Below are 144,179 nucleotides of genomic sequence, written 5' to 3' on the forward strand. Positions count from 1 at the left end.
GACTAGCCATACTTTATTTGAGGGCTCTTTGAGTAGAGTCCTATAAATTCCGGTATTTCTCTCAACTCTATGTCCCCCTTCCCAGAATACAAAGCCCCTTCTGTGATGCCTCCTTTGCTTCTTTTGGTTGTATCTGTGTTATATCTGAACATATGGCTCCAGAGAATCCCAAGAAGTAGAAAAAGCTAATCCAAAATCCAAGGTCGGAAGAAGACAGATAAGACCTTTGGATGAATATCTTTTCACAAAGTTGAGAAGATGTGAAGAACCCAAGAATCCACTGGAGAAACAGCCCCTAGTCACTGCAAGCAGTCCAGACCTCTGTTGGAGTATATCATCACAGCAGCAAAACTTCTATGTTCTTAATATCTGTGTGGTTTTTTTTTTGTTTTTGTTTTTGTTTTTTGTTTTCCTCAGAGACAGAATCTCACTCAGTCACCAAGGCTACAGAGCAGGGGTGTCATTATTGCTCATTGCAACCTTGAAATCCTGGGCTCAAGTGATCCTCTTATTTCAGCCTCCTGGGTTACTGGGACTACAGATGCAAGCCATTGTGCCCAGCTTGCCTCTTTATTTTAATTTTAATTGGTCAATTTGTTTTTCAGACCTCTTGTTATCTTTAATCTTTTTTCACCACTGATTTGACCTCCCAGTTTTCAAATACTTGATTTAATGGGAGACTTTCCCCTAGCTTGTTGATTCCAGAAGTTCAGCTTTATTCTAGGCTTGGCTCTTGTTTAGCATTGCTGTTTTGAGATTGTTCTGGTTCATGAAAAATAAGTCTCCAAAATTTTCTACTTCTCAATATTGCCATTTACGAAATCCTTATAAACAAATAAGAAAGAAGACTCTCAGAAATATATGGAGAGACTGAGGTTCGAGTTGAGCAAGGCCTGAAATTTTGTCACAACTAATCTAGTTAAAGGAATGTTGATTGACTGAGAAAACACTAAATTTCTGTCTATTTCAAAGAGAAAGACTTGATAATGGCTCTATGGATCTGTAAGATCAGTTTTAACAGAATAACTTTTTTTTTTTTTTTTTTTTTTTTTGTAATGGAGTCTCACACTGTCACCTGGGCTGGAATGCAGTGTCACGGTATCAGCTCACTGCAACCTCTGCCTCCCAGCATCAAGTGATTCTCCTACCTCAGCCTCCCAAGTTGCTGGGATTACATGCGCCCGCCACCATGCCAGGCTAATTTTTTATATTTTTAGTAGAAACGAGGTTTCATTATGTTGGCCAGGCTAATCTCGAACTCCTCACCTCGTGATCCACCGGTCTAGGCCTCCCAAAGTGCTGGGATTACAGGCGTGAGCCACCGCTCCCAGCCTAGAATAACTTCTTAAATTGCTTTTATTGTTGACTGAATTTATTTCTCTCTTAATAGCTCCTACTTTGGGTTGATAATTAAAAACCACTCTTATCTCTAAGATTATATACATGTCTTCCCATATTATTATTCTAGATTTTCATGACTGGATTTTACTTTCACACCTAATTGTGTAATCGATTGTGATGTATACAGTTAAGCATTTCACTTTACTCTTTCCAAAGAGTGTCGTTGTTCAATTACTATTTGTTTTTTATTTCCAAGCTAAATTTAAAAGCTATATTTTTATATATCAGATTATTATATTTTAGTGAGATTTAGTTTTTGGATTTCTATTTATTCCACTATCTGACTTACACATGAGTGATATTAATTTTATATGCTTTTAGAATAAAGAAAATGAAACCATTTTTAGATAAAACAAAAGTAACAAGGTATTTCCAGCAGAAAGAGATAATATTAAGGATACTCAGAAAAAAATAGAATAAACTTAGAGGGAAGATTAGAAATGAAGAAAAGCATGTAAAACGTTTTGTAAATAAGTGTAAACATTTCTTCACTATTTAATATTAATAATAAGAAATCTTAGGAGTAAAACTATACAAAATATCTAAAATATATATATATATAATTATAGATTGGGAAGGGAAAAATGAAGATAAAGTGCTAAAATTTATTGTACTGTTTTGGAAAATAGTAAACAGTCAAATGAATATTTGTGTCTGAAAAATCAAGAATGCAATTGTAATCATCGAGATGCAATTTTTTATTTTTTAGTTTTTTTATTCATGTGATATATATTTTGTCCCTTTTTATTGTTCTTCAACTTTATTGTGGTATGATTCACAAATAAAAATTATATATATTTAAGGTGTACAACATGATGTTTTAATATATGTACACCTTGTGAAATGATTACCACAATCAAGTTAATTAACATACTCATTATCTCACATAGTTACCTTTTTCTTGTGGTAAGCACTTTTAAGATCTACTCTCAGTTAGGCCCAGTAGCTCATATCTGTAATCCCAGCACTTTGGGTGGCCAAGGCAGGCAGACCAGCCTGACCAACATGGAGAAACCCCATCCTTACTAAAAATACAAAATTAGCTGGGCTTGGTGTAGCATGCCTGTAATCCTAGCTACTCGGGAGGCTGAGGCAGGAGATCTGCTTGAACCCGGGAGGCAGAGGTTGCAGTGAGCCAAGATCTTGCCATTGCACTCCAGCCTGGACAACAAGAGCAAAACTCCATCTCAAAAAAAAAAATTCTACTCTCTTTGCAAATTTTAAATATACACACAGTACAATTAACTACAGTCATGATGCTGTGCATTAGATATCTAGAATTTATTCATCCCACATAACTGAAAGTTTATACCCCTTGACTAATAGTTTCCTGATTCTCCCACTCCCAATCCCTGGAAATCACACCTCTACTCTTTGTTTCCATGAGTTTCGCTTTTTAAGATTTCACATATGAGCAAGATTGTGCAGTATTTGTCTTTTTGTCTTATTTTCCTTGGTGTTACATCCTCCAGGTTCATCAATTCTGCCATAAATGGCAGGATTTCTTTCTTTTTAATTTTTTTCTTTTCCCATTTTTAATTTTTTGTTTGCTATGGAATCATATGAGTTTCTTATATGTTTTGAATATTAACCAAAATATATAATAAATATTTGATTTGCAAATATGCCATTTCATGGGTCACCTTTCATTTGTTGATTGTTTTCTTTTTTGTGTGGAGATTTTTTTAGTTTGATGTAGCCTCACTTCTTTATTTTTCCTTTTTTTGCCTTTGCTTCTCATATCAAATCCAAAAAATGACTGCAACATGAACATTAGAATTTTCTTCTTATGACTTCTTTAAAAATTTTTATGGTTTTAGGTCTTAGTTGAAATCTTTAACCCATTTTGAAATTTTTTTTTTATGGTGTAAGACAAGGTCTGATTTCATTTCACTTTGAGGGTTTCACCCTCTCATATCATAAAATTCTATATACCCTTCTATCATCATGTATTACTGATTATACGCCTTGATTTCAGAATCTTGCCAACTAGATTCAGAATTCGACTAGGAGAGAGGACAAGGACCACCTGAGACTCATATTTTATTTCCAGAATCTAGCATCTACCTACCTAGGTATTGAATAAGAAAATGAAGTTAAGGTTGTTGATGGTAACACTATGCTAGTAACTGCAGAGCCAGAAGCACCATAAGGGGCACCATAAGGGAGCGACCAGACCTCTAATCACTTACCAATCTTAAACATCCTGAGGAAGAATGGGACTTCCATTTGGCGTGGGCCTATGACAGGGTAATAAGGCAACAGTGAACATCAAGCTACAAAAAGCCCCCTTTCGCATTCTTCTCAGTCCTATATTTTCACTCTAAGCCCAGTCCTCCCAAAGCAGACTGTGAAAGAGTGAAAGTTCCAGGAGACTAGCATTGCAGATTCCAGAGCACTGTTAGTGGCGGAGGCAGGGAAGAAGGGCTCACAGTACAGTCAAACGATGGCCCCTGTTTTTCCTTCTTCAAGTAGACCTCTATAACACAACAGAGGCAACTAAGGCTAAGTGGCCAGGCGAGGAGAAACCATCTGGCCATAAAACATGGAAGGAACACTTTAGGGGAAAAGTAATATCTCTAAACAAGAGAACTAAGTGGAATCAAGACTGAGAGGTGCAGGATAAGCAAATGAATAGTGAAAAGACATTCATGAAGACAGCTAAAACAATAAGTAATGTAAAATATAACATAGCAAAACTTTAACCTCCAAGTCAAACCTCCACTTGAATCCTTTTCTGAGGGGTGAATAAGGCATAGGCATCAGGGGCTGTTGCCAACATGCATTAGTTGTTTGCAGCCTCACCTTCTTTCATGGAGTTCATGATACAGTGTATTTTCCCAAGATTTGAACTAGCTCTTCATTTCTTTATGTTTTAAATGCACTGACCTCCCACATGCACTTTTAGGTAAAATATTCAGAAATAATTTAAATACACCATTGCAATGAAAATAAATGTTTTTTTATTAGGCAGAATCCAGATCCTCAAGGCCCTTCATAATATCCCCCAGTTTAGCAGTTGGACTTTGGGAACAAAGGAACCTTTGGTAGAAATTGGACAGCAAGAAAGTGAGCTTAGTGGTACTTGTGGGCCAGGGCATTAGCCACACCAGCCACCACTTTCTGATAGGCAGCCTGCACTTGCGGGGTGAATTCTTTGCCAAAGTGATGGGCCAGCACACACACCAGCACGTTGCCCAGGAGCTGTGGGAGGGAGACAAGAGATATGAACATGATTAGCAAAAGGGCCTAGCTTGGACTCAGAATAATCCAGCCTTATCTCAACCATAAAATAAAAGCAGAATGATCACTGGATTATAGCTGCTATTAGCAATATGAAACCTCTTACATCAGTTACAATTTATATGCAGAAATATTCTACTTATGTGCAGAAATATTTATATGCAGAAATATTGCTATTGCCTTAACCCAGAAATTATCACTGTTATTCTTTAGAATGGTGCAAAGAAGCATGATACATTGTATGGTTACTGCCTTGAAAGAAAGAGTTTAGGGGAAGTATTAGAAATAAAATAAACAAAAAAGTATATTAAAACAAGAAAGCATTTTTAAAAATTACAAAAGCAAAATTACCCTGATTTGGTCAATATGCAATGTGTACACATATTAAAATATTATGCTTTAACCAATAAATATGTATAATGATTATGTATTAATTAAAAAGAAAGAAAATAAAGTAGGTAGATTATGAATATGCAAATAACAACACATATATTCCAAATAGTAGTGTACTAGGCAGACCGTGTAAGCTGTTTTTTTTAAGTTACTTAATGTATCTCAAAGATATTTCCTTTTGTTATACACAGCATTAAGACATTAAGTATAATAATAAAAATTGCGGAGAAGAAAAAAAAGAAAGCAAGAATTAAACACAAAAGAAAACAATTGTTATGAACAGCAAATAAAAGAAGCTAAATGATCCTGAGAGTTCCACACTGATGCAATCACTTGTCTCTTTCCCATTCTAAACTGTACCCTGATACTTATCCTCTTCCTATGATATGAAGTTAATCATAGAAAAGAAGGGGAAAGAAAACATCAAGGGTCCCATAGACTCACCCTGAAGTTCTCAGGATCCACATGCAGCTTGTCACAGTGCAGCTCACTCAGCTGGGCAAAGGTGCCCTTGAGGTTGTCCAGGTGAGCCAGGCCATCACTAAAGGCACCGAGCACTTTCTTACCATGAGCCTTCACCTTAGCGTTGCCCATAACAGCATCAGGAGAGGACAGATCCCCAAAGGACTCGAAGAACCTCTGGGTCCAAGGGTAGACCACCAGCAGCCTAAGGGTGGGAAAATAGCCCAATAGAGTCAGTGCCTATCAGAAACCCAAGAGTCTTCTCTGTCTCCACATGCCCAGCTTCTATTTGCCTCCTTAAGCCTGTCTTGTAACCTTGATACCAACCTGCCCAGGGCCTCACCACCAACTTCATCCACGTTCACCTTGCCCCACAGGGCAGTAACGGCAGCCTTCTCATCAGGAGTCAGATGCACCATGGTGTTTATTTGAGGTTGCTAGTGAACACAGTTGTGTCAGAAGCAAGTGTAAGCAATAGATGACTCTGCCCTGACTTTTATGCCCAGCCCTGGCTCCTGCCCTCCCTGCTCCTGGGAGTAGATTGGCCAACTGTAGGGTGTGGCTCCACAGGGTGAGGTCTAAGTGATGACAGCCATACCTGTCCTTAGCTCTTCTGGCACTGGCTTAGGAGTTGGACTTCAAACCCTCAGCCCTCCCTCTAAGACATATCTCTTGGCCCCATACCATCAGTACAAATTGCTACTAAAAACATCCTCCTTTGTAAGTGTATTTACCTAATATTTGGAATCACAGCTTGGTAAGCATATTGAAGATCACTTTCCCAATTTTCTTATTACACAAATAAGAAATTGATACACTAAAAGTGGAACAGTTTTGCCTACCATAATTCAGCTTAGGGATATATAGATTGATCTCTTCCTGTGTCTCTAGAATATGCAAAATACTTACCGGACAGAATGGATGAAAACTCTACCTCAGTTCTAAGCATATCTTCTCCTGATTTGGATTAAAACCTTCTGGTAAGAAAAGAAAATATATATATGTGCATTCATTCATTTGTTGTTGTTTTTCTTAATTTGCTCATGTATGCTAATAAATTATGTCTAAAAATAGAATAAGTACAAATCAATGTGTTGTGTGCAATAATTACTTATTAGGTTTTGGGAAATGAGAGATAAAAAATTAGAGACCCCTTAATGCAGTAAAAAATACAAATAAAGAAAAAGTCACTTATAACCCAAAGTGTGACTAACAATGGGGTAATCAGTGGTGTCAAATAGGAGGTTAACTGGGGACATCTAACTGTTTCTGCTTGGACTAATCTGCAAATGTGTCTCGGGGAACAAAGAAGCTTCTGTGACTTAAAAAGTAGTGGTAGGAAGGGAAAAGGTCTTCCAGACTTGGCTCAGATTATTTTTTCCTCTAGTCCACCAAGAACACTGAGTTTTAAAATCATTTCCTTGATTCAAGTTCCTATTTCTCTTTATGTTTTGTTTGTTTAAACCTCCTTTACTAAAATTTACTCTTCTATCTCTATAGCTTTCCAACATGATCTCCTTTCTCCCATCCCCCTGCACCTTTTCCTGCTTGTACTAAATTAACTCCTCAGGTGAGGAAAAACTTTTGAAGTGCAGAGTTCTGCTTCCTGCTGTTAAAAGATGTAAAGAAAACAGCAAAGGTAGCAAGCATTTCTGAGGTCAGTGTGGAGTCTCCTTGTTCCCTGAGAGCTCTGTCAGTCATTCTGAATCCTGCCCCTACCTGGAAGCCCATGTCCTTTTAGTAAGGAAAGTGTTATACTTTTACTTTCCATGTTTCTCCTACTTCTTCCTTTCAGCTTTAACACTCTGAAACTATAATTACACAAAATAAAATAATATAAAATAAATAAAATAAAATAAAATTTAGGTTAACCAAAAGAAACTCGATCCTCTATTTCTAGTTATTGGAAGGAAATTTACAAATTTCTTATTTCCATTGCTTGATTCTCTTAAATACTTTCTCCATTATTGCTAAATAGAGATCTCTCACTTTTTCTACCTGTCTCAACCCTCATCGGGTACTTGTGAAGAAATCTCTCTCTGATTATTCTCACACATGCAGAAAGCGTTTGGTTCTTCTATGGCTATCTGGAGCCTAAGTTAAAAAATTATGACTATATATGATTATAGAGGTAAGAGAGACAAAGTTCAAGTATTTTCTTTTTATATTCATTCCTCCGTAAAAAACTAAAGCAATGAGGATCTAGCAACGTGTATTCCTGAGAAAAGATTTCACATGTTGAATCCTGGGAAAAGAGGTCTTTAAAATATTTTAAACATTAAAACATATAGATTTGACTTGACTCTTAGATTTTGGATTTTATCTTATTAAATTTAAACCTGCATTAGCATTAGCATTGTATTAGATTCAGACTGTTTTCAAGACCCTATTTCACATCCCTGACATAAGAGGCATGTATATGTGAAATAAAGTGTTCTGTGGAAGTTGGAATATGTCTTTTGCAAATATCCCAGGTCAAAGAAAATCCACAGACCTTATGAAATTATAATATAGATTATATTTATATTATTCTGAAAGACCAAACTTGTCAAAGCAACAGCTTTGAAATCCTGATTGGCAGAAATTATCACCTTCTTAAAGACTTATCCTACAACTTCTTATGCTCAGAAATAGTTTTCCTAAGTTTTTCTATTTTGTTTTCTTGCTTAAATGATGAACTATGGATCCTTCTCTTGTGTTGGAAACTGCTGCAGATACCGTCATCCTGGCTTCAAGGCAAGAGTTGCTTTTCCAATGGTAGTTACTTAGTGTGACTAGAGTGTGATGCAGACTTTTCTTTCTATTACCCATAATCCTGTAGGGACAAGGCTGCAAGCTATACTAAGACCATCAAAAGCCCAGGCATACCAGACAAAAATAAGTTTCAAGAATTGATAAATAGTGCAAATTTGGTTATGGTCAGAGCCTCAGTTTCAAATCTAAATCAGCATTCAAAGTTCCTGAAAAACTACTCAAGCTCACTGCCATCTTCACAATTGTGAGCTTGCTTCTGCTCTGTGAATGGATACCACAGCAGGTGCAGGTCTATTCTACTTTTATTCCAGCCCCACTGACCACTACGCGCGCGCACACACACACACAAATCCTCAAAAAAGAGACAGCGAGAGAGACAGTGGTCCATTTCCTTTACTCCAGTCTATTAATCTTTCTTAAGTCCTAATATTTTATACCAGAACGGGCCTAGTCTGAGTATACTTAGAGGATGAATATTAACTTCCTCCATGAAAATCATGACACTCATCTATGGGAGTGTGGTTTTATCATTTGTTTCAAAAGCAGCACTCAACTAGAGTATTTTTATACGTGCTCTACTGTTTAACCTAAAATTCCCCAGGTGAAACATTTTAGCAATCTACTGTATATGTTCCTAGATCAAGCACAGTCTAGCTACTTGCTGCAGACTTCTCTCCCAGATACACAATCTCTCAGTAAACACAATTCAGCCATCTTCTCAGAATTAATTAATTAAAATGAAATAAAAATGCCCCAAGAAAACCAGAACCCATAGAAACAAACTGCATACACACAAAATAGTTTGGAAATAGGATAGTTTAGTCCACTTTAAAAAGTTGTATTTCTTACCAAAAAGCAATAAAGTCAACATAGACACAACTTTGCTCAAGTATATACATAATTATTACAGAGAAATTTATATTTCAGTCTACACCTTGTTCATCAATATTTCCTCCACTGGGTTCAGATTTTCATTCAGAATTAGCTTTTTTTAAAACCTCATTAAGTGAGCCATGGTGTGTCAATTTATGGAGAGCAGAGGTACAGACTCCAGATAAATTTGAGACTGCATCTCTTTAGAGGTAGAATCTTGGCTTCAGTCTGAACACCCTTTACAAACATGTAGGCATTAATTTAGAAGACTGCTCTGAAGCTCAAGAGATGGATGATTTAGGAGATTATTATGCTAAATTATCCTGACATTAAATTATTTTATTTAAAAATGTTTGTGAACTCAAATTCACATTATTGTGTCCTCTCCTCCGTTCTTCCCTCCCTCTCTTTCTCTGACACACACACAGACACACACACATACACACATGCACCCTTTCATTCAGACATATTGAGCGTGGTTTATAAAGCAATACCATGGTGAGGAAAGGAAAACAACCTTTTGATAAATTATCAAATAAAATTAAAGTCAAATCTTGAGGAATTAATTCCACTCCTATATTTTGTTTTCACTTTTATTTTAAATTTGGGGGTACATGTACAACTTATATAGGTAAATTGCATGTCACTGGGTTTTGATGTACAGATTATTTCATCACTCAGCTAATAAACTTAGTACCCAATAGGTACTTTATTCATCCTCTCCCTCTTCCCACCCTCAACCCTCAAGTAGACCTGCATGTCTGTTGATCTCTTCTTTGTGTCCATGTGTATCATCATTTAGCTCCCACACTCCTAGACTCTTACAGAAGCTCTACTCTAACAAATAATTTTAATATAACAACAAGGTGCCAAGTCGTTTTTCATCTCTTGACCTCCTCATTCTCAATATGAAGATAGCAATGACTGGCCTATAGTAATTGCGTGTGCTCGGCAATGTCCCATCCAGGTGATGTTCTCATGAATTCTCCGGTATTGGGATTTTTAAGGCCAGCGTTTTGCCTAGATTTAGTAATGGTGTAGGAATAGAAGAAGGTTTAGTAAGCTATATTTGCTCTTGTTTTGACTTTTGGAGAAAGGAAGGTAGTTTGTTTTTCCCTATCAAGATCATAAGGTCTATAGTCTCTCTTACTGTCTTTCGAGTAACACACAAGTATCTCCTTTTAATATCTTACTCTTATGAGAACTTCCCTATGCTCAGGAATGTGAAAGTGATCTTCCCCAAAATGCCCTGAGTAGCTCTGCTTCTGATATGTAAACCAGTGGTTCCTAAATATCCTCTTCAGATATAAAGAGTCCTCAGTGCCTACTATGTATAATGACTTAAGGAAAACACATGGATATAAAAGAGCTTCTGCTGCCAGTCAGTTCAAAACATTGTGATCAAAACAGTTAACTATAATGCATTGTCAATATATTCTGGCAGTACAGGCAGAGTTACTATGAAAGCACTTTTAAACACAAGGAAACAACAGATTCTGTTTAGGTATTCAAGTAAGTTTAAAATTAATCAACAGGCATATAATACAGATTTATAAAAATGTATACGAGTGAGGAAGTTCTAAAGGTCCTTCTAATTTTACCTATGGCAAAAATGGTGCTCAAAGAAAAAAAAGTACTACCTATGATAAAAAAGGAAATGACTGTTTGGTTGTTTACTGCATGCTTCTTCTTTGTTTGTTGTTGCATTAATGACAAAGAAACACAGTGCAATGGTATGATTCATATTGTCCTCTAGTTCCAGAAGTTCTAAAACAAGGAATAATCATTTCTTCATTTACTCATTTACTCATTCATTCATTCATTCATTATTTTCTTGAATAAATATTTTCTTGCTGCCTAAAGATGAATTTAATACAAGGCACAGTAGGCATATAAGAAGGTGGAGAATAGGCAGAACTGTTTATAAAGCATGGACTGTGTGTGTGCATGAAATAAATAAGAAAAATATAAAAAATGGTGTGGGGGAGGGTTTGGAAAGATTTTTTGGGTAGTATTGAAAAGTTTATTAAGGCTGAGGTCACAAGTAATACATGAGCAATGAATCTTAACCAAAATATGGGAAGATCAGAGGAAATTCTTCACAGAGATGTTCTGGGGCAAGTAAGAGGAGGAGGCTATTTCTTGGAGCAGGAACACTTCATGGGGTATAGTATTATGGGTTAACACGTGCAGGCAAAGGAAGTAGGAAGAAAGAGGCCATAACACTGTCTTGAGCAATCATTATGCCTTTAACTGAGCACATTATTTTCTCAGTAATTGTTGGAGTTTAATCATGTGATTAGCCTTGAGGCTATGTCTTAGGGTTGAGGTCTTCCCTAGAGCCTCTGCAGTGCCAGTATCATCTCTATATGAAGAGTTCTTGATAATTTCTTTTCTTTGGAGGTAGAAATGTCATCCATTAATGCTTTGTATGGTTCCCTTGTTTTTCCCATTTCCCATGTCCTCTTTGTAAAATACACAAGTGCTCCCTATCTGTAGACCCTCAGGAACCTTCTTACATACCTGGGCAAGAAAATGAAATAAGTGCAATTAATCAGGAAGTTGAGCTGAACGTTCTTTATTAGGTGAAGCCATACCCTTGAAGTAGACGTTGTGTTCCCAAGTTCAGAAAATAGAATCTAGGGAAATAGGGTCTTCTTATGATTATCAGGAAATAGTCCAGGACCTCAATGGTACTTGTGAGCCAGGGCATCAGCCACACCAGCCACCACCTTCTGATAGGCAGCCTGCACCTGTGGGGTGAATTCCTTGCCAAAGTTGTGGGCCAGCACACACACCAGCACGTTGCCCAGGAGCTGCGGAGAAAAGGTAGACAGATACACGCATATGGTTAACAGAGAAATGAAGACTGGCTTCTGAGAAACTGGGCCAACACCCATTTTTTTTCTGCCCAAATCTTAAACACAACTGATCCCCAGGTTATTCCCATCAGCATAAATAAGTACATATATGAATGCATACATATAACATATATCTATACTATATACACCCTCTATGTACTTAACAATCACATAGTCTATATATGTACATATAGGGTATATATGCTGTATAATGCTATATACAAATGAATTCCAAATTAGTTTCAATTTTGTATGTGTATATAGCATATACAAATTAATTACTATAAACAGATTAATAGATACAAATTAATTGATTAATCACTGTGATGATGGGCTGTCTCCTAATAATGATTCTGCCCCACCTCCAGTGTAATTTTCTAATCTTTCATAATCAAATATTCACTTTCCTTTCCATCCCATTTACTACTGAATTTATAAAATTCCAATTATTCCTTATTGTAAAATGATTTATAGCCTCTAAAACAGCATTCTATGCCTCTCCTCTTTGAGTTGGAGCCTCTCCCATACCCATGTGGAGAGACAAAAGGATTATTCTAAGTGCAGAATTAGCAGATGAGAGTTGGCATGCATAATTTGATTTGTGGTTAGAGAAGGAAAAATGAAGGGGGGGGGTTTAAGAAAGACAGGATATTAAATAATTTAATTCTTAAAATAGCAAGATTATGAGGAAGGAAAAAATGCAGAATATTGAAATAAAAAATTAACGAAATTTTAGAAGCATTAAATGATAAAATATAGTAAAATAGACAAAAACATGGGGGAAGAGCAGCTAGGTAAAAGAACCAAAATGTAAGATTAGAAAGTAAAAAGAGAAAAGTGGAGCATCTCCTGGACTCACCCTGAAGTTCTCAGGATCCACGTGCAGCTTGTCACAGTGCAGCTCACTCAGCTGGGAAAAAGTGCCCTTGAGGTTGTCCAGGTGAGCCAGGCCATCACTAAAGGCACCTAGCACCTTCTTGCCATGAGCCTTCACCTTAGGGTTGCCCATAACAGCAGCAGGAGAGGACAGATCCCCAAAAGACTCAAAGAATCTCTGGGTCCAAGGGTAGACCACCAGTAACCTGAGGGTAGGAAAACAGCCCAAGGGACAGAGAGAGTCAGTGCCTATCAGAAACCCAGGAGTCTTCCCTGTCTACACATGCTCAGCTTCCATGTCTGGTAACCTTGATACCAGCCTGCCCAAGGCCTCACCACCAACTGCATCCACATTCACTTTGCCCCACAGGGCACTGACAGCAGTCTTCTCCTCAGGAGTCAGATGCACCATAGTGTCTGTTTGAGGTTGCTAGTGAACACGGTTATGTCAGAAGCAAGTGTAAGCAACAGTTGGCTCTCCCCTCCCTTTTATGCTGGTCCTATCCTCCCTACTCCAGTGAGCAGGTTGGTTTAAGATAAGCAGGGTTTCATTGGTTTGTGAGAATGAAAAATGAACCTTCATTCCACTGTTCCCTTAACTTGTCCTGAGATTGGCTATTCTGTCATGTGTGTCTTGACTCAGAAACCCTGTTCTCCTCTACATATCTCTCCAGCACATCTCTTTAGCAGTTGTTTCTAAAAATATCCTCCTAGTTTCATTTATGCAGAAGTGTTTTAGTCTAAAATAGTGGAATGTATCTTAGAGTTTAACTTATTTGTTTCCGTCACTTTATACTAAGAAAACGTGTCTAGAGGCAGATGTTTTAACAAGTTGACTCAATATAATGTTCTCCTTTGTCTCTAGGGATTTTTGTCTCCAAGGGAACTTAAAGAGAGTGGAATGGACAAATCTATTGCTGCCATTTAAACTTGCTTGCTTCCTCCTTCTTTTGGTAAATTCTTCCTATAATAAAACTCTTATTTTTTATTATATTGAAATAAGTGCCCATTAAAAGAATATTTAAAAAATGAATGGTGGTTATTTACCAGTTATTGAAATAGGTTCAGGAAACATGAGTTTTAAGGGTAACATTTTAATGACAGATAAAATCAAATATTATATACAAATATTATGATTGTTTAAAAGTATGGTATGACTATAGAAAGAATGCGGAGAAAGTGCCAAGTAGATTTACCATATTCAGCCAGATTAAATTTAATGAAGTTCCCAGGAAAATGCTAGTACAGAACATTTTACAACTGTGTTCTTAAAAAAAAATGTGGAATTAGACCCAGGAATGAAGAGCCCAGTAGTTTTTCACTCTTTTCTGAATTTAAATAATGTCACAGTGGCAGACAAATACACACCTATGAGCATATCCAAAAGGAAGGATTGAGGGAAAGAGAGGAGGAGGTCAATCCTTTCCTAGTGAAAGGAAGGAAGGAACAGGGGAAGAGAGAGGATGGAATGGATAGAGGAGAAGAGGGAAAAACAAATAATGGAGAGGAGAGGAGGAAAAAGGAGGGGAGAGGAGAGGAAAAGGGATAGAGAAGAGAAAGGGAAGGGAAGAGAGGAAAGACGAGAAGAGGAGAGAAAAGAAGAGAGAGAGGAAGGGAAGGGAAAAAAGAGGAAAAAAGACGAGAAGAGGAGAGAAAAGAAGAGAGAGAGGAAGGGAAGGGAAAAAAGAGGAAAAAAGAGACAAGAGAAGAGATAAGACTGACAGTTCAAATTTTGGTAATAATATGGATCAATAGAAACTCTCAAACTCTGTTGGTGAGAGTGTACAATAGTATAACCCCTTTGGAAAACATTTAATAGTATCCACCAAAGCTGGATACATGATAAATCTATTACGTAGCAATTGAATTTTTAGATATTCAGAAACACATGCATGTGTGTATCCAAAGATGTGTATAGAAATGCTTATGACAGCAATATTCATGAAAACCTCAAACTGGTAGCCACTTAAATGTTTATCAAAAGTAGAACTAATAAATTATGGTATAAAGAATAGAATATTAGACAGAAATGAAAAGAATCAACTACTGCTTAACATGTAGCAACACAAATGCATTTTGCAGCAGTTGCTAGATTAAAAGTAACCGGAGGTGAGTTTTAACTATATGATTTTATTTGTATATAGAAAGATGGACGATGTAACTGAGATTCTGATCACAAGGGGAAATGTTATAAAATAGGGTAGAGAGGAGCCATGAATAACCTTTAAACTTTGTTACAAATTATTTTTCTGTAACCTAGAAGCCAAGAGAAGATATTGAATAATTCAAGGAAGATGGTGGCATGGTTTGATTTGTGTGTTTAAAAGATTATTCTCACTTAGTGAAGAAATGTATTTTAGAAGTAGAGAAAATGGGAGACAAATAGCTGGGCTTCTGTTGCAGGAGGGAAGAAAGTGACAATGCCATTTCTATCATCAAATTTAGATCATGATGGTGATGTCAGTCACTGAGGTCGTGAACACAAGAATAGGACCACATTTGTGAGTTTGGTGGTATGATAAGATCAGAAACTCAGTCTCAGATACACTGTATTTTATGCACTCTTGTAAAATGCAAAAGGATGTACTTAGATATATGTATCTGGAGCTCAGAAAGAATACAACCAGGTCAAGAATACGGAACGGAAAAGAACATACAAGAACAGATCACAGTGTGCTATGTAAATCACTACCACTACCTGTTAAAAATTACAGATGATGTACTTCATGAACATCTCCTTAAAATCTTAGAATGTGTTTGTGAGGTAGGAATTATGTTTCCAATTCATATATAAGAAAATTGATTCAAAAAAAAAGTTAGGTAAATTCTTAAGGCCATGAGGACTGTTTTTTGATCTTTCTCTGTTAATTCCAAAGACTTGACTTTTCCCTTTAATTCTGTTCTACCTGAAATGATTTACACATTGGGAGATCTGGTTACATGTTTATCATATAAGGATTGCATTGAGAGTGTTTGTATAACAGGATAAGGTCTTTTTTTTCTTTTCTCGTCTGAGATGGAGTTTTATCCCTAGTGCCCAAGCTGGAGTGTAATGGCGCGATCTAGGCTCACTGCAGCCTCCACCTCCTGGGTTCAAGCAATTCTTCTGCATCAGTCACTTGAGTAGCTGGGATTGCAGGCATGCACCACATGCCCAGCTAATATTGTATTTTTAGTAGAGATGGGGTTTCACCATGTTGGTCAGGCTGGTCTCGAACTCCTGACCTTAAGTGATCTGCCTGCCTTGGCCTCCCAAAGTGCTGGGTTTACGAGCCTAAGCCACCACATCCAGCCAAGATAAGGTCTTAACGTGGAAAGAATAGCATCTACTCTTGTCCAGGAAACAATGAGGACCTGACTGTGGGTAGTAAGAGCAGTGATTAATAGACAGGGACAAATTCAAGCAGAATTGAACTGTTGATTACAGGTAAGGAAATGATTTTGAGTCTCTGAGCTTGGTGAGTGGGCAAGTAGCTATCCAATGACTAAAATGGAAAACACTGGAAGAGAAACAGTTTTAGTATAAAAAGTGAAACGACCATGCTGAGTCTGAGGTGCCTATAGGACATCTATACAAATAAGCCCAGTACATAGTTTGATATATGGGTTTGGCACTGAGGTCAGAGGACAGAGCTAGAAATCAGACTTGGGAACTGGGATTATACAAGCTATATTTAAGAGTTTAGATATAACTGTGAATCCGAGAGTGTGACGAATACAAAATTAAATGAAGGACCTTTAATGAACACCAACACTTAATGTGAAATCTCAAGGAAGTACGAAGTAAGACATAGTCCCCAAAATCCCCAATGATTTTAGAACTCAGTATGGATTTTAATTAGCATAATGTTAACGTTGGTTAGAATGGAATTCAACTTGCTGTTGGTTTCAGAGTAAGTAGGAGATAAGGTCTAGATTTTGACACACAGTGAAAAGCTGAAACGAAAAGGAAAAGATAGGGTAAAAGATGGGAAATGTATGTAAGGGGGATGAGCCACATGGTATGGGAGAAACACTAAGGACTCTAGGGTCAGAGAAATATGGGTTACATCCTTCTACAAAATTCACATTCTTGGCTGGGCATGGTGGCTCACACCTGTAATCCCAGCACTTTCGGAGGCCAAGGTGGGTGGATCACCTGATGTCAGGAGTTTGAGATCAGCCTGACCAACATGGAACCCCCTCTCTACTAAAAATACAAAATTAGCTGGGCATGGTGGCAGATGCCTGTAATCCCAGCTACTTGGGAAGCTGAGGCAGGAGAATCACTTGAACCTGGTAGGCAGATGTTACAGTGAGCCTAAATCGTGCCATTGCACTCCAGCCTGGACAACCAGAGCAAAACTCCGTCTCAAATAATAATAATAATAATACATTCTTGCTAACCTGAAAAAATAAATTATTTGTGCTTTGTACCTAATTTATAATGTTCAGATGGTGAATATTGATATGATATATTCATATGCACAGAACAATGCATAGGAGACACATTATAAGTGTAAGTGGCATTCTTAAATGCCAGTGCTCTCCACAGTTCTAATCTCAGTTCACTGCTCTTTGAATTCTGTGTTTTCATATTATCTTATCAATACATTAATCATTGCAATAATCATTACACACTATAATTATTCATTTACTGGACACATCCTAGTTTCCTTCTGTCAATTACCACACTGCTTTCAAATTTATTCCTCATCCTTCCCTCAGTGTTCTCTGTATTTGAGGAAGTGACATTTCCCAGATTTACTCACCCTTTTGGTCCCATGTACATTCTGTAATGGTAAACACTAGCTGAGGGAAAGCATAAGCAAGATTATTTCTGGCCTTCTCTCTCTCCTCTCGCTCTCTCTCTCTGAGGGGATCTCCTATAGCAGACAGTCTTTTTTATGGTTGATATTTTGATGCCCCCATTAGACAGTTCTGGCTCTCTCCAAGGAGCCCCCAGTGATCTCACTGAATCCAGTAGACCCCTGGTTCTGGACACTGGTGGTATAAACATTTTCTCCTTCTGTCCTTTTAGGCCTAATGGCGGGAAAAGTTTTCTGTTGTTACAAACATCTAGATTTCTGCACTGTCCTTTATTTGATATTTTAGGTCTTCTAATACAAGGATAATTAACTATTAAAAGCTGTACTTAATTCTAGGTTGAGTAACTGATAGTGGTTTGTGCTTTCCTTGATGGACCCTAACTGATATAACTAACAAACTGATTTCTGATACTATGTCTTATTAGTGTATGAAATTCTGATGTGAATAAATGCAAGACACATACTCATTGACTAATCAAACTACAGCAAGGGAGATTGAGGGAACAACCGTATAGAGGCAGAGGAAGGAACCTCATGACCTATAAATACTAAGATATCACATAGTCATTTTAGAATCAAAGGTTTCTCAGTTTAGGTCTCAAACGAACTTCTCTACAGATAGTGTAATACTCATAATGTAGAAAAGAGAGATCTAATTTTTGGATAGTGTAATCATTTTTTAAATCTCCAAATACTAGGGAAATAAGAGTTTACAAGACAATGTCTCTACCATAAAAGAGGTTAATATTTAGTGGTAGGAATACACAATGAGCAGATTAAGTACATTAGTAGGAAAAATCCTAAATATTATAATAAGAAAGAGCCCATAATTATAGCAGAGTTTATAGACAGGACTTTTAGCCCAGTTAAAATTTAAAAAAAAAATAGCTTCTTAGTTGAAATGACATTTAAGTTAAGACTTAAAGTATGAGTACAAGATAGACAGGACAAAATGAGGGAAAAACATCACCCAGAGTAAATGAACAGCATGCACAAAGCTAACAGAGTCAAATGCAGAAATCCAAATTCTCTAGAGTGACTGGGGTAATTTTGTCAATGCACTCAAGTATGCGTCTGTAACAGTGTGTATTCTTATGTGTGCATGGGATGTTTGTTCATGGAGCATAGGAAATTGTATAGACATATACACACATCTGTATGTGTGTATCAGAGAATGTTTACATTGCTGCAAGATTTTATATGACTACATGCACAAGCATTCATGCTTCATGTCAGTTTGGTATATTTTTCCTGTGTGTCAAGATGTGTACTTACATATTTTCCAGTAAAGGTGAATGTGAAAACTGCTCAGCGAGAAATGAACAGTAAGTAACACAGGAAATTGAACTCTTGTCTCTTAATTTAAAATACAGAATGACATTCAGAAGGGCAGGGGATAGCACAAGTATGAAATTTCAAAGTGTGAATGGACACGGTAATTATTCAAAGAATGTGCTTAATTAATGTATGCTGCATGACAGTTGAGTGATTATTGCACATGAGCAACTGTTATTTATTCTGCTTTGTGGGTTATTAGTGGGGACTCAAAAATATGACAAAGGAATTTCAGAAGCTATTAAATGGTAGCACCGCCTATCTATGTGCTCCTACTCAAGAGATATGGTGAGACGAGCTCTTTGGGGTGGACACATACAGGAAATACTTTGAGAAAGAGGTTTCGGGATTAGTGAAACTGGAGAAGAAATGATATTATATCTTCTAAAACCTATTTTGAGTCAGTTTGAGGGTGCTGCATACTTCCTAAGGGTCTTGGGTGCAGGAATTTGAAGCGATTGCCACAGAATGGTTATGTTCATTGCCAGATTCAAACAGGGGGCTTGTAGGCATTTTCTCTTCTGTCAATACATTTCTTTCTTTTCATTCACAGGCAGAGATTTTAACTGTCATCTCTAACTCTCTGTTTCACAATGTTTTCCAGTTCTGTGCAATCACTGCCATGATGGTTTCTTACTCAATTTTTTTCTTAACTTCATTGTTTCCATCAACTTCAGTTCTTTATCCATCACCTCAATATAATTACAGCAAGCTCCTCTGACTATACCTGAGTTAGACTTTGTCTAATCAGTTCTATATATACACATGTGAATCAATTTTCCTACATTTCCCTATTTATTATGTCACTCTTATATGCAAGAATTTTCAGTGATTTTTGCTCAAAGCAATAGCCATTTTTCTTGCTTCGTCTGGTCTCTGCATCCAGTTTCCCTAATTTTATATCACCCTGCCTCTTTTAAATGTCCATATTCTCCTCTACCAACTTGACCTAACATGCTAATTCCTAAATCTCAGCCTTTTAATCTGCTGTTTACTCACATAAACAAGACTTTTGTCTTCAACAGAAATCAATTGTTTTCAATATTGATTGGTAATAATTTTTTATTCATAAAAATTGTATATATTTGTGAATGCACACATATGTATATATAGAAAGAGAATAAAGTCACTACCACCAAAAACAATAAAACTTGTATATATTTATAGAAACAGAGAGCCGAACAAAGAGATTTATTATTTATCGGGTAGTGCAATAAAGACTTTCCACGTATCAATTCAATTAATTTTTACAAAAATCCTTTAAGGAAAATAAATATGATAAATCTACCATATTTACAGCTTAATGGAATTATAAACATGTTTCAGGTCACAGAGGCAGCAGATGAAGTACAGATGAAAACTGTCTTGCCAGCTCACATGCCTTAGAGATAATTCTCCACTAATACCATTGAAGATATTGAGAGAAAGTTCAGGGTTTGGCCCTTGATTGGTCTCTAGGAAGCCCCATCCCCACTGCATTATAAATCATCAAAATATGTTGTTTAAAATAAGTAGAAGTGAACTACAGTCACCAAATGAGCTATATCCTGAGTTCATACAAATAATAGCCTATACAGAATCTCTAATTTGAGTCCTAACATACCTCTACACACTATCGACAATCCTCTTACATCTCTAAACAGTACCTCCATTGCCCTCCCTTTCTCTAAAGACATTGTCTTATTCTAGGGACGATTTCCCCTTCCTAGGAATAACTACTCCACTAAAGCCACCCACAAGTTCTCTCTTATCTTGCAGGATTGCAAGAAAGTATCTTCTTTACCCTTAAACTCCCATTCTCCAATGTTCTCATTTTCATCAGAAATGGTGGGTCCTTTTGGCTGAATCAATGTAAAATATAAAGACAGAAAAAGAATATAATGATATTTCTTAGAGAGCATATTTCTTTATTTTATTTTTATCATGCAGGAACTGAATCTGCAGGCAGGATACTGCTCTTCTCCCCAGTATCCCCCGTCTAAAGGAAATGAGCTTTTGGGACATAGGTACAAACATAGTGGACCAATAGGTACAAACATAGCGGACAGGGAACTCACTGGCCCTTGAGGGCTACAGCGTTAGCCACAGCATTTGTGGGTTCCTGCCAAGAAGCCTGTATCTGTAGGGTAAACTCCTTGCTGAAGTGGGTTGCCAAAATAATCAATATCACGTTGCTTAAGAGCTGGGGAGGGAGTGAAGATAAAAAGAAAATGGTACATAGTGAATAGAAGGCCTCAAGCTGGACTTGCAGTACATAGATACAACTCTTACTTCCTTTTTGACCAGAGTTTGAGCAACTCTCAGTCTTATTCTCACAAAGGCAAGTTCACCATTATGGGATAGACATCAGCTTCAATATGACTGCCAGCCCTGCACCTCCCATTGTGTCCTATCCTTCTTTTACTTGCTATGCCAACTCACTACCCCAGCACAGTGTGATTAATTGCTTCACTTTTTAAGAGACTCTGTCCTTTTTAAAAACTAGGATAACAGTACTTCAAGAAGCTGTAAGGGATAGGGTAAGTCCCCAGTCATCACACACATACAATTTTCCCAAACACTCATAACAAAGAATCCTGTACCATGTGCACAAAAGTATACCATCATCATTCAGAAGGAAATATCCTCTTTTTAAAAGCTTGCCATTAATCTTTCTAGTTGATCTTTTTCTGACCTCCAGGACTATGCAGAAAAGTGTCTATTAATTTTCACAGAAAATTTCAGTGACTAAAGGAAAGATGTTATTTTCTCTATCTTAACTTCCATTCCCTCATCCAAAAACACTCAGTTTAATTTTGGCCAGAATTTTTTATAAGACGTGTTTTTCAGAGCTATCAAGTGGTAAGTGCCCTTCCATTATTCATAGTCCTTGCTCTACCAAATTTCAGTTATGTTATTTAGAGCAACATAACTCTCAAAAACGATCCCACCGCTGAAATATCATATCCCATAGCTGACTCATAGCACAAGAGAAACCCACCTCTGCTTTCAAAAGCACCCATGGTGCAAATATCTAAGGGTAAAGAAGAAAGCATGAGTGTACTTAGTACTCACCAGGAAGTTCTCAGGGTCCACGTGCAGCTTGTTACAGTACAGGTCACTCAGCATAGCAAAGGTGCCTTTGAGGTCATCCATGAGCATAATAGCTTTTCCGAAGTGGATCAGCACCTTCTTGCCATGTGCCTTGACTTTGGGGTTGCCCATTATTGCACAGTCAGAGCCCAGATAGCCAAAAGTTTCAAAGTACCTCTGGGTCCATGGGTAGACAACCAGGAGACTGAGGGACAGTCATAATCACAGAGCAGATGCAAAATCAGACTATGTAAGACAATGGGCTAGTCCCTCTTTCAGAAACACTTTCTGCCTTTCTGCACCTCGCCCTGGCTTCCGATACTTACCTGCCCAGAATCTCACCTCCAGCTTTCTCACCTAAACTTGCTTCACAGGCTAGCGGCAGCAGCCTTCTCGTCAGCAGTGAAATGCACCATGGTGTCAGATCTGGGAGTTTCCTGGCGATCACAGATGAGACAGAAGTATGCCTGCACTTCTGCTTCTTGTGTGGCTTTTATTTCTCCTCTCTGGCCCCCAGCCCTTTGCCTCTCTCAGTGAAATGAATCTATTGGTCAAGGGTGGGTTATGACTTCAGGGGTGGGGTTTGGGCAAGGGAAGTTTTGCAAGATGGACATTCAAGTTTCTGATAGAATCCAGGTGGCCTTCTCAGGGGAACTTTGCTGTTCAGGCTTAATTTGAAACTTTACTTCTTTCCCCTCCATTTTCCTACACTACCCACCCCCATCCAGTCTGCAGTTTATTTCTCAAAGTCTTCACCAGTGGCTGCTAATAACCTGAATGCTGACAAATAGGAATAAGTTAGAGCTGAAAAGGATAAGAATTACAAATATCTTAGCCATCAATTCCTGGGTCAGGAGTTGTGACAATGTAACAACGTGTTATTCATCCAGGCTTTATGTGGAAGAAGCCACAGCCTTTCTTGGTTTTCAATTCTCTTGAGACTACATTGAGTACACAATTTCATCCTCTCTCTCTCTCTCTCTCTCTCTCTCTCTCTCTCTCTCTCTCTGCAAGCTCCACCTCCCTGATTCACACCATTCTCCTGCCTCAGCCTTCGGAGTAGCTGGGACTACAGGCACCTGCCACCATGCCTGGCTAACTTTTTGTATTTTTAGTAGAGATGAGGTTTCGCCATGTTAGCCAGGATGGTCTTGATCTCCTGACCTCGTGATCCACCCGCCTTGGCCTCCCAAATTGCTGGGATTACAGGCGTGAGCCACCGCGCCCGGCCAATTTCATCACTTTTTAGAATAGAATAGAAATAAACACCTCTATCGAGCATCCATTTGGAAGAAAGCAGAATAAGAAACAAAGTAGGGAAGTAAGGGGAAAACTGGGTTTTATTACTGTGTTTTTAAAATCCATTTTGTAGTCAGTGTACTTATCTGAGCAAAGGAGATTTCCTCTGAATCACTCAACAATAGTCCATGTCAAATTCCACATATCTACAAAATTATGCTAGAGCATCTAATAGTGTTCGGGGAGAAGGGTGCTGCTCTGTTCAAGCAAGAGGATAGAAGAAGTTTCCATGGCCCGTGCTGGGCATTAGGTCATTTGTGTCTGGCACAGGCTTGATCTACAGTCTAATGCTGTGTTTAACTTGTCTTTATATCTAATCAGGCAGAGACATTCTTCACTGCCAATATTCCACAGACTGCTGCACGTGTCTCAGGTGCTGCACGTCTCATGCGTCTCGAACAAGCAATTTCAGGAATAGACAGGGCACGCTTCCACCGGCAGAGAGAATAACAGTTTATTTTATATTCTTAAGAGTTATTACCCTCATACTTAGAGGTTTGAGATGCTAGTTTGTGTGTTCCCCCTGAAATAAATCCTTACAAGAAATAAAGTTTAGGAGATCATCCTCATGTGTACTTCAAGGAGACTCTAAATTTCAAAGAGTTCAATACAATATATTAAAGCTGAATTTCTGATATTGGAGACACAGGATTTTAGTCTACTGGATATAGTTGAGAGGCAGTTATCTGTTTTACTTAGGAACATGGGGAGAGTTTGTAGTGACAAACAAAGTTTGAGGTAAAACCAAGAAGATTATCTTCAAGAGCAGAGATCGATGATATGAAGAAAAATAAGTGGCAACCTTGACTATATGCAGGAAACACATTTATATTGAGTTGTGGGGACTGGCCTGAGAGGACACTTCAGGTAGTGTCTTTTAATGGCCCTAAAACTAATTCCCAACAGAATGTCTGTTCATTGCCATACCTCATGTCCTTAGGTACATACATCTAAAACCCTGCATACCGGTGAACAGCTACCCCATCTTTCCGTCAGCCAACCAGGAATTCAATAGTTACTGCGAACTTCCACTTTTCTCTCACCTGCTCCAAGGAAAGTGAGACCTGCGATCACCTTCCTGTATTGATTCTTTCATGTTTGTGGCTGTTCCCCGTTTCCAATTGTTTTCCATGATTATTGCTTCTAGTGTGATCTATAGACTCTTATATCATCAATACCAGGTCATCATTGCAGTTGTCAACTTCTTCCTGTTGCATTTTATGTATTAATTCAACAAGTACATATTAGGTTCCATATGTCATCCACTAAGTTTCATATGCCATCCATTTTTCTTAATTCTGAGAATCTTAAAAGATCTAGACAGACAGATTCTTTGGTCTAATGGTGCCCTGACTGTAGTGACTAGAGGAGACCAGCATACATACTGAAATAAATGAATGAATAAAAGATTTCAGGTGGTATTACATGACTTGAAGAAACTGCATATTGTATCTACAGCCATCTGGTCTTTGAGAAACCTGACAAAAGCAAGCAATGGGGAAAGGATTTTCAATTTAATAAATGATGGGCAGAACTAGCTAGCCATATGCTGAAAAATGAAACTGGACCCCTTCCTTATACCTTATCCAAAAATTAACTCCAGATGGATTTGAGACTTAAATGAAAAACCCCAAACTCTAAAAAGCCTAGAAAAAAATAAAGGCAATACCATTCATGATATAGGCACGGGCAAAGATTTCATGATGAAAACATGAAAAGCAATTGCAGCAAAACCAAAAATGGACTAACGGAATCTAATTAAACTAAAGAGCTCCTTCACAGCAAAAGAAACTACCATCAGAGCGAAAGACAATCTACAGAACATGGAAAAATGTTTGCAATTTATTCTTCTGACAACGGCCTAACATCCAGAGTAAATAAGAAACTTAAACAACTTTACAAGAAAAAAAAAACAAACAACCCCATTAAAACCATGGCACACTTTTACCTATAAAACAAACCTGCATATCCTGCACATGTACCCCGGAATTTAAGGTAAAATTAAATTAAATCAAAAGAAAAAAATAAAAACAAATGCCATGGCAATGTCAGGAAGTTACCCTATATGGCCTAAAAAGAGAAGGCAGAAATAATCCAAAACTTGTTTAACATATCATCAAGAAATAACCATAAAAATGAACAACCAGTGGCCCTCGGGGGTGCTCTGCCTATGCAATAGTCATTCTTTTATTTCTTTACTCTCTTAAGAAACTTGCTATGACTTAAAAAAAAATGCATACTGTGAAATGGTAGTGACTGCATTTGAAGTGGGTCCTTTATGATATGATGGAGCCAGGCAGAGATGTTTGGAGAAAGAAGTTCCTGAAAGAAGGAAGGGCATGTGCCAAATTCTGAGGCTGAGGAGAAAAAAAGAAAGAAAGAATAAAAAAGAATAAAGAAATTGACATTTCACTGTGTGTAAAGACATTGCAAGGCTAGAGTAGAGCATGTTGAAGTAAACATAAGAGAAATCAAAATTAGAGAGAAGGGAACAGGCTTGTTATTTGGGTTTTACAGATGAAAGTAGAAGAATAAGTATTTTATACTGAAACTTAGGGGACCATGGGAGATTTGTAAACCTGAGATAAACATGGTCTCTAGTCCACTCAAACCCCAAGCTTATTTTTTTCTCCTTCCTCATCAGCCTTACTCAGTGCAAGGTGCTATAACAAAATACCAAAGAATGGATGGCTTCAACAACAGAATATTTTCTCACGTATCTGAAGGCTGATTTGTGGTCAGGGTTCTCTTCCTGGATTGCAGATGGCTGACTTCTCACTGTGTCCTCACTGGGAGGAAAGAGAAATGGCTTGTCTCTCTGCTTCTGATAAGGAAAAAAATTTTATGATGGGGATCTGCTCTTATAAGCTCATCTAAACCTAGTTACTTTTCAAAAGCCTCCCCTACAAGTAAGGTCAGTTGGGAGTTGGGGATTCAGCATGTAAACTTTGAGGAGACAAACATTAGATCCATAACACCATCACATTAAACTCTTACTTATACAGATGCACTAACATCCAACTATACAAAAATTCCATTGAGTAAGACTTCCAATTAATTTTGTACAAATTCTTCCCACTACTTTTGATCTCACAATGCTGATCTGTTGCTCAGACACAACATGCTCATGCTGACTTGTGAGCCTCTGCTGATTCATTTCTTACACCTAAGTCCCCACCCCCCCAGAAGCTTACAGTGAGGTCTCTTCCTGGAAATGCTGTGACCAATCTGCACACTTGAGGGCATGGGATTAATCTCACTTTCTTAGGCATCCATAAGGGCTATGAAAAGCCAGGTACCATTAGTAATAGCATTCCCCCTAACAAAATAGAAATGCTACACCTGACTAAACCTTGACCGCCGAAAGCTTGGAACACTTTCCCTTCATTAAGAACCATCCTTGCTACTCTGCTGCAATCCAACACCCAGGTCTTCACTGAAACTTTCCCCATCTCTTCCAAACCATCTGTTTCTGAGGAGTCCTGTCCTGTAGAGGTCTTTCATCCCACCAGACTTCTCCTACACCTTTTATACCCACTTGCATAACTCCCAAGTACAAGTTTCTTTATTGCCTAGTTCTTTCAATTGCTCATCAAAACCCACATCTCATGTAAACAAAAAAGTGAGGAGTATGCACATGACACTAACACACACAGCCATGTACAAATACACATACACACATCCCTCAACATAAAACCCTTTGTGGCTCATATATTTTAAAAGATGTAAAAAAAGAGCTGAAGACAACCATTTGTGATCACTTAGCAGAATAGATTTATTATTTTTATTGCTTGCAGAATAAAGTCTATCCTTGAAAGCTCTGCATCGTGGGCAGGGGGCTCAGTGGTATCTGGAGGACAGGGCACTGGCCACTCCAGCCACCATCTTCTGCCAGGAAGCCTGCACCTCAGGGGTGAATTCTTTGCCGAAATGGATTGCCAAAACAGTCACCAGCACATTTCCCAGGAGCTGTTGAGATGAAAGGAGACAACAAAAATGGACCCATAGTGAGCTGAGAGCTCCAGCCTGGCCTCCAGAAACTACACATCCAGCTTCCACCCAGAATCAAGCCTATGTTAACTTCCCTCAAAGCCTGAGATTTTGCCTTCCCATTAAATGCAGGGAGTTGTTCCCCTTGCAGCACGAGTCACTGGCCAAAATTTAAATCTTGCTGTCTTCTTGCCACCACAAACCCTGGATGTTGTAGGCTGAAAACATTAAAAGAAATACATGCACACACACACACACACACACACACACACACACACACACACACACACCTGGCTTTCAAAATCTACTCTAGCCCAAATGTTTCAATTGTTCCTCACCCCTGGACACACTTTGCCCCCATCTGGAATTAGAGGATATAAGTTTGTAATGAAGTGATAGCAGCATTTTGTATGTGTCCAGCTGATACAGGAATAGCCTCAGACTCTGGCCACCAGAGTTCCCCACTTTGACTGGGCCAATATATGCCTTCTGCCAGCATCTTTTTAATGACCATACTTGTCCTGCCTCCAGATAGATGTTTTAAAACAAATAACAAAAATGAGGGAAAGATGAAAGTTCTTTCTACCGGAATCTAATAAAGAAAAGTCATTTTCCTCATTTCCACCTCTCTTTTCTCAAAGTCAAAATTGTCCGTCTAGATTTTTAGAGGCACTCCTTAGGCCCTAAAACATTACCATTGGGTCTCAGCCCAGTTAGTCCTCTGCAGTTTCTTCACTCCCAGCCCCAGTATCTTCAAATAGCTCACACCCAGCAGGTAGATTCAGCTGTCTTCAGATCAATACTCAGTTGTCTAAGTTGCCTTGAGACTGAACTCTGAAACTGCTGAAACTCCTGGACTCACCCTGAAGTTCTCAGGATCCACATGCAGCTTGTCACAGTGCAGCTCACTCAGCTGGGCAAAGGTGCCCTTGAGATCATCCAGGTTCTTTATGGCATCTCCCAAGGAAGTCAGCACCTTCTTGCCATGTGCCTTGACCTTGGGGTTGCCCATGACGGCAGAGGCAGAGGACAGGTTGCCAAAGCTGTCAAAGAACCTCTGGGTCCATGGGTAGACAACCAGGAGCCTGTGAGATTGAACAAGAGCAGTTTGACAGTCAGAAAGTGCCACAAATCCTGAGAAGCGGCCTGGACTTTTGCCAGGCACAGGGTCCTTCCTTCCCTTTCTTGTCCTGGTCACCAGGGCCTACCTTCCCAGGGTTTCTCCTCCAGCATCTTCCACATTCACCTTGCCCCACAGGCTTGTGATAGTAGCCTTGTCTTCCTCTGTGAAATGACCCATGGCGTCTGGACTAGGAGCTTATTGATAATCTCAGCCGTTCCAGAAGCGAGTGTGTGGAACTGCTGGAGGGTGCTTCCTTTTATTCTTCATCCCTAGCCAGCCGCCGGCCCCTGGCCTCACCTGATAGTCTAAGACTATTGGTCAAGGTTGCCTTGTCAAGGCTATTGGTCAAGGCAAGACTGGCCAACCCATGGGTGGAGTTCAGCCAGGGACCGTTTCAGACAGATATTTGCATTGAGATAGTGTGGGGAAGGGGCCCCCAAGAGGATACTGCTGCTTAATTTTTTTTTTATAGCCTTTGCCTTGTTCCGATTCAATCATTCCAATTTTTCTCTAATTTGTTCTTCCCTTTAGCTAGTTTCCTTCTTCCACCACAGAAGATACCAGGACTTCTTTTGTCAGCCTTTTTTACCTTCTCGTCTCTAGCTCCAGTGAGGCCTGGAGATTAAAGTTAAAGCATGCACCAATTTTTTGGTTCGGGGATTGTGACATGTGTTTTAGGCATAGGTCCAGGATTTTTGATGGGACAAATCTTAGTCTTTTTCAGTTAGTAGTGGTTTCTAAGGAAAAAGTGCTACACTTCTTTTTGAATATACTCTCTGTGGCTTTTTCTGTTATCTCTTAAGTTCTCAATAGTGCAGTGAAAACAATTCCTATAAAGTCAGTTTCAGTGCAGTAATAGATTACTGTTATGTAATATAAGACCTAATCCTTACCTCAATCTCTACTTATCTCTACCTATTTGAAATAAATCATGCCTGTTTCATCTTAGAAAAGATATTTGATTCCATATTCAGGTATGTATATATATACCATATGATGTGTATTTATCACTGGGTAAGTGTGTGTGCTGGCTGATGACCAGGGTTTCGGTGTAGCTCTTTTATCCTCAGTAAAGATGATGGTGGAATGTTCTTTGCCAAGTACTCTGCATTAGAATTAATTATCTTGTATAGATGCTAGGTTCACTTCTCAGGGAATCTTATTCTAAGACATAAGACATGTGTGTATATGGAAAACAACTGTAGAGAAGCAAGGGCTGTTTTTATTGGCTAATAGTCCACACACTATGACGACCCAAATATCAGTGTACTTTAGACAGCTTTATTTCTAACACAGTGCTGTTTCTGACATATAGGACCATTAACAGGGTAAGAAGTATTTCTGCTGGTTTTTTGGTTCTGTTTTGCTTTTGGTTAGTTTGTTTTTGTTTTTCTCTGGAAGTGATCCATGATCTCAAACCTTGCTAGATTATAATGCCAAGAAGCTCTGGGATTCTGGCTTATTGGAGGTGAGCTGTATCTTCAAATTAGTTTATCCCCTAAGCTATCAGATTGATTGAAATTGGTGAAATCCTTTCAGCCTTCATGATCCTGTGTAAAGATTATATCTGCTCATTGATAAAGATGGCTAAAAGACCAGAAAGTTACACATTTGCCCATGTAACAAGCCTGCACATCCTGCACATGTACCTTGGAAATTAAAATGAAATGAAATAAAATTAAAAGGAAAAAATGCCATGGCAACATCAGGAAGTTATCTTTTATGGTCTAAAAATGGGCGGCATAAATAATTTACCCCTTGTTTAGCATACTATTGAAAAATAACAATAAAAATCGGCAACGAGCAGCCCTTGGGGCTACTCTGCCTATGAAGTAGCCATTCATTTATTCCGTTACTTTAATTTTTTATAAACTTGTCTTACAAAAAAAAAAAAACAAGAAAGAAAGTGTGAATTGTGAAATGGTAGTGAATGACAGCATTTGAAGTGGGTCCTTTATGGTATGATGGAGCCAGGCACAAGATGTTTGAAGAAAGAAGTTCCTGAAAATAAGAAGGGCATGTAGAAAACTGTGAGGCTGAGGAGAAAAATGAAAGAAAGAAATATAAAGAAAGAACTTGACATTTCACTGCATATAAATACATTACAAGCCTAAAGTACATTGAAGAAAAAATAGGAGAAATCAAAGTTAGAGAGAAGGGCTCAAGCTTACGACTTGGGTCTTACAGATGAGAGTAGTAGAGTAGGTATTTTATACTGAAACATAGGGGACCAGGGGAGATTTGTAAACCTGAGATAAACATGGTTTCTAATCCACTGAACACCCAAGCTTATTTTTTTCTCCTTCTTCATCTGCCTTACTTAGTGCAAGGTGCTATAACAAAATAGCATAGACCGGATGGCTTCAACAACAGAATTTTTTCTCACATTTCTGCTGGTTCCTGGTCAGGGCTCTCTTCCTGGGTTGCAGATGGCTGACTCCTCACTGTGTCCTCACCAGAAGGAAGAGAAATGGCTAATTCTCTGCTTCTGATGAGGAAAATAATTCTTTGAGAGCGATCTGCTCTCATGAGCTCATCTAAACCTAATTACTTTTCCAAAGGCTCCCCGACAAATGGTGCCAACTGGGAGTTGGGGATTTAGCATGTGAATTTCCTGGAGACACAAGCATTAGGTTCATAACACCATCACATTAAACTAAACTCTCCCTTATAAACATGCATTAACTTTCAATTATATAAGAATGCCAGTGAATCTGCCTTCTCAATTAATGTTATACAAATTCTTCACACTACATTTTCATCTGACAGTGCTGGTCTGCTGCTCAGGCATGACACGATGATGCTGACTTGTGAACCTCTGCTGGCTCATTTCCTTCACCTAAGTCCCCACCTCCCTAGAAGCTTACAGTGAGGTCTCTTCCTTGAAAGGCTGTGACTTAAGGGCATGGGTTTAATTTCACCTCTTTAGGCATGCATCAACACTTAAAACGAAAAGTTCCTTAGTAAAGTAAGGATCTCTTCATTGCAGTTACTGTGGAAAGAAAAATCTGTTCCCTGCTCTGATCTTTAACACCTCAACCTCCCCATAGAGCCTCATAAGGACTGAGAAAAGTCAGATGCTATTAGAAATAGGATTGCCCCTAATAAAATAGAATGGCTATCCCTGCCTAAACCTTGACTTCCTAAATTTGGAACACTTTTTCTTCGTTGAGCACCTTCCTCACTGCTGTGCTGCAATCCAGCCCCCAGATCTTCAATGAAACTTTCCCCATCTCTTCCAAACCATCTGTTTCTGAGGAGTCCTGTCCTGTAGAGGTCTTTCATCCCACCAGACTTCTCCTACACCTTTTATACCCACTTGCATAACTCCCAAGTACAAGTTTCTTTATTGCCTAGTTCTTTCAATTGCTCATCAAAACCCACATCTCATGTAAACAAAAAAGTGAGGAGTATGCACATGACACTAACACACACAGCCATGTACAAATACACATACACACATCCCTCAACATAAAACCCTTTGTGGCTCATATATTTTAAAAGATGTAAAAAAAGAGCTGAAGACAACCATTTGTGATCACTTAGCAGAATAGATTTATTATTTTTATTGCTTGCAGAATAAAGTCTATCCTTGAAAGCTCTGCATTGTGGGCAGGGGGCTCAGTGGTATCTGGAGGACAGGGCACTGGCCACTCCAGCCACCATCTTCTGCCAGGAAGCCTGCACCTCAGGGGTGAATTCTTTGCCGAAATGGATTGCCAAAACAGTCACCAGCACATTTCCCAGGAGCTGTTGAGATGAAAGGAGACAACAAAAATGGACCCATAGTGAGCTGAGAGCTCCAGCCTGGCCTCCAGAAACTACACATCCAGCTTCCACCCAGAATCAAGCCTATGTTAACTTCCCTCAAAGCCTGAGATTTTGCCTTCCCATTAAATGCAGGGAGTTGTTCCCCTTGCAGCACGAGTCACTGGCCAAAATTTAAATCTTGCTGTCTTCTTGCCACCACAAACCCTGGATGTTGTAGGCTGAAAACATTAAAAGAAATACATGCACACACACACACACACACACACACACACACACACACACACCTGGCTTTCAAAATCTACTCTAGCCCAAATGTTTCAATTGTTCCTCACCCCTGGACACACTTTGCCCCCATCTGGAATTAGAGGATATAAGTTTGTAATGAAGTGATAGCAGCATTTTGTATGTGTCCAGCTGATACAGGAATAGCCTCAGACTCTGGCCACCAGAGTTCCCCACTTTGACTGGGCCAATATATGCCTTCTGCCTGCATCTTTTTAATGACCATACTTGTCCTGCCTCCAGATAGATGTTTTAAAACAAATAACAAAAATGAGGGAAAGATGAAAGTTCTTTCTACCGGAATCTAATAAAGAAAAGTCATTTTCCTCATTTCCACCTCTCTTTTCTCAAAGTCAAAATTGTCCGTCTAGATTTTTAGAGGCACTCCTTAGGCCCTAAAACATTACCATTGGGTCTCAGCCCAGTTAGTCCTCTGCAGTTTCTTCACTCCCAGCCCCAGTATCTTCAAATAGCTCACACCCAGCAGGTAGATTCAGCTGTCTTCAGATCAATACTCAGTTGTCTAAGTTGCCTTGAGACTGAACTCTGAAACTGCTGAAACTCCTGGACTCACCCTGAAGTTCTCAGGATCCACATGCAGCTTGTCACAGTGCAGCTCACTCAGCTGGGCAAAGGTGCCCTTGAGATCATCCAGGTTCTTTATGGCATCTCCCAAGGAAGTCAGCACCTTCTTGCCATGTGCCTTGACCTTGGGGTTGCCCATGACGGCAGAGGCAGAGGACAGGTTGCCAAAGCTGTCAAAGAACCTCTGGGTCCATGGGTAGACAACCAGGAGCCTGTGAGATTGAACAAGAGCAGTTTGACAGTCAGAAAGTGCCACAAATCCTGAGAAGCGGCCTGGACTTTTGCCAGGCACAGGGTCCTTCCTTCCCTTTCTTGTCCTGGTCACCAGGGCCTACCTTCCCAGGGTTTCTCCTCCAGCATCTTCCACATTCACCTTGCCCCACAGGCTTGTGATAGTAGCCTTGTCTTCCTCTGTGAAATGACCCATGGCGTCTGGACTAGGAGCTTATTGATAATCTCAGCCGTTCCAGAAGCGAGTGTGTGGAACTGCTGGAGGGTGCTTCCTTTTATTCTTCATCCCTAGCCAGCCGCCGGCCCCTGGCCTCACCTGATAGTCTAAGACTATTGGTCAAGGTTGCCTTGTCAAGGCTATTGGTCAAGGCAAGACTGGCCAACCCATGGGTGGAGTTCAGCCAGGGACCGTTTCAGACAGATATTTGCATTGAGATAGTGTGGGGAAGGGGCCCCCAAGAGGATACTGCTGCTTAATTTTTTTTTTATAGCCTTTGCCTTGTTCCGATTCAATCATTCCAATTTTTCTCTAATTTGTTCTTCCCTTTAGCTAGTTTCCTTCTTCCACCACAGAAGATACCAGGACTTCTTTTGTCAGCCTTTTTTACCTTCTCGTCTCTAGCTCCAGTGAGGCCTGGAGATTAAAGTTAAAGCATGCACCAATTTTTTGGTTCGGGGATTGTGACATGTGTTTTAGGCATAGGTCCAGGATTTTTGATGGGACAAATCTTAGTCTTTTTCAGTTAGTAGTGGTTTCTAAGGAAAAAGTGCTACACTTCTTTTTGAATATACTCTCTGTGGCTTTTTCTGTTATCTCTTAAGTTCTCAATAGTGCAGTGAAAACAATTCCTATAAAGTCAGTTTCAGTGCAGTAATAGATTACTGTTATGTAATATAAGACCTAATCCTTACCTCAATCTCTACTTATCTCTACCTATTTGAAATAAATCATGCCTGTTTCATCTTAGAAAAGATATTTGATTCCATATTCAGGTATGTATATATATACCATATGATGTGTATTTATCACTGGGTAAGTGTGTGTGCTGGCTGATGACCAGGGTTTCGGTGTAGCTCTTTTATCCTCAGTAAAGATGATGGTGGAATGTTCTTTGCCAAGTACTCTGCATTAGAATTAATTATCTTGTATAGATGCTAGGTTCACTTCTCAGGGAATCTTATTCTAAGACATAAGACATGTGTGTATATGGAAAACAACTGTAGAGAAGCAAGGGCTGTTTTTATTGGCTAATAGTCCACACACTATGACGACCCAAATATCAGTGTACTTTAGACAGCTTTATTTCTAACACAGTGCTGTTTCTGACATATAGGACCATTAACAGGGTAAGAAGTATTTCTGCTGGTTTTTTGGTTCTGTTTTGCTTTTGGTTAGTTTGTTTTTGTTTTTCTCTGGAAGTGATCCATGATCTCAAACCTTGCTAGATTATAATGCCAAGAAGCTCTGGGATTCTGGCTTATTGGAGGTGAGCTGTATCTTCAAATTAGTTTATCCCCTAAGCTATCAGATTGATTGAAATTGGTGAAATCCTTTCAGCCTTCATGATCCTGTGTAAAGATTATATCTGCTCATTGATAAAGATGGCTAAAAGACCAGAAAGTTACACATTTGCCCATGTAACAAGCCTGCACATCCTGCACATGTACCTTGGAAATTAAAATGAAATGAAATAAAATTAAAAGGAAAAAATGCCATGGCAACATCAGGAAGTTATCTTTTATGGTCTAAAAATGGGCGGCATAAATAATTTACCCCTTGTTTAGCATACTATTGAAAAATAACAATAAAAATCGGCAACGAGCAGCCCTTGGGGCTACTCTGCCTATGAAGTAGCCATTCATTTATTCCGTTACTTTAATTTTTTATAAACTTGTCTTACAAAAAAAAAAAAAAAAAAAAACAAGAAAGAAAGTGTGAATTGTGAAATGGTAGTGAATGACAGCATTTGAAGTGGGTCCTTTATGGTATGATGGAGCCAGGCACAAGATGTTTGAAGAAAGAAGTTCCTGAAAATAAGAAGGGCATGTAGAAAACTGTGAGGCTGAGGAGAAAAATGAAAGAAAGAAATATAAAGAAAGAACTTGACATTTCACTGCATATAAATACATTACAAGCCTAAAGTACATTGAAGAAAAAATAGGAGAAATCAAAGTTAGAGAGAAGGGCTCAAGCTTACGACTTGGGTCTTACAGATGAGAGTAGTAGAGTAGGTATTTTATACTGAAACATAGGGGACCAGGGGAGATTTGTAAACCTGAGATAAACATGGTTTCTAATCCACTGAACACCCAAGCTTATTTTTTTCTCCTTCTTCATCTGCCTTACTTAGTGCAAGGTGCTATAACAAAATAGCATAGACCGGATGGCTTCAACAACAGAATTTTTTCTCACATTTCTGCTGGTTCCTGGTCAGGGCTCTCTTCCTGGGTTGCAGATGGCTGACTCCTCACTGTGTCCTCACCAGAAGGAAGAGAAATGGCTAATTCTCTGCTTCTGATGAGGAAAATAATTCTTTGAGAGCGATCTGCTCTCATGAGCTCATCTAAACCTAATTACTTTTCCAAAGGCTCCCCGACAAATGGTGCCAACTGGGAGTTGGGGATTTAGCATGTGAATTTCCTGGAGACACAAGCATTAGGTTCATAACACCATCACATTAAACTAAACTCTCCCTTATAAACATGCATTAACTTTCAATTATATAAGAATGCCAGTGAATCTGCCTTCTCAATTAATGTTATACAAATTCTTCACACTACATTTTCATCTGACAGTGCTGGTCTGCTGCTCAGGCATGACACGATGATGCTGACTTGTGAACCTCTGCTGGCTCATTTCCTTCACCTAAGTCCCCACCTCCCTAGAAGCTTACAGTGAGGTCTCTTCCTTGAAAGGCTGTGACTTAAGGGCATGGGTTTAATTTCACCTCTTTAGGCATGCATCAACACTTAAAACGAAAAGTTCCTTAGTAAAGTAAGGATCTCTTCATTGCAGTTACTGTGGAAAGAAAAATCTGTTCCCTGCTCTGATCTTTAACACCTCAACCTCCCCATAGAGCCTCATAAGGACTGAGAAAAGTCAGATGCTATTAGAAATAGGATTGCCCCTAATAAAATAGAATGGCTATCCCTGCCTAAACCTTGACTTCCTAAATTTGGAACACTTTTTCTTCGTTGAGCACCTTCCTCACTGCTGTGCTGCAATCCAGCCCCCAGATCTTCAATGAAACTTTCCCCATCTCTTCCAAACCATCTGTTTCTGAGGAGTCCTGTCCTGTAGAGGTCTTTCATCCCACCAGACTTCTCCTACACCTTTTATACCCACTTGCATAACTCCCAAGTACAAGTTTCTTTATTGCCTAGTTCTTTCAATTGCTCATCAAAACCCACATCTCATGTAAACAAAAAAGTGAGGAGTATGCACATGACACTAACACACACAGCCATGTACAAATACACATACACACATCCCTCAACATAAAACCCTTTGTGGCTCATATATTTTAAAAGATGTAAAAAAAGAGCTGAAGACAACCATTTGTGATCACTTAGCAGAATAGATTTATTATTTTTATTGCTTGCAGAATAAAGTCTATCCTTGAAAGCTCTGCATTGTGGGCAGGGGGCTCAGTGGTATCTGGAGGACAGGGCACTGGCCACTCCAGCCACCATCTTCTGCCAGGAAGCCTGCACCTCAGGGGTGAATTCTTTGCCGAAATGGATTGCCAAAACAGTCACCAGCACATTTCCCAGGAGCTGTTGAGATGAAAGGAGACAACAAAAATGGACCCATAGTGAGCTGAGAGCTCCAGCCTGGCCTCCAGAAACTACACATCCAGCTTCCACCCAGAATCAAGCCTATGTTAACTTCCCTCAAAGCCTGAGATTTTGCCTTCCCATTAAATGCAGGGAGTTGTTCCCCTTGCAGCACGAGTCACTGGCCAAAATTTAAATCTTGCTGTCTTCTTGCCACCACAAACCCTGGATGTTGTAGGCTGAAAACATTAAAAGAAATACATGCACACACACACACACACACACACACACACACACACACACACACCTGGCTTTCAAAATCTACTCTAGCCCAAATGTTTCAATTGTTCCTCACCCCTGGACACACTTTGCCCCCATCTGGAATTAGAGGATATAAGTTTGTAATGAAGTGATAGCAGCATTTTGTATGTGTCCAGCTGATACAGGAATAGCCTCAGACTCTGGCCACCAGAGTTCCCCACTTTGACTGGGCCAATATATGCCTTCTGCCTGCATCTTTTTAATGACCATACTTGTCCTGCCTCCAGATAGATGTTTTAAAACAAATAACAAAAATGAGGGAAAGATGAAAGTTCTTTCTACCGGAATCTAATAAAGAAAAGTCATTTTCCTCATTTCCACCTCTCTTTTCTCAAAGTCAAAATTGTCCGTCTAGATTTTTAGAGGCACTCCTTAGGCCCTAAAACATTACCATTGGGTCTCAGCCCAGTTAGTCCTCTGCAGTTTCTTCACTCCCAGCCCCAGTATCTTCAAATAGCTCACACCCAGCAGGTAGATTCAGCTGTCTTCAGATCAATACTCAGTTGTCTAAGTTGCCTTGAGACTGAACTCTGAAACTGCTGAAACTCCTGGACTCACCCTGAAGTTCTCAGGATCCACATGCAGCTTGTCACAGTGCAGCTCACTCAGCTGGGCAAAGGTGCCCTTGAGATCATCCAGGTTCTTTATGGCATCTCCCAAGGAAGTCAGCACCTTCTTGCCATGTGCCTTGACCTTGGGGTTGCCCATGATGGCAGAGGCAGAGGACAGGTTGCCAAAGCTGTCAAAGAACCTCTGGGTCCATGGGTAGACAACCAGGAGCCTGTGAGATTGAACAAGAGCAGTTTGACAGTCAGAAAGTGCCACAAATCCTGAGAAGCGGCCTGGACTTTTGCCAGGCATAGGGTCCTTCCTTCCCTTTCTTGTCCTGGTCACCAGGGCCTACCTTCCCAGGGTTTCTCCTCCAGCATCTTCCACATTCACCTTGCCCCACAGGCTTGTGATAGTAGCCTTGTCTTCCTCTGTGAAATGACCCATGGCGTCTGGACTAGGAGCTTATTGATAATCTCAGCCGTTCCAGAAGCGAGTGTGTGGAACTGCTGGAGGGTGCTTCCTTTTATTCTTCATCCCTAGCCAGCCGCCGGCCCCTGGCCTCACCTGATAGTCTAAGACTATTGGTCAAGGTTGCCTTGTCAAGGCTATTGGTCAAGGCAAGACTGGCCAACCCATGGGTGGAGTTCAGCCAGGGACCGTTTCAGACAGATATTTGCTTTGAGATAGTGTGGGGAAGGGGCCCCCAAGAGGATACTGCTGCTTAATTTTTTTTTTATAGCCTTTGCCTTGTTCCGATTCAATCATTCCAATTTTTCTCTAATTTGTTCTTCCCTTTAGCTAGTTTCCTTCTTCCACCACAGAAGATACCAGGACTTCTTTTGTCAGCCTTTTTTACCTTCTCATCTCTAGCTCCAGTGAGGCCTGGAGATTAAAGTTAAAGCATGCACCAATTTTTTGGTTCGGGGATTGTGACATGTGTTTTAGGCATAGGTCCAGGATTTTTGATGGGACAAGTCTTAGTCTCATTTAGTAAGCATTGGTTTCCAAAGAAGAAGTGCTATACTTATCTTTGAAAATACTCTCTGTGGTTTTACGCCATTATCTCTTAAGTTCTCATTAGTGTAGTGAAAAAAAAATCATATAAAGCAACGGTTTCGGTGCAGGAATAGATTAATGTTATGTCATATAATATAATACTTAATCCTTACTTCAGTATCTACTTCTCTGTACCTATTTGAAATAAATCACGTGTGTTTCATCTCAGCAAAGGTATTTTTTTTTCATATTCAGGTATGTATGTAGGTACCCGATGATGTGTATTTACCACTGGGTAAGTGTGTGTGGTGGCTGATGACCCAGGGTTTTGGTGTAGCTCTTCTGTGTTCAGTAAAGATGATGGTAGAATGTTCTTTGGCAGGTACTATGGCTTAGAATTAATTATCTTGTATAAATGCTAGGTTCAGTTCTCAGGGAATCTTATTCTAAGACATAAGACATGTATTTGCATGGAAAACAACTTTAAAGAGGCAGGGACTGTTTTAATTGACTAATAGTCCACACACTGTGACAGTTAGGATATCACTTTAGTTTAGACATCTTTATCTGTAACTCAGTGCTGTTTCTGACGTATTGGCCACTTAACATGGCAGGAAGTATTCATGGTGTTTTTTCCTTTATTTTTTCTTTTGGATTTTTGTTTCTTGGTGGGTTTGGTTTTGCTTTTGTTTTTTCTCTGAAAGTGATCCATGACCTTAGTAGATTATGATGTCAGAAACTCTGGAAATCTGTCTTATTGGAGGGGTGCTCTACCTCCCCTAACCTATCAGATTAATAGTAATTATAATAATATTGGTGGAATTCTTTCAGCCTTCATAATCTTGTGTAAAGCTTATATCTGCTCAAAGTGTGAGATGGCTAAAAGACCAGAAAGATACATGTTGACCCATGCAGCAAAGCTGCGCATATTGCACTTGTTCTTTGGAAGTTAAAATAAAAGTTGAATAAAAAAGGAAAGAAAAAAATTTGTCAGCATATCAGTGTCTTCCAGTTATTCACATAACAATAAGTGACTTCTCTCAATCTAAGGGTGGGTGAGAAAGATTTTTATTGGTATGCAGGTACAGATTACAGAGACTGAGGTGAATCCAAATTAGGGTCTCTTTAAGATAGGGGATCTGTGAGATGGGTAGATGGGTGTGTATAGATCTTTGACCATATCTGGGAATTTGGTTGGGTTCCATTTGTAGAGCCTGACCTTGAAGAATGTCTCAGAGACTGGTGTCTAAGCCCACTAAGGCTTAAACAAGTGAATCTCTTGAATCTGTTTTTGTTTTTTTGTTTTGTTTTGTTTTGTTTTGTTTTGTTTTGAGATGGAGTATTGTTCTGTCACCCAGGCTGGAGTGCAGTGGTGTGATCTCAGCTCACTGCAACTCTCGCCTTCTGAGTTCAGGCAATTCTCCTGCCTCAGCCTCCTGAGTAGCTGGGATTACAGGCACTTACCATCATGCCCGGCTAATTTTTGTGTTTTTGTAGAAATTTTTGTGTTTCACCATGTTGGCCAGGTTGGTCTTGAACTCTTGACCTCAGGTGATCTGCCTGCCTTGACCTCCCAAAGTGGTGGGATTACAGGCGTGAGCCACCGCTCCTAGCCTCTAAATAAGTGAATATTAATTGCTCCTCCTCAGACTAAGGAATATCTAGGATCCCTCTTGTTTTCAAACAACTTCCCCCTTTATCCAGAAACCAAGGTAGTGATCTAAAAGTCACATATAAACCCTTATTTCCTCTTATGCTTTTGAGGCAATATCTTTTAAGAGTTTATTGATTTCTCCTTCTCCATAACTGTCTTATTCCTCAAATTTCCTATATCGTTGCTTCTGACATTGATTAAATCCTCACTGATAAAACTGTTTCTTTATACCAGCAATTTCAAGTGTTTTCAAGCATTCATTCCCATGTATTTTCAAACATTTGTTCAACAACTATCTGTTTAATAAATGTCATAATTTTTAAAGTACTGGGCGTTTAAGTTAAATAAGTCAGAGAATAAAAAGTTTTCCTCTGAAGATTATAATCTAGGTAGAACATACATAAAATTAATAAGTTAAACAGCAAAATAATTCCAGATATTATCTACTAAGAAGAAAATTAAGGAGAAAGTATTCCAACAGAGGCAAAATGACAACAAGGAATCTGCCGTGGGAAGGCATTGCCAAATAAAGTTTAGAAGCTGAAATAGTAAATGTAAAGCTCTGAAGCAGAAGAAAACAAACTATTGCTGTGCCAGAGAGATAGATAAAGAACCAGTGCCATTGGTATGTAAATAGTAAAGTGGAGAATAGCACATGGTATTTTTTCAGGAAAGCATAAACCTAATGACAGAAACGTGTCTTCAGTGGTAGGGAGTGAGAAGGCATTATAGAATTTTAACTCTGGTAATGACATAGTCTCTAAGCAATCTGTACAATTGGCTGGTTTACTATTCTAAGCATGACCTGTTTATCACAACTGTTTTGCTTAAAAACCCCTTATTGCCTGCGGACAACAATTAGTTATTCTTACAACTATTAAAAATCTTGTCATGCAGATGTGTGTGTGTGTGTGTGTGTGTGTGTTTGTGTATTCATTATGAATTTGCTTTCAATTAAGTTATATTGAATTGGCGATATCTAAATCTAGATATAGCTCCCTAAGGGGTAAAGAGTGTATCCACTGCCCACCCCCAACATCACCATCCTTGACTCCTTGATATCAAAGGGCAGTATAGTTTTGGGGGACAAGAAAAAGAGAGAAAAAAAGAGATTGATTAAAAATGCATATTACTGACAAATTAGAGGATAATGACAGATGGGAGGCAGCAGAACTAGATTGCAGCTCCCACTCGGATGCACAGAGCAGCATGTGAAGTCTCACACCATGAACTTTTGTTGCAGAACCACATGCAGAAACAAACCAGGAAAGTTGAGAGAACCCACAGATCCTCTGAAAGAAGCAGATTGCTCCTGCAAGACCTGGGAAACACCCCAAATATTGTGAGTGCCCAAACTGTGGAAGTGGGAGTGGGGGACCATCCACTCCCAAACACACATCCTTACTGGGGAACTTGAAGGTCTAGAACTTGAAGGTCAATTGACTCTGACCTTACCTGGAGCTGAGTCAATTTAGAGGGCCAAGCAAAATACAAGGGTAGAGGAAGCAGCAGGAAAAGCCCTGTGGGCTTTCTGGGTCCCCTAGGAAGCCATTTCTGCCTTGCCTCACAGGGGTCCTTTGGGAGGGCTGCCAGAGGAACTGGGAAAAGATGACAGGAAAAAGGAAATCTCCACCTGGCCAGAACTCGGGGCTGGGCAGTGAGGGGTTGGTAAGGGGACATGAATTTGACGTGCAGACTCCACAGGCAGGGAAGTAGGACAGCCCTACTTGCTTTCACAGCTGGTAGCCTGGAACAAACTCTCAGCCTTGCTCACTGACTGCATGGAAACAGACTCGTGCTATTGTGGAGGAGGGTGTACGCTGGAAGTGAGACCAACTTTTTGGGTTGCTTGGGAGCTGGGTGAGTCACGTGACTGCTTGCTTTCTCCCACTTTCCTGATGACCTGCATGACACAGCAGAGGCAGCCATAATCGTCCTAGGAGCATAAATCCATTGACCTGGAAACTACACCCCCATCCCCCACAGTAACCACAGAAAGACCTGCCCAAGGAGACTCTGAGCTCATACACAACTAGTCCTGCCCCCACCTGATGGTCCTTCTTTATTCACCCCGGTAGCTGAAGACGAAGGGCATATATTTTTGGGAGTTCTAGGGCACCCTCGCCCCCCCAAACCACCACCACCTGACTGCCTCTACTGATGCTCTCTAGAAAGTGCCACCTCCTGGCAGGAGGCCAACCAGCACAAAAATAGTGCATTGAGCAACCAAAAGTAAGGACCCTCACAGAGTCCATTTCATCCTCTGCCACCTCCATTGGAGCAGGTGGTTGTATCTATTGCTGAGAGGCCTATAGATGGTTCATGTCACAAGACTCTGTGCAGACAAACTCCAGTACCAGCCCGGAGTCAAGTAGACCTGATGGGTGGCTACATCCAGAAGAGAGATAACAATCACTACAGTTTGGCTCTCAGGAAACCACATCACTAGAAAAAGGGGGACTGTGCTACATCAAGGGAACACCTCATGGGACAAAAGAATCTGAACAACAGCCTTGAGGCCTAGACTTTCCCTCTGACAGAGCCTACCCAAATGAGAAGGAACCAGAAAACTAACTCTGGTAACATGGAAAACAAGGTTCTTTAACACCCCCCAAAAAATCACACTAGCTCACCAACAATGTATACAAACCAAGAAGAAATCCCTGATTTACCTGAAAAATAATTCAGAAGGTCAGTTATTAAGCTAATCAAGGAGGTGTCAAAGGAAGGTGAAGTCCAATTTTAAAAAAATCAGAAATATGCTACAAGAAATAAGCAGAGAAATCTTCAGTGAAAGAGATAGCATAAATAAAAAACAATCAAAACTTCAGGAAACAATGGATGAATGGATGCACTTATAGAAATGCAAAATGCTCTAGAAAGTCTCAGCAGTAGAATCAAGCAAGCAGAAGAAATTCAGAGCTTGAAGACAAGGTTTTTGAATTAATCCAGTCCAACAAAGACAAAGAAAAAAGAATAAGAAAATATGATCAAAGCCTCCAAGAAATCTGGGATTATGTTAAACAATCAAACCTAAGAATAATCAGCAATCCTGAGAAAGAAGAGAAATCTAAAAGTTTGGAAAACTTATCCGGGGAAATAATCAAGGAAAACGTCCCCCACCTTGCTAGAGACCTAGACATCCAAATACAAGAAGCTCAATAAACACCTGGGAAATTCATCACAAAAAGATCATTGCCTAGGTACATTGTCATCAGAGTATCTAAAGTTAACTAAAGACAAAGAGAATCTTAAGAGCTGTGAGCCAAAAGTACCAGGAAACCTGTGAAAGAAAATCTATCAGATTAACAGCAGATTTCTCAGCAGAAACTGTATAAGCTAGAAGTGAATAGGGCCCTATCTTCAGCCTTCTTAAACAAAACAATTGTCAGCCAAGAATTTTGTATCCAGTGAAACTAAGCTTCATAAATGAAGAAAATATACAGTGTTTTTCAGAAAAACAAATGCTGAGAGAATTTGTCACTACCAAGCCAACACTACAAGAACTGATAAAAGGAGCTCTAAATCTCAAAACAAATCCTGGAAGCACATCAAAACAGAACCTCTTTAAAGCATAAACCCCATAGGACATATACAACAAAAATACAGATTAAAAAGTTATATAGGCAACAAATAGCATGAAGAATGGAATGGTACCTCACACCTCAATACTGATGTTGAATGTAGACTAAATGCTCCACTTAAAATATACAGAATTGCAGAATGAATAAGAATTCACCAACCAATTATCTGCCATCTTCAAGAGACTCACCTAACACATAAGGACTCACATAAACTTAAGATAAAGGGGTGGAAAATGATATTCCACACAAATGGACACCAAAAATGAGCAGGAGCAGCTATTCTTGTGTCAGACAAAACAAACTGTAAAGAAATAGCAGTTAAAAAAGATAAACAGGGACATTATGCAATGAAAAAAGGCCTTGTCTAATGGGAGAATATTACAGTTCTTAATATATATGCATCTAATACTGGAGAACCCAAATTTATAAAACAATTACTGCTAGACCTAAGAAATGAGATAGACAGCAACACAATAATAGTGGGGACTTCAATACTCCACTGACTGCACTAGGCAGGTCATCAAGACAAAAAGTGTACAAAGAAACAATGAATTTAAACTATACCCTGGAACAAAAGGACTTAACAGATATTTACAGGACATTCTACCCAACAACCGCAGAATATACATTATATTCATCAGCACATGGAACTTTCTCCAAGATAGGCCATATGGTATGCCGCAAAACAAGCCTCAATATATTTTTAAAAATTGAAATTATACCAAGCACTCTCTCAGACCACAGTAGAATAAAGTTGGAATTCAACTACAAAAGGAACCTTCAAAACCATGCAAACACCCAGAAATTAAATAACCTGCTCCTGAATGATCATTGGGTCAACAACGAAATCAAGATGGAAATTTAAAAATTATTTCCTTTGAAAACTGGCACAAGGATTCCCTCTTACCACTCCTACTCAACATAGTATTGGAAGTTCTGGCCAGGGCAATCAGGCAAGAGAAAGAAATAAGGGTATTTAAATAGGAAGAGAGGAAGTTAAATTGTCTCTGTTTGCAGATGACATGCTTGCATATTTAGAAGACCCCGTCATCTCAGCCCAAAATATTAAGCTGACAAATAGCTTCAGCAAATTCTCAAGACACAAAATCAATGTGCAAAAAGCACAAGCATTCCTATGTGCCAACAACAGACAAACAGAGAGGCAAATCATGAGTGAACTCCCATTCACAATTGCTGCAAAGAGAATAAAATACCTAGAAATACAACTTATAAGGGATGTGAAGAACCTCTTCAAGGACAACTACAAACCACTGCTCAAGGAAATAAGAAAGGACACAAACAAATGGAAAAATATTCCATGCTCATAGATAGGAAGAATCAATATCATTAAAATGACCATACCGCCCAAAGTAATTTATAGATTCAATGCTATCCCCATCAAGCTACCACTGACTTTTTTCAAAGAATTAGAAAAAACTGCTTTAAATTTCATATGGAATCAAAACAGAGCTCATATAACCAATATAATCCTAAACAAAAAGAACAAAGCTGGAGGCATGATGCTACCTGACTTCAAACTATACTACAAGGCTACAGTAACAAAAACAGCATGGTACTGGTACTAAAAAAGATATATAGACCAACAGAACAGAACAGAAGCCTCAGAAATAATGCCACACATCTACAACCATCTGATCTTTGACAAACATCACAAAAACAAGCAATGGGGAAATAATTCCCTATTTAATAAATGGCGTTGGAAAAACTGGTTAGCAATATGCAGAAAACTGGAACTGGACCCCTTCCTTATGCCTTATACAAAAATTAACTCAAGGTGGATTAAAGACTTAAATGTGAGACCTAAAACCATAAAAACCCTAGAAGAAAACTTAGGCAATACCATTCAGGACATAGGCATGGGCAAATACTTCATGACTAAAACATCAAAAGCAATGACAACAAAGGCCAAAATTGACATATATGATCTAACTAAACTAAAGAGCTTCTGCACAGCAAAAGAAACTATCATCAGAGTGAACAGGCAACCTACAGAATGGGAGAAAATTTTTGCAATCTATCCATCTGACCAAGGGCCAATATCCAAAATCTACAAAGAACTTCAACAAATTTATAAGAAAAAAACTAACAACCCCATCAAAAAGTGGACAAAGGATATGAACAGATGCTTCTCTAAAGAAACCATTTGTGTGGCCAACAAACACATGAAAAAAAGCTCATCATCACTGGTCATTAGAGAAATGCAAATCAAAACCACAATGAGATACCATCTTATGCCAGTTAGAATGACAATCATTAAAAAGTCAGGAAACAACAGGTGCTGGAGAGGATGTGGAGGAATAGGAACACTTTTACACTGTTGATGGGTGTGTAAATTAGTTCAAACATTGTGGAAGACAGTGTGGTGATTCCTCAAGGATCTAGAACCAGAAATACTGTTTGACCCAGCAATCCCATTATTGGGTATATATCCAAAGAATTATAAATCATTCTACTATAAAGACACATGCACATGTATGTTTATTGCAGCACTATTCACAATAGCAAATACTTGGAACCAACCCAAATGGCCAACAATGATAGAATGGATAAAGAAAATGTGGGACATTATACACCACAGAATACTATACAGCCATAAAAAAAGATGAGTTCATGTCTTTGCAGGGACATGGATGAAGCTGGAGACCATCATTCTGAGCAAACTAACACAGGAACAGAAAAACCAAACACCTCATGTTCTCATTCATAAGTGGGAGTCGAACAGTGAGAACACATGGACACAGGGAGTGGAATATCACATACCAGGGCCTGTCGGGGGGTGGGGGACTAGGAGAGGGATAGCATTAAAAGAAATACCTAAAGTAGATGACAGGTTGATGGGTGCAGCAAGCCACAATGGCACGTCTATACCTATGTAACAAACCTGCACATTCTGCACATGTATCCCAGGGCTTAAAGTATAATAATAACAACACAATTATTTGAACTGACCGACAATAGTGACACAACCTATCAAAACCTCTAGGATACAGCAAAGGTGATGCTAAAAGGAAAGTTCATAGCCCTAAATGTCAATGTCAGAGTCTGAAAGAGCACAAGCAGACAATATAAGGTCACACCTCAAGGAACTAGAGAAACAAAAAACAAACAGAACCAAAACCCAGCAAAAGAAAGGGAATAACCAAGATAAGAGGAGAACTAAATGAAATTAAAACAACTACAAAAAAATACAAAAGCTACACTCAATAAAAAGCTGGTTCTTTGAAAAGATAAATAAAACTGATAGACTACTGGCAAGATTAACCAAGAAAAGAAGAGAGAAGTCCAAATAAGCGCAATTAAAAATGAAACAGGAGATACTACTACTGATACCACAGAAATACAAAACATGATTCAAGGCTACTATGAACACCTTTACCGGCATAAACTAGAAAACCTAAAGGAGATGGATGAATTCCTGGAAACATACAGCACTCTAGCTTAAATCAGGAAGAATTAGATACCCTGAACAGACCAGTAATAAGCAGCAAGAGTGAAATGCCAATAAAAAGTTACCAACAACAAAAAAGTCCAGGACCAGAGAGATTCACAGCTGAATTCTACCAGACATTCAAAGAAGAATTGATACCAATCCTATTGACACTATTCTACAAGACAGAGAAAGAGAGAATCCTCCTTATATCATTCTATGAAGCCAGTATCACCTTAATACCAAAACTGGGAAATAACATAACCAAAAACAACAACAACAACAAAACACTGCAGACCAATATCCCTGATGAACATAGCTGCTAACATCCTTGACAAAATGCTAGCTAATAGCATCCGACAACATATCAAAACCCATGATCAAGTGTGTTTCATACAAAGGATGCAGGGATGGTTTAACATATGCAAGTCAATGTGATACACAACAAAAACAAAATTGGAAACAAAAATCACATGATTATCTCAATAGCCACAAAAACTGCATTCAACAAAATTCAACATCACTTTATGACTAAAACTCTCAGCAAAATTGGTTTACAAAGGACATACCTCAATGTAATAAAAGTCATCTGTGGTAAACACACAGCCAACATTATATTGAATGGGAAAAAATTAAAAGCATTCCCTCTGAGAACTGGAATGAGATAAGGATGCCCACTCTCACCACATATTTTAACATACTTTAACATATTACTGTGTGATGTAACATATATTACACCACATACTTTAACATATTACTGGAAGAGCAATCAGTCAAGAGAAAGAAATAAAGTGCATCCAGACTGTTAAAGAGGAAGTCAAACTGTCACTGTTTGCTTGTGATATGATTGTGTATCTAGAAAACTCTAAAGACTCTTCCAAAACCTCCTAGAACTGATAAAAGAATTCAGCAAAGTTTTTGGATACAAAATTAATGTACACCAATCAGTTGCTCTCTTTCATACCAGTAATGACCAAGCTAAGAATAAAATCAAGAACTCAACCCCTTTTACAATAGCTGCAAATAAAAAAATAAATAAATAAATAAACTTAGGAATGTATACCTAACCAAGGAGGTGACAGACATCTACAAAGAAAACTACAAAACACTGCTGAAAGTAATCATATAAGACACAAACAAATGGCATTCTCATAGACAGGTAGAATCAATGTTGTGAAAATGACCATAATGCCAAAAGCAACCTACAAATTCATTGCAATTCCCATCAAAATACCACCATTATTCTTCACAAAACTAGAAAAAACAATCCTAAAATTCTTATGGAACCAAAAAAGAGCCCACATAAACAAAGCAAGACTAAACAAAAAGAACAAATCTGAAGGTGTTACATTACCTCATTTCAAACTATACAATAAGGTTATAGTCACCAAAACAGCATGATGCTGGTATACAAATAGGCACATAGACCAATGGAACAGAATAGACAACCCAGAAATAAACTCAAATACTTACCACCAACTGATCTTTGACAAAGCAAACAAAAACATAAAGTGGGGAAAGGGTACCCTATTCAACAAATGGTGCGGGGATAGCTAGCAAGCTACATGTAGGAGAATGAAACTGGATCTTTGTCTCTCACCTTATACAAAAATCAACTCAAGATGGATCAAGGACTTAAATCTAAGCCCAGAAACTATAAAAATTCTAGAAGATAACATCAGAAAAACCCTTCTACACATTGGCTTAGGCAAAGATTCCGTGACCAAGAACACAAATGCAAATACGTAAAAACAAAGATAAATATCTGGGACTGAATTAAACAAAAGAGCTTTTGCATGGCAAAAGGAAGAGTCTGCAGAATAAACAGACAACCCACAGAGTGGGAGAAAATCTTCACAATCTATACGTCTGACAAAAGAATAATATCCAGGCTCTAAAATGAACATAAATAAATTATCAAGAAAATGACAAACAATCCCATTTAAAAAGTAGGCTTAAGGACATGAATAGACAATTCTCAGAAAAAGATATACAAATGACCAACAAACATATGAAAAAATTCTTAACATGACTAATAATCAGGGAAATGCAAATCAAAACCACAATGCAATACCACCTAACACCTGCAAGCATGGCCATAATAAAAAAAAAAATTTAAATTGATGCTAGTGTGGATGTGGTGAACAGAGAACACTTCTATACTGCTGATGGGAATGTAAACTAGTACAACCACTATGGAAAACAGTGCAGAGATTCCTTAAAGAACTGAAAGTAGATCTACCATTTAATCCAGCAATCCCACTATTGGGTATCTACACAGAGGAAAAGAAGTTGTTATATGAAAAAGATACTTGCACACATATGTTTACAGCAGCACAATGTGCAATTGCTAAAATGTGGAACCAACCCAAATGCCCATCAATCAATTAGCGGATAAAGAAACTGTGTATATATGTGACATATATATGTGTGGGGTGGGTGTGTGTATATATATACTTATATATATACATGGTGTGTATATGTATATATATGTGGTATAGAAACTGTGGTGTATATATATAGTGTGTATATATATGGTATATATATATGGGCTGTGTGTATATATGCCATATATATATATGATGAGTATATATATGATTCCATCATACATATGATGGGATATATATGATGGGATATATATATATGATGGGATACTACTCAGCCATAAAAATGAGTGAATTAAAAGCATTTGCAGCAACCTGGATGAGATTGGAGACCGTTATTCTAAGTGAAGTAATTCAGGAATGGAAAACCAAAAATTGTATGTTCTCATTCATAAATGGGAGCTAGAGCTAGGCTATGAGAATGTAAAGGTATAAGGATGACACAAGGGAAAGCGGGTGAAGGGAATGAGAGATAAAAGACTGCAAATTGGGTGCAGGGTATACTGCTTGGGTGATGGGTGCGCCAAAATCTCACAAAACACCACTTAATAACTTATGCATGTAACAAAACACTACCTGTTTCCCCAAAAACCTACGGAAATAAATTTTTTTTTTAAAATGCATGTTGCTTGTATGTTTTTATTTTATTTTTTGCTCTTGAGTTGCTTGAGTTCTTTTCATTTTCTGGATATCAGATCCTTGTCAGATGAGTAGTTTGCAAATATTTTTTCCTATTAGACAGGTTGTCTCTTCACTGCAGTGATTGTTTTCTTTGTCGTGCAAAAGCTTTTTAATATATATCCATTTTGTCTACTTTTGCTTTTGTTGCCTGTGTTTTTGGAGTTCCAGCTATAAAATATTTGCCTATACCTGGGCAAAGATTAGTTCTGAGTAGACATTTTTCAAAAGAAGACATGCACATGGCCAACAGGTATATGAAAAAAATGCTCAGCATCCCAGTCATTAGGGAAATACAAATCAAAACTACAATGAGATATCTACTTACCCTAGTTAAAATAGTTATTAACAAAAAGACAAAAAATAACAGATCCTTGTGAGGATATGGAGAAAAGGGAACTCTCTTACACACTGTTGGTGGGAATGTAAAATAGTACAGCCGTTACGGAAAACAGTATGAAGATTTCTCAATAAACTAAAAATAGTACTACATACAATCCAGCAATTTCACTAGTGGATATTTATCCAAAAGAAAGGAAATTAGTATATCCAATGGACACATTACACTCATGTTTATTGAAGAACTATTCACAATAGTTAAGGTTTGGGATCAACTTAAGTGTCTATCAACAGACGAATGGATAAAAAAAGTTGACATCTTTGCACAGTACTATTTTGCCATGAAAAAAGAATGAAATCTTGTCATTTGTAGCAACATGGATGGAACTAGAGGTCATTATGTTAATTGAAAGTTCTGAAGCAGAACAAAAACAAACTCTTGGTATGCCAAAGAGATAGATAATAAAATAAGCCAGACACAGAAAGTCAAATATTACATGTTTTTATTCACCTGTGGGAGCTAAAAAAGTGGGTGTCATGGTGGTAGAGAGTAGAATGATAGTTATCAGAGGCTGGAAAAAGTGTGAGTGTGTATGGAAGGGGATTTAAGAGATGTTGGTCAATAGGTACAAACACAGTTAGATAGAAGGATTAAGCCATAATGTTTGATATTTGAGTACAGTGACCATAGTTAATTACTATTTATTATATATTTCAAAATGGCTAGAAATGAGGACTTGAAATTTTCTCAACACATAGAAATGATAAATGCTCAAAGCAATGGATATCCTAAATATCTAGACTTAATCATTACATGTTCTATGCATGTAAGTATCACATGTACCCCATAAATATATAGAAATATTATATATCAAAAAATGCACATTGCTCTCATTTGTGGACTGACTGACTAGGTGAAAATATTTAGTGTGATGAATAACCCCTGTTTACTCTGTATATGGGCATATCGAAAGGTTATAAGGCTCAGAGAGACCAGTGTTATTGATAGCCTGCAACTACAATAATTGTTTGTCTCTCTTCCATATTCTGGATATATACAGCCAAATTCAAAAGTAATTCTCAGGAAAAAGTCTGATCAATGTGGGGGAGGCAATAAAATTACTAATAAAGTTATATTTGCCAAAATATGGCACTCTAACTTGGAAAATGCAAAGGTCCCTTGATATGAAAGACACAAGACCTGAAGGTCAAAACTCCCTGAGCAATCTAGCACTTCCTCGAAAGTAAATCAGTTAATATCCCTCTACCCTTCATACATGCGAGTCCCCAGGTCAGTGCCTGGTTTCCTCCTGTTATCTTCATCAGCCTAGGAGCTTTCGGTCATTTATCGCTTCCTTCTTCCTTCTCATCCCCCACCGTCAATCGCATACTATGTCTTTCTCACTCCACCTTTGTCCATCCTTCAAATTCCACAGACTCACTGCTCATCTTGGGTTTGAACTATTGTCTCTGTCCCCTTCAATCATCATCCATATTTTATTTTATCTGCAAACTTGAATCCATTTTGTGCACATAAGCAGATTACTTTTTCCCAAAATCTTATTTCCTGAGTCACTTAATATCCTAATGCTTATTGTTTAGTATTGCAATAGCATAGTAAAAGCTTGTATTTTTGTAGCCAGGCCCTGTACTATCTGGTCTTTCCTAGTCCTCCCTACCTATGTCTTACTCTCCCTTCTACTTCCAGAGAGCCAGTTTCATGCAAGTCACAAAGTCCTAGCTAGCTGGTTTTAGAATTTAAGCCTTTATCAGTATTCTATCTCCTACAGAAAGTCTTCATCACACCCTACAAAAACGTTCCCACTTAGATCCTAACTCTAACTTTATTTTAGCGCAAGTTACATTCTATCAGAAGATAATGCACAATGATATCATGTGTCTTAGCCTCTGCTAACCCATGAAATAATGGAATCCTTCAGGATAGAGCAGGATATTGTTGATACACACTCAATTCATCTTCTTATCTCCAAATCAATTTCATAAAACATGTGACAAGTTAGTTACTTCAAAATGTAAATAAGAGTTAATTAAAATAGTAATTCTAGCCTATATCTTGCCTATCTACAAAGTTTTGTTTTGTTTTGTTTTTGTTCTTAATGAAAAGTGACATGTACCATAAATCTGCTTTCTCGGGTACCGCAAACACCTCCTTCTTTCCCTTGTGCAGTAAAAACTGCCTAGGAGTCTCTGTCCACTTAACTAACCATTTTCCCACCCTTATAAAGACTTTTCTCCATCGTATCATCCTCCTTGGAATCCTGGAATTCTCCCATAACATCTGCATTAATTTTACAAGCCCCTATACATTTCTTAAGGAAGCTCTTGGTTCTTCCTATGTTTCTCTCCATCCCTTAGCTCATGAACACTTTTTCCTTTAACACAAGAGTAAAAGATGGAGAATATAAAATTGCAATTTTTGACTACTGAAGAAAATGTGCTTTATTAAACAGAATACTTTCTCTCAAGGCCAAGCCCAGTCCCCACGTGCAGAAGGAGGGTGTCAGGGTCATAGGAACACTGGCAAACTGGAAGAGAACTCAGTGGTACTTATGGGCCAGGGCAATGGCGACAGCAGACACCAGCTTCTGCCAGGCAGCCTGCACTTCAGGGGTGAACTCCTTGCCAAAGTGAGTAGCCAGAATAATCACCATCACGTTACCCAGTAGCTGTTAGGCAAAAGACAAAATAACACATAGGCATGTTGAGTAGAAGTTTCCGAAAACAACTTGCTGAAAAAACAAACAAACAAACAAAAACAGCTTTATACCTACATTCCTTGACAACCCTGACGTCAAACTGTTCCAACGTTTGTGCCTACCCAGAAAATTCAGATGAGCTTAAGTTCAATTATATTTTATGAGCCCTACATTCAACATTCTACCTACCTGCATCCTCACCCTCTCTTCCCATTTTACCAGTATTATTGGGCTCCCTCTCTCCCTATTTTTCTTTTTCTTTTTTTTTTTTTTTTTTTTTTTTTTTTTTTGAGGCGGAGTCTCGCTCTGTCGCCCGGGCTGGAGTGCAGTGACCGGATCTCAGCTCACTGCAAGCTCGGCCTCCCGGATTTAGGCCATTCTCCTGCCTCAGCCTCCCGAGTAACTGGGACTACAGGCGCCCGCCATGTCGCCCGGCTAGTTTTTGTATTTTTAGTAGAGACGGGGTTTCACCGTGTTAGCCAGGATGGTCTCGATCTCCTGACCTCGTGATCCGCCCGTCTCGGCCTCCCAAAGTGCTGGGATTACAGGCTTGAGCCACCGCGCCCGGCCTCTCCCTATTTTTCTTTAAGCAGTTGTCTAATTTCTGTAAATGTAGAATGGGAGTGCGGCAAGAGTTCTCAGCGGGAGTTTAAAATCCCTAATAAATTCAGAAACAAGCCTTCACTTGGTTACAATACTGATGGAAAATTTAGTATCTTTTAGAAAATGTGTCTTATTTTTCTTTGAGAAAATCTTTTTTTTTTTTTTTTTTTTTTTTTGCAAAAATCTCTTTCTAAACCTCAATTATCATGACCCACATAAAATAAGGCATTTCTATTTCCTTGAAATGGACTTTCATCTACCAAAAGCCAAATTTCATTCTTCTTTCACAAGTCTACAATTCTATAATACAATTCTCCGGGATAAACACATCAAGTTCTGGCAAGATTTCCTGAAAAGTTGAGCCAATTCAGGCTGTTAGTAGTCCTTTACTGTCACTAGTTCTGAATCAGGTTAATCTTGGTTATGCTCACTAGAAGTCTGCTGTTCTAACATCAAACTCGACCCATGATTTCTGAGATATTTGTTGATCTTTCCAATAAGATCATAAGCTTCAATTAATGTCAAACTATAAAGCCAAAAAAATCATATCACCCACACCTAAACTCACCTTGAAGTTCTCAGGATCCACATGCAGCTTGTCACAGTGCAGCTCACTCAGCTTAGCAAAGGCGGTCTTGAGGTTGTCCATGTTTTTAATAGCATCTCCAAAGGAAGTCAGCACCTTCTTGCCATGGGCCTTGACCTTGGGGTTGCCCAGGATGGCAGAGGGAGATGACAGATTTCCAAAGCTGTCAAAAAATCTCTGGGTCCAGGGGTAAACAACGAGGAGCCTATGAAATGACACCATATCAGATACAAAATTAGAAATGCAAAAAATCTTGAGGACTTTCCCAATCAACTTGCTAGGGTAATATTCACCCTTCATTCCCATGCATCAAGAACCAATGCTTACCTGCCCAAGGCTTCACCTCCAGCCTCTTCCACATTCATCTTGCTCCACAGGCTAGTGACGGCAGCCTTCTCCTCAGCAGTAAAATGCACCATGATGCCAGGCCTGAGAGCTTGCTGGTGACTGCAGCTGTATCAGAAGCAGATATGTGCTGCTGCCTCTCTGTGTGGCCTTTTATTCTTTACTGCCGAAGTTCTGGCCCCCTGTTCTCCATGGTACTTAAAAGTAATTGGTCAAGGCTGACCTGTGTCCCTCAGGGGTGGAGTCAGGTCCGGAGAGGGTCAGTAGTGACAGATGGATAGCAAGTTTGTGATAATGTGTGCTGGATCCTGAGGCCCTTTTTTGTTGGTTCCTCATCTATCTGCAACACAAATTTCCATTTGTCCCCTTTTTTACCTTCTTCATCGTCTTCCAAAATGATATCCATCTCTCCCATTCTCCTTTTCCAAGAAAGCCTCATATAAAGGAGCAAATCTCAAAACAGGAAAAAAAAGTTTCAGCCAAAGCACATTCAATATTTGCCTTAAAGGTGGTGACAGTGACAAAAACAGGGCCAAGAAAAAGAAAATAAAGCTGTTAAAACAGAATCTCACCCAGTTCTAGCTCTCTTAGGGAGAGCATTGTAAACAAAACTTCTGCACCTTAGTTCCTCTAGGGACACAAAAACCATACATAGTTCCTTCCAGAAACTGAACAGAATAGCAAGTAGTCTACAGTGGGACTAAAACCTTAATCCCAAAGTACAATACCTTGGGGTGATTCCCTAGAGAGGACAGACAGAAAAGATTACATCCAATGATTCCAGGGAATCCTCTCTCTTTTCATTTCTCTATGACCACAGGGGACATTGCCTACTTTGTGAGTATGGCCTGGGGCTCTCTTCTTGCTTGCCTGTCTGTCCTGCTTATACTTCTCACTGGGAAGGGAGCTGAGAAGCCTAAACTCCTAAAATCATTTAAAACCAAAATTTGTCATCAGGGAAAAAAGTAAATCGATATATTAATTAGGCTAGGAGTCAGGGTATATTATTCCTCTGGTGTCTTTTTTTTTTTTTTTTAAAGTCCCCATTGTGATGACTTGCTAGCTCTTTACCTGGTAGAACTGAAACTGGAAGTTGAGATTTACAGTGTATTCAATTCGATCCATGTGCCTGAAGAATATTGCCTATGCTATATCACTTAATCCGCCTTTATAATACCATTGTCATTACCCTCATATTTTAGAATCAAGGAATAAAGTCACAGAAGTTACTTAACTATCAATGTGACAGAAGTAATGATTGGGGGAATAATAGAAACAGAGTTCCACAAATTCCAGCATTGTTAATTCTAGAAAACTCCCTTACATCACCATAATCTCATTGCCCAGCCCAGTTCCTCCTTCTGGCTTGTTCTCCATCCATTTCTTTTCTTTCTTTTTTTTTTTTTTTTTTTTTTTTTTTTTTTTTTTTTTGAGACGGAGTCTCACTCTGTTGCCAGACTGGAGTGCAATGGCACGATCTCAGCTCACTGCAACCTCTGCCTCCTGGGTTCAAATGATTCTCCTGCCTCAGCCTCCCGAGTAGCTGGGACTACAGGTGTGCGCCACCACACCCAGCTAATTTTTGTATTTTTAGTAGAGATGGGATTTCACCATGTTGGCCAGGATGGTCTTGATCTCTTGACCTCATGATTCACCCACCTCTGCCTCCCTCTCCATGCATTTCTGTCATTTCTTTCGCCTATGACTCCCCTTGCCCTGCCAGATCTGGGAATTTCTCTTCCTACAGTTTCCTGCATCTTCAGGCCCTAGAGGTTCTTGGTCTTTTTTACTTAGCAGTATGGCTTCTGTCTCCCAAGTCAAGTGCCTTTGGGGATTCTATATTCCAAGTTTACTAAGAGTGTTTCTCTCTTCTATAACGTGACCTTGTTATTTATTATATTTTCTTATGTTTGTGATTAAAAAAAAAAAAAAACACTTGTGGCAATTAAGAATGTCTCCCTTGCTTTTCTCCCATGATTGCAGAAGTCTTTACCTGACTTAATGACTGCCCAGATTGTTATTATTCCAGGCCACTGAATTTCTACTCCATTTTCTGTTAGCTATTAACCAAGGGTATCTTTCTGGGCATATATTCTAACCATTGGCTAACACAGACATAACCAGGAATTCCTAAACTTGTTTTGTGTCACAGGCTAGTTTGGCAGACTGTAAGTGCTCAAAAAATATGTTTTATTGCATAAAATAATATACATTGGATTGTTAAGTTTAATTATACTGAAATACCATTATCAAACATCCAAACTTCACATTTGTGGTATAGTATTTATTATATTTGCTTCTTTATGAAAGCTTTAGATCTAGGATTGGGTCTACAGCTACCTTAAGATCCAAGTAGTGATGCAGATGAATGTTAATTAAAAATATCTGCAATGGGCCGGGCACAGTGGCTCACATCTATAATTCCAGCATTTTGGGAGGCCAAGGAGGGCAGATCACCTGAGGTCCGGAGTTTGAGACCAGCCTGGCCAACATGGTGAAACCCCGTCTCTACTAAAAATACAAAAATTAGACGGGCATGGTGGCGGGCGCCTGTAATCCCAGCTACTTGGGAGGCTGAGGCAGGAGAATCTCTCAAACGCAGGAAGGGGAGGTTGCAGTGAGCCAAAATCGTGCCACTGCGCTCCAGCCTGGGCAGTAAAAGCGAAACTCCATCTCAAACAAAAACAAAAATATCTGCAATGACTACGTTGTAGTATGAAAATATCTGTGGTTTCTCTTTATAACTATGTAATAGGTACTGATGATATCACTCTAGTTTGTTCTTTGCATTCAAAGTAGAAGAAAATGCTAAATTTCAGTTACATGTATGTAAAAATACAGACTTTTTTCTATAAACTTCACCAGCCCCCTAGGGTTCTGTGGACCCCAGATTAAGACTTCCTGGGACAAAATATATAGCTTAGGAAGACAGGATTCTAGGTTTGGAGAGAACATATTTGATCACTCAAGTAAAAGAACAATGAACAGACAAAAAGTTAGCTCAGCTGCTTGTAGCTTGAACCAAGCTGAGCTTGGCTACTCAGAGAAGAACAGTCCTTGAGATAACACAATTTTTTAACCAATTAAGATATAAATCTGGGTTTTCAGGTGGAATTTGCTACAGATCCACAGTATGAAGGCAGTGGCCCTTCCTTAGAACTTGAATGTGAGGGTCAGACATTGCCAAAGTCCAAGGAATAAGGACTAGGTCTCTCAAGGTCAAGAGTTTGGAGAACAGGTTCCTCCCTAAAACAAACCCTATGGGTAATCCCATCATTCTTCCCATTCAGAGTGTGGACACCAGTCTTCTCTTAGATTCAGAGTATGGGGTTGATCCTCTCCTGCTCCCTCAGAGCCAGTTGCAGGGCCTACATTTTCTTTTCTTACAGGTTCCAGACCTGGCTTGCATCCAGGGATCTGGCCCATTCCATGCTTCCTCATGGCTAAAGGTGGTAGGGAGGAGCTTCAAGAAAGGTTATAGCATTGAAAGGCCAGGTTTGTGTCTCAGTAACAAGGCTAATAAATCCTGACTCAGAAGTCAGGTAGGCTGCAGGCAGTCTCATTATTGCTTCGATGCTTGTTGGTTCAACATAAATTGCTGTACCTGCTCATTTTTAAGCATTTTATTTGTTTATCATATGAGATACCATCAAAAATGGATTATTGCCTTTCTTTCCTATATTAAAAGCCCAAAGTTTAGAGGGATAAGTGTTATGGCCATCCAGGATAGATCAGAAAGATTAGACAGTCAGAAAAAGTAATCAGTAAGAATATTCATTTATTGCCTATATAATTAAAATTAGTAAAATAAAATCTATGTATGTCTTAAGACATTTAAGTATAAAGGACTTTTAGAAAGAAACACCCAAATGTAATGAAGATTAATTCCTGCTTCTTTGGGTTTGCTTTAGCATTTGTAATTTCATAAGTTCTATGCAGGATTCTGAAAACTGTAAGATGCCTAATTTAAACAAGGAAACATCCAATATTTTCTCTCTCTTTTTTTTTTTTTTTTTTTTTTGAGATGGAGTCTTGCTCTGTCGCCCAGGCTGGAGTGCAGTGGTGGGATCTCAGCTCACTGCAAGCTCTGCCTCCCGGGTTTACGCCATTCTCCTGCCTCAGCCTCCTGAGCAGCTGGGACTACAGGCGCCCACCACGTCGTCCGGTTAGTTTTTTGTATTTTATAGTAGAGACGGGGTTTCACCGGGTTAGCCAGGATGGTCTCGGTCTCCTGACCTCGTGATCCTCCCGTCTCGGCCTCCCAAAGTGTTGGAATCACAGGCTTGAGCCACCGCACCCGGCCATATCCAATATTTTCTCAAATCTTTCTGGCTAATTACGACATGTATTTTACCTAAAGAGTCAAACATTGTACTGTTCTTAGATGCTATTAGTATGAAAAATTATATAAATTAGATTATTGTTAGGTAAAGTAGGCCCTTCACTTTACTGAATGTTTTCCATGATATTATCTAAGAAACAAATACTTTAATGAATATTCTTTACCACAAATAACTTACTTTATTTTTAATTTTAAAATAGGAAAATTGTTAACAAGGCTTGTAAACCACTGATGGGAAAAGGGCTGCTTAGGATTCTAAATTAGCCAGATTTGAAATTATTCTGCTCCCATTATGTATCTGAATTTATATTCTCAGAACAGAAATAGATGTAAGCAAATGATTCTCCACAAGTCATAAATTCTGTGGCTGCCTTGCAGGAAGTCTGTGGCTATTTTCTAGCGTCATTGTAAAGAATGAGAGAATAGACCATAACAAGTGTGCAAACTGTTGCTTTCTTTTTTTTTTTTTTACTTTTATTTTAAGTTCAGGGGTACATGTACAGGATGTGCAGGTTTGTTACATAGATAAATGAGTGTCAAGGGGGTTTGTTGTATAGATCATCTCATCACTCAGGTATTAAGCTTAGTATCCATTAGTCATTTTTCTTGATCCTCTCCTTCTCTCACCCTCCACCCTTTGATAGGCCCCAGTGTGCGTTGTTTCCCTCTATGTGTCCATGTGTTCTCATCATTTAGCTACTATCTGTTGTTTTCATAGTGTGCGTCTGCCTCATTTCTCAAAAAGTTTGCAGGTGAGTTTGAGCCAGGGCTGTGGCTCATTCTCAAGAGTGATCTCTCTCCCTGGCAACTTGGAGCACAGATATCCTATTGGGTGACGGACCTCGGGAGCCACTGTGACTAAAGTAGAACCAGAGATACTTGTGAATGTTAATTAAGCAGGCAGGATCGTTAATGGGAAAAAGGAGTAGAAAGCCAGAATCAGCCAGTTATCGCCACACTTTCCTACATCATGGGCCTTGAAGGTTAAAACTTGAGTCTGTCAACTTAGAAAACTCATAAATATCCCATTTTCCTCTGAAATATAGCTTTACTTTCCTGGTTTCTTTGACCTTTTGAGACCTTGAGTAAATAAAGTTGTCTTCATTTATTTTCATGATTAAAATTCTAAAAAATTTTTGGGGTTTTTTAATTAAATTGCATTGCCTGATGTATTCTATGAACTAAGAACATAGAAATAAAACAATACTCTAAAGTAGTTCAGAATGTGCTTTCAAATTATATAAAGAGTTAATTCAAATGAGACTATTTTAAGTGCAGGGCTTTGAATCCTATGTCTAGAAATTTTGAAAAACATCTGATTATATGCTAAGATTCCACCTGTAGCACTGGAACAGAGAAGGCCTTGACTTGGTGATCTTTTTTAAATTCTGAAACAACAGCAACATAAAGCTAATTACTTTTTCTTGCCTATGCATGCTATCTTCAGTACTTTGATTATTTAGTACTGAAACTATAACATAGTATGTTTCCTGAATAAAAAAAAAAATCTGTATTTCTCTGGGGAAGGTTAAAACTGAGGATTGGCAAGTGAGCAAGGCTGAAATGGAAGAAGCAATGATTTCGTTAGACCGCTTTCATTAATAAGATCACCCATCATGAGGAATTATGGGAAACCAGGCCCCTTTGTTTTGTGTTACTAAGGGTGAGGATGCTTAATGATTTTTCCCTCCTCCAGGCTTCTTTTAGCCATCGATAATTCTAGCCCCACAGGAGTTTGTTCTCAAAGTAAATTCCTGCAACCCTGAGCTTATTGAGGCTGAGGCGTCTGTGAAGGAAACAAACATCTCCTCTAAACCACTATGCTGCTAGAGCTCTTTCCTATACTCAAGCCTCATTCAGACCCCAGTGTCACCAGTCTCTTCATGTACCTATTGTTTTTTCTTCTTCTTCGTGCTTGTTTGGTCATGTTTTGTGGGAGGTTAGGGGCTCATTTTATTTATTTATTTATTTATTTAATCAACAGAGATGGGCAAACTCATTTTTTTTTCTTAAGCCTTGGGATGGTGATAACTGGGCAGCGTCAGAAACTGTGTGGATATAGATAAGAGCTCAGGACTATGCTGAGCTGCAGTGAGGGAGGGACCTAGCTAAAGGCAGTGAGAGTTAGAATGCTCCTGCTGTTGCCTTCTCAGTCCCCATGCTTAGTTTCTACACAAGTAGATAAATGGAAAAAGGTGTAAGTTAGTGTTTGAGAGTCCTGCATGATTAGTTGCTCAGAAATGCCTGATAAATATGTCATGTGTGTATATGTGTGTATGTATGTATGTGTGTATATATGTGTGTGTGTGTTTTGTGTTTACAAATATGTGGCTATCATCAAAATGTGAGGGCTAAAGTGACCAGATAACTTGCAAGTACTAGGATGCCAGGAAAATAAATTACATTCCAAAAATCTAACTGAGACTTTAAAAAAAAAAAAAAGTGATCCATGGACACAGGGAGGGAACATCACACACTGGGGCCTGTTGGGAGGTGGGGGGCTAAGGGAAGGACAATATTAGGAGAAATACCTAATGTAGGTGACAGGTTGATGGGTGCAGAAAACCACCATGGCACGTGTATACCTATGTAACAAAACTGTATGTTCTGCACATGTACCCCAGAACTTAAAGTATTAAAAAAAACAGTGATCATAAAAGAGGCTCAAATTTAGCTATAAGAGATGGAATGACTCCCAGAATTCTTAACTATAATCTTATAGGATATTCTCATGTATAAATAGAGTATGTTTATCATTAGAGATTTGGCCAGCCAGGAAAGCACAGAAAAAAAAAAAAAAAAAAGAAAGAAAGAAAGAAAAGGAGCTCTGTTGCCCCACAGTGCGGAGATGTTTTGAACCTTACATAACACTGATGTCCAGGCCAAGGCCATCCTCCCTATGAAGATGGATGAATAAGCCGTATCTGACACCTATGAAATAATGTTTATTTTAGTGGCATGAATGCATTAGGCTATCTGCCTTGGCACAGTTTTTCTTTACTTTTACCTGACTGATGAAAGGAAACAACTAATTGCTTACATAAACATGACTGCGCCAGTTATAAATTTCAGTGTAAATAAACACCCTGGTTTTGATATTCATCTTTTGAGTCTTTTATTTTGGTCAGAACACATTTTCAAGAGCAAATCTCTGTGTACAAAACAAATGAGTCCAATTCTAGAACTCAGTAATTCCATCAAGCCTCTGCCTGCTGAAGGCTAACTAGCTCTACTCAGGCTTAGCACTTTCAGCACTACTCCACTGATTTCTTAGTGTGTGCAAAGCAGTGGATGTGTCAGCATATATCCTTTTACTTGCAGTTGTGTGTGTGTTTGGCTGCTCATTCATTCATTTGAAATTGTAAAATTGCTAAGAATAGAGCACAAAAACAGAATAGAGGAATAAAGTTCCTGTTTTCATGGACTTGATAGTGGAAAGAGCTTGACACTAAATAAGCAAATGAAACATGTTATATACCGATGAGGTTGGGTGCTATGGAGGAAAAAACAAAACAAAACTGAAATGAAGGCCAGAGTGTGATTAGGACAGGGTGAAATGGTATTGCTACTTTAAGCAGTATGGTAGGAAAGTCCTCACTATAAAGTTAACACCGGAGAGGGTACCCATAGACGATGAGGAACCTATTTATATGAAATTGTGATTAAATATTTAAGGCATAGGGAATGGCAAATGTAAATACCCTAAAGATGTAAGATGCTTAGAATTTTCAAGGAATATCAATAAGAGCAATGTAGGATTAGATTAAGTGAAGGGGAGAGTAAAAGATGAGTTCATAGAAGTCCTAAATTATAAAATTTGGGACACTAATAATACCTACATCATAGAGTTGTAAGAAAAAAACTCTCCACACACACACACGCATATATATATATATATTTATATGAGAACTATATATATGTATCTGTAATAAACACAATATATGTGTGAACAATTATTGTAGAGAATTGTAAAGAATTGACTTTATTATAAGTGATATAGGAAGCTACCAGAAGACTTTGAACAAAGAGGTGACCATATATGACTTACATTTTGAAAAGATTAATTTGGATGCTATATTGGGAAGAAACTGTAGTGGGGCAGTGGTAGAAGCAGGAAGATTGTTTTGAGTCAACAGCTATAATTTAGTTGGTGGTGATAGTGACTTAGACCAGAGTGGTAGCATTGGAGGTGAAGGCAAGGGGTCAGCCTCTGAACACATCCTTTAAGGAAAAAACAACAAGATTTTCTGACAGAGAATATGGAACTGGTGTATGTGTTGCACTCATGCACACTCTAGTGCATGCTAATTTCTGGGAGAGAGTATGTGTCAGAGTAAGGATTTTGAAGCTAGGCAAAGTGAGTCTTTGGGTTGAATTTTGTCAAGGTCTTTGTTCATCACAGTCTCTACCTCAGAATTGGCTTTAAAGTTGGAAAGCTGGATGGGTGGATAGGGAAATGAGAAACCATCTGTGGAGCTTGTCTACACATCATGCCTTTAGCCAAAGTGACATCAACAAGTATTTCTTGGATGCTGACCACAGGCTTATGAGCCAGGCCCCTCTACCTGAAGGAAGTTCATAGTTTCTTTAAGGAGGGAAAATGGTAAGATAAGTCAGAGAACAATCAGACAGAATTCTGTCCAGTCAGGGAATTTGACGGGTTTTTGTTTGTTTGTTTGTTTTTTGTTTTTCTTGAGACAGAGTCTCGCTCTAGAGGCTGGAGTGCAATGGCACGATCTCTGCTCAGTGCAACCTCTGCCTCCCCAGTTCAAGCAATTCTCCTGCCTCAGCCTCCCAAGTAGCTGGAATACAGGCTCCTGCCACCACGTCCAGCTAATTTTTATATTTTTTAGCAGAGACCAGGTTTCACTATTTGGCTGGGCTGGGTCTCGAACTCCTGACCTCAAGTGATCTGCCCACCTTGGCCTCCCAAAGTGCTGTGATTACAGGTGTGAGCCATCACACCTTGAGGAATTTGATGTTTAGGCTGTGACCTCCACACTAGGAAAGGAAGGTTAACCACTCCCACCCCCCCTTCTTCCTGCGAATACCCAATCACACTGCAGAACAACACCTGCCTTCCCTAGAGGCATGCCTTCATCCCTGATGAGTTGTTCTTCCATGTGTAGAATGGAATAAGAAGGATAGAATTCAATTTAACAAACTTTGAGTACTTACTAGAGCCTAGGCATTGTGTTGACAACTATGTTAGAGAGAGAAATAGACAAGGTATAAACTTTTCCTCAGGACCATCTACATAATTTCTAGGCCCAATATAAAATGAAAATGAATAGGCTCTGTCAAAAATTATTAAGGATTTCATGTCAGGAACAGCAAGGATGTTAAACCAAGCATGGGGCCATCAGGCTATATCTGCTATTCATGGTATGAAAAAATAAACAGTATTCTAGTTATTTAGTGACATCTTTCAAGTTTAGTCTGATGTCACCCTTTAAACACTTCCACTCAACCTAAACAATGCTAGTCTTTCTAGACCCATCCATGGAATTTTTTCCCTACTGTTTTGTTTCTAATGAATTTGTGATTTAAATGGCTCATATTCCAGCCTGTGCCATAGTTATTACACATTTAACTCACTCTCTGTATTCTGCTGTCTGCATAAATACTCTTGAGGTTGATTTCCTTTCTTAATGTTTGCGTTTATGTTAGACATGCATCATGTAGCCTGTCTTCATTCCTATCACAAACATATACTTGAATCAAAAAGTAAGTTTTAGCATAGCATCACTAAATCTTCTCTCTGTGCTCTTAGCGAAACCAAGCAGACTGACAAGAGGTCATTCATTCACCAATGAATACAAAAATCAATGTCAAGTACATGTGAGGTCCTGTAATGGGTCCTGGGCCTGCAAAACTGTCACAGCTGCTGACCTCAAGAAGCTCAGTGGAGATATAAAATTCATCTGAAAATTCCTCACGGGTCTGTTGAACTAATTTATCTGCCTCCTTTAAATTTGTTCCTTTTTGTATAGTTCCTTAAATCATGTCACATTTCTGAAACATCTTTGCCACTGCGAACTCCTACAGAAGCCAGCTTCAAAGCCATTCTTCTGGAAGCCTTCTCTGACCCTTGACCTGTTTTTTCTCCCTGCGAGCATTATCTCTGTCATTGTTTTTCGTCCTCTTGTAGTCCTGCACAGTTACCCACACAAGTGAACCCTTTCAGCCCTCCTGGAGGAATGTTTCTTTCCTTTCAGGACCAGCGTTGCCTACATTTTCCCAATAGCACCACAACTGGCCTGAGATGTGTCCTTAAGGTGAGAGCTTCCCAGTAGCACCCCTAGTCAGATCTGACCCTGTACATGAGCATGTCCTCTAACAGCACTGGCCTTTTGTCACCGAGCTGTCCAGGGGTGCCTTCAAATGGCAAACAAGGTTTGTTTTCTTTTCCTTTTTTCATGCCTTCCTCTTCCGTATCTTTTTTTCAATCCGTGTCTCCAGGACTCTGTGCAATGTACACATTCAGTATGTGAATCCTAGAAAGGTAAGAGCTGAAAAGATCCTTTAGCCATCCAGCCCTGCACATAATTATATATAGGAGGAAGCCTGTATGTAAGGTTTTGCCCTGGATTATAGGGTGCATGGGAACGTGTCAGGGAATTCACTAGCATAGGCTGTATGCTTCAAACGACTCTAATGGTATTTGATTAATGACAATGCATTTTATGAACTAAAAGTCTATACCCATGTTTTAATAAAGCCTGATTCTGCCACTTCTAGGTATAGAGGCCACCTGCAAGATAAATATTTGATACACAATAACTAATCACTATATGGCAATTGATAACAATAGCAAATATATATATAGAGAGAGAGAGAGGAAATAATATATTCTAGAATATGTCACATTTTAACTCAGGCATCCATTTTCTTTATAATGCTGTTTGAGGTGGAGTTTTAGTCAGGTGGTCAACTTCTCCTTTTTCTTGCCATCTGTCCTATAAGCATCCTGCTGGGGACCCAGATAGGAGTCATCACTCTAGGCTGAGAACATCTGGGCACACACCCTAAGCCTCAGCATGACTCAGCATGATTCAGCATTGCTGTGCTGGAGCCAGAGGGTTTGCCTAGAAGTTTACACAAAACCAGGAGGCAGGGAACAGGGCATTGACCCCGAGTGGAGCCTGGCCAGAACTACCCATGCTTGAACTATGGGAGATCACTAATGGAGACACACAGAAATGTAACAGGAACTAAGGAAAAACTGAAGCTTGTTTAATCAGAGATGAGGAGGCTGGAAGGGATAGAAGGAGCTGGGCTTGTAAAAAGTAGAGTAATCATTCAGCAAATGGTTTTGAAGCACCTGCTGGATGGTAAACCCTATTTTCAGTGCTTGAATCATAAATAAGAATAAAACATGTATTTTATTCCCTGCAAGAGTCCAAGTAAAAAATAATAATGAATTATAACACGTGCTCTGTTACCTAGGCTGGAGTGCAGTGGCACGATCTCAGCTCACTGCAACCTCCACCTCCTGGGTTCAAGCAATTCTCCTGCCTCAGCCACCCGAATAGCTGGGATTACAGGTGCACACCACCTTGCCAGGCTAATTTTTGTACTTTTTATAGAGACAGGCTATCACCATGTTGTCCAAGATGGCCTTGAACTCCTGAGCTCCAAGCAATCCACCCACCTTAGCCTCCCAAAGTGCTGGGATTACAGGTGTGAGACACCATGCTCAGATTTTCCATATTTAATAGAGGTATTTAAGGATGAAAGAAAAAACTGTTTCTCTCACTATGGATTATTTTAGAGAGTGGAGAATGGTCAAGAAGCTTTTTTTAAAAATTAAGAAAACATAAGTTGGACCTTGAGAGATGGAAATTTATTTTTTGGATGGAGAATACCCATTCTCTACCTCCCATCAGGGCAAGGTACAAGGAACTAGCTAAGACACAGTGAGACAGGGTGGCTTTGTCTTAGGGGCCCCACTGGTACCTAGATGAGGAGGCACCTTCATTACTCCTCACAATCAGCTCTGCGTTTCTCCTCTCTTCTACGTCAGAAATTTTGTAAGTCTACTAGGGTCAGGCAGATCACACAAGAAAAGAGGATGCCAGGTAAGGTCTGCAATGAGTATGAGCCCATCCCTGATGAATTAAGTCAATCAACACTTTAGCCAGCCAAATGTTGCCATGAGAGATTAGGAGGGGCCCAATGAGCCCAGAAATACCACCTACTTCTTAGATGATCTTGAGTAAGTTGCTTAACTTCTTGAAGTCTCTGAAATATAGGATGATAACATGTATTAGCTAATAGAATTATGAGGATGAGATTGGTTTATTGTGTAAAGAGCTAGGGACACAGTATATATTCAGTAAGTATTTTCTGTTACAGTATTATGATAAATATATACTTGCAACAATTACAGTCGCATGCTACCTTAAAGAATAATTGGAAGTACAGTTGTTCAGAGGTATTTCTTGACTGTGAATGTTGGCAGCAGATTCAGCTTATTTTACAACACTATTCAGAACTCCCACAATAATTCCCTAGGAGACATTTAGACAACAAGCCATCATGTTGTAACTTCTCATCTGTCTTCTCTCGCTTACCCTCTCATTCACCCACCTCTTTTGCTCTCTGTTTCTGTGAAAGTACCCTTCTACTTAGCCTGCTTCTGACCAGTGTGCATGTCACTGGGTAATATGAGACCTCTGAGCTTTGGCTTAGAAGGCAATATAATAATAGCTAATTTTTGAGAAAGAGGAACTCTAGCCCATCATGGATGACATAGGGAGTTCTGTAGGACTGAGTTCTTCCATTCTTTTTACAGATGAGATAGACAATGTGAAGCCCAAAATGATTGTAAAGTAGTTAGCATATGGATAAATGGCTTGCACTGGTAAATTTTGGGGAAACTTTGTTGTCAGACCCTGCAAAGGGAGATGCAGAGAATTTGCAGTTTCTTCTCATTTTTTTGTATACCTATCACAGTATCACAGCACTATCCCTAGCATAGTTTAGGGCCCTCGGTTCTTGACCCTAGTTAGAATTTCACACAAACTTAAACTAGACAAATATACGTATGTTTCTGAGGCAGTGAGATTACTACAGGATGAAGACAGAGCCAATGGGTTAAACCAGAAGAGTAAATGAATACTATAACATATAAACACTCCCTTTAACGAAAGTTGCAGCTTGACCCAGGGTTCAAAGGGTAATTTGGGCAGGCATGGGCCTTCAGTTTTCTCAAGTATCTGCTTATAATCTGTCATATGACAATCTCTGTAACCCAAGAGAGAGTCTCTTTATTCTGAACTTGTTTCTAAATTTTTATTTACCTCTTTCTCCCTCAAACTTTCCTGAGGAGATGAAATTATGTTTGAGGAAGTATGATCTGCAACTGTGGCTTAAACCATAACTTCCAGTCGCCAAGAAGTAAAAGTAAGAAGAAAGAGCCACAGGGCAGGAATATCTACTTCTAATTTCTTGGGTCCACAGTATCTGAGTTGGTGTTTTGCTGCTGAAAAAACACTGTCTTCCGTGGTTGCAGAACTGCGCCTACATCCTAGCCTCACTATTTAGTGGCTCTGTAAGCTTGGACAGATTATTTCATCTCTTCGATCTTCAAGTCCCCAGTTAATGAGAGCTCGTGTAATGTAGACAGTAGGAGAGCTCAGACCATCTGACTTCTAATCACTAATTATCTACTTATTAGCTTGTGCTTTCCATAAGTTGATTTACACTACAAGTACATTGGGCTCCTCATCAATAAATGAGGTAATAATCTACTCCTAAGTATTGGTGTGAGTAAAACTAAGTTAATTCATATAATATACTTTTTTTTAATGAAAGGATGTTTTATGTTTATTTCCACCTTGTGCTCAGGCCTGAGCCGCAAGTACATTAAGACACTGAATGATATCACCCAGAGAATACGTAACCAGACAACATACAAGACTGAGATGCGCAAGTGGTGGTGGTGGTGGTAATTCATGCAGAAGGAACCAGATGGTAAAACAAAAATTGCAGAACACACCAAATGATCAAATCTGACACCTTTAGGATAGGCAAACTTGATTGCTGGGTTAAGAACCCTAGAGGTCAGTTAAGGTGGGCAGTGAAGGGGTTTTCTCAGATTAGATTGTCCTGACATGTACTGTTAAACCTATACATCTAATTGCCAGCAAGTACTGTACATATAATTACTGTACCTTAATGGGAAAGGTATCCTTTTGACCAGATCTTATGGCTTAAATTTGTCAGGTTTGGAAAACCTCAGAGTCTCCATAACCAAAGCTAGGGAGAGGCTCTATATGCTAGAAGCAGTACCTCATCACTGCAGGTGGTCTGGGCCTTAACCCTCTGCAGGGAGACTGACTGCAGCACCTAGTACCTGGCTTTTTAGACACTATATAGGAATTCCACCATAACTAAAGGATGTATAAACTTGACCTACAGACTAAATCCCAATATGCTTCCCTCAAGAACACCAACAGTGTTCAAGCTTAGCTTTGTTACAGAAAATGAGGTCAGGTGTGGTGGCTCACACCTGTAATCTCAGCAATTTGGGAGGCCAAGGCGGGTGCATCAGCTGAGGTTAAGAGTTTGAGACCAGCCTTGTCAAAATGATGAAACCCCATCTGTACTAAAACTACAAAAAGTAGCTGGGCATGGTGGCACACGCCTGTAATCCCAGCTACTCAGGAATCTGAGGCACGAGAATCGCTTGAACCTGGGAGGCGGAGGCTACAGCGAGCTGAGATTGTGCCACTGCACTCTAGAAAAAAAAAAAAAATGAACCATAACAGATGTCTCAATTTGTGACATTAGTCATCTTGAAGAACACCTCTAAATGTATGAACTCAATGCACACTGGTCCAACCTCTTATTTCTGGCTCCTTGCTTTTCCTGCCTCTGCCTACCTTTAAGAGACAGGGTCTCACTGTAGCACCCAGGCTGGAGTACAGTGGCATGATCATAGCTCACTTTGGGCTCAAGCAATCCTCCCATATCAGCCTCCAGATCAGCTAGGACTAGGCATGCACCACCAGGCCAGGCTAATTATTTTTTGTAGAGACAGCGTCTCACCATGTTGCCCAGACTGATCTTGACTCCTGCCCTCAGGTGGTCTTCTGCCTCAGGTAATACATTACAGACAGTGAGCCACCATGCCCAGCTGCTGCCTACATTCTCAATATTCCACTCAACAAACATTGAGACTTCCTGGGTCTGGAAAGTAAAAAAAAAAAAAAAATCTAAGTACTATGTTGAATTAAGCAAACAAGTGATGTTTCAGAAGTAACCCATCACTGCCTAAAACAAAGCCTACATCAATACTCTAACTCAAACAAGGACAGACAATTGTTATTTAGTTTTTATTTCATAATCATAAACTTAACTCAACTCTGCAATCCAGCTAAGCATGGGAGGGAACAAGGAAAACATGGAGCCCAAAGGGAACTGCAGCGAGAATACAAAGATTCTAGGATACTGCGAGCAAATGGGGTGGAGGGGTGCTCTCCTGAGCTACAGAAGGAATGGTCTGGTGGTTAAGATAAAACACAAGTCAAACTTATTCAAGCTGTCCACAGTCAGCAAGGGTGATCTTCTTGCTGGTCTTGCCATTCCTGGACTCAAAGTGCTCTGTGGCCTCCACAATATTCATGCCTTCTTTCACTTTGCCAAAGACCACAGGCTTGCCATCCAACCACTCAGTCTTGGCAGTGCAGTTGAATAACTGGGAACTGTTTGTGTTGGGTCCAGCATTTGCCATGGACAAGATGCGGGGACCTGTATGCTTTAGGATGAAGTTCTCATCATCAAATTTCTCCTCGTAGATGGACTTGCCACCAGTGCCATTATGGCATGTGAAGTCACCACCCTGACACATAAACCCTGGAATAATTCTGTGAAAGCAGGAGCCCTTATAACCAAATCCTTTCTCTCCAGTGCTCAGAGAACAAAAATTTTCTGCTGTCTTTGGAATCTTGTTTGCAAACAGCTCAAAAGAGATGTGACCCAAGGGCTCGCCGTCGATGGCAATGTCGAAGAACACAGTGGGGTTGACCACAGCTAATAGTACAGGATTTTCCTCAGTGGCAGTGTCTGCAAAGCCAACTTTTTTTTTTTCTTTTTTCCGAGACGGTGTCTAACTCTGTTGCGTAGGCTGGAGTACAGCGGTGCAATCTTAGCTCACTGCAACCTCCGCCTCCCGGGTTCAAGTGGTTCTCCTGCCTCAGCCTCCTGAGCAGCTGGGATTATAGATGTGTGCCACCATACCTGGCTAATTTTTTGTATTTTTTAGTAGAGAAGGGGTTTCACCATGTTGGCCAGGCTGGTCTGGAACTCCTGACCTCAGGTAATCGCATTGCCTTGGCCTCCCAAAGTGCTGGGATTACAGGCATGAGCCACCATGCCCGGCCTCATATAATAAACTTAAATTTGATTCTAGCATATACTAAGTACTTGAGAGGTACTTAGTATTTATCATTAGTATTAATTACAATATGTTCAGTAATACATACCTCACAGAATTACTATATGTAATGAGATTATTAAATATCATAAAATGGCACCTGATGTATAGAAAGATTTCAGTAAATATTAACTCCCATTTCTCTTTCATTTACCTCCAGCCTAAATCTACACTATTTCCTCGTGTCTCTCATGTGGTTTCTAGTCCCTTCACCATCTTGTTTCCCTCTCAACTCCTGTGCAGATTCCTAAAAATTTCTCATGTTCAGAACCTTGGGCTTCCATGTTTCCAGTTAAGTGAGATTTTTTTAGATGGCAAAGTTGCTGTTAGACAATTTCATCTGTGCCCTGCTTAGAAGCTTAATCTTTAATGAAAGCTAAGCTTGGACTTTGACTGAAGCATCTGGTTAGATGGTTCTACTGGAGGAGGGTCCCAGTCCATTGCTAAATTAACATCAGGCTCTGAGACTGGCACCGTATCTCTAACAGTGGCTGGTACTATCTTCTGGAACTTGCCTGCTACGTTGAGACCACTGACCCATAGGAAGCCCATAGCTCTGTCCTGAATTGTTAGGCCACTGGTCCAGAGAGTGTGCATCTCCTTTGATCCTCATAATAACCCCACAAGATAGACACAATTATCACTCTTACTTTATAGATGGTGAGCCTGAAAACATTGGAGTCAAGGCACTTGTCCCTAGCTGGGGGGATAGGGGAGTAGTCCCATGTAGTAGTAGAATGAAAAATGCTGCTATGCTGTGCCTCCCCCACCTTTCCCATGCCTGCCCTATACTCATGGTCTATCTCTCCTGGCTTCTGGGAGGCATGGACTCCACCCAGCGCCACCAACCTGACCTAACCACCTATCTGAGCCTGCCAGCTTATAACCCATTTGGGCCCTGATAGCTGGTGGCCAGCCCTGGCCCCACCCTCCCTGGGACCTCTGATAGACACATCTTGCACACCAGTGCCCAAAGTCACCATGAGGGTCTTGGGTTCACTGAGTCAAAATTCCTTGAAATCCAAGTCCTTGGAGACTCCTGCTCCCAAATTTACAGTCACAGACTTCTTCATGGCTGCCTCCTTTATCCTCAGAATGATTCATTTGCTTCATTGCCCCATCCATCTGATCCTCCTCATCAGTGTGGCACAGGGTCCATGAGCAGTAGCCACAGAGTCTCACATGGGTCTGGCACTGTCTCTGACATGTCTGACCTAAGGCAAATGCTTGACTCTTCTGAGTTCAGTCTCGTCATGGCAAAATAAAGATAATAATAGTGTTTATTTAAGGAGTTAGTACGACGATGGAAAACAAAAGCAAAATTGATTACACTTTAGAATGTAAAAAGTCTCAACAAATAGTAGATTTTATCATCCACTAATCCTTTTCCTCTCCTCTCGTACTCATCCCATCACGTATACCTCTTAATTTTCCCTCACCTACAGTGATTCCTCTTATTATATTCTTCTTATGGTGATTCTGGATATTAGAGTGGGAATGGGGGGCAAGCCAGTAATGAAGAAGATGTTTCTCAAAGGAGCCATTCTCCCCACATAGATCATCTCAGCAGGGTTCAGGAAGATAAGGGAGGATCAAGGTCAAAGGTAGGAGCTAAGGAAGAACATTGGGCAAGCAGATCCAGGTTATCCAATGCTGAAAGTAGGAATCTCAATACTTGTCTCTGGATTCTAGGAGGGCTTCCACATGGGTAACTCTTTCAACTAGCCAGGGCCTGGACAGTGGAGAAACCATTTCCAGATAGAAGTGAGCAGATTTCAGCAGGAAAGACTTCAGAGAGGGATCCCTGGAAGTTTGGGGCAGGAGTCCCCCCGTCACAAGAAGGAAACCTGCTCAGCATAGGCTCTGGGTTCTTTCCTATTCTTATCCAATGGGGCTTCTGATTTTAAGCCAGGCTTCACAAAGTCCCAGATTTCTACCTGCTGGAGCCCTGAATGGGGAGGAAGAATTGTGGTTTCCATTTCACTCAGAGCTCTTTCTTGCTCTGCTTCCCCATAGTTTGTCTCAACATTTCTGTTGATAATCTGATTCATGCATCCAAGACTTATGAGAGAGCCTTCAATCATGCCTAGGCCTGCGTTTATTGTTGTGTATATGATGGGGTAGCAGACAAGAAAACGTAATAGCATAGACCTTCTCAGAGCTATATGAGTTTGGGAATTAATCAAGACCAGCATTTTGCTTAGGGTAGGAATCCCCTATGGGGATTTATTCAATGATGGGTTAAAAGCTTTCTATATGGTGAGGAGCTCACATATTTTCCAAGCCCTTGTTTTTGCTAGACAGCTTAATGTTTACAAAATTATTACATACAGAAGAATCTTCTAATCCTGGGTTACATATTATAACTTGATATGTTATTCCTGAAGATAAAATTCCATATTCTGAAGCATTCATGCATTTGTTAAACACAAATAAGAGGCATAGTGACAAGTGCCAGAACTCTAACAGTCAACCAGAGAGCCACAGTTTTCAGCTTCACAAAGTTAACCATCTAACTGAAGATAGCAATCAAAACCCCCACACTCTCTCCACATGGTGTAGTCTTTCCTGATGTCAGGGATGTTATGCTCAGGTTAGGAACGTCAGACTATCATCCTAGAACAGGCCACAGAGGAATGTAGTGTATTTTTTACTACATGTAGTGTAATTTTTTAGTCATTTAGGAAAAACAGTGGAATGCAGAGAGTAAAAAATGTTTTCTAAATGAATAACTTGGCCTGGGAGGCCTTTGGAAACAGAGACTGGAGCTTAAATTTTAACACCTTGGTATCCCCAGCATCCAACATACAGACTGCCAAGAGTACATGTCAATAAATATTTATTGGATAGTGAGCAAAGAGATACTTAGGACCAAATCTCAATTCTACTATTTGCTAGTAGTTTATGTTTGCATGTGTGAGAGAGAGTGTACATGTATGCTTGAGTAAGTTGAGAAGTAGTTTTTTTAACTGTAGTAAAATGGGATAATAATAGTGTCTACCTGAAAGAATCCAAGAGTATTAAATATGATAAATTATGCAAAGCACTTATTATAGTCTCTGATAACCTTCAATAAATGTCAGTTATTTTTATTATTACTATTAAAGATGAACAGGCATAAAGTACAGAACAATAGTTTTCAGCTGCAGCGAGAACGATTGCAGTTAAACAAAAAATACTAGCAAACATTTCTAGAGTAGCTAGCATTTATAAGGCACTGCTTTAAACTCTTTGCATGTATTAACTCACTCAGGCTGCACAACAATCTTATGAGCCTACTAAAACCCCTGTAATCATGCTTATAATCCCAGCACTTTGGAAGGCCAAGGCAGGCAGATTGCTTGAGCTCAGGAGTTTGAGATCAGCCTGTGTAATATGTGAAAACCCATCTCTATCAAAAATACAAAAAATTAGCCAGGTGTGGTGGTGTGTACCATGGTTCCAGTTACTCAGGACGCTGGTGAGCCTGGGAGGGAGAAGATGCAGTGAGCCGAGATTGTGCCACTGCACTCCAACCTGGGTGACAGAGTGAGACCCTGTCTCAAAAAACAAACAAAAAACCCTCCATTTTGCAGATGAAGAGACTGAGTTATACAACTACTAAGAGAAACTGAGTCACTAACGACTCAGGTAGTCTGGCTCCAGAGTCTGTACTCTTATCCTCTGCTGTATACTGCCCAATGCTTTTATAAAGCCAAGGGTTGAATCACTGAAATGAGTTATTGGGATGGCTATTTGGGAAGGGTGGTAAGTTCTTTCCTAAAGGTGTGTGAGAATACAAAGGAAAGAAGCATCCTCTTTTTTACACACATGAACTAGTGCATGCGCATCTGATACTCAGTGGGCCTGGTTGAAGATGAGAATTTTATTGCTGAGTGAGAGCTTCTGGGGACATCTTGCCAGTCAAGGAGTCTCAGGTTCAATTTCCTTCTCAGTCTTAGAGTTACGGGGGCTCATGAATTTAATCAACAGAAATTTTGTATTAAAATGAGAGGTATTGGAAATCATTCGCTCCGACTCTTACTTATAAAAAAGGAAACTGAGGCTCAGAGAAGGATGGGGGCTTTCTCGGTATGATGTAATTTATCATGGAAATGATCAGGCTTGGATTCAAAGCTCCTGACTTGCTGCCCAGTGTATGTGCAGTGAGCCCGTTTGCCTCTAACTGAGAGAAGGAAAAAAAAAATTGAACCTAAAATATTCTACATAGTTTCCATGTCACAGCCGGGGCTGGGCAGTCTCCTATTATTTCTTTAAAAATAAATATATCATTTAAATGCAAAAATAAGCAAACCATGCTCGGAGATGGGAGGGAGAGTTTCTGGAGTCCACCCCTTCTCGGCCCTGGCTCTGCAGATAGTGCTATCAAAGCCCTGACAGAGCCCTACCCATTGCTGGACCTTGGAGTGAGTCAGCCTCATACAGGGGCAGGGCAAGCCTTCTCATAGCTGCTGAGTGGGAGAGAGGAAAGGGCTCATCATTGATAAACTCAAGCCATGACTATTCTTATTCTCCCACTAAGAAAAAGAATAATATGAGATGTCTACATATACCCTGCATCCCCTCTTGTGTACTTGGGCCCCCAAGAGCTCTCTAAAAGTGATGGCAAAGTCATTGCACTAGATGCTGTCCCATCTATTATAAACCCGCATTTGTCCTCACACACCAGTCATGGACAATAACCCTCCTCGCAGGTCCATGTGCTTGTCTTTGTACAATACTCAAGGAATTTCGGAACATGTATTCTTTCAATCTTGTTCTGTTATTCCTGTTTCAGTAGCTTAGTAGAAAAAGTACATACTTGTTTCCCCATAAATTGACAATAGACAATTTCACATCAACGTCTATATGGGTCGTTGTGTTTGTGTAAATTCACAATAACTTTATATTTTTACTACTCTAAGAAAGTTACAATATGGTGAATAAAAGAGAAAGCTATTACAAGTCCAGAAAATGAAAGTCATCATCTTGAGACCTAGCTTTCTAGGAATAATATCAATATCAGAAAATTAATCTAATAATTGTGAACAGCAATGAGATAATGTGTACAAATACCCAGACCTACATGGTAGAGCATCAAGGAAGTGCATTGCAGAGTATTTTTGTTTGTTTGTTTGCTTGCTTGTTTTTGTGTTTTGTTTTGTGAGGCAAGGTTTCACTCTGCCGTCCAGGCTGGAGTGCAGTGGTAGGATCATGTCTCACTGCAGCCTTGACCTCCTGAGCTCAAGCAATCCTCCCAATTCAGCCTCCTGAGTAGCTGGGACTACAGGTGTGCATCACCATGCCTGGCTAATTTTTTTTTTTTTTTTTTTTTTTTTTAAGTAAAGACGAGGTCTTGTTGTGTTTTCCAGGATAATATCAAACTCCTGAGCTCAAACAGTCCTCCCATCTCTATCTCGCAAGTGCTGGAATTACAGACGTAAGCCATCACTCCTGGCTTGCAGACTGTTTAAACGACTCATTCCTGACACTACCTGAGGGATACTAGACAGTAGACAACACATCTTTAATGTACCAAATGGTGACTGTAGGGTTGAGAGGGAGATTAGAACTCAATTTTTTATGAACAAAAAGGGCTTAAATCAAGCACGAGCTTAGGTCTTTTCAACTGTGGGGACCGGATTGAAAGAGTGCAGTTCAAGGCCCTGTAGTTGCTGTTTAACTGTTACCAGGTGGAAGTCTCTTCAAAGCACTACTGGTGCAAAAAGGGAACTACCTGGAGATAAATATTTCCTCCAGAATAGGGGAAAGTGCAAGTTCCCCTACCAAAAGCACCAGGCAAGTCCTTGTCTACTTTCCCTGAAGTTACCAAAGAAATGAGACCCTTGTTTACCTTCAAGATTAGAGAAGGCTTGAAAAGTTTGAGCTGCGCCATTGGAGGCCAACATACTTTTCTCCTCTTTTGACCAAGCTCAGCTTCCCTGTATACTTCCAAGGTCTCTTGCATCAAGAGTGAGAATTCAAGGTCTTAGAAGCTGGGATCTCAGATGTAGGGAAAAGAGATTTCCTGTCCACATTTCCTGTCCACTGTTAACATGTGGCTGAAACTTTTTGATCTAGTCATCTACAAAGCATGAGTTGTGGATCAGAAATTGTTTTTCACACCTTTTGACTTCCTTTGACATCAGAATATAACCTAGGAATTGACGACTTAAGTGAAGGTAAGTTACTTTGGTATGGGCAGGAGCATTTTGAACAAGGTAGGGAGACAGCTATGAAGGCAAGCATTTATTCTATCTATCATCTATCTATCTACCTATCTATCTATCTATCTATTCTTTCCTCCACTTATTTATACATTTAAACAAAAAGTATAGAGCATAGTATAATATGTAAGTGCTCAGGGCTGTGTGTGTATGGATTGCTTGAAATCAAACTAAAGTGGGAGTATAATTCTACTGCTCCCCTAACCCTGTGGTCCCTACACTACCCTGCAAGACTCTTAGCTGCTTAGCTTAATTGTGAGGCTGTTTGGGGGGATAGCACTCCATCCTCTCTGTCTTTCAACATCCTCATAATAACTAGAGAATAACTTTATAAAATAGCACAATAGGGTCATATTTAGTAGGGTGATATATAAAATTAGATAAGCCACAGTTTGAGTTTACCCTTTTGAATAAATATATGACAAAAGGCATTTAATTATCTTTATGACTCTAGAGGTATCCAGTATGAAATATAGCTAGTACCTGCCTTCTAGTATTGAAATTAGAACTTAATGATATAATGCATCGATGAACTTATTATAATTCCTAGCACAAAGTAAGAACCCTTTCAATGTGTGTGTGTGTGTATTTATCTGTTACTAATAGGAATCTTATGTGCATTATCTCACTTAATCCTTATTAATAACTATGAAGCAGGTATTTATTTGAGTTTTCCAAGTGAGTAAAGTATAGCTTACAATAAGTAAGGAAATATCCACAGATTACATAGCTAGTATACAACTGAGAAATAATTTTATTTATATTATAAAACATTCTAACAATACAGATGCATGTAAACTAAAAAACTGAAAGGGCTCACGCAATCCTACCTTCTCAATATCACTTCTCTGCTTAGAAAAAAACAGCCTTAGCTGTCTGCTGTGAATCCTTTCAAAATATATTTCTGAGAAATGAGAGAGAGAAATGGGGAGGGTGCAAGGAAGGAAGACAGTGTAAGAGACAGGGAAGGAGGTGTGGGGAAAGAAATTAAATTATTCTTTTCTCTGTCTCTTGAAATAACTCTTTCCATTACATTGAATCAAAGGTGATGTTGCGATTTCTGGACTCTTGGAATAAAGAAAGACCAATATATGAAATCATTTCGAAAGCCTATGGGATTTTCAAAATGCAAGGTGATGTCTTACTAACTAGCCTTGCTTTATTATTAGGAATGGGGAAGTGAGTATAGACATTTTATCAGGAGATATACTAGGAAAATGGGAAACTGGAGAAACTGGGAGGAGTATCCAGATGTCCTGTCCCTGTGAGGTGGGGGCACTCAGCTTCAATCAAAAGGCCTCCTTGGCCGGGCACCGTGGCTCAAGCCTGTAATCCCAGCACTTTGAGAGGCCGAGACGGGCGGATCACGAGGTCAGGAGATCGAGACCATCTTGGCTAACACGGTGAAACCCCGTCTCTACTGAAAAATACAAAAAATTAGCCGGGCATGGTGGCAGGCGCCTGTAGTCCCAGCTACTCGGGAGGCTGAGGCAGGAGAATGGCGTAAACCCGGGAGGCGGAGCTTGCAGTGAGCCAAGATAGCACCACTGCACTCCAGCCTGGGCGACAGAGCGAGACTCCGTCTCAAAACCAAAAAAAAAAGAAAAAAAAAAAAAGGCCTCCTTAACACTTTCCTTGCTTGTGGCTCCGCCATCTTGGACCATTAGCTGCACAGGTATCTTCTTCCCTCTAGTGGTCATAACAGCAGCTTCAGCTACTTCTCTAAAGAGTCCTGCCACATATATGTCAGGAAATATAATCCACTAATAAAAATAAAAACAACATTTTGACTGTAGTTATTTGTTTTTTGTCATTGTGACTACCAATAACATTCTCACTCTTTCATTAGTAATCACTCATGTTATTCTGTGACCAACAGACTGTGGGAAAAATCAGAGAAGAAGGCATCCTTGTGCTTACTAGCCTAAACTGAAATTGCCACAGCAGAGTGAACCAGAAGGTTTACAGATATTTTCCACAAAGAGTAAACGGATTGAAGCCTTCTCCAGATCAATGCATAGGAAATAATAATGGACCATATAACCCATATTATGATGAAAAACATTAGGATAAGTCCATATCAATTTTTAATCCAGACATAAGCACAGACTACTTGAAGCATGTCCAAGTGTCATTTTTTATTTTATTTTAAATTGACAAATTATAATTGTGTGTATTCATGGGGTACAACATGATGCTTTGGTATATGTTTACAACATTAAATGGTTAAATAAGGCTAATTAACAAATCTACCACTTATTTTTTTGTGTTGAAAAGATTTAAAATCTACTCTTCTCATTCAAAAATCTGGAACATAGTTAAAATGTCATATGTGTCAGAATGCAGTAATGGATTTAGAAAACATTGAATGATTCCTTGCAAATCATGACTAATGATCAATTGAAGAAAACCTGTGAAAATGAGAAAATTTTGGAGCCTGTACTAAAAATGTCTTTATCACTTTTGGAGTTCAGGAATTCAGATTCATTTTTCTCAGCCTGTAAGGTAAGAGCTTGAAATGGCATTATAGCAGAATGTAGGCCTTGAGTGGATTGATGTGGAAGCAAAACAAGCCACAAATAAAGACAAACATGCAACATCAGAAACATGAGTTGTGCTGTTCATTTTAAGCAGTTTCATATGAAATGTGGGTTTGTTTATTGCTACGTCAAAGTCAGATGGTGATGGTCCTGAGTGCTGTCCTCCAAGCAGTGGGCTAGGAATCCAGGTGCCTTCCTGTGATTGACTTTATTATTTCAGAATCTTTTACTTTTGCCACATAGGGGAGGGGAAAGAAAATGATAGAAGGGCACTCTGCCTTGGGGAGTAACACATTATTATTTCCACATTATTTTAGTCACAATCAGTCACATGGCCAAGTTAATTGCGAAGGCTGTTGGAAATTGTTGAGAAGTATATTGATTTTAGTTACTCATATTGTTTCTGCCATACTAGTCACTAGTAATTAGCATTATCCCACACCCTATGCTTCCAAAAATAACAGGAATATTATTGCAAAATAAAGTCATAATTTTATTATGTTTAAGCAGTAAAAATAAGACCTGGAGTGCCAAAAGACTACCAAATTCTGTAATATTTCATGGAATCTAAGCTTTCTCACCCCAAACTGTATCTTATTTCAGAGCAAATAACTTAGGCTTTAAAAAATGTTTCCTAATGAATTATTATTGTATAATGGTTCAGAGCATATATTCTAGAGCCAAGTATCATGAGTTGAATTATGCCCTCTGTCAATTAGTAGCCGCTTCATCTTGGAATATTAATTTAGGGCCCTGTGCCTCAGTTTCCTCCTCTTAAAGGGTATTACAATAGTATTTGAGGCACAGAGTTACTGTGAATACTAAATGAAGTAATATATCAACAGTGCCTTGTGCATAGTATAAGCTATAATCATTTTATTGTTATTATTACTACTACTATTATTATTACTTTTATACTATCCTAGTGTACATATTGAGGATGTAGGTGCTTACAGCAAAGACATGAAGGTCACATATGGGTAGAGATGGGAATAAATAAATGAGATTACATTGTCAAGGATTACACACGAGTCTTTCTCTGCGAAGGAAGAGGGAAGGTTAGTCTCTTTCAGAGAGCATCATGGCAAAAACAACTTTTTTTTCAAGAGAACCTATGCATTTTACGTCCATGTAGTTGCAAACAATGCCAAGTAGAACTCTGATCCAGAGCTAAGTGGGGCTGTGGGAACTATGTACTAATTGACAGACATGCTGGTTTTTGACTCAGAGGTGGATAAGAGACAAAACTCTTGTCTTCTTAGATGTACTAAAAAGTAGTTAGTCTAGAAGTATTTAGAAGACTTTGGACAGGAAAGTGATTTTATCAGGTAAATCAAAAATAGAGGATATTTCTGAAAGAAGCAACTAGAACCAAGTTACACACAGGAAATGCCTGTAATGTACATATATTTTTGACTACAGTAGCATGTGCAAATTTGCATAAAAGTATTTGCAGGTAGGTTGGGTAATGCAATATGTGAGACTCTAAGTTTGTAGGAAACTTAGAACTGTTTCAGTTTTCTACATTGTTCTTAAATATTTAAAATGCTATGAAATTATTTTGCAGATTTTTCTGAGATGTTTATACTGATAAGTGAGAATATATGAGATAGTCTATTCCTGTGGTGTATAACTCTGTTTAAAATATCTTTTATAAAATTATAAAAAAATCTATCTCTTTGTAACTTACCACAGCAGATTTGTATTATTTTATGTGAAGGAACTCAGAATATGGATTATGGTTTTTCCGCAAATTATCACTTTTATAAGGAGCTGCTATCTATCCATCTTATTTTCTTTATGTAAACCAGTTTTTTAATGCTTCTCATTTTCTATGATTAGTAGGTCTTTGTCATCTTTATTCTCTTTTTCTTTTTCTAACTTTTTGTATCTACAGGTTCCTACCTTAATTTATATTTTAAAGAAGGTGAACAAATGCATTTTAACACCCCAAGATAGATTTAGATTAAAACATCTAACCAGGATAAACATTGCTGTCTACATGTATTTGTTGTTTTAATCTCTTCCATCATTGTAACATGATGAGGAGATATGGAAAGAAAACTTCTGCTAATTTCTCCTTTAAAGTCACTTCACATATGAGTCCCTGGCACTGTCAGTTGACCATTCCTTTTCATGACCCTGAAGACTTCTGATAAATATACTGCATTTTTCTATAGCTCATTTCAACCTATGCATGCCTTTATCCCTAACTAGGCTACACAGCTGTTTAAATTAGGAATCATAAATTTTGCCAGATAATTCTATATCTGATACAGATTAGGCATTTAATAAATTTTGATGAATAGGTAAACACTAAATTGTTCCTCAAACATTTATCAGATATTCACTATGATACATACTTATTGAGAAACAAGGAAATAGAGATGTTCAGACACATTAGAGAAGTATACACTTACAAACTCAAAAGTGTTTGACACCCCTAGGCACATGAAACACTTATGAGTATATAGCACACTTTTACATACACATTATTCATAAACGTTGCCAATGCAGGCAGAAAGAAGCTTAATGGGGATTTTACATATACTTTCATGAACATAGCCTTGCCAACATCCTTTCCCTTTCTGTTAGACTCACCTGCCTTCATGCATCCCTTGGATATGATACCTTGAGTTATCCCCACACCCAAATCTTCAACAGACAGAAATGTAAAGTCCCATCTAATGTGTGATAGGTGAACTAAATATTCTATCTCAGTATTCATCTGACTGCATAGGAAGGAGAGAAATCCCTCTACCTCACTTATACCACATATTGTGTTTCTATGGCTGAATTAGCTTAGGTTCTACATTGTGTGGTTTTGGATAAATTACTTAACCTACCTAAGTAAGACACCTAAGTGTCAGTCTCTTCACGTGTAGTCAGAATTATAATGAAAAGTAACTTGAAGTATTTTTGTGACAATCAGTTAGATAAAAATGTGAACTTCTTAAGACACTAGCAACTTGAATACATAATTGATGTTTAATTCTGTTATAATTATATACTGAACTCATGTGAGGATCCAGTTTCTATATCTAGACTTTTCAAACTACCTTAGAGAAATACTTGTATATCTTCCTTGTAGTTATGGAGTAAAATACTAACCTCAGGTTTAGTACCAACGCTTATCCCTATTATGCAAGTTTTATTTTCTGTTCCTTATTGGTCAGTACTTTTGGATCCAGCCGTTCAACTGTGATAATATTTGATAATAATGCCAAGAGGCTGGGGTGAGCTATAAGAGGAGTTAAGGTTAATGAACACAGCAAGAGGAATGAATAAGAAGCCAGATAAAGGGAGTGGCATGGGAGGGTGTTTCCTGAGGGAATATTTATGAGACAAACAGAGAAGAAAGGAAGGGAATGATAAATATAGACATATTAAGATACAAGTGATTTCTAGAAAGTGCATGAATAAGACAGCTAGAAATATAGAAGGACCTGGCACTTCAAATGTGAATGTGAAACAGTTCTGGCTGAGAGAAATATCTCAGGAATGGCCATGGGAAAGGGTGGTCAAAATGGAACAGAAGTAGAGATTACCACTAACCAATGGACAATTATAGGGAAATGGCAGGGAAACTGTTACCTCCATGTAATGAAACATTCATATAAGGAATGTTACTCAAGTAAAGAGGAATATTGATAAAGATGTCAACTGGTCTGAATCTCAAAGTTATGCTAAGTCAGATCATCTGATCTCAAAGAGTTACACACTGTATCATTTTTGTTGTATGACATTTTGAAAAGACAAAACTATTATAGTAGAAAATAGATGAGTGGTTGCCAGGGGTTAGAGGTATGTGTGTTATTTGGGATGAGGGAGTTATTTGGGGATGATGGAACTGTTCTTTATACTGAATACGTCAATTTTAAAGTATGCTAATTAAGAGTGAGAGAGACAGAGAGTGACAGAGACAGAGATACAGGAAAACAAAGAAAGAGAGAAAATGCCCTTGTTTTAGAGATACGGAAACTGATGACTGAGGCCTGGAGAATACCACATGGCTAGAAAGATGGGAAACACACCCCTGCCACACACCCCCCCCAACAGGTAGGTGTATGCATAGGCATGCCCATGCCCATGAGCCACCCATGAAGGAGTGGGAAGGAGACAGGGCCCAGAGAAAGGAGATTTTTAGAGGCTTAGTAAAATATTTGTTAATGTACTAGAAGACTCGCTAAACTGAGTAGCTGTTCCCCCAGAATATTTGGGTATGTGGACAGCTTCTGGTACTACCAAATTTGCCACAGTCAAATGCCAGTGTGGCTGCTGCTAGGGACTACAGATAATAAGTAGGGTACTATCTTTAGGTTAATACAAACATACTCATAAATTGAAAGGGAATCTCCTTAAGAGTTTCTGAAGGTAACATAGATCCATCATCCAGAGCTTCTTCAACTTGCCATGCTGACTAGAGTCCGAGAAAGTTTTTCACAAACCATTCATAAATACATAAATTGAAAAGTGAAGACAGAAAGGGCATATTAAGATCCTGTTAATCAAACGGAAAAGAAAAGTCTTCTGCTTAGTTCCAGATAATCTGCAAGCACCCTGTACAATCAGTATCCCCTGAATCCACACCTTTTCATCTTCATGTATTGCCCAAGAATTGTGTTCCTTTAGAAGAAATTGACAAAATGAAATAAAATTTAAAAGTCAACTGATAATGGGAAGCCATTGGGATGAAGATGGCTATCTGAAAATTCTCAACTTTTAGGTGAGTATATATATCGTACCTTAAGTACGAATTAAAATGGGAGAGTAGTTATGGAAAGAACGTTGGGAACCTAAGAAAAACTTCACTTTAGAATAAAAAGAGACAAGATCTCAAATGACATAGACAAAGCAGTAGGCAGAGATATAAGAGGGTAGCAAAGTTGATTTGTATTTACAAAAACAAGTGAAAAAGAAAGTTTATAGGAGTAGATAATATGGTGGTTTCATAGTGAAAAATATCATACCATTGTCAAGTAAGATACAAATAGAGAAAGCTCATTGTTTTGAGAAACTAAGCTTTTGGTGAACTTCACCAATTTCTTAATGGCTGTGAGAGAAAAAGTGAATTAAAAAAACAGAAAAGTACAGACAATATATTATTTACATTCTTTTGGAGAGGAAATTGAGGCTTAAACAAGTTAAGAAATTAACCTAGGATCACGCAACTGATATGTGTTATAAAAGAATTCAAATTAGATTAATCTAACCCAAATCACAAACTCATATTCTGAACCAATGTCCATAGAATAGAAATAGTGGTTCTCCTGTCCAAGTTTACCTTTCCATATAGTGGCCCCTTTCCTGAATTCCTCATGCATTAAAAAAAAAAAAAAAAAAAAAAAAAAAAAAAAAAAAAAAAAAACTTTTGTTTTTTTTTTTTTTTTTTTTTTTTTTTTTTGCTTTTACATGTTGCCATTTATTCTTTTTTTTTTTTTTATACTTTAAGTTCTAGGGTACATGTGCATAACGTGCAGGTTTGTTACATATGTATATTTGTGCCATGTTGGTGTGCTGCACCCATCAACTCATCAGCACCCATCAATTCATCATTTATATCATGTATAACTCCCCAATGCAATCCCTTGCTTTTTAAGTCTTTATTCAAGCATTAGCTGCATAAACTGGGTATAAAAGCAACTCTTAAACTTGCTTGCTGCACTTGAATCCTTGGATTTCCTTACCTGAGCCACAATTTTCTCTTTGTGGTTTCTGAGCATGATCTGAGTATTGGTTATTTGCTACATCCTGCATATTTATTCAGTATTTTGATAAGAAACATATTTGTTAAAGAAACAACTCCCAAAGGGTAATTCTAGCTCATTTCCACATAGGCTATTTGGGAGCACTGTGTTAAATAATCCTGTTTTTCTCCTTCACCTAGGAAAGATCAGGGTCATTGAAGTTGGTCCCCATGGCTTTCATTTTTTCTTTGAAAGGAGAGTCTCTAAGAGGAGCTGTGTCCCTAACATTAGATGAAGGACGACCTTTGTGAGTTGCTGTCAAGTGTCCTAGAGGTGTTAAAGTGGGAAGATCAGCCACTTAGTAAATGTTGCCTTTTAAAAATCATCACCCCCTTTTCAAACTGTTTATGTATTGTATTCTCAAAGACCACAGTACCTTTAAAAATAAGATATAACTCAATCCTTTGCAAAATCCTTGAGCCACCACTTAATCTTTTAATGTTTTCTTTTTCCTTTTAAGTTAAGGAGCACATGTGCAGGATCTGCAGGTTTGTTAGATAGGTAAACGTGGGCCATGGTGGTTTGCTGCACAGATCACCCCATCACCTAGGAATTAAGCTCAGAGCACATTAGCTACGCTTTCTTATGCCCTCCCTCTTCCCACCCTCTGTCTCCGACTGGCCCCAGTTTCTGTTGTTCCCCACCATGTGTCCATGTGTTCTTGTCATTCAGCTACCACTTATCAGTGAGAACATGGGGTGTTTTGTTTTCTCTTTCTGTAGCAGGTTCCTGAGGATAATGTCTTTGAGCAAAGAACATGATCTCGATGATTGTGCATCAGACATATATTTGCTCTTTCCACTGACTGGAAACAAACTACCCTGTGGGATAACTCATATATATGCAAACACACACGATATAATGATCATACTTCACTGAAGCCTTGAACTTTTAGGCACTCATATAGATGATAGATAGATGATAGTTAGATAGATAGATAGATAGATAGATAGATAGATAGATAGATAGATACAGATATTTATGTGAATCTTTTAACTGTGTATCACATAATGATTTGTAATCCTGATTCATTTCTATGATGCTACTCCTTATTGCACATAATAATCCCTATATTGTCATAACAGTTCCATTCTGAACCTTCTTTTTGCATTGGATCATGTGCTGAGTTTCCATTAAAGCAGTCCAAGATTGGTCAGGCTCACAACTCTATACCCTAAATTTTGTCTGAGAATACATGTAAAATTCAGTCTTTCAGATTTATAAAAGTAATAATGGCATACTCTACATAATATATATGACACTTGCCACAAGTAACACTGTCAACTATCATCTGTTTATACTTAGGGAATAAAAACTAAATATTCTCTCATATATTCAAGTAAGAATTTGCCAAAATATGATTTTTGAACATTCAGCATTAATACATTGCATAATTCATTTTGCAGAGCCTTTCTGTTTTAGAATTATAGTTAAGGAGTTGTAGCTTTTTAAGTAAATTTACTATAGAGTCAATTCGGATTGCAATCACAGTAAAGACAACTTCTCAAAGACGTTAACTCAGTTGCATTTTCAGTGCTTAACCCAGAGGTTGCCACGTGGTGGGTGCTCAAGAAAAAATAGTTGAGTGAATGAATGCTGTTAATGTAATCAAGTCATTGTGGGGTTTTTTGGCCAAATTGTAGACCTTTACATTTATTTGTAATAAAATTCATAGTTCAAGCAAGTGGAACAATGCTATCTTCTTTTCTTTATTGTTTATTTTTTCTGTGCCTTCAACTTTTATGTCAATTATAGTACAGAGAGAAATACATAACAACAGCTCAAGAACAGACTTTGTTTAAATGTTATTTCTTTATTTTATTTTTAGAGACAGGGTCTCACTCATCTCCCAGACTAGAGTATAGTAGCATGATCATATTTCACAGGAGCCTCAAATTTTAGGTTCAAGTGACCTTTCTTCCTCAGCCTCTTCACTAGCTGGGATGACAGGAGAAAAGAAATTTATGTGTGATGGATAGCAAGACAGCTGAATAGGAACAGCTCCAGGCTACAGCTCCCAGCATGAGAGACACAGAAAACAGATGATTTCTGCATTTCCAACTGAGGTACCCGGTTCATCACACTGGGGCGTGTTGGACAGTGGGTGCAGGACAGTGGGTGCAAGACAGGGTGCAGCCCACCCAGTGAGAGTTGAAGCAGGGAGAGGCCTTGCCTCACCCAGGAAGCGCGAGGGGTAAGGAAATTCCTTTTCCTAGCCAAGGGAAACTGACACACAGCACCTGGAAAATCGGGTCACTCCAACCCTAATACTGCGCTTTTCCAAGGGTCTTAGCAAACAGCACACCAAGAGATTATATCCCTCACCTGGCTTGGCGGTCCCACGGACATGGGGCCTCCCTCATCGCTAGCACAACAGTCAGATCTAACTGCAAGGCACCAGCGCGGCTGGAGGAGGGGTGCCCGCCATTGCTGAGGCTTGAGTAGGTAAACAAAGTGGCGGGGAAGATGGAACTTGGTGGAGCCCACTGCAGCTCAGGGAGGCCTGTCTGCCTCTGTAGACTCCACCTCTGGGGACAGGGCACAGACAAACAAAAGGCAGCAGTAACCTCTGTAGATTTAAATGTCCCTGTCTGACAGCTTTGAAGAGAGAAGTGGTTCTCACAGCACAGAGTTTGAGATCTGAGAACAGACAGGTTGCCTCCTCAAGTGGGTACCTGACCCCTGAGTAGCCTAACCAGCAGGCACACCACAGTAGGGGCAGACTGACACCTCAAACGGCTGGGTACCCCTCTGAGACAAAGCTTCTAGAGGAATGATCAGGCAGCACCATTTGCTGTTCAGCAACATACACTCTTCTGCAACGTCCACTACTGATACCCAGGCAAACAGGGTCTAGAGTGGACCTTGAGCAAACTCCAACAGACCTGCAGCTGAGGGTCCTGACTGTTAGAAGGAAAACTAACAAACAAAAAGGACATCCACACCAAAACCCCATCCATACATCACCATCATCAAAGACCAAAACTCGATAAAACCACAAAGATGGGGAAAAAACACAGGAGAAAAGCTGAAGATCCTAAAAATCAGAGCACCTCTCCCCATCCCAAGGAATGCAGCTCCTCACCAGCAACAGAACAAAGCTGGACAGAGAAGAACTTTGACAAGTTGAGAGCACAAGGCTTCAGACAATCAAACTTCTCTGAGCTAAAGGAGGAAGTTTGAACCCATCAAAAAGAAGCTAAAAACCTTGAAAAAAGATTTGACGAAAGACTACCTAGAATAACCAATGTAGAGAAGTCCCTAAATGACTTGATAGAGCTGAAAACCATGGCACGAGAACTACGTGATGAATGCACAAGCTTCAGTAGCCTATTCAATCAACTGGAAGAAAGGGTATCAGTGATAGATCAAATGAATGAAATGAAGTGAGAAGAGAAGTTTAAAGAAAAAAGAGTAAAAAGAAATGAACAAAGCCTCCAAGAAATACGGGACTATGTGAAAAGACCAAATCTATGTCTGATTGGTATACCTGAAAGTGACGGGGAGAATGAAACCAAGCTGGAGAATACTTTGCAGGATATTCTCCAGGAGAACTTCCCCAACCTAGCAAGGCAGGCCAACATACAAATTCAGGAAATACAGAGAATGCCACAAAGATACTCCTTGAGAAGAGCAACTCCAAGACACATAATTGTCAGATTCACCAAAGCTGAAATGAAGGAAAAAATGTTAAGGGCAGCCAAAGAGAAAGGTTGGGTTACCCACAATGGGAAGCCCATCAGACTAGCAGCAGATCTCTTGGCAGAAACTCTACAAGCCAGAAGAGAGTGAGGGCCAATATTCAACATTCTTTTTTTTTTTTTTTTTTTTTGAGACGGAGTCTTGCTCTGTCGCCCAGGCTAGAGTGCAGTGGCCGGATCTCAGCTCACTACAAGCTCCGCCTCCCGGGTTCACGCCATTCTCCTGCCTCAGCCTCCCAAGTAGCTGGGACTACAGGCGCCCGCCATCTTGCCCGGCTAATTTTTTGTATTTTTTAGTAGAGATGGGGTTTCACCGTGTTAGCCAGGATGGTCTCAATCTCCTGACCTCGTGATCCGCCCGTCTCGGCCTCCCAAAGTGCTAGGATTACAGGCTTGAGCCACCGCACCCGGCCACAGCATTCTTAAAGAAAGGAATTTTCAACCCCGAATTTCATAACCAGCCAAACTAAGCTTCATAAGTGAAGGAGAAAAAAAATCCTTTACAGACAAGCAACTGCTGAGAGATTTTGTCACCACCAGGCCTGCCCAACAAGAGCTCCTGAAGGAAGCACTAAACATGGAAAGGAAGAACCGGTACCAGCCACTGCAAAAACACGCCAAAATGTAAAGACCAATGATGCTAGGAAGGAACTGCATCAACTAACAAGCAAAATAACCAGCTAACATCATAATGACAGGATCAAATTCACATATAACAATATTAACCTTAAGTGTAAATGGGCTAAATGCTCCAATTAAAAGACACAGACTGGCAAATTGGATAAAGAATCAAGACCCATCAGTGTGCTGTATTCAGGAGACCCATCTCACATGCAGAGACACACATAGGCTCAAAATAAAGGGATGGAGGAAGATGTACCAAGAAAATGGAAAACAAAAAAAAAAAGGTAAGAGTTGCAATCCTACTCTGATAAAACAGACTTTAAACCATCAAAGATCAAAAGAGACAAAGAAGGTCATTACATAATGGTAAAGGGATCAATCCAACAAGAAGAGCTAACTATCCTAAATATATATGCACCCAATACAGGAGCACCCAGATTCATAAAGCAAGTCCTTAGAGACTTACAAAGAGACTTAGACTCCCACACAATAATAATGGGAGACTTTAACACCCCACTGTCAACATCAGACAGATCAATGAGACAGAAAGTTAACAAGGATATCCAGGAATTGAACTCAGCTCTGCATCAAGTGGACGTAATGGACACCTACAGAACTCTCCACCCCAAATCAACGGAATATACATTCTTCTCAGCACCATATCGCACTTATTCCAAAATTGACCACATAGTTGGAAGGAAAGCACTCAGCAAATGTAAAGGAACAGAAATTGTAACATCCTGTCTCTCAGATCACAGTGCAATCAAACTAGAACTCAGGATTAAGAAGCTCACTCAAAACTGTTCAAGTACATGGAAACTGAACAACCTGCTCCTGAATGATTACTGGGTACATAACGAAATGAAGGCAGAAATAAAGATGTTCTTTGAAACCAATGAGAACAAAGATACAACATACCAGAATCTCTGAGACACATTTAAAGCAGTGTGTAGAGGGAAATTTATAGCACTAAATGCCCACAAGAGAAAGCAGGAAAGATCTAAAATTGATACCCTAACATCACAATTAAAAGAACTAGACAAGCAAGAGCAAACACATTCAAAAGCTAGCAGAAGGCAAGAAATAACTAAGATCAGAGCTGAACTGAAGGAGATAGAGACACAAAAAGCCCTTTAAAAAATCAATGAATCCAGGGGCTGGTTTTTTAAAAAGATCAACAAAATTGATAGACCACTAGCATGACTAATAAAGAAGAAAAGAGAGAAGAATCAAATGGACACCATCAAAAATGATAAAGGGGATATCACCACTGACTCCACAGAAATACAAACTACCATCAGAGAATACTATAAACACCTCTATGCAAATAAACTAGGAAACGTAAAAGAAATGGATAAATTCCTGGACACATACACTCTCCCAAGACTAAACCAGGAAGAAGATGAATCCCTGAAGAGACCAATAACAGGCTCTGAAATTGAGGCAATAATTAATAGCCTACCAACAAAAAACAGTCCAGGAGCAGACAGATTCACCACCGCATTCTGCCAGAGGTACAAGGAGGAGCTGGTACCATTCCTTCTGAATCTATTCCAATCAGTAGAAAAAGAGGGAATCCTCCCCAGTTCATGAGGCCAACATCATCCTGATACCAAAGCTTTGCAGAGACACAATAAAAAAGAGAATTTTAGACCAATATCCCTGATGAACATGGATGCAAAAATCCTCAATAAAATACTGGCAAACTGAATCCAGCAGCAAATCAAAAAGCTTATCCACCATGATCAAGTGGGCTTCATCCCTGGCATGCAAGGCTGGTTCAATATATGCAAATCAATAAATGTAATCCAGCATATAAACAGAACCAAAGACAAAAACCACATGATTATCTCAATAGATGCAGAAAAGGCCTTTGAGAAAATTCAACAGCCCTTCATGCTAAAAACTCTCAATAAATTCCGTATTGATGGAACGTATCTCAAAATAATAAGAGCTATTTATGACACACCCACAGCCAATATCATACTGAATGGGCAAAAACTGGAAACATTCCCTTTGTAAACTAGCACAAGATAGGGATGCCCTCTTTCACCACTCCTATTCAACATAGTGTTGGAAGTTCTGGCCAGGGCAATCAGGCAAGGGAAAGAAATAAAGCGTATTCAATTAGGAAAAGAAGAAGTCAAATTGTCCCTGTTTGCAGATGACATGATTGTATATTTAGAAAACCCCATCATCTCAGTCCAAAATCTCCTTAAGCTGATAAGCAGCCTTAGCAAAGTCTCAGGATACAAAAATCAGTGTGCAAAAATCACAAGCATTCTTATACACCAATAATAGACAAACAGTAAGTCAAATCATGAGTGAATTCCCATTCACAATTGCTTCAATGAGAATAAAATACCCAGGAATCCAACTTACAAGGGATGTGAAGGACCTCTTCAAGGAAAACTACAAACCACTGCTCAATGAAATAAAAGAGGACACAAACAAATGGAAGAACATACCATGCTCATGGATAGGAAGAATCAATATCGTGAAAATGACCATACTGCCCAAGGTAATTTATAGATTCAATGCCATCCCCATTAAGCTACCAATGACTTTCTTCACAGAATTGGAAAAACTACTTTAAAGTTCATATAGAACCAAAACAGAGCCCGCATTGCCAAGACAATCCAGAGCCAAAAGAACAAAGCTGGAGGCATCATGCTACCTGACTCCAAACTATGCTAAAAGGCTACAATAACCAAAACAGCATGGTAGTGGTACCAGAAGAGAGATATAGACCAATGGAACAGAACAGAAACCTCAGAAATAATACCACACATCTACAACCATCTGATCTTTGACAAACCTGACAAAAACAAGAAATGGGGAAAGGATTCCCTATTTAATAAATGGTGCTGGGATAATTGGCTAGCCATAAGTAGAAAGCTGAAACTGGATCCTTTCCTTACTCCTTATACGAAAATTAATTCAAGATGGATTAGAGACTTAAATGTTAGACCTAAAACCATAAAAACCCTAGAAGAAAACAGTGAGTTCCACTGACTTACTCATGCCATCTCTTAGAGCAGTTATTCCAACAAACACACAGACAACACATGCATGTGTGTGTTTCAAGATCTGTTATTTGGATCTTATATATTAAATTGTTATATGTTAAAAAGGTGACTTTTCTTCTATAAATTTCAGGATCTTAGCAGAGTGCAGAAGCTCAGCCTGTTTCGGTTCAGAACTCTGTGCTCTCATGCATTGTCTTTAATCTTCACAAAAGTGAGTCCTCCATTTGGCCCCAGTCCTGAGGGTCTGAGAGTTGGGACTACCCAACTCTCAGACTTCTATTGTCCACAAGTAAAATTCTTCCTGCCTTCTCCAACCCAGTCCAATATATCATCATCTGCCATTCATACGATTTCATTTTCAATCCAATTTGCTTTCTTAGATCTTAATTTGGTTGCCCTTTTCTAAGCTTTTCAACTCTATTTAGAATTTTTTTGTCTACTCTTCAGAGAAAAACCACCAACAAAGAATCCTCTGAACAGGAAAGTTATCAATAAAAAATAAATGTAAAATAAGCCCTTTCCGGATAAACAAAAACTGAGTTGGTTTCAACTAAGTTGAAATCAAATGACCAAAGATAATCATTTGAATCTACATAAAATGACAAAAGCACTGGTAAAGATAATCATGTCATTATCAAAGACATTATTCATATATAGTCCTTTCTGCTTACTTCATTTTCAAAAATGAATGTGGTCCAACAAAAAACAGAATTGCATTGCTGGAACTATTACAAATATAAATGTAATATATTTACCAATAACTAAACAAAGGAGGGAAGCGATAACAAAGCTGTTTTGGAATGAAGAAATATTCTCTGAAAAAAAAAAAAGCTATAAACATCTACATAGAAAAATGAGTAAGAACACACAATGACACATGCAGTTCTGAGCATTAACAATTATACCAATCCAAGGGTCCCAGACTAGAAACCCTAAGTCTATCATAGTTCCTTAAATACTCTTTCAAAAAAGAAAAAAAAAATCCATACTGTAGGATATCCCACCTCAGCTGTGATCTTTACCTCTAGGCAGACCTCTGGAAAACCTTGTATGCTTTCCTTGAGTGCATCTCACATCAGAAGAGAGAGGAATCATTCCATGTTCATGTTCCTGGCACTCACCCACTCACAGTATTGTGGCTAAAATAGGAACCTATTCCTGTCCTCTTTGAGGACTCAGTTCAGATCATTCACTCACAGAGCTCTCATAAGGCCCATTTTAAAGCTTATGCATGTGGAAATCACCTCCCCTGAGTTTCATCTTTCCAGCATCTCAGGAGACCCCTTGATCTCCCTTCCCTCTCTTCTCTGTTCGGGAGGAACAGGGCCCCACAACTGTTGTCAGGATTTTCAGGTGTTTCCTGAGGAATGGATGAGGAAAATTTGAAACTCAAAAACTAGCTGATGTAAGGTCGGGATACCAGGGCTTGGTTATATGACCCGAGGAGGCTCAGCATCATAATTTAGTTTATCTCCAAGGGTTAGGGGATATCAATTGTCTTCAGGGATCGTATGTATCTCTACTGCTCCTAGAACTTATGAATTCCAAGTGCATTTTTGTCCTTCCTTTTGACTTCGGTAAAATTAGTTCTTATCTACTGGAACTTCAATGGATCTGTTAATAGTCATGCAGATTCATGACATTCAGGATTTTTGTTTGTTTTGTTTTGAGACGGAGTCTCACTCTGTCACCAGGCTGGAGTGCAGTAGCGCCATCTCGGCTCACTGCAAACTCCGCCTCCTGGGTTCAAGTGATTCTTCTGCCTCAGCCTCCCGAGTCGCAAGGACTACAGGAACGTGTCACCACACCCAGCTAATTTTTGTATTTTTAGTAGAGATGGGATTTCACCATGTTGGCCAGGATGGTCTCGATCTCTTTACCTCGTGATCTACACCCCTCGGCCTCCCGAAGTGCTGGGATTGCAGGCGTGAGCCACAGTGCCCGGCTGACATTCAGCTTTTTATCTTAAAATTATATTATTTGTACCTCAATGCCCTTTTTTTTTTTTTTTTTTGCCAGATACACAATAAGGAGCATAGTCTTTATTCACAGAATCTAAAAAAAACAGTGTGTAATATAAAGAAAATAGTTGCCACAAATTTTCACAGCACTATAAAAGGAGCCCATAGAAAGCATCTTTGGGGCAGGGGAAAACATCTCAAAAGAAATATTATTCAAACTAGTAATTGAAAAATAAGGAAGGTGACAAATAGAGTGCTCGTATAAGTGGGGTACAGTTTAACTCTATAAAGAAAGAAAAAATACACAGGCTATGGGGAAAGAGAAAATATGACAAACTCAGATCAAAAGAATTCTAGCAGAGCTAGTACAACAAAACGTGAGAAAATTTAACACAAAAGAATTTGTGGTAGCCTGATGGTTTTTGTTAATTCAAAATCATATATTTTACTTTAATGTTTGTAAAACGAAGAGCTTTTTCTACATGGTTTTCTTACAATAGTCAAGTAGATTTCTTGGTACTAGTCAGAAATTGTTGCAACTTTGGAACTTCAAGGTCAGCTGGCCTCTATCAATGGGCAGACAGCGACCCTCACTGGTGAGAGCATCAGGTTTTAACCGAGGGATTTCTCATCAAATATTCTCCCAGAGGTTTTGGAATTTTTTCATGTATCTTTGCATCTTCACAGAGCTGGTCTGCTATATCACTGAAAGACAGCGCCATTGTTCCTGCAACACGAGCAAACAAATTCCAAGGCTGACATTAAAGACTGGTAGCCTGTTTTAAACATTAGAGTGTTTCAAATCTTTTAAGGTGTTTTAACTTTACCCTAAGCACAAGGAATATGAAGCAAGGGTTATGATTGGATAATCACTGTTATAAGTTTGTTTTGGCCAAAGAATGAGGAACACATTGGAAAAAGAAAAGAGTGAGTGAGGAGAGTATAAAATACAGTTGCAATAATCCAGGTGAGAAACAGTGTTGGCGTGGATGTGAACAGGTGTTGTCAGTAAGGCTGGCTAGAAGTGATTGAAAGAAAGATTCTATGACACAGAAAGAAGAGAACTTGGTGACTGATTAAGATGGTAGATTCAGGAGAGAAAATAGTGAAAGATGACATCTGCATTGTGATTTTATGTGAGTGGAGAGCAGTTCCACTTACTAAGGATAGGGATTACAGGAAGAGTACAACTTTATTAATTAATCATAGTTCTTTGTTGATTGGTTATTTTGCATTAAGAGCCGTTTAACATACTTTGAAAAGAGATTTGAAAAGAGGGAGGAGGGCCTCTTTTGAACATTCTGTGTGTGTAAGCAGTCAGGTAGAGATGTCTCCTAGTCGACTTTGTATGCTTGCTCTTAGAGAACAACTAGGAGGAGAAAAGACATGAAAATGATCAATAATCAGATTAGATTATTTAGATTAGAAACTTTATTTTAAATTACTAGTATTATTATTAAGAGCAAGGGCTCTGGAGCTAGTTTGCCTGACTGTAAAATCTAACCTGACAGGTTCTGAGTTTTTCCAGATTCAGCATTTTACTTCCTCATCTATAAAAGAGGAATGATTGGAGTTGCTGAAAGGATTGTTGCAGAGATTAAATAGATAATCTTAAGAATTATTGTGAAAATTATATGACTCAATGTATATGTGTTAGCACAAGGTCTGAAAATATTAAAAATAAAGGGTAACTTTGCTTTTTTTTTCTAAGAAGAGTATATAAGAGGGAAATATTTAGAATGGATTTAAATGAGCAAAGAAACAGGATATTTACATGAGAGTCTATAAAGAATCAAACAATAAAATTCATCTAGGATATAAAGGTAAATAAAGACAAGAAGGAATCAGAAAAAAAAAAAAAAAGTCAATGTGTTGGAGGTCCTGGTGGTGTGAGAGAAAGTTGTATTAGGAGTAATTGAAGGAGAGAGCTAAAAAGAAAGTAAGATCATGTTCTAAGACTATTTAAAACTTCCCATGTTATTCTTAGTAGCTGCATATTTTGACATGATATATTTAATAATGCCTGAAGGGAGCTGAATGCTCTTTCCTCCCTAACTATTAAATGTTGACAGGTAAAAAGTTTTAGATGTCAATTTTTACCAATAACAGTGGTAAAATAATCAACAGAACATATCAGTTCCAGTAGGAATATCCACTCTCTCATAAACTCAGAAAAACACTTTTACAGGGTATATTTTGTTGTTTTTAATTGATGAGTGAAACAGGGCTCAGAGATCAAGTGATGTGACATTTTATCAATTCCTTTTTCCACACTATGCCAAATATATGTGTTTCTTTGTTTTTAACAAATTTTCTTCATTTCCTAGAAATAATTAGACACAAGTAAAATTTACTGGATCCAAAAGTATAAAAGCTATGACATCTAGCCTTTTAAAATGAAATAGTGTTTTCTTTATGTCACCAGTTATACGCTATCCGTTTTACCTAGGTGAGTTTTGGGAGAAAAGTATATCGTAAAATCAGAATATAATTTTGAATATAAGATATTATAATAATCAGAATTGATTAATAGCTATATTTCTATTAAAATTATACATTTAGTAAATGTTTCCAGAGATACTTTGATATAAAGAATATAAAGACCACACATGTTACATCTTTTTACATATTTTGTAAATACAGAATTATCTTGTCTATTTCATTGTTTTCTTTTGAATTCATCTCCAGGTATCACTCTATTAGAAGTATTTACTATGTTGGACTTATTTATATCATGTTGGTTTATGATTTTTTAATGTATGTTTCCTTTGCTTTTAAGATCTTGTTATAAATTCTGGGTTTTATTTTTATTTGTACACTGAATGAACCACACATTTCAATTAGTTTACTTATTTTCTTCTTTCTTATAAGAAAAAAAAAAGAGAAAAATCTAGTTAAAATGAGAAAAAGAGCTGGATGAATTATGAATAAGAGCAAACTAGATGGAAGATCTAAGTCAATTATTTTTAAAAGTTATTCCTGCAAATAACCATTTTCAATGGAGAAAAAAAATCTTCTACAAAAGAATCTATTAATTACAGAAAATCACTCCAAGAATGCTGGTAAAACATAGGGTCATGCAATTCATCTTCCTATTTAACAAGAAAATTCATGAGCTAATTGCTGATTGAATACATTATTTCATTTGCCAATACGTTTTCTATAGTATTGTTTAATATACATCATTCTCCCTAGCTATCCTTACCTGTTGATTAACTAAAAAAATATGGTTTCTCTTCTCATTTGTTGATACACAGATTCTGGTAATGTTGACTCCTTCAAGGCATAAAATGCATTGGAAGCCCTAATAAACTTTTTCTTAAAAGATTGCATTTGTTTATAATTAAGCATAGATCGAGGCTATACCGAACACAGAAAAAATGCAAAAAAGGAACAAAAACTCAGGCGTGCAAGAAATAGAAATTTATTTTATTATAGGTTATTTGGAACCTTCATCCCATTAGGTGGCAGATCTCATCGACTCAGAAACTTCTCACTAATCCTTAGTGGGCATCTAGCCAAGCTGGCATCTGCTAGAATCCAAATTCTTGTTTGGTCCTTGGTTGTATTGGCAGAATGACCTCTTTTAGTTTTAATACCTTATTTTCACCTCCTTCTGATTCAGTCTAGTGCCATGCAGTACCAGTAAGGCAGTCTAAGACCTTTCATTACCTCTGATACACTGTCAGGCATACAGAAAATTATTAACCTGTTTTCCATGCAGTGTTGGGAAACTCCATCAAGCTACGTCATTCTACTATGTCTGTATACATTCTGTAACCATTTCAAGTATCCTTGACCTCAGATAGGCATGAAGAGAAGTGATTCTGACAGAGTGGAAAATGACAACATAAAGCAAATCTATCTACCAATCAGAGCAACAAAACTAAAGTCAATGCCCTTAGGAGTGGGATGGGGACACAGAGAATTGGAGCAATGATTCTGTGTCTTTTAAATGACAAGAATGTCAGGTCTTTGGTTTTGAGCCACCTTGGAATCATATGACAAATCCATTCTGCAATGGGGAGATACCCCCAAAGTCATCAATTAGGTTCAAATTCTGTGAAAAGACAGAAGGCGACTGATGCCATTCTGTATCTGCTTGGTCTTAATACTATAGATTATTGGATTCATAAATGGGCGGAAGACAAAGTAGACATAGCTCATGATAATGTGAACTACATGTGGAACATTTTTTCCAAATCGGTGAATGAGGGTTAGCCCAGTCACAGCTAATGTGAGAAATACAAGTATTTAGGGCCTTAGTCTGCTCCTTGCCTGAGGCAATTCCCATGACCTTCTTAAGGATCAGAATGTAAGAGATAAGGATAAGCACAAAGTCCAAGAAACCAGTTGATGAGAACAGGACTATAGGATAAAGTCTATTAAAGGTAAAGTCTGCACAGGCCTGTTTGATCACATCCTGGTGCAGGCAGAAGGCATGGGAGAGGACATGGGATCGACAGTAGGGGAATCCAGAGAGGGTAGTGATTATGGGCACAATTGGCATAATAAATCTCCTCATTAGAACCCTCAAACCTATCTTCACCACCTTAGCATTGGTGAGAATGGAGGTGTATCTCAGGAGATTACGGGTGCGAATAAAACAGTCACGGGCCATGACGAGAAACACTCTGGACTCCACAATAGAAAGGGAGTGGATTAGACACACCTGGAGGAAGCAGGCTCCATGGCTTATTTTCCTGTGATCCAGCTAGAAAATGCCAAGCACAGTGGGCATTGTTGTCAAAGTTACACCAAGGTCTGTGGCTGCCAATATAGCCAGAGAGTAGTACATGGGCTCATGAAGAGTGTAGTCTTCTCTGATAAAGAAGAAGAGGGTGCCCTTGCCAAGGACTGTAGAGACGTAGATGACAAAAAAGGAGATAGAACTCCAAGGACGAAATCTCTCCAGACCTGGAAAGCCAGTGAGGAGAAAAGGGGCAGCACTAATGGTGGATGACATGGTGGATATCTGAGGAGAAACAAACAAAACAGCTCCCTAGACCAGCACTATATGGTGGAAATAGAATTAGAGCTAAATATGTGATTTTAAATATTCTGGTACTCACATTAAAAAGCGTAAAAAGAAAAGTGATAAAATTAGTATTAATAACACATCTTATTTAAGCTACTATATCCAAAATATTATCATTTTAATAGATAATCAGCATAAAAATCATATATGAGATAGTTCCCACAATTTTTTTTTTGTACAAATTCTTCAAAATCGAGTGCTTACACTTACAGAAAATTCTGACTCAAGCTAACCAGATGCTACTGTTTTGCACAGCACAGCTCTAGACCATGCTACTTTATCCTCAGTTTCGACTACAGCTGCTTTCTACCACCCTTTCAGACATTGTGCTTCATCAAAAAAATGTTAAGAATAAAAATTATTTCACACATACTTTAAAACTAACACATGTATTGGAAAAGAAAGTCTCCTCTCTCACTAGCTATTTTTTTAAATAGGTGTGATAGGCATAATTTTAAAAACCTTTCTACCACAAAATTTCCTATCCTAATTTCTGGGACTGTGAATATGATACAATATCATGTTTGGGGTTATACAGATGTAATTAAAGTTGCTGATCTGTTGACTTTTAGTTAATTGAAAAGGAAATTACTCAGGGGAACCTAGTCTAATTTCATGAGCCCCGAAAAGCAGTTTTCACCAAGCTAACCAGATGCTACTGTTTTGGACCGCACAGCTCTAGACCATACTACTTCATCCGCAGTTTCGACTACAGTAGGAGAATAGCAAGCCAGACATATTCAAAATTTGAGAAAGGTTACGGGTCAGTTGCTGGTTTGAAATATAAGGAGGTCACAAAAGAAGGAATGTAAGAAGCCCCTACGTACAGAACGGGCATCCTAGCCAACAGGCTGAAAAAAAAAAAAAAAAAACTGGGACTTCAGAGCTCAGCAGTAGGAAACTGAACTCTGACAGCCAGGTGCGGTGGCTCACTCAAGCCTGTAATCCCAGCACTTTGGGAGGCCGAGGCGGGCGGATCACCTGAAGTCAGGAATTCCAGACCAGCCTGGCCAACATGGTGAAACTGTGTCGCTACCGAAAATACAAAAATTAGCCAGGTGTGGTCACAGGTGCCTGTAGCTCCAGCTACTTGGGAAGTTGGGGCAGCAGAATCACTTGAACCTGGGAGGCACAGGTTGCAGGGAGCAAGAGGTTATGCCATTGTGCTCCAGGCTGGGTGACAGAGTGAGACTCTATCTCAAAAAAAAAAAAAAAAAAAAAGGAAAAAAGAAAAGAAACTGAACTCTGACTATAATCTGAATGAACGTGGAAGCGAATTCTTTCCCAGAGCCTTCAGAAAAGAGCCCAGTTCTCCTGACATTTTGAATTTAACCTTATAATATCCTAAGCAGAAAACTCAATTAAGCCTATTAGAGTGTAGATCTACAGAAATGTGATATAATAAACTAATCATGTTTTAAGCAGCTCAAGTTGCAGTAATTTGTGTATAACAATAGAAAACCAATGCAAAATATTACTATTATCCATATTTTATTGAGTTTATAGAGTTCTATAATAAACTAATATTTAGAGTTTATGTAAATTATTGTATTATTTATCTACTATCACAGAATTGTCACATGACAACGTCCTGTATAACATCAATGGCTGACAACATTAAATATTTATTTTTCACTCTAATGCATGGTTCAACTTATTTAGGCTGGACTTGCCTGGGCAGCACTGATCATTTCTGCCCCATCTGCTCAGGTACATAGGGTGCAGCTGTATGTCCCCATCCTATTGTTTTCCTGTGTCTTTCTTCCTGTATCCATCACCCTTTTGTTGTGTCTATTTCTATATCGTCTCTTATTTTGCCCTCTCTAACTAAACCCCAGATGTCTGTTTTGCATCACCCAGATTTTAGCATAAAACTTAGCACAAAATTTTTACTGTTTACATTCTTTTACTAGTCTCTCAGACCAGACCTAGTGGCTCTAACTCATTGTAGTAAAAAACACAGTTCTACTCCCACTCCACCACTAACATTGCTTACCTTACTAACTATTGTATTAATACATCAGTGGCCCTGGAAGCAATAACAGAGTTTGACATATTGATTGTAAAGTCATTTATAAAATTTTAATTACTTTATGATTAACACATTGATCACTGACTGGTATGCTGATTGTTAAACTGATTTATGTAAAAACAATGACTTCAAAATATTACTAATATACTAATTGGCTAATGTATAAGCTGAAAATGTGGGAGCTACAAAGAAGAGGAAGAAGGAGGCAGAAAGGGAACATAGGTGGATGTAAGATAAAGAAAACCGAGCCTAGAGAACTGCATCCAGAGGAGGAGGAGATGTAGTATAGAGACCTACAGGTGTCATGGTGACCCCACCCTGCACATTCACTCCCAAAGTCAGTCTCTTTCCTCTCCTGCCTCTTCCAAAGAAAACTTCTATTGAAGGAAAAGTGTTCCTAATAGCGCTGAGCTAACAAGAACTTCTAGATGTCAACTCAGAACTCTTAATTATTCATGTAAGTACCCATCACATAAAACTACTGTTTTTCTTTCAGAGTTAGCATTTTCTAAGAAGTTGAACTTCTGTGTTAAAGGTTGATACATCTGGCAGAATCCATAGATACAGATATCTTGCCTCTTTTCTCTATTTACCCTCTTGCAACAACTATGTGGTGGAAGAGAAGTCCAAGAAGATTGTTCTTTATTTTCCTCTCAATTGTCTTCATTCCATTCTCCCATAGTCACTAGAGCCTGACCTGGGGTATCAGAAATTAACGGGAGAGGTGATTGCTAAGTCCTGGTGTAGAAATTAGTTTAAATGGTGTATCTGAAGACTGCTAACAGGGTTAATTTATGAGGTTATTTGTATTCAAAATTGTTCCCCAATATCTCTCTGGATGCTGGATAATTAGGCTGCTGGGATTCTTTTTTTCAAGCCTCTTTTGGAGAAGGAAGTGGGCTCCAGAACTGTGTTCTAAAGTCCCATATTTTCTTTGCAAAAAGAAAACAGAATTGTAGCTTCATCCAGCAGACGGAAGTCATGCTATCAAACCAACTTTGCCTTGTATGATTCCCCACCTCAAAAAGAAGATACCGTGAAGCCTACTCTTGTTATTCCCTAATCCTGTAGCCAATAAGCTCACTCAACTTAGACAAAGCTTGATAAATCCCTCATTCTCAGCAAACTATCACAAGAAGAGAAAACCAAACACCGCATGTTCTCACTCATAGGTGGGAACTGAACAATGAGATCACTTGGACTCGGGAAGGGGAACATCACACACTGGGGCCTATCATGGGGAGCGGGGAGGAGGGAGGGATTGCATTGGGGAGTTATACATGATATAAATGATGAATTGATGGGTGCTGACGAGTTGATGGGTGCAGCACACCAACATGGCATAAGTATACATATGTAACAAACCTGCACATTATGCACATGTACCCTAGAACTTAAAGTATAATAATAAAAAAAAAATATTCACTTTGTCTATATTTCAATAATTCTGGCTTCTCTCCCCAAAAACATATTTTCACAGGGCTTATGATACTATCTTTTCAATTTTTCACTGATCTTCCCTGAAACTACATCTTACATCACTCTTTTTCTCTCTGAACTACAGCAATATCAAATATCTTTCATTTTCTGCAGTTCCAAATTAGCTTTCACTGTTTATAACAAGCTGCTTCATCCATCTGTATGATTATTACCCTTCCTTGCTCACTCCAGTCCCTTCCTCCTCATCCTTTAATTTTATACCAATAATTGCTTCCTAAGTGATACCTTATTTTATCCCATGTATTAGGAAAAACCTCCTAGCTTAACACTGTCAAAATTCTTTCCTTCCTTCCCTTCCTCCTTTGTTCCCTCCCTCCCTCCCTTCCTCCCTCCCTCCCTCCCTTCTTTCCTTCCTTTCTTCCTTTTCTTTCTTTGCTCTTTTCCTGCAATGGCCTTGGATATGTACTAATAAATTTGGAAAAAATGTAGCAGTCAGAGCAACTGCTCTAATTCCTTATATTCTCCATCTATTTGTTAAAACAAGAAAAGTCATTCATGACATCCAATTGCTGATCTGGTGCTATTTGCTAGAGACTGATCTGGCACTCACAGCTGAAGTTTGGTGCTCTTTTGTTAAATACAAACCATTCAGAATGTCGTTAACATACAAGACAGCCTGTGATCACAATGTATCCAGAAAAAAAGACCATTTTATAATCCAAACATAAACACTGTCCAAGCCTCAAAATACCAAGCAATCCCCCTCAGTTAATTAGAGTGACTCCAGGTTTATTATCAACTCAGCCTTAATCTCACTTTCTATATCTAAGATTTGTGAATTTATCAAAGGAAAATTAAATGCTACTTCCTGGAAGCATTTAATTCATAGAAAAGCATCAAATCCTTAAGCCTTCCTCAAAATCACCTAAAACAAGCCCATAACCTATAATAATATTTTTGTAACACTCTCCTAATTCCAAATGTTGTGCATTCTTTATCACTACAAGTAATAAACCCAACTTGTTCATCTATAGGTATGTTCTTGGTGGTATTAGCCTTTTTTAAAAAGGATGCCCTGACTTCTAAGCAGGATGTAAGTCTATGTAAGACCAACACTCCTGCTGAAAATAACTAGAAAAGTCATATTTTAAAATCACTGTGTGTGTCTGTGTGTGTTCAAAGGCATTAGGAAGCTATGAAGCAAGGGCAACAAGAGGTTGCCCTCTCAGACTCTGGAGAGTGGAGAATCTTGGAGAGGTAAACTGACATCTAGAGCCATTTTCTTTCCCTGGAGGCATATGTCACTTCCCTGCAAGAGGAAAAGGATGAGGATATGGACTTTGCCCAGAGAGAGGGAAAAAGATACACCAGCAGAACAGAAAAGAACTTTGAATTAACTAAAGTAAATCCAATTAGCATTTTTCAAAAAGTAAAGGAAAATGGGGAAAAGCTGATGAAATAACAGAAAAATTCACCAAAGAATTGGGATATATTAAAAAATAATTCAATGTAAATTCTAGAACTAAAAAAAATCTATCAAAATAAATGCATTTAAAAGAATATGAAAGGCAACAGAAAGCTATTCCAAGAAAAGAGAAACAAGTCAAGAGAAATAGCCAAATGAAAGCACAAAAAACGAAAATATAAAGATATGTGAAATACATGTGGGACATTTAAAAGATGTAACATTCATGGAAACTTAAACGGTAGAGGAAAAGGAGGTACAGAAGCAATATTTCAAGAGACAATGGTTGAGAATTCCCCTAAACTGGTAAAACACATCAACCCACATATTCAAGAAGGTCCACATAGTTTATGAAAGTCCTGAATAAGCATATCATATTTAAATTAACAGAAACCAGTAACAAAGAGAAATACACTGAAGTCAGAGAAAAATGTCTCATTATCTTTAAATGGTCAAAAATAGTACAAACAACTGGATTCTCAGCAGAAATGAAAGAAGCTGAAAGATAATAGATTTATATATGTAAAATAACCACCAACATCCCATTCTATACACAGTGAAAATATCCTTTTAAAATGAAAAAGTAGTTTTCAGATAAGCAAATAGCGAGAGTATTTGTTAGCAGCAAACCTGCATTATATCAAATGCGTTCTTTAGTCAAAAGAAAAATAATCCCAGAGACAAGCACAGAAATATGGAGCGAAATTAAAAGCACTGGAAAAGGTAAATATGTAGAAGAAAACAAACATTGACTGAAAAAAACAATAATACTCATGTTGTATTGGGATTTAAACATTCTTTGAACTATATTTGTGGCAGGAATAATGCAAAAAAGAAGGAGATACAATTTGAGTTTTTAAAGTTTTGAACTTCTGTCTAGCATTATTGGGAAAATGGAAAAATGGTAATTTATAGTAGACAATAAGATGTCAAGATGCAATTTGTTATCTACAAGATAATCACTAAAAGAATAGCAAAATACGGTCATGTTCCACATAATGACTTTTCTATCAACAACGGATTGCATGTAGGACAGTGGTTCCATAGATTATAATGAAGCTGAAAAATCCTATCACTTGTTACTTACTATACTTTACCTTTTATTGTTATTTGAGAGAGTACTTCTTCTACTTAGAAAAAAAAAAGTTAACTGTAAAAAAGACTCAGATAGGTCCTTCAGGAGGTATTCAAGAATAAGGCGTCATTATCCTAGGAGATGACAGCTTCGTGTATGTTATTGTCCAAAGGATCCTCCAGTGGAACAATGTGTGGAAGTTGAAGACAATGTACTGATGATCTTGATCCTGTGTAGGTCTAGGCTAATGTGTGTGTTCATGTCTTTATTTTTAACAAAAAATGTTTAAAAAGTAAAAATAAATACATTTTAAAAATGAAAAAGTGTGTAAAATAAGGATATAAAGAAAAAATATTTCTGTACCACTGTACAATGCATTCATGGATTTAGCTGTATTATTATAAAGCAGTGAAAAAGTCAAAGTATATAAAGTAGAAAAGATACAGTAAGCTAACGTTAATTTGTTATTGAAGAAAGAATACTATTTTTTTATAAATTTAGCATAGCCTAAATGTCCAGTGTTCATAAAGTGCATAGTAGCAAACAGCAATGTCCTAAGACTTTTCATCCACTCACCACTCACTCACTGATTCACTCAGAGCAACTTTCAGTCCTGCAAACTCCATTCATGGTAAATGCCCTATTCAGGTGTATCACTGTTTATCTTTCATAGCCTTTTTTACTATACCTTTTCTATATTTAGATACACAAATACCTCTGTGTTACAATTGCTTACAGTATTCAGTAGAGCAACATGTACATGTTTGTAGCCGAGGAAAAATAGGCTACATCATGTAGCCTAAGTGTGTAACAGGCTGTACCATCTAGGTTTGTGTGAGTACAGTATGATGTTTGCACAACTACAGTATTGACTAACAACACATACCTCAGGATATATCCCTGTTGCTAAGTGACACATGCCTGTATTTCTAATAATACATTAATGAATGGAAAATGAAATAAGTCCCCATTCATGGGCATTTGGGATGATTAAAAAGAATATAATTGTGGTAGACTAAATAATGTCTCCACCCCTACAAGAAAAGTCCACATCCTAATCCCTGGAACTTCTGAATATGTCAGTTTATGTGGAAAAGGGCAGTTAAGGCTGCAGATGGAATTAAGATTGCTGATCAGCAAACCTTAAAATAAGGTGAAAGTCCTGCATGATCAAGTGAGCGCAACACAATCACGAGTGTCCTTTGAAGGGAAATGTCCTAAGAGGCAGAAGTCTACCAGAGAAGAGGCAGTGTCAAAAGGACTCAGCCTGATGTTGCTAGCTTTGTAGAGAAAGAAATTGACTAAAACTCCAAGAATGTGGTTGGCCTCTAGAAGCTGAAAAAGGCAAGAAAATGGGTTTCCCCTAAAGCCTTGAGTAAGAAAGGCAGTCCAGCCAATTTCTTGATTTTAGCCCAGTGAGATCTATTTCAGATTTCTAAACTACAGACTCTACTCTAAGATTTTTTTTTTTAAATGTTGTTTTAAGCTATTACGTTTGTGGTAATTTGCTCTGGTCACCACAGAAAACTAACATAACGGCACCGACCTTTCTCTCCTTGTCCTCAAATTCAAGCTTCTCTGCTCAAGGGACATTATAATCTATGGATCTTTACAGATATGGTCATTTTTCTGATACGCAAATCACTTGCCAGATGTGACTGTATCTTCTTCGGTAAATCCTAGATGCCTGGTCTTTTTCAGGGCTCCAGAAAGCATTAACAGTGAAAGCATTAAAAAGCATTGAACCAATCCAAATGTCCATCAGTGATAGACTGGATAAAGAAAATGTGTAAGGGGTAAGGAAAGGATCCAGTTTCAGCTTTCTACTTATGGCTAGCCACTTTTCCCACCACCATTTATTAAATAGGGAATCCTTTCCCCATTTCTTGTTTCTCTCAGGTTTGTCAAACATCAGATGGCTGTAGATGTGCGGTATTATTTCTGAGGACTCTGTTCTGTTCCATTGGTCTATATCTCTGTTTTGGTACCAGTACCATGCTGTTTTGGTTACTGTAGCCTTGTAGTATAGTTTGAAGTCAGGTAGCGTGACGCCTCCAGCTTTGTCCTTTTGACTTAGGATTGTCTTGGCAACGCGGGCTCTTTTTTGGTTCCATATGAACTTTAAAGCCGTTTTTTCCAATTCTGTGAAGAAACTCACTGGTAGCTTGATGGGGATGGCATTGAATCTATAAATAACCTTGGGCAGTATGGCCATTTTCACGATATTGATTCTTCCTATCCATGAGCATGGTATGTTCTTCCATTTGTTTGTGTCCTCTTTGATTTCACTGAGCAGTGGTTTGTAGTTCTCCTTGAAGAGGTCCTTTACATCCCTTGTAAGTTGGATTCCTAGGTATTTTATTCTCTTTGAAGCAATTGTGAATGGAAGTTCATTCCTGATTTGGCTCTCTGCTTGTCTGTTACTGGTGTATAAGAATGCTTGTGATTTTTGCACATTAATTTTGTATCCTGAGACTTTGCTGAAGTTGCTTATTAGCTTAAGGAGATTTTGGGCTGAGACGATGGGGTTTTCTAAATATACAATCATGTCATCTGCAAACAGGGACAATTTGACTTCTTCTTTTCCTAACTGGATACCCTTGATTTATTTCTCTTGCCTGATTGCCCTAGCCAGAACTTCCAACACTATGTTGAATAGGAGTGGTGAGAGGGGGCATCCCTGTCTTGTGCCAGTTTTCAAAGGGAATTTTTCCAGTTTTTGCCCATTCAGTATGATATTAGCTGTGGGTTTGTCATAAATAGCTCTTATTATTTTGAGGTACGTTCCATCAATACCGAATTTATTGAGCATTTTTAGCATGAAGGGCTGTTGAATTTTGTCAAAAGCCTTTTCTGCATCTATTGAGATAATCATGTGGTTCTTGTCTTTGGTTCTGTTTATATGCTGGATTACTTTTATTGATTTGTGAATGCTGAACCAGCCTTGCATCCCAGGGATGAAGCCCACTTGATCATGGTGGATAAGCTTTTTGATGTGCTGCTGAATCTGTTTTGCCAGTATTTTATTGAGGATTTTTGCATCGATGTTCATCAGAGATATTGCTCTAAAATTTTCTTTTTTTGTTGTGTCTCTGCCAGGCTTTGGTATCAGGATGATGTTGGCCTCATAAAATGAGTTAGGGAGGATTCCCTCTTTTTCTATTGATTGGAATAGTTTCAGAAGGAATGGTACCAGCTCCTCCTTGTACCTCTGGTAGAATTCAGCTGTGAATCCATCTGGTCCTGGACTTTTTTTGGTGGGTAGGCTATTAATTATTGCCTCAATTTCAGAGCCTGCTATTGGTCTATTCAGGGATTCAACTTCTTCCTCGTTTAGTCTTGGAAGAGTGTAAGTGTCCAGGAAATTATCCATTTCTTCTAGATTTTCTAGTTTATTTGTGTAGAGGTGTTTATAGTATTCTCTGATGGTAGTTTGTATTTCTGTGAGGTCGGTGGTGATGTCCCCTTTATCATTTTTTATTGTGTCTATTTGATTCTTCTCTTTTTTCTTCTTTATTAATCTTGCTAGCGGTCTGTCAATTTTGTTGATTTTTTCAAAAAACCAACTCCTGGATTCATTGATTTTTTGGAGGGTTTTTTGTGTCTCTATCTCCTTCAGTTCTGCTCTGATCTTAGTTATTTCTTGCCTTCTGCTAGCTTTTGAATGTGTTTGCTCTTGCTTCTCCAGTTCTTTTAATTGTGATGTTAGAGTGTCAATTTTAGATCTTTCCAGCTTTCTCTTGTGGGCATTTAGTGCTATAAATTTCCCTCTACACACTGCTTTAAATGTGTCCCAGAGATTCTGGTATGTTGTATCTTTGTTCTCATTGGTTTCAAAGAACATCTTTATTTCTGCCTTCATTTCATTATGTACCCAGTAGTCATTCAGGAGCAGGTTGTTCAGTTTCCATGTAGTTGAGAGGTTTTGATTGAGTTTCTTAGTCCTGAGTTCTAGTTTGATTGCACTGTGGTCTGAGAGACAGTTTGTTATAATTTCTGTTCTTGTACATTTGCTGAGGAGTGCTTTACTTCCAATTATGTGGTCAAGTTTGGAATAAGTGCAATGTGGTGCTGAGAAGAATGTATATTCTGTTGACTTGGGGTGGAGAGTTCTATAGATGTCTATTAGGTCCACTTGGTGCAGAGATGAGTTCAATTCCTGGATATCCTTGTTAACTTTCTGTCTCGTTGATCTGTCTAATGTTGACAGTGGAGTGTTGAAGACTCCCATTATTATTGTATGGGAGTCTAAGTCTCTTTGTAAGTCTCTAAGGACTTGCTTTATGAATCTGGGTGCTCCTGTATTGGGTGCATCTATATTTAGGAGAGTGAGCTCTTCCTGTTGAATTGATCCCTTTACCATTATGCAATGACCTTCTTTGTCTCTTTTGATCTTTGATGGTTTAAAGTCTGTTTTATCAGAGACTAGGATTGCAACCCCTGCTTTTTTTTGTTCTCCATTTGCTTGGTAGATCTTCCTCCATCTCTTTATTTTGAGCCTATGTATGTCTCTGCATGTGAGATGGGTCTCCTGAATACAGCAGACTGATGGGTCTTGACTCTTTATCCAGTTTGCCAGTCTGTGTCTTTTAATTGGAGCATTTAGTCCATTAACATTTAAGGTTAATATTGTTATGTGTGAACTGGATCCTGCCATTATGATATTAACTGGTTATTTTGCTTGTTAGTTGATGCAGTTTCTTCCTAGCCTCGATGGTCTTTACATTTTGGCATGTTTTTGCAACAGCTGGTACCAGTTGTTCCTTTCCATGTTTAGGGCTTCCTTCAGGGTCTCTTGTAAGGCAGGCCTGGTGGTGACAAAATCTCTAAGCATTTGCTTATCTGTAAAGGATTTTATTTCTCCTTCACTTATGAAACTTAATTTGGCTGGATATGAAATTCTGGGTTGAAAATTCTTTTCTTTAAGAATGTTGAATATTGGCCCCCACTCTCTTCTGGCTTGTAGAGTTTCTGCCGAGAGGTCTGCTGTTAGTCTGATGGGCTTCCCTTTGTGGGTAACCCGACCTTTCTCTCTGGCTGCCCTTAAGATTTTTTCCTTCATTTCAACTTTGGTGAATCTGGCAATTATGTGTCTTGGAGTTGCTCTTCTCGAGGAGTATCTTTGTGGTGTTCTCTGTATTTCCTGAATTTGAATGTTGGCCTGCCCTACTAGGTTGGGGAAGTTCTCCTGGATGATATCCTGAAGAGTGTTTTCCAACTTGGTTCCATTTTCCCCCTCACTTTCAGGCACCCCAATCAGATGTAGATTTGGTCTTTTTACATAATCCCATACTTCTTGCAGGCTTTGTTCATTTCTTTTTCTTCTTTTTTCTTTTGGTTTCTCTTCTCGCTTCATTTCATTCATTTGATCCTTAATCGCTGATACTCTTTCTTCCAGTTGATCAAGTCGGTTACTGAAGCTTGTGGATTTGTCACGTATTTCTCGTGTCATGGTTTTCATCTCTGTCATTTCGTTTATGACCTTCTCTGCATTAATTAGTCTAGCTGTCAATTCTTCCACTCTTTTTTCAAGATTTTTAGTTTCCTTCACTGGGTATGTAATTCCTCCATTAGCTCTGAGCAGTTTGATGGACTAAATCCTTCTTCTCTCATCTCGTCAAAGTCATTCTCTGACCAGCTTTGATCTGTTGCTGGTGATGAGCTACACTCCTTTGCAGGGGGAGATGTGCTCTTATTTTTTGAATTTCCAGCTTTTCTGCCCTGCTTCTTCCCCATCTTTGTGGTTTTATCTGCCTCTGGTCTTTGATTATGGTGACGTACTGATGGGGTTTTGGTATAGGTGTTCTTCCTGTTTGATAGTTTTCCTTCTAATAGTCAGGACCCTCAGCTATAGGTCTGTTGGAGATTGCTTGAGGTCCACTCCAGACTCTGTTTGCCTGGGTATCAGCAGCAGAGGTTGCAGAAGATAGAATATTGCTGAACAGTGAGTGTACCTGTCTGATTCTTCCTTCGGAAGCTTCCTCTCAGGGGTGTACTCCACCCTGTGAGGTGTGGCGTGTCAGACTGTCTCTAGTGGGGGATGTCTCCCAGTTAGGCTACTCAGGGGTCAGGGACCCACTTGAGCAGGCAGTCTGTCCGTTCTCAGATCTCAACCTCCATGTTGGGAGATCCACTGCTCTCTTCAAAGCTGTCAGACAGAGTTGTTTGCGTCTGGGCACGTTTCTGCTGCTTTTTTTTGTTGTTGTTGTTGTTTAGCTGTGCCCTGTCCCCAGAGGTGGAGTCTACAGAGACAGGCAGGTTTCCTTGAGCTGCTGTGAGCTCCAACCAGTTCGAGCTTCCCAGCGGCTTTGTTTACCTACTTAAGCCTCAGCAATGGCGGGCGCCCCTCCCCCAGCCTCGCTGCTGCCTTGCGGTTAGATCGCAGTCTGCTGTGCTAGCAATGAGGGAGGCTCCGTGGCCGTGGGCCCCTCCCGGCCAGGGGTGGGTATAATCTCCTGGTGTGCCCGTTTGCTTAAAGCACAGTAGTGGGGTGGGAGTTACCCGATTTTCCAGGTGTTGTGTGTCTCAGTTCACCTGGCTAGGAAAACGGATTCCCTTCCCCCTTGCGCTTCCCAGGTGAGGCGATGCCTCACCCTGCTTCAGCTCTAGCTGGTCGGGCTGCAGCAGCTGGCCAGCACCGATTGTCCGGCACTCCCTAGTGAGATGACCCCAGTACCTCAGTTGAAAATGCAGAAATTACTGGTCTTCTGTGTTGCTCGCACTGGGAGTTGGAGACTGGATCTGTTCCTATTCGGCCATCTTGCTCCGCCTCCGAAGTCTGGTTGTTTAAAAATGTATGGCACTGCCTACCTCTGTCTCTATTAGTCCTGCTCTGGACATCTGATGTGCCTTCTCCATCTTCACCTTCCACAATGATTGTAAGTTTCCTGAGGCCTTCCCAGAAGTCAATCTGATGCCAGCACCATGGTTCCTGTACAGCCTGCAGAACAATTATTTCTTTACAGCAATGTGAAAATGAATTAATACAACATAGTAACAAATAGGTAGTTTTTGAACCCCATACTCTTCCCACAATGCCCCTTCAAGTAGGCCTGAGTGTCTGCTGTTCCTGTCTTTGTATCCATGTGTATTCAAAGTTTTACTCCCACTTGTATGTGAGAAGAGATGGTTTTGGTTTTCTGTTCATGCATTAATTCACCTAGAGGATAATGACCTCAAGTCACATCCATGTAGCTGCAAAGGACATGATTTTGTTATTTTTATGGCTACGTAGTACTCCATGGTATGTATGTACCATATTTTCTTTAACTAGTCCACTGTTGAAGGGCACCTTGGTTGATTTCATGTCTTTGCTATTGTAAATAGTGCTGCAATGAACATACAAGTGTGTGTGTCTTTTTGGTAGAATGATTTATACTCCTTTGGGTATACAGTAATAGGATTGCTGGGTCAATGGATAGCTCTGTTTTAAGTTCTGTGAGAAATGTCCAAACTTCTTTCCATAGTGGCTGCACTAATTTACATACCCACCAACAGTGTATAAATGTTCCATTTTCTCTGCAACCTCGCCAGCAACTGTAATTTTTTGATCTTTTAGTAATAGTCATTCTGACTGGTATGAGATGATATCTCATTGAGGTTTTGATTTGCATTTCTCTAATGATTAATAATGTTGAACATTATTCTATATGCTTGTTGGCCATGTATATGTCTTCTTTTGAGAATGATATCTTTATGTCCTTTGCCCATTTTTAATGGAGTTATGTGTTTTCCATGTTGATTTAAGCTGCTTATAGATTCTGGATATTAGACATTTGTCAGGTCCACAGTTTGGAAGTATTTGCTCCCATTCTGTATGTTATCTATTCACTCTATTGACAGCTTCTTTTGCTGTGCTGAAGGTCTTTAGTTTAATTAGATACTACTTGTATATTTTTTGTTTTTGTTGCAATGGCTTTTGGAGATTTCATCATGAAATATTTCCCAAGGCCTATGTCCAGAATGGTATTTCCTAGGTTTTATTCTAGGATTTTTATAGTTTTAGTTATAATATCATGTTTAAGTGTTTAATTTATTTTCAATTGATTTTTGTGTATGATGAAAGGAAGGGGTCCAGTTTCAATCTGCTGGGTATGGTTAGCCAGTTATCCCAGCCTTGTGTATTGAATAAGGATTATTTTGTCCACTCCTTTTTATTTTTGACTTTGTCAAAGATCAGATGGTTGTAGGTGTGTGGCTTTGTTTCTGGTTTCTCTAACCTGTTCCATTGGTCTATTTGTACCAGTAACATGCTGCTTCGGTTACTGTAGCCTTGTAATTAATACAGTTTGAAATCAGGTGATGTGATGCCTCTGGTTTTGTTGTTTGTGTTTAGGATTGTTTTGGCTCTTTGCACTCTTTTTTGTTTGCTTTATATTAAATTTCAAATAGTTTCCCTAATTCTGAGAAGAATGATGTTGCTGGTTTGATAGGAATAATGTTGAATCTCTGAATTGCTTTGGGCAGGTCATTTTAACAAAATTGATTCTTCCTATCCATGAGCATGAAATATTTTCCCATTTGTGTCCTCTCTGATTTCTTTCAGCAGTGCTTTGTAATTCTCATTATAGAGATCATTCACCTGTACAATTAACTGTAATAGTAGGTATTTTATTCTTTTTGTAACTATTTTGACTGGGAATGAGTTCTTGATGTGGCTCTCAGCTTTGATGTTATTGATATGTAGAAATGCTACTGATTTTTGTACATCAATTTGTCTTAAATGTTTGCTGAAATTCCTTATCAGATCTAGGAGCCTATAGGCAAAGACTATGGGATTTTTTAGGTACAGAAACATGTCATCTGGAAACTATGGGATAGTTTAACTTCCTCTCTTTCTATTTGAATGCCTTTTATTTCTTTCTCTTGCTTGACGCTCTGGCTAGGATTTCCAATACTATGCAGAATAAGAGTGGTGAAAGTGAACAGCCTTGCTTTGCTTCAGTTCTCAAAAGGAATGCTTCTAGCTTTTGTCCATTCAGTACAATGCTGGCTGTGGGTTTCTCATAGACAGCTCTTATTATTTTGAGGTATAATCCTTCAATGCCTAGCTTATTGAGTGTTTTTAACATAAAAGGATATTGAATGATATTAAAAGCCTTTTCTGTCTCTACTGAGATGGTCACATGGTCTTTGCTTTTAGTTCTGTTTAAGAGATGAATCACATTTGTTGATTTGTGTATGTTGAACCATCCTTGCATCCCAGGAACATAAAGCCAACTTGCTTAGCTCTTTGATGTGCTGCTGGATTAAGTTTGTGAGTATTTTGTTGAGGATTTTTTCATCTATTTTTATCAGGAATATTGGCCTGCTAGTTTCATCAGGAATATATCGTACCTGTGCCAAGTTTTGTCATAAGGGTGATGCTGGCCTCATATAATGACTTTTGTCTGATGTATGCTTTGTAGATATTTTCTTCCATGCTAAACAAATCTACAAAAAAAAGAAAACCATTAAAAGATGGGCAAAAGACATGAACAGACCCTTCTCAAAAGAAGACATACAGGTGGCCAACAAGCATATGAAATAAAAGCTCAATATCACTGATCTTTAGGGAAATGCGAGTCAAAACCACAATGGGATGCCATCTCCCATCTGTCTAAATGGCTATTATTAAAAGCCAAAAAAGAACAGATGCTGGCGAGGTTGTGGAGAAAGGGGAATTCTAATGCACTGTTGGTGGGAGTGTAAGTTCAACCATTGCAGAAAGCAGTGTAGTGATTCCTCAAAGGGCTAAAAACAGGAAAACCATTCAACCCATTAATCCCACTACTGTGTATATACTAAAAGGTATATACATTGGTCTATCATAATAACACATGTGTTCACTGTAGCACTATTCACAATAACAAAGACATGGAATCAACCCAAATGCCCATCAATGGTATACTGGATAATGAAAATGTCATACATATACACCATGGAATTCTACACAGCCATAAAAAATAAGCCATCAAAAATGAGATCATGAGATCACGTCCTTTGCAGAAACATGAATAGCGCTAGAGGCCATTATTCTTAGCAAACTAATGCAGAAACAGAAAACCATATGTTCTCACCTATAAGTGGGAGCGAAATGGTGAAAATACATAGACACATAGAAGGGAACAACAGATACTGGGGCCTACTAGAAGGTCAAGGATGTGAAGAGGGAGAGGATCAAAAACATTAACTATCGGGTACTAGGCATAGTACCTTGGTGATAAAATAATCCATAAATTCCCATGACTCAAGTTTACCTATGTAACAAACCTGCACATGTACCCTTGAACCTAAATGTTTTGAAAAAAGAAATTCCTCTAGTGAATTTTTTATTTCCAGAAGTTCAGTTTTGTTCGTTCTTAAAATGACTGTGTCATCTTTCAACTCTTGCATCATTTTACTGCTTTCCTTGAACTGTTTCAACCTTCTTCAGTATCTCATTGAGCTTCCTTGTCATCAGATTCTGAATTCTTTATCTGTCATTTTAGCCATTTCAATCTAGTTAAGAACCATTGCTGAGGAGCTGGTGCAGTCATTGGTAGGTAAGAAGACATTCTGGCCTTTAGAGTTACCAGAATTCTTTCCCTGGCTCTTTCTCTGTGTTGGCCTATGTTCCCTTAATCTTTGAAGTTGCTATCCTTTGAATAGGGCTTTTGCTTTCATATTCTTTGATGCCTTTGATGATTTAAATGTGATATAAGTTTGGTTTAGTTGATTGACTTTGTTTGTAGATGCTTTCAAAGGGCCAAGGCTCAGCTCAGCACTCCTGGGCTACATGCTCAAACAGCAGGGTGGCAGCGGGGCACATGAGTGTGTGCTGGCTGCGGCTGGGGGCTGTGGGTGAGGGTGCACAAGCGGCTCACCCACTGGTGGGGTGGCAAGTGAGGGCCCTGGCAAGTGCACACCAATGGAATGACTGGTGTCCCCAGTGCTCATGTGCACTGGGTGGGCGATGATGGGTTTTCCTATTCATGTTGAGAGGTTGCAGGCCTGGGGGTGCAGGCAAGTGCATGCCATTGGGAGAGGCTGCAGGCAGGTGCACACCTGCAAGGATCTATCTGCAAAAGTGCTCCGACGGCAGGGGTTGCCAGAAAAAGAGCTATGGCAGCAGCCACTGGCAAGTATTTTGGCAGGAGAGCTGAGACTGCACTGCAAGGTGGTGAGGCCAAGTGGAGACCCTGGAAGGGGCTGGCAGACAAGGTCGCGTTCAGATCAGACTTGCCCTGTCCTGCAGGCAAGAGAGCTCTGCTCTCTACAGGTCCCATTGCTAACTAAGGCTAAAGTCACCTAGAGCAGTGTGACAAGCGTTGGAGGAATGAGCATCCATGGCCATACTCCATTGCAGCCTTTCCCACGCCAAACCCTTGGGGCCTTGCACACACTTCTGTCTCTGCCAACTCTCGGGGCAGTTCTCCCTGCCAACTCAAATGCCCATGGGGATTGTGGGTTCTCCTGCAGGTAGGATCCTGAAAGTCTGTGGCAAGAGTGGATCACTACATGCCTATGTTTTTCATCCCTTCCCTACCAGCACTCAGGGCCAGAAAGGAGTCCTAGTGATCGGCAACCCGACATACAGGCTTCCAGCTTCTCCCTGTTTCAGTATCCTCCTGTATCCACTCTGGATGCCTTCTTTCTGAAGATCCACTCAGGGTGTCGGTCTCTTGATGACATGGTCTCTTCATGGGAGAAGCTCCTCCTGGCTGTGGCTAGTTAACCACGTGGGTCTCTCCCTAATCAAAGAAAATTTGTACTTCTATTTTTTAGGCTCACTATGTTCAATCAAATACTGAACATAGGTTTAAGGTGTATGGAAAAAATATCTGAGTAATAATGTTTTTGTCTTGCTCTGTCATGGGTATGTTTCTCATCCTCCAAGGCCAGTGCTGGGCAGGATGGTGAGAAGAGAGAGAGAAGAGAAACTCAGAAGAATTATAGTAGGATGAAATTCTTGATCTCTGTGTTTCACGGGTAAGACCAACAGAAGGGTTAAGAAAACTAGAATCTAATGCAGAATGAAAAAAAAATACAAATCCATGTTGCTTGGAGTTTTATGGAATTAATTTCTGTGTAAACTCAGGCAAGAGGGGAAAGGCAAAAGGAGAACTTGGTAGAAGAGGGTATGTCCCTAGGATGACTGACCACCAGCCTCATTTTCTGATTACCACAAAGAGGTCCTGACCTACCTCAATTAAGCCACCTTCAGACCTGATCGGCTCTACTACAGCAAGAACTTGTTTGCTCTTGCAGTTATAGTTCAGTTGGATGAGAAGTTTTCTTCAGCCAGACAGTGTTTTAAAAAACAATAAATGGCAGCAGAGGCACAGAGTTTATCTTATGAGTTGAGTAATGTGCAGCAAGGGCACTTCCTCATCAGGAGGATTTCCAGTATTCCATTATCAACTGGACACATTTTCTACCTGGGCTCATCCACTGCCTTGGACTCAGGACCCTCTATTGTTTAATTTCGTTCTCAGATAAGAAGTAATCTACTTGTTGGTGCTTGTACATTTGAACACAGGCAACCAGATGCCCTCCAGACAACTGAGGAGAGCATTTGCTTGTAAATGCTTTCAGGATTCCTAGAAACAGCATACAGCGTATAAAGTCATCAGTTACTTTGTGAATTTTCATCTTCCTAACCTCAAAAAACTAATCAAGAATCTATTCCAAAAAAATTACCCTCTGCAGGGAACATGAGGACTATTCAGCAAATAGTAACTTGACATGTATGTCAGAAATCAAGATTTGGTCTCACTGTTTTGTCATATTAGGGGTAGGTGGGTGTGATTTCACTCATATTTATAAAGGATTTTTTCTTTGCTTCCATTATGCATGGAAGACTTGTCCATCAAAAATGTGTATGAAAATAAATAGAATAAATTATCCATTGAATAGGCATTAACTAGTTCGTTTGATTTGTACATGTACAATTCAGGTGTCAGTTGACAACCCATAAATATTTGCACAAATGAATAGCTGCACAAGCCTCCAGTACTCCAAATGTGAAGTATAATTGCCAGCCAAAACTTTCTATAAATTTCTGGAGGCATGTGTAACTTATCCAAAGCATTGGTGTGTGATTGGCTTTATTAAAGGTAGAGATGACATACTGATCTCAACTAATAGAAATGCAAACAGCAGTGCTGGCTATCAGACCACCTGGATATATCATTTACTGCCAGCCATGTTAATCAAGATACTCTCCCTAAAGTGTTTCTCAGCCTTCATTCTTCCTAGCAGAGATATTAAGTCACACTCTTTTACTCAATGCCAGTTTTTTTGAAATTATTATTATACTTTACGTTCTAGGGTACAAGTATACATATGTAACAAACAACGTGCAGGTTTGTTACATATGTATACTTGTGCCATGTTGGTGTGCTGCACCCATCAACTCATCAGTACCCATCAACTTGTCATTTACATCAGGTATAACGCCCAATGCAACCCCTGCCTCCTCCCCCCTCCCCTAATGGGCCCTGGTGTGTGATGTTTCCCTTCTTGAGTCCAAGTGATCTCATTGTTCAGTTCCCACCTATGAGTGAGAACATGCGGTGTTTGGTTTTCTGTTCTTGTGATAGTTTGCTAAGAATGATGGTTTCCAGCTGCATCCATGTCCCTACAAAGGACACAAACTCATCCCTTTTTATGGCTGCATAGTATTCCATGGTGTATATATGCCACATTTTCTTCATCCAGTCTGTCACAGATGGACATTTGGGTTGATTCCAAGTCTTTGCTATTGTGATAGTGCCGCAATGAACATACGTGTGCATGTGTCTTTATAGCAGCATGATTTATAATCCTTTGGTATATACCCAGTAATGGGATGCCTGGGTCATATGGTACTTCTAGTTTTAGATCCTTGAGGAATCACCATACTGTTTTCCATAATGGTTGAACTAGTTTACAATCCCACCAACAGTGTAAACGTGTTCCTATTTCTCCACATCCTCTCCAGCACCTGTTGTTGCCTGACTTTTTAATGATTGCCATTCTAACTGGTGTAAGATTGCCATTCTAATGGTATCTCATTGTGGTTTTGATTTGCATTTCTCTGATGGCCAGTGATGACGAGCATTTTTTCATGTGTCTGTTGGCTATCTGCATGTCTTCTTTTGAAAAATGTCTGTTCATATCCTTTGCCCACTTTTTGATGCAGTTGTTAGTTTTTTTCTTGTAAATTTGTTTGAGTTCTTCGTAGGTTCTGGATATTAGCCCTTTGTCAGATGAGTAGATTGCAAAAATTTCTCCCATTTTGTAGGTTGCCTGTTCACTCTGATGGTAGTTTCTTTTGCTGTGCAGAAGCTCTTTAGTTTAATTAGATCCCATTTGTCAATTTTGGCTTTTGTTGCCATTGCTTTTGGTATTTTAGACATGAAGTCCTTGCCCATGCCTATGTCCTGAATGGTATTACCTAGGTTTTATTCTAGGGTTTTTATGGTTTTAGGTCTAACATTTAAGTCTCTAATCCATCTTGAACTAATTTTCATATAAGGAGTAAGGAAAGGATCCAGTTTCAGCTTTCTACTTAAGGCTAGCCAATTATCTCAGCACCATTTATTAAATTGGGAATCCTTTCCCCATTCCTTGTTTTTGTCAGGTTTGTCAAAGATCAGATGGCTGTAGATGTGTGGTATTATTTCTGAGGACTCTGTTCTGTTCCATTGGTCTATATCTCTGTTTTGGTACCAGTACCATGCTGTTTTGGTTACTGTAGCCTTGTAGTATAGTTTGAGGTCAGGTAGCGTGATGCCTCCAGCTTTGTTCTTTTGACTTAGGATTGTCTTGGCAATGCGGGGTCTTTTTTGGTTCCATATGAACTTTAAAGCAGTTTTTTCCAATTCTGTGAAGAAACTCATTGGTAGCTCGATGGGGATGGCATTGAATCCATAAATTACCTTGGGCAGTATGACCATTTTCACGATACTGATTTTTCCTATCCATGAGCATGGAAACCACTGCTCAGTGAAATAAAAGAGGATTCAATCCCAGTTTTAACACAATGTGAAGATATTTTGGTGAGTGGATATAATTCTAATGGTTACGTATTTTTCCTCCCAGCTTTGTTTAGGTTTTTGTTTGTTTGCTTATAAGGAATATAACAGTTCATTCATTTATTTTTTCACAAAACAATATTCATTGAAACCTACTATGTGCCAATCCCAGTGTTACATTTGAAGACTCAGTGATCATGAGATTTAGTAATTAGGGTTTATGGGAGAAACCTATCTAAAGAGATATAGGAGGGATATGTCAACATATCTTTGGATTTGTTTACTAACTAAATATTCCTTTTAAAATGCTTTTAAATTCCTTCTTACAAAGCCTTACCATGATTTGAATGGCTGCACTGTGAGGGCAGTGTGTTACTGGTGAACATGTTAATGTTCATGTGCACTGTATGAGGGCAGCACAACAGCTTAGGAGCAACCACAGTGCTATGTATTTAAGGCAAATACCCCAGAACTGGAAGCTGAGGAAACTGATTTTTTACAATGAAAAACAGACAATAAGCAACCATGACTGAGAGTCAGTTTTTAAATAGTCTTAATAGCTAAACCTAATGTCTCTGACTGGGACAAATTATTCAGTGAATTTTAAACAGAATAGAACTTAATCATTTGCCAAGTAGGTTTTTCTATATTTGAAAAAGCAAATATATATTGTGAACACAAAATGCATTGGGTGATTTTAACACAAAAATCTGAGAATTAGAATGTTGTGAGGTAGGGGGAAGGGGGAGGGATAGCATTGGGAGATATACCTAATGTAAATTATGACTTAATGGGTGTAGCACACCAATATGGCACATGTATACATATGTAACAAACCTGCACATTGTGCACATGTACCCTAGAACATAAAGTATAATTTAAAAAATAGAAAGTTAATGAATATTGACTAAATGTGGAAGTGCAAGTAAAAGGAAAAATCTGAAACTCAAATAAAGAAATTCCTTCAAAAAAGATAGATTCAAAACCTACGTAACTGGGTTACAGGAATGGAAGCATTTCACATATCAAGTATTCGACAGGGTATGGAGATCAATGGTTGCATTCAACAGGAAATACAATTCAACATTTAGAATTCAAATATCTAATAAGAACATTTTTACAAATAACAGAAATAAAAATTTATGATTATAAAATGGAAAAGAATTATGTGACTACTGGACAATTTGTATAAACTGGACAATTTGACCTTATTTTAAAACATATCTAGATTTTTTTCAAAATAATTTGTTAATAAACCCTCTCAGCCTTCAATTCATATAAAATATATAAACAGGTTGATAATTTATCATTTACTTAGATGATAATACACTGTAAAATACTTATATTACCAGTTTGAATAAATATATTTTATTTAATGAAGAAGAGGCTTTTTTTATAAGTCTGTTAATTAGGGAATTAGGCAATATTCATCAGACAATAGTAAAACTATATATATATATATATATATTTACATATATGTGATGATATAAATGATAGGAATACTTTTTAGTGTTGCAGAAGGACTCACTCTTCCCATTCATGTGCCTTATTGTGAGAATTCTCAATTTTTCAGTGGAAATGAAAGGATGTTTTTTTAAGACTAAAAAATATTGAAGTTAGTAATGTGGTTTCTGATATTCAGATGCAGACATTGAAATGTTAGGATTAATAAAAGAGACTTGAAACAAAAAAGAGGGAGATTCCTATCATCAGCATGGCCCTAAGTGCCATGGATTCATCTTTGTCATCAATGTCTCTTTTTTTTTTTGCTCATAACTGTGTATATAATTAGCACATATCTCTTTTTTATCTCTCTGTATAAATAAGCATAGCTTTCTGGGATGACTTGTGGGATCCCCTGGAGGAAGAGGCAATGGCAGAGTAGCTTTTATAGTTTTGCAGCTCTAGGGGTCCCTCTGTTGCTGTTCAAATGGCTCAAAGTAGCACTTTCTTTGAGGACACTTCTGTGTATTAGAGCAAAGTCTGGTCCTGGAGGACATTCTGCTTCCTTCTGTTGCAGCCCTAGAACTCCACAGGTTTTGAGAAGCTGTATTTAGCTGTTGCATCACTTTCTTGTGTCTGCTTTCTCTAAGTCCTTTCCTCTACCATCAGAGCCTTCTTTCTCTCTTGTGCAAGTGGATCTTTATTTGTTTTAATGTCCTTTCCTTTGGGCTGAGGCTACATCCTTTTGGAAGAGCTTATTTGCTGGTCATTTTTGAGATTTTCAAATGCTGAGGACCACCACAGCACTGCTTTATCCTCTTATGTTTATAATCACTTAGAGCCTGCAAGTACCGTTCCAAGTTTCACCAGTCAATCTCAAAACCATCTGCCCAGATTTTTGCTTAGTATACAGTCCTGTCCAATTAGGGACAAGATTTTTCTGTCATGTGATTTTGCCGAAGATGTCATCTGTAAGTTATAATTTTGTTTTGCTTTTCTCTCCTGGTTGCTTAATGAGACATTCAGGGTGTGTCTGGGAGTAATTCAAGGCTATACTGCAGCTATGGTTAGTAAATGATCATGTTATTTTAGAAAAGTTATTCCATGATTCTATGAGGAAAAAAAAATTAGCTGTTGCTTTTTAAAAAGCCATTTTTTTCTTACATGTCTTCATTCCCTAATCATCCATCGGAGTTGAGTTATTCCATGGCCTGTCCACTGCCTGTTTACTCTCCAGTTGAAGTCCACATATCATTCTTTCTAAATCCGCTAAGTGCGTGCCTGCCTGTGTGGTCTGGGTTGTGTTTTCTTGGCATGGTTTTTCAGAGGATCTCTTTCTTTGTGGCTTTAATTCTCTGTAAATTTGCTGACAGCTTTCAGCTATCCCTCCTCTGCTCAAGCAGGTGCTTAAGCTTGTTATCTGGGTTGCTCACTGCAGGACACGAGCCCAGATTTCAGCCAACTATGCAGCCAAGCAACCACTGCCACTGAAGTGGACTTGCCACTCCATCAATCACCAACCTCTGTTAGGCTTCGATTTGGAGTTCTCATTAGCTGCCTCTAGTCATTCAGTCCTCTCTGCAGTCATGCCCAAAGGATGACAGCATGTGGCTTTTCCATAAAACATTTTTCTTTGTACTAAACTTCTGAATTCTATGTGTTGTATGGTTTCTATTTTTGTTCCATTTTATAGAACTCTGGAGTATTCTTATTTCAAAAGTGTAAACTTGGTCACAGCTATGATGTAGTTTTTAGTTTTTGAGTTTAAAGATATTCAAAATGATTATTTATTTAAATATTCTGGGCTGATATGATCTCAGGTAACATAATCTACATTATAACATATAACTAATGTAGGCATTCGTTTTTGTCTGTTTCTGAGATTCTCTTGAAAGCATAGATGTTACTAGTACATTGGGACAAAAAGGATTCAATTCAAGACTCTCTTTCTTGTTGGGTCTGAGAGAAGTCACTTGTGGCAACCTGTGACACAGTTAATTACAACATAGGGCAGCCTGATGTTTTAAGTTACGAGTTGTAGCCTGGCTAACGCATATAACTACTGGCAGGTACACAATTGTAGGTATACGTCTGGAGGGAGATTGAAAGGCTCCAAAGGACTAACCTGGTACATGCAAACATCAGCAACAACAAAGAACCTCTAAGGCTTTCTAGGATGGTTCTCCTTGATCAGAACTTATTTCCCAGTAATATCTTGTTGTAGTCTCCTGCGAATCTCCTTAGTCTTGATGGAATAGATAATTGGGTTGAGCATCAGAGGTACAAAGAGATAGACCAGAGACGTGAAGTTATGCACATATGCAGGAGCATGCTTCCCAAATCAATGAACCACGGACACACTAACCATAGGCATGTAGAAGATTAGCACAGCACAGACATGTGACACACATGTGTTGAGTGTCTTCAGCCTCTCATCCCTGGAGGCGATGGCCAGCACTGAATGTAGAATGAGCACATAGGAGAGAAGGATGAGCAGTGCATCTACACCAAAGGCAGATATGACAATGAAGAGGCCATACATGCTGTTGATGGTAGTGTCTCACAGGGCAGGAGAATCAGGTCTATGTGCAGGCAGTAGGAATGGGTCAGTACCACACTGGCCTTGCAGAAAGGCAGCCTCTTCAGGAGGAAGGGAAGTGGGAAGACCATGCAGAAGCTGCGGATGATGATGGATATGCCGATGTGGACCACACGGACATCAGTGAGCACTGTGGTATAGCGCAAGGGGTTACAGATGGCCACATAGTGGTCGAAGCTCATGGCCAGCAGGATGCCAGACTCTATCCAGGAGGAAAAGTGGATGAAGAACATCTGGGCCAGGCAGGCATCAAAAGTCGTCTCTGGGGCATGAAAACATACAGTAGCCAGTACAGTTGCAATGTAGAAAAGGATACATCCAGGTCATTAACAGACAAAAGAGACAAGAAGTAGTACATTGGATGGTGCAAGCTCTGCTCTTCCTTTATGATAAAGAGAATGAGGATGTTGCCCAGGAAGGAAATAGCATAAAGCAGCAGCAGAAGGACAGCCAGCCAGCCAGTGCTCCAGGCCCTTCATCTCTGGGAAGCCTGTTAGAGTGAAGCTGGTAGTACTTGAGATGTTAGTCCCAAAGTCCCCCATCAGGGTTTCTCAGTGACTTTTAGAGAAATCAACCTGGGTGGATTGAGGTGAGATGGTGGGAGAAGTGAAGACTAGGAGTGGTTGATATCTAAAACTAGGAGAGACAATGATGCTTAGATTCCAGTGCCAAAGATTTGGAAAGTTCAGAAAAAAGCAGGATATATTTCAGACCTTCTATAGTCTGGCAACACCCCTAGATCTGTCATGAGTTCCAGGTTCTCCCCCACAGAAATCTTTGACTAATTTTTAGATATTATGTTTTATTTTTCTTGTGTCTATTTTTTTTTTTACATTGGTTCAAATCTTTCTCTAATGGTAAAAAATGGGTTCCCTTTCTCTCTACCAGGTCATAGCCATCAGTTTCTTCCATAAGTGAGTTGCACCATGTCCTCCACGAAGTATTTCCTTAATATTCCCACCCACTGATTGATTCTATCTTATGCAAGTGATGACATCTTTTGTGTGTATTCTAAGCTGCTTCTCCTCTCTTGCCTACACTCAAGCATTATTTCAGTTCTCTGCCTTTCCTTGTGGCTGGAACCCCTCACTTATTACCAAGGGTTCAGAATGTCACACTTCTCTATACTTTATTCTCTTGGTTTTGCCCTTCTATATTTTAACATGGATTTTTTTAAATCTCTGTTCAGACCACAGATTCTCAAATTCTGCTGTATGTTAGATTCAATCAAGAAGCATTAAAATATTCCTTTCCTCAGAAGAAACCTATCAATTTTGATACTGTGCAGGTAGAACTTACAAATCAGCATGTGTTTAAACTCATAGGCAATTCGGGGGGTGGAGCAAGATGGCCGAATAGGAACAGCTCCAGTCTCCAACTCCCAGAGCGAGCGACACAGAAGACCGGTGATTTCTGCATTTTCAACTGAGGTACTGGGGTCATCTCACTGGGGAGTGCCGGACAATCGGTGGTGGTCAGCTGCTACAGCCCGACCAGCTAGAGCTGAAGCAGGACGAGGCATCGCCTCACCTGGGAAGCGCAAGGGGGAAGGGAATCCCTTTTCCTAGCCAGGGGAACTGAGACACACAACACCTGGAGAATCGGGTAATTCCCACCCCAATATTGCGCTTTAAGCAAATAGGCACACCAGGAGAATATATCCCACACCTGGCCGGGAGGGTCCCATGCCCACGGAGCCTCCCTCATTGCTAACACAGCAGTCTGCAATCTAACCAAAACGGCAGCAGCGAGGCTGGGGGAGGAGCGCCCGCCATTGCTGAGGCTTAAGTAGGTAAACAAAGCCACTGGGAAGCTCGAACTGGTTGGAGCTCACAGCAGCTCAAGGAAACCTGCCTGTCCCTGTAGACTCCACCTCTGGGGACAGGGCACAGCTAAAAAAAAAAAAAACAACAACAACAACAAAAAGGCAGCAGAACCTCTGCAGATGCAAACGACTCTGTCTGACAGCTTTGAAGAGAGCAGTGGATCTCCCAACACGGAGGTTGAGATCTGAGAAGGGACAGACTGCTCAAGGTTATTTATAGATTCAATGCCATCCCCATCAAGCTACCAATGAGTTTCTTCACAGAATTGGAAAAAACTGCTTTAAAGTTCATATGGAACCAAAAAAGAGCCCACATTGCCAAGACAATCCTAAGTCAAAAGGACAAAGCTGGAGGCGTCATGCTACCTGACTTCAAACTTACTACAAGGCTACAGTAACCAAAACAGCATGGTACTGGTACCAAAACAGAGATATAGACCTAATGGAACAGAACAGAGTCCTCTGAAATAATACCACACATCTACAGCCATCTGATCTTTGACAAAACAAGAAATGGGGAAAGGATTCCCTATTTAATAAATGGTGCTGGGAAAATTGGCTAGCCATAAGTAGAAAGCTGAAACTGGATCCTTTCCTTACTCCTTATACGAAGATTAATTCAAGGTGGATTAGAGACTTAAATGTTAGACCTAATACCATAAAAACCCTAGAAGAAAATCTAGGTAGTACCATTCAGGACATAGGCATGGGCAAGGACTTCATGTCTAAAACACCAAAAGCAACAGCAACAAAAGCCAAAATTGACAAATGGGATCTAATTAAACTAAAGAGCTTCTGCACAGCAAAAGAAACTACCACCAGAGTGAACAGGCAACCTACAGAATGGGAGAAATTTTTGCAATCTACTCATCTGACAAAGGGCTAATATCCAGAATCTACAAAGAACTCAAACAAATTTACAAGAAAAAACAAACAACCCCATCAAAAAGTGGGGAAAGGATATGAACAGACATTTCTCAAAAGAAGACATTCATACAGCCAACAGACACATGAAAAAATGCTCGTCATCACTGGCCATCAGAGAAATGCAAATCAAAACCACAATGAGATACCATCTCACACCAGTTAGAATGGCAATCATTAAAAAGTCAGGAAACAACAGGTGCTGGAGAGGATGTGGAGAAATAGGAACACATTTACACTGTTGGTGGGATTGTAAACTAGTTCAACCATCATGGAAAACAGTATGGAAATTCCTCAAGGATCTAGAACTAGATGTACCATATGACCCAGCCATCCCACTACTGGGTATATACCCAAAGGATTATAAATCATGCTGCTATAAAGACACATGCACACGTATGTTTATTGCGGCACTATTCACAATAGCAAAGACTTGGAATCAACCCAAATGTCCATGTCTGACAGACTGGATTAAGAAAATGTGGCACACATACACCATGTAATATTATGCAGCCATAAAAAAGGATGAGTTTGCGTCCTTTGTAGGGACATGGATGCAGCTGGAAACCATCATTCTTAGCAAACTATCACAAGAACAGAAAACCAAACACCGCATGTTCTCACTCATAGGTGGGAACTGAACAATGAGATCACTTGGACTCGGGAAGGGGAACATCACACACCGGGGCCTATCATGGGGAGTGGGGAGGGGGGAGGGATTGTATTGGGAGTTATACCTGATATAAATGATGAATTGAGGGGTGCTGACGAGTTGATGGGTGCAGCACACCAACATGGCACAAGTATACATATGTAACAAACCTGCACGTTATGCACATGTACCCTAGAACTTAAAGTATAATAAAAAAAAAAAAAAAGAAAAAAAGAAACATTTATAAGAAGGAGGGAATCCCACCTCATCCCATCTTCTAAGTAAGTGTAAATGCTTTATTTAAGAGGTGAGATCATTTGCTGGTTGTTTATTTTTTGGTACAATCAGAAAATAGTGTGGGTTATTGAATTATGGGAGGCTTTGACTGTCTTTGGAGTCAGCTTAACATTTCATAGATGGGGGATCAGTTTTCATATCCTATAATACAATGCATATTAAATGACAATATGGAGTCAGTCCTACATTTAATGTCTTGAACATTTTAAATTACTTCTATTCCCATGTTTTTTAGTAGAATTGTTTCCTAAAGAAAACCACTCCTTGGTCATGGCTCTCCCTGTCAGAACTGTGTGTACTCTGTAACATCTTTGGTTGTGGTAGTCCTGTTTTCCTAATAACTTGGTTACTGTGCTGTGAAAGATTAAAAATCTGAATATGTAGTGTACATGCTGTTCAGTTGTGAATTGGTGGGATGTATGTAACAGCTTATCAACATGTGAGGATGCCGGTACTTGATAGCCTCTTAAAGACAATTTGCTTCCAAATTCTAAGCTGGAAAGTTACAGGAATAACTTTAAAAAAAAGAATTACAATACATGGCTTTTTAGATTTTCGGTATGTATGTTAAGAATTGTGTATAAATTGAAATGTCCATACTGATCCTCAACCAATAAAATCTCAATTATGAAAAAAAAGAGATTTGCTTTTCCTGTTCACATTTATTTTTCTGTTAGTGTCATGCAAGTACCTGTTCTGTCCTCAGCAACAGCCATTGATCTAATGGAAGCAGTTGGTTCCAGTTTATATTTTCTATTCCTCCCCTACTTTTAACCAACTTCATCATGTCCCTGACATATATCAGCACCACCTGGCTGAGACCTCACACTAAAGGTCTGGGCCCCAGCTCTGTGAGTATCCTTCTCTGCATTTCATATGACCAGAACTTCCTTTCTTAAGACTGTTGCTGATTACAGCAGTTACTCTCAATTATGCTATAATTCCTACATTGCATAAATGAAAAGTTTCCCATTCTCAACTAAGTTAGTTATGTAAATAAGTGTTCTCAGAGTTCAAATTTTTATAGGTAAAATTAAGAATGACGGATTGTAAAACCTGTCTCATTCCATCAACACTGTCTTATGGATACATTAAGTAATTTGGGAGAAAACAGAAAATTCTATCAATGTCATTAAGATATGTATTTCCAAAAACCTTAGGCCTATGTTTAATAATTTATAAAATGTAAAGATTTTTCATATGGCCCTCATTAATGAATCCTTATAATAATTTCAATACAAAGCATTTTAACATTTTGAGCCTACAGTTATAGGAAATAAAACTAATCCCAATTTTTATACATATTATTTATAAGTAAGAGAGATTGACTATAATGATATATTTAAGGAAAAAAGAAATATCTGGGGTAATGAACCAACTATGAGATAAAACAATAATATTAAATTTCTGGCAGTTAAGAAAAACTTGTTCATGTATTTTTAATGAACAATGGCAAGTTAGAAATTGCTAGAGTAGAAAGTTTTTATAGGAGACATTTAAAATATATATGTGAGTTTCATTTTAAAATGTCAATATTTACAATATACTGGAAATTACATCCCGCTCTACATTTAAACTTTTAACCATAATTTTTATATTCCAACTTAAATTTTTTTTTTTTTTTTTTTTTTTTTTTACAGATTATTAACTTGGATCTTTTTTTTTTTTATTATTATACTTTAAGTTCTAGGGTACATGTGCATAACGTGCAGGTTTGTTACATATGTATACTTATGCCATGTTGGTGTGCTGCACCCATCAACTCGTCAGCACCCAACTTAAAATTTTTAAAGCAGCATGTAGTGTTTTGAAAATTCTTTAGGGAATTTCCACATAAAAACTTTGAAGTCCACTGGCTTTAAATTAATTTGAGAAGAGAAGAGAGTACAGTACTCTTAAGTCAAGAAAGAGAAGTAATTAACCCTGAGAGGAAACTTTTCTGGATGTGACCCTTCGTGCAAGGACTTGATGAAAAGGTAACGTCACAGGATATGAGGGGAACTGGCTAGAGCATTGATGTTATTTTCTAAAAGGACTGCCTTCAGTGGTACATACCAGGGCAGTTACAGTAGGCCATGCTCAGAAGGGTCCTAAGCTTTGCTTAGTACTCTGCTATCATCGTCACAAAATTCTTCTTTTTCTCTTGGAACATGAGTTTGTAAGTGAAGTGCGATGGTATAAGTGTGTATATATGTGTCCACCACCATTATTTGCTGTACCATTCAGATAAATCTTTTCCAATATACCATGAGCACAGAATTGTGGTGGACACACAATGACTGGAAATTTAAAGAGACTCATAGAAGTAAAAAGAAGAGAAAAAGAAGACAAGGAAAGAAGTGAAAAAGTAAGAGATCAGAATAGAGGAAAAGACAGGCTAGGTGTTTAATTTCAAATTTCCTTGAAAACTCATTAGAAAATTTCCCTTGCTCATTTTTTTTTCTCAATTATCAACTGCTTCTTCTCTTTTCCTCAACAGATGGACCACAGATCAAATCCTTAGGGGATGCCACCTGGGTTTGCACACCTGCACATCACAGAAATAGTCAATAAATAACCCCATTTACCAATCCCTTTGACTAAAGGAAGCAGAAATGCAGAGCTAAATGGAAGACATTTATTTAGCCCAGAAAACTGAGACAGGACAAGACATTTCAACACGAATTACACATTCAGACCCTCCACTCTCTCATACCATACTCCCTTGAACCTGCAGAGAAGCACAGCTTTCACTTCCCTAAACAAAACTTTGCATCCAGATACACACCCCTTGCCAAAGCCACTGCACCATCACACTCTCTCTCACACAGCTTCACCCTCATACACACGGCTTTACACCAAGGTCCAGACTCTGCATGCTCCACCTGCCAATGCATGTCTCTTATGCAGGTAAGTTCTTGAAATCAGATTTCTCAACAATATGTTCAGTGAATGAACTCACAGCTGAGTTATTGGCATCTAGGTCTAAGATGGGGACCCAGACTCAGGATCCTGAAACAAGTCAGGAAGGATGCCTGTATTGTGAACCTAAATGATACTCAAGCTCAATATCCATTTCCCACTGTTTTCTAAAGGGAAACAAATGGGACCTGCTCCTGCCTCAATCTTTCTGGTCCACACATGCTTAGATAATCACAGAGTAGCAGTTATCTTACAACAGTTATTTTAAATCTTCCTTAGAGGGCAAGAATAGGCCAGAAAGAAAGGAGAAAAGAATATGGTAGTGACTCCAGCTGTCTAAACTCTATCATCTAAGCTTCTTCCCCCTATTATCACAGGTCAGTGCCAATGCTGAGCCCAAAACCATCTAGTGTCATCACTAAAAATATCAATGCAATGCATTATGATAATATCTAATTTTATATAGCACTTCACAAAGACATGTGCCTACTTGATCTTCCCAATATTTCTTTAAGAAGCATTGGAGGACTTGTTTTCTTCGGTTTACTGGTGGGAGAGGTTAAATGACCTGCCCGAGGACACAAAGCCAGGAAGTAGCAAACCTGGGCCTTGGCCCTTGTCTTTGAACAACAAACCCGGTGGTATTACCACAGTACCATCTTGCCTCTGGCTAAATAAACATTATGTATGTACTATTTCAAAATATTCTTATGGGCAATGTGAGAATAAACCTGCCTTTTAAAAAAGTTTTTCTGCTCCAATAGATGCTATACAATATCAATATTCTTCATAGCTTTATAGGTTTTGGTTGATTTTAGCATTTTCAGGTTTGACAAACTGGCACTATACAGATTGGCTACTCTTTCTCTGGCAATGAAAAGTACATCATCTACATAATCTGCAAAGAATATGGTACTCTGTGATTTCAAAAAAAGAAGTCAGAAGCAGATTTCTCATCATAGCCCTCCGCCCCGACCAAAAGTAATGGAAGGTAGATCTCTGCTGTTCTCCCCTTCACTCTTAGTCCAGCAAAAGAAAAAGGATAAAAGAATGCACAGAACACAAATCCTACAAAATTTTACCAAAGCACATATGATATAAAAATAACCTTCCTCTCACATTTTCTAAGTGCATCAAAAAGAAGGTTCACAGTAATAATATCAAGAATTGAGGCAACGTTTAGAAGTTATAATAGTAAGAGTTCTAGAAATAGATGTATCTTTCCCATAAAAATGTGTTAATTATTTCTCCAGTTGTTCAGCCTTGTGTCCCTGGTGCCGTCAGCCTCAGCACCTGATGGACTCTGCTTGGGCTGAGCAATGAATTTGAGTCTGAACTTGCAGATCACCAGCAATGTGATTTCTCCCTTAAGCATCCCCCTCCAACTCAGAGTGAAAGCCAAAGTCCCTTCTGTGGCCTAAGGATCTAGCCTATCTTGCCGATGCTCCTTGCACGCCCACTTCTAGTCCTCCAGCACAATAGCCTCTTTGCTGCTTCCAACCTCATCAAGCAGGCCTGTGTGTCACAGTCTTCGCACTTGCTGTCCCTCTGTCTGAAATGTTCTTCCTTCTGATATCTGCATGGCTAGCTCTTTTGACTCGGGTTTTGCTCAAATACTACATTCCCAGCAAAGATTTTCCTGGATGTCTGTTACAAGCTCAATTGTGTTGGTCTCCACACACCCACAAATTCATATGTCGAGGTCTTAATTAACCCTCAGCATCTCAGAATGTGACTCTATTTAAAGATAAGATCTTTAAAGAGGTGATAAAGTTTAAAAAAATGAGGTCACTAGGATGTTCCCTAATCCAATATGGCTGTTGACCTTATAACAAGGGGAGATGAGGGTACAGGCAGAGATGGAAGAACAGCTAAAGACACAAGGGGGGGCCATCTACAAGCCAAGGAAAAAGGACTCAGAAAGAACCAAACATGCCAGCATCATGATACCAGACTTCTACCCTCCAGAACTGTGAGACAATACACTTCTGTTGCTTAAGCCTCTCAGTCAGTGGTGCTTTGTGGTGGCAGCCCTAGCAAACTAATATAATGCCCTAATTAGAATTTACCGCATTCCCACTCCCTCTCTTTCTATTTTATTTTTTTAAAGCCCTTATCATTATCTAACATATATTTTACTTGTGCATTTTGTTTGCTATTTATCTGCCTTTGCTAAAACCTAAACTCTTTCATGGCAGGGATTTTTGTCTGCTTGTTCATTGCTGTCACCCCAGTTCCACACAGTGACTGGTCCATGGTATGTGCCCACTAAGTACTATTGGGTTATTGCAGACCCAAGAAGGAGGAGAGGGAAGAAATGTGGGGGCATCTGACAAGCAAATGATAGCCTCTGCATTGGGAGAGCATCTCTGGAAACTTCTTGACTCACTTATGAGATTAAGCAGCCACAAGCAGCTCTTTATCTTCTAATTTTGCCTAAGACATCCACACAGCCCACAATGGGCATCCCCTCCCCTGCGTTAATCATTGTTTCCCGTCTCTCTTCTGCATTTTAAACCAAAGCAGAGGGTAGGAAGGCAGATAAGCTGAGCGTCTGGGCTAGATAGGAACCTATAGTACAGCCCTGCACCAGCTGATGCCAATAACTTTTTCTTTGCTCTGTATCTTTTGTCTCATAACTTCCTAAACACCATCAGTCATCAGTTATCTTTGCTGCAGTAAAATATGTATGTGTTTCTTTGTATTGCAGTCCTAGGTGCTCTGTTATGGTAGGAATCAATAAGATGTCTCCTGTTCTTACAAAAAAAAAAAAAAAAACTCAATGCAAATAAAGGGGACTCCCTAATTCCACCTCTTTGGAGCTCAGATAATGAGTAAAGATACTGCAGCACTAGGAATTGATGTTAGAGTAAAAGAAGATATTCACCTAATTTGAAAGAGATAGGAATTCAAGTATTGGACATATTAAAGGACAGTAGGGCGAGGCAAAAACACCAAACTCTGAATCTGGAGACATGAGACCTAACCATAGTTCTGCAAATAAAATGCCTCATGATCTAAATTACATCAGTTCACTTCTCTGGGCTTGGCCTTTTCATTGATTAGGGATGTGAATGATAACTGTACTCTCTTTTATCCCGAGTATATGTTGTTACAATATAAGTATCTTATATTTTTAGGAAAAAATAGGGGAATTATTCTGGGTATACAAATGTTTAATTCCATGAATAGTCATCTTTAGTCAACGACAAAATTTTGTGAAGTTAGGTCAGATGGTGTCATTCCCAATTTAAAGACAAAAACTAAGGCACAAAAAGGCTTTGGAAATTTTTTCAATGCCACATAGTAAGCAGACAGAAAATCAGAGAATGACTACATTCATTGCCCTTTCTAAATTGAGACTGCCCAGAGAAGTAAGAGATTTGTTCAAAGCCACAAACCAATAATATTACAGAATCAGGGCTAAAATTCAGATTTCTTGGCATTTCTACTCAGAATTCTTTTAGGGATACATGTTACTGAAACAATGTGTATAATACTAGCTATCCCTCTACAGCAAGAACAGAATCCCCTTCTAGTCCCTTTATGGGTGGCAAATCCAGAATACCTAACTTTTTATATCTGCCTCTAATAGCACTTGCCATAATGATCTGACCTCACATCCAGCCATTATACTGGTGAATTGGAGGACTATACACTGACTTTGCCATAGTTGAGTGCAGTATCCTCAACAAGCATATCTTATTTATCTCACACTTCCTTCTGGTATACCCATGTGAATGCTCAAATTGCTATATATAGTCAATCATGATATGAAAGCATATTCAGGTTGCCTAGCCTCTTCATAGGCACTTCAGATACATATGATATGTATCACATATATGATATATATATACACACACACACAAACTAAGGCACAAAAAGGCTTTGGAATTTTTTCCAATGCCACATAGTGAGCAGAGAGAAAATCAGAGAATGACTACATTCATTGCCCTTTCTAAATTGGGACTGCCCAGAGAAGTAAGAGATTTGTTCAAAGTCACAAATCAATATATATATACATACACATATATGTATATATACACACGTGTGTGTATGTATATATATACACATACACAAAAGTGATTTGGTGTATATTTGGCACATAACAGAAAAAAATCAACACATCATTATATCATTAATCCAAAACATCAATGGCATGTTACTAAGAATGATCAGAATTTAGTCTTTATTGAAGTTGTCAAAATGTCTAGGTACAGACAGTCATGGGCAGCGTAGAGGTTACGGTTGCATAAAGACATAGTTCTAACCCAACAGAATTTTGTAAGATAGTGGAAGTAGGAAAAATACAAAATTGGAGATTACCAAAGACTGGTTTAGAAAGGGAAGGCCTCTGGGAAACGGGGAAACTTGTATTAAAACTTAATAGAGAAGAGGAAAATAAAGGAATGAGACTCCCTAGGTAGGAGAAAAGGCATGAATGAGAGGTAAGAAACATCCCATGATGTGGATGGACTAGAGATCAATAAATGATGTGCAGGATGTGGAGGAAGACAAGTCTGGAAGGGTCAGTTTGAGAAGATTAATAAATACTTAGCTTGGTGCTTTGGATATAGAACTCAAAACATCATTGTACAATATAGAAATTAGCAGAAGGTTTTAAAATGAATTATATGTGGTAGTCATTTCAGATGCTTGTACAAGTGAAAAACAAATTTTTTTTCTGAGTCTAAAGAAGATTATTTCACAGAAAGATCTTTGTTTTATATAAATCAACCAAATATCTGATATTATAGGGCAATCATAACAATACTACTCAGAAAGAGTCCTTCATTTGCCAGGAAGAATGTCAGATTCCAACCTCAGTGATAACCATCTTCCAGACACCTTCTTAACAGGGATCCCAGGGCTGGAGGCTGCCCAATTCTGGACAGCCATCCCTTTCTGTGCTATGTATCTTGTAGCACTGGCTGGAAATGCTGCCCTCATCCTGGTCATTGCCTTGGACAATGCTCTTCATGCACCTATGTACCTCTTCCTCTGCCTTCTCTCACTCACAGACCTGGCTCTCAGTTCTACCACTGTGCCCAAGATGCTGGCCATTTTGTGGCTTCATACTGGTGAGATTTCCTTTGGTGGATGTCTGGCTCAGATGTTTTGTGTCCATTCTATCTATGCTCTGGAGTCCTCGATTCTACTTGCTATGGCCTTTGATAGATATGTGGCTATCTGTAACCCATTAAGATATACAACCATTCTCAACCATGCTGTCATAGGCAGAATTGGCTTTGTTGGGATATTCCATAGTGTGGCTATTGTTTCCCCCTTCATCTTCTTGCTGAGGCGACTCCCTTACTGTGTTCACCATGTCATGATACACACATACTGTGAGCATATGGGCATTGCCCGACTGGCCTGTGCCAACATCACCGTCAATATTGTCTATGGCTGACTGTGGCTCTGCTGGCCATGGGACTGGATTCCATCCTCATTGCCATTTCCTATGGCTTTATCCTCCATGCAGTCTTTCATCTTCCATCTCGTGACACCCAGCACAAAGCTCTGAGTACCTGTGGCTCCCACATTGGAGTCATCCTGGTTTTCTACATCCCTGTCTTCTTCTCCTTCCTCACCCACCGCTTTGGTCACCACCAAGTACCCAAGCATGTGCACATGTTTCTGGCTAATCTCTATGTGCTGGTGCCTCCTGTGCTCAATCCTATTATCTATGGAGCTAGAACCAAGCATATTTGGAGCTGACTTCTAAAACTGCTTCACCTGGGGAAGATGTCAGTATGAATTCTGAGCAGAAGTTGGAGATTAAAAAAAAAATGTGTAGGATAACTGTCTAGATACATTTACATGGACACACACTGATGATGTGAAAGGAATGGTTTGACATGGCAGGAAGCTCTGAAAGGAAGAGAAATAGCAAGATGAATCGGAGCTATCAATGATCACATTGAACATACTTTTTTCCGGAGGCTCCTCGGGGAACTCTGAATACCCCAGAAAGGTGATAATATTCTCACACTTGTCTCAAAAGTGTCTATGACTTACTAAGGAGAAAGTCAATTCCTGGTCTTCAGAGGCATCTGGATTTAAGGGTAGGAATATTCTCCTGTGAGTCCAAGCGAAAAAGAGAAGATTTGGAGTGAATTTGAGTGTGAATTCCATCACTTTGAGTATTGATGTATTGGTTTAAAGCACAAAGTATAAAGTCAGAGTGCCTGCATTTGAATCTTGACTGCTCTACTTGTGACCTTGAGCATGTTTGAAATGTTTCTGTGCCTCAGTTTGGCCAACTGTTAAATGGGGATAATAATAACATCTAACTTTGAATGTTGTAGTGAGAAATAAATTAGAAAACTGAAGAGAGTGACCAACATGTAAAGCACTCATTAAATAAATATAAAATGAGAAAGTTATGTAACCTCTCTAAACATTACTAGTAAAGATATTTAACCTATATAAAACTGTTTTTACATTACCTCACATCACAGGGTTATTGTGATAATTATATTAGATAACAATTTTATAATATTTTAAAAAGTGCTGGAGTTATGACTGGTACTTAATAAAATTGTATTTTCTTTCACTCCTCCCACACTCATCCATTTTGAGGTCTCTTTCCTTTTAGTCATAAAGTTATCCCTTATTAAGAATTCACAGGAGCCAGCCCCAAATCTGTTGGGAGAAAAACTGAGTGTTGGAAGGGAAGCTAAGGCAGGGCTTGCATGACTGACATGTCTGACATAATGTAAAAGTCTTGGAACATGTCTGGGGGCCAGGATCTAAAACCATTTGTGGCCTTTGGAACACCAAGCTCTGTGCTAAAGGGTGGAAGGCTACCCTGATGCACCATAATCTAAGCCCAGGGCATAAAACCCCTCGTGGTTTGGATAGAATCCAGGGCTCATGGCTCTGGAATGTGTCTAGACTTGCTGGCTCTTTGCTCCTTGCTCTCCCAGGATCGATTGTGTCTTGAATTAAAAGAACCTGCTCTCTGTTATCTCAAATAGCAGAGCATATGCTAAACATTCACAACTGTAAATCATGTGCTTAATGCAATGCACCCTTTTGACCCCCCACATTCTCACCCTCTGTTTCTTTGTTTGATCACCCATGAATAGTCTGGGCTTCCAGAGCTCGGGGACTTCACTGCCTTCACAATCGCGATGGCCCCCTGGTCCCACTCTCTCTCTGAAACTGTCTTTTTCTTAATCCTTCGACTCTGCTGGACTTCATCAACCCCATGACCTGGTGTTGGGTCTGATCACCCCAACACAAATCCAAGTTCCTTTTTTAATAGTAATGCTTTAGTAATCTCAGCTCTGAAATAAGTCCACCCATCTCCTTCCAACTCTTCAGAGAGATGATCGTTGTTATTTGCATTATAAATTAAAAGCCTGTCATTCAGGGAGACTAATAGCCTAAGGTTATGGCATTTATTGACAATATCTCATACATTGTCCAGTATTTTATTATGCGAAGATTATGAGATCTGTGTGCAGATGACCATAGACTTATCTACTAGCTGCGTGAATTAGGGTATCCCACTTTACTGCCCTCAGCCTTAGTAAAGTGTTTATTAATCTCAGAAACTAAGCAAGCATTCAATTCCGATTGCTGGCAGTTGGTAGTATTCAGCTAATAATTCTTAAAGTTATAAAGGTATGCTAAGTTTTATTATAGCTGCCTGATTTAATCTGCAGTGTTCATTTATTTGCTTTTGAATTGATAACCATTTTAATACTTCATCAGACTAGGCATTTCATCTGTTCCTTGAACATAATTAATAAGCACTCAATAAAACATTATGGGAAAAGTGTTAGAGATTATACTGGTATGTATCATAGTCTTGGTTGATTTAATGAATAAATGATGTCTTCATTACGCTAATGTGTTGGATAATGAAAATGTATGTCTAGCACAGTATCTGGCACACAGTAGGTATTCAGTAATTTGATTCTTATTTATATTACACTGAGGCTGTTCTGATATAGTCACATCCACAAGAATCAGGACAAAGAGTATTTTTATCTAGAAAAGCAATTCCAGGAAAAAGTTTCACAAGTTCATGGGTAAGACAAGAGGATAAGTGTCAGCTGTGACCATGGAGAGCTCCTAGTTCAGCTGTGGAGGTAAATTCATGCACAAGGAGCTGTCACAGGTCAGGGACAGTCATGTCTTGGCCCAGAGGAGCTCAGAGGAGAATGATCAGAGGTGTGGAACAGATTGGAAGAGGAGGAGGTACCAGAAAATGGTGCAGGAAGGAGACAGCAAAGAGGATTACTGAAAGAGCTTGAGGAAGCTTGAGGTGATTACATTTTGAGGGGTCCTCAAAATCCAGGCCCAGATGAGAAGACACAGGCAGCCCTTACAAATTTTATAAGTCAGTCTTCACTGAAATATTGATGGATCAATCTCAATCAGTTGTTACTGAAGTTTGAAATAAAGCAATGCAAATGACTAACACAGAAAGACAGGATTTCCCAAGGTGAAACTTCCCTGATTACCACATCCCAGTGTTCAGCATCATCTTTCCCTAAAAAGGCATAAAATATGGTTTTACCTATGCACTAAAAAGAAATTCAGCTTTTGAGTATAGATAGATGTCACCAACCCTAGAGCATGTGCAAATCATTTAAACTGCTTCATGAACCTGATCCTGCTAGAGCCTTAAACAGTCCTTCTCCTGGACCACTTTGAGAAATGAGTTCACAGTTTGGCACACAAATCAGTGCAATTGCCAAATTGCAAAGAAGAGTTAACAATAAGCCTAACCTCAGAATCTTGTCCTATTAGGTAAACTTGTTCCTTTATCCCCAAGTCTAGCCGTTTCAATCTGTGCTGAGGAAGACTCTCTGAATTCAATTTTAAGTAATTCAGCACTGGTAAGGCCCTGAAGAACTACCCCGCCAAGTTCTCCCCAATTCCATAGCACATTTCCAGAACCAGAATGCACCTCACCCCACCAAGTCTGTCTCTCTCTCTCTCACAAAATAAACATAAACACACACACACACACTCACACACACAATTTTCCTGTATATGTAGGATTCAAAAAAAAAAAATTCTTCCCTCTGAGTGTGAAGAAACTGTTTTCTCTCTTCCATCTCACTCCATGTTATTTGACTTTATTCTGATGTGCTAACATTGGTTCTCAGCAGCACAGAGACATTCAATTTGCTATTATAAATATATTAATAGATAATTTCTTCATTGTGATTTAGATTATTCTCTTAATTTTTTCTAACTGAGATTCTAAATTCCCAGTTGAAACTTAATTTGTACCTTTCTCTGTGTAAGGGAAAGCAAGATAAGACACACTTTCTATTCATTTGTTTCAAGGGAATTGATGGATTCTGACTATGGAGCAGCACAGAGCCAAGATCACAAACTCTGGAATCCAAGAGCTCTGGTCCCTACATCTTTGTTAATCAGGAGCTATGTGACCTTAGGAAAATTACAGACCTTCTCTGTGCTTGCTTCTTCCTCTGTATAATGTTACATAACCTGTCCTGGTGTTTAAAAGAATCAATGTAGTTGCTATGTCAGGAGTAGAGCAAAAAATAATGGGGAACCAGCATAGTAACAATGAATGTGCTTAGAATGCTATTGCAATGCCAGCAATTTTCACAGAGTGGTAGCAATGAACATGGTTACAAGGAGTGTGATTCTGGGTATATTTTGAAGGTTACACCAACAGCACTTTATAGCAATTGACTTTCATCAAGAGAGAGTAGTCAAGGATGCCTGTAAAGTTTTTGGTCAGAACAACTGGAAGTGTGGATTTGCCTTTATTTGTTTGAAGACAAGGAAGACAGACAGGTTTGTGGAAGAAAATAATTAGTTCATTATCTCTAAGGTATCCCAGAGGAAATATCTCATACGTTTGACTACAAAAGTCAATCATTCAGTGAGGAGTCTAGACTAGAAATATAAATTTGGAACTCATCAATATATACATGGTATTTAAAGTCATGCAACTGGGCAAAAACACCAAGGAAATGAGATACAATAGAAAGATAAGAATTCCAAAGTGAAGAAGTCAGAGAGATAAGAAGGAATCAACAAAGGAAAGTAGGAGATAAACGTCTTTGAGGGATGAGTTCATTTGAAAGTGTGTGATGTCTAGGAATATAAGGGGAAGTGTTTCAAGAAAAAAGAGGAGGTAACCAACCACATCAAACACAGGAATTACTCAAATATGGCTGTAAGGCACGAAGAATGACTGAAAAATGACCACAGTATCCAGCAACGCAGAGATTTTTGGCTACCCTGGCAAGAATGGTTTCAAACTTTAGAGTGATATGGGCAAGGCTTAGTATAGTAGGGTTAAGGGAAAAAGAGGAAAGAAACTTGTGTCAGTGAGCATGAACAACTATTTGAGTAGTTACTCTGGCTGTAAAGGTGATCAGAAAAATGACTTGGTAGACAGAGGAAAAAGGGGACAGAAGACATTTGTTTTTCTTGCTTTTGTTAGTGTATTCTTTTTAAAATTAGAAAATAACAGGATATCAATTAATGGAAATGAATCACTGGAAAAAAAAGTTCAATTATACAGGAAAGAGAGGAAGACTGTTCTTGAATAGGTAAGTGTAGAAGGAATCTAGCATTTTTGTGAAATAGTTGCATTTAGTAATTCCATCTGCAGCAGCAGGAGAGCAGGTAGAATATATTGCCACTTATGCACATAAGTGGGTGGATGTGGAGGTGTGAATTTGTGAGTATTCTTTCTCACTGTATCTGTTCTTTCAGTGAAATGGGAAGTAAAGTCTCCAGGCAAACATGAGAATAGAAAAAGAGGTGTTATCATCTGCGTGAGCCAGGAAAGTTGTAAAAGAATATGCGATCCCCCAAGGACAGCAGCGTAGATTGAGAAGACCAATGACAAAAAAAAATCACAGGCTGTGCTACTAGTGTTAAGCCTCACAAAGAACATTTTAAAAGGAGGCAGGCGAAGAACTATCCATTGGAGGGGGGCGGAGCAAGATGGCTGAATAGGAACAGCTCCAGCCTCCAACTCCCAGCGCGAGCGACACAGAAGACCGGTGATTTCTGCATTTTCAACTGAGGTACTGGGGATATCTCACTAGGGAGTGCCAGACAATAGGTGCTGGTCAGCTGCTGCAGCCTGACCAGCGACAGCTGAAGCAGGGCGAGGCATCGCCTCACCTGGGAAGTGCAAGGGGGAAGGGAATCCCTTTTCCTAGCCAGGAGAACTGAGACACACAACACCTGGAAAATCAGGTAACTCCCACCCCAATACCGCGCTTTAAGCAACGGGCACACCAGAATAATATATCCCTCACCTGGCCGGGAGGGTCCCATGCCCACGGAGCCTCCGTCATTGTTAACACAGCAGTCTGCGGCGATCTAACTGCAAGGCAGCAGCGAGGCTGGGGGAGGGGCGCCCGCCATTGCTGAGGCTTAAGTAGGTAAACAAAGCCGATGGGAAGCTCGAACTGGGTGGAGCTCACAGCAGCTCAAGGAAACCTGCCTGTCTCTATAGACTCCATCTCTGGGGGCAGGGCTCAGCTAAAAAACAACAGGGGAAACAGCAGAGGCCTGAGCAGACACGAACGATTTGTCTGACAGCTTTGAAGAG

The 144,179-nt window shown here is 39.0% G+C and overlaps 9 protein-coding genes and 2 pseudogenes across 9 annotated transcripts; 1 reads left to right on the forward strand and 10 right to left on the reverse strand.

The window, feature by feature from the left end:
- Positions 1–4,341: 4,341 nt before the first annotated feature.
- Positions 4,342–6,088, reverse strand: LOC104662339 (hemoglobin subunit beta). Its single transcript, XM_010363344.2, has 3 exons — positions 5,827–6,088; positions 5,482–5,704; positions 4,342–4,605 (listed from the first exon to the last, which is right to left on the reverse strand). The coding sequence occupies exons 1-3, from the start codon at positions 5,916–5,918 to the stop codon at positions 4,477–4,479; spliced, it is 444 nt and encodes a 147-aa protein (XP_010361646.1). The 5' UTR covers positions 5,919–6,088; the 3' UTR covers positions 4,342–4,476.
- A 5,600-nt stretch (positions 6,089–11,688) lies between these two features.
- LOC104662340 (hemoglobin subunit delta) lies at positions 11,689–13,470 on the reverse strand. The gene is made up of 3 exons (XM_010363345.2): positions 13,184–13,470; positions 12,847–13,069; positions 11,689–11,942 (listed from the first exon to the last, which is right to left on the reverse strand). The coding sequence occupies exons 1-3, from the start codon at positions 13,273–13,275 to the stop codon at positions 11,814–11,816; spliced, it is 444 nt and encodes a 147-aa protein (XP_010361647.1). The 5' UTR covers positions 13,276–13,470; the 3' UTR covers positions 11,689–11,813.
- Positions 13,471–20,892: 7,422 nt separating this feature from the next.
- LOC104659500 (hemoglobin subunit epsilon-4-like) lies at positions 20,893–22,540 on the reverse strand. Its single transcript, XM_010359560.2, has 3 exons — positions 22,405–22,540; positions 22,061–22,283; positions 20,893–21,188 (listed from the first exon to the last, which is right to left on the reverse strand). The coding sequence occupies exons 2-3, from the start codon at positions 22,208–22,210 to the stop codon at positions 21,060–21,062; spliced, it is 279 nt and encodes a 92-aa protein (XP_010357862.2). The 5' UTR covers positions 22,211–22,283; positions 22,405–22,540; the 3' UTR covers positions 20,893–21,059.
- Positions 22,541–27,127: 4,587 nt separating this feature from the next.
- On the reverse strand, positions 27,128–28,773 carry LOC104659257 (hemoglobin subunit gamma-like). The gene is made up of 3 exons (XM_030917227.1): positions 28,576–28,773; positions 28,230–28,452; positions 27,128–27,346 (listed from the first exon to the last, which is right to left on the reverse strand). Exons 1-3 carry the CDS (start codon positions 28,665–28,667, stop codon positions 27,218–27,220), a joined length of 444 nt encoding a protein of 147 aa, XP_030773087.1. The 5' UTR covers positions 28,668–28,773; the 3' UTR covers positions 27,128–27,217.
- Positions 28,774–32,027: 3,254 nt separating this feature from the next.
- Positions 32,028–33,661, reverse strand: LOC115893465 (hemoglobin subunit gamma-like). Its single transcript, XM_030917228.1, has 3 exons — positions 33,464–33,661; positions 33,118–33,340; positions 32,028–32,240 (listed from the first exon to the last, which is right to left on the reverse strand). Exons 1-3 carry the CDS (start codon positions 33,553–33,555, stop codon positions 32,112–32,114), a joined length of 444 nt encoding a protein of 147 aa, XP_030773088.1. The 5' UTR covers positions 33,556–33,661; the 3' UTR covers positions 32,028–32,111.
- A 3,256-nt stretch (positions 33,662–36,917) lies between these two features.
- LOC104663380 (hemoglobin subunit gamma) lies at positions 36,918–38,559 on the reverse strand. Its single transcript, XM_030917229.1, has 3 exons — positions 38,362–38,559; positions 38,016–38,238; positions 36,918–37,136 (listed from the first exon to the last, which is right to left on the reverse strand). The coding sequence occupies exons 1-3, from the start codon at positions 38,451–38,453 to the stop codon at positions 37,008–37,010; spliced, it is 444 nt and encodes a 147-aa protein (XP_030773089.1). The 5' UTR covers positions 38,454–38,559; the 3' UTR covers positions 36,918–37,007.
- A 14,975-nt stretch (positions 38,560–53,534) lies between these two features.
- On the reverse strand, positions 53,535–67,929 carry HBE1 (hemoglobin subunit epsilon 1). Its single transcript, XM_010364536.2, has 4 exons — positions 67,887–67,929; positions 55,326–55,683; positions 54,981–55,203; positions 53,535–53,779 (listed from the first exon to the last, which is right to left on the reverse strand). Exons 2-4 carry the CDS (start codon positions 55,415–55,417, stop codon positions 53,651–53,653), a joined length of 444 nt encoding a protein of 147 aa, XP_010362838.1. The 5' UTR covers positions 55,418–55,683; positions 67,887–67,929; the 3' UTR covers positions 53,535–53,650.
- Positions 67,930–71,086: 3,157 nt separating this feature from the next.
- On the reverse strand, positions 71,087–72,724 carry LOC104663400 (annotated as a pseudogene).
- Positions 72,725–99,988: 27,264 nt separating this feature from the next.
- On the reverse strand, positions 99,989–100,901 carry LOC115892031 (olfactory receptor 51B6-like). Its single transcript, XM_030918646.1, is given in 2 exon segments — positions 99,989–100,169; positions 100,171–100,901. Coding segments are annotated over 2 exon segments (912 nt in total).
- A 24,695-nt stretch (positions 100,902–125,596) lies between these two features.
- Positions 125,597–126,547, reverse strand: LOC115893466 (annotated as a pseudogene).
- A 10,852-nt stretch (positions 126,548–137,399) lies between these two features.
- LOC104663383 (olfactory receptor 52D1) lies at positions 137,400–138,364 on the forward strand. The gene is given in 2 exon segments (XM_010364537.2): positions 137,400–138,012; positions 138,015–138,364. Coding segments are annotated over 2 exon segments (951 nt in total). The 5' UTR covers positions 137,400–137,411.
- The last annotated feature ends 5,815 nt before the right edge of the window (positions 138,365–144,179 follow it).

The sequence above is a fragment of the Rhinopithecus roxellana genome, chromosome 15 (assembly GCF_007565055.1).
Source record: "Rhinopithecus roxellana isolate Shanxi Qingling chromosome 15, ASM756505v1, whole genome shotgun sequence".
NCBI lineage: Eukaryota > Metazoa > Chordata > Mammalia > Primates > Cercopithecidae > Rhinopithecus > Rhinopithecus roxellana.

Coding starts and splice junctions, on each gene's coding strand:
- LOC104662339 (XM_010363344.2), bottom strand. CDS start 5,918: ATGGTGCATCTGACTCCTGATGAGAAGGCTGCCGTTACTGCCCTGTGG. Junction 5,705..5,826: donor GGTGGTGAGGCCCTGGGCAG/GTTGGTATCAAG, acceptor TCCCACCCTTAG/GCTGCTGGTGGTCTACCCTT. Junction 4,606..5,481: donor TGGATCCTGAGAACTTCAGG/GTGAGTCTATGG, acceptor TCCCTCCCACAG/CTCCTGGGCAACGTGCTGGT.
- LOC104663380 (XM_030917229.1), bottom strand. CDS start 38,453: ATGGGTCATTTCACAGAGGAAGACAAGGCTACTATCACAAGCCTGTGG. Junction 38,239..38,361: donor GGAGGAGAAACCCTGGGAAG/GTAGGCCCTGGT, acceptor TCAATCTCACAG/GCTCCTGGTTGTCTACCCAT. Junction 37,137..38,015: donor TGGATCCTGAGAACTTCAGG/GTGAGTCCAGGA, acceptor TCATCTCAACAG/CTCCTGGGAAATGTGCTGGT.
- LOC104659257 (XM_030917227.1), bottom strand. CDS start 28,667: ATGGGTCATTTCACAGAGGAAGACAAGGCTACTATCACAAGCCTGTGG. Junction 28,453..28,575: donor GGAGGAGAAACCCTGGGAAG/GTAGGCCCTGGT, acceptor TCAATCTCACAG/GCTCCTGGTTGTCTACCCAT. Junction 27,347..28,229: donor TGGATCCTGAGAACTTCAGG/GTGAGTCCAGGA, acceptor TCATCTCAACAG/CTCCTGGGAAATGTGCTGGT.
- LOC115893465 (XM_030917228.1), bottom strand. CDS start 33,555: ATGGGTCATTTCACAGAGGAAGACAAGGCTACTATCACAAGCCTGTGG. Junction 33,341..33,463: donor GGAGGAGAAACCCTGGGAAG/GTAGGCCCTGGT, acceptor TCAATCTCACAG/GCTCCTGGTTGTCTACCCAT. Junction 32,241..33,117: donor TGGATCCTGAGAACTTCAGG/GTGAGTCCAGGA, acceptor TCATCTCAACAG/CTCCTGGGAAATGTGCTGGT.
- LOC104662340 (XM_010363345.2), bottom strand. CDS start 13,275: ATGGTGCATCTGACTCCTGAGGAGAAGACTGCTGTCAGTGCCCTGTGG. Junction 13,070..13,183: donor GGTGGTGAGGCCTTGGGCAG/GCTGGTATCAAG, acceptor TCCTACCCTCAG/GTTACTGGTGGTCTACCCTT. Junction 11,943..12,846: donor TGGATCCTGAGAACTTCAGG/GTGAGTCCAGGA, acceptor TTTTCTCCGCAG/CTCCTGGGCAACGTGCTGGT.
- LOC104659500 (XM_010359560.2), bottom strand. CDS start 22,210: ATGGGCAACCCCAAAGTCAAGGCACATGGCAAGAAGGTGCTGATCCAC. Junction 21,189..22,060: donor TGGACCCTGAGAACTTCCTG/GTGAGTACTAAG, acceptor CTCCCTCCCCAG/CTCTTAAGCAACGTGATATT.
- HBE1 (XM_010364536.2), bottom strand. CDS start 55,417: ATGGTGCATTTTACTGCTGAGGAGAAGGCTGCCGTCACTAGCCTGTGG. Junction 55,204..55,325: donor GGAGGTGAAGCCTTGGGCAG/GTAAGCATTGGT, acceptor GTCATTTCATAG/GCTCCTCGTTGTTTACCCCT. Junction 53,780..54,980: donor TGGATCCTGAGAACTTCAAG/GTGAGTTTAGGT, acceptor TTTGCCTAACAG/CTACTGGGTAACGTGATGGT.